Below are 135,927 nucleotides of genomic sequence, written 5' to 3'. Positions count from 1 at the left end.
TGGGTGTCATGTGCTGTTTGTAAAGGTATAAGGTAAGGTGCTTTTGTATTGTTTGTTTTTACCTGACGAAAATCATAAAGTGACTGAAACGTTGTATGCAACCTGTTGCGGTGTTGTAGTTTCTCCACTTTGCTTAGCCCTGAGTGCCGCACCTACTTTATTGCTATTACCCCTGTTGTGAGGGCACCGGGCGCAGTTACCCATGTATATGAGTGCCGGACCATCGGGATACCGTGGATTGGAACAGTTTCACACAACACTTGAGGCTGAACAAGATCAAGGCACCGTGCTGTGAATAGTTTACTTTTTCTTCAGCATTTGTGGATTATCCATTGTTTTTTATTTTTTCCTTTTCCACTCATTGTGGAGAATTTTGTCTGTCTTTTGGAGTCAGTTTTGACATATTTTTCATGGAGGAAATCTGGAGACTATGGCAGAGATTAATGAAGATAACCCCGGACCATTTGATCCTCTTACTCTCCCGCTGGATGAGATATTTAGTTTCTCAGAAACGGAAGCAGAGCATATTTTACGTAAGGAACCCTTATTTGAATTACCAGAAACATTACCATGTGACCTATTATTCCGTGATTTGGTGCGACTTACAAAGAAGGAGACTGATTTTAACTATCACGCGATCTCCTTGAGTGATTATTACCGTGCCAAAAGAATCCCTAGAGGTTTTAGGGTACGTAATTGCCCGACCATCGGCCGATTTGATCCGTTGTTTTGCCGCAAATGGATTGCGGTACTTAATAAGTGCTCCATGGATTTACTGTTATTGGTCGTTGAGCAATCCAATAAGGAGATGGAGTTGGTGAAAGAGAAAATCATTAAATTTGAGAATGATCATTTGCAAACTCTCTCTCAGGATGATCATGAAGATTGGATTAATAAGATGAACCATCAATTGGATATTTACAGACGTGACCTCATCAAATTTAAGAGGGAGAAATTAGCCAAGGTCCTTAGGGACTATGAGCAGCATCAAGTGTATCGGTGGCTATCTGGTAACAGATCTGAGAAATGCAGGAAACCCTTTCATAGAAGAGCGAGATATCCTAAAAGTACATTGGATACTGATACATCTGCGGATAGTAATACAAGCGAGAATGAGGTGAGACAACGACGATAACGTGATCCGTCTGTCCCTTTAGGGTTGCTCACTCGCACCAAAGGGGCCCTAAGAAGCGACCCACCCGTAGAAGCGGTCAGTTTAAATGGCAGAGGACGTGGAAGAAGACCGCCAATGCATCCAAGGAAGAAATAATTTTCAACCTGTCTAGTCATGAATTAACCACAAGTGAACGCAGTTTACTATCTAAGGGTCTCTCTTTTATCCCTTCCAATTTTTTCTCTGATCTTAGGTGGCAGGCTGAAAAATATCAACTTAATCAGAAGTTGAAACTTAAGGAATATTTTTCTAAAAATGTGATAACATCAATTATGCACCCCGGACCTATACCAGACAAGCTCAAACCCTTGCAAAGGAAATCTACATTTGACCACCTATCCAACAACTCATCGATTGAGACCTTTATGAGACTTCTGGAAAATGAGACCATTGATGTAGCAACCCATTCTAAATTTACACATCATAATTTATCACCGGATGAGAGACCTGCATTGAAATCTCTTAGTAATAATGACAATCTCATTATTCGCCCTGCAGACAAGGGCGGGCGATAGTTCTACAGGACATTGATGCATATCGTTCTGAGATTTTGAGACAGTTAAATGAACCTGGAGTCTATCATAAACTCAATGGAGATCCGACCATCAACTTTACTAGGGAGCTCAAACAAACCTTGATCAGGGCGAAAGACGCACTACTCATTGATGATCAGGTATTCCAAATACTTATTCCTGAATTTCCATTGAAACCTATATTATACACCCTTCCAAAGGTGCACAAGGACTTAATCCACCCCCCGGCAGGCCCATTGTGTCAGCCCATAAATCGTTATTCCAACCGACGTCTATATTATTAGACTCTATCCTTCAACCTTTGATTCATGATTACCCTAACTTTCTGTTGGACACGACCATGCTGCTACAATTATTGAAGATTGTGGACATACCGTCATCTACAGAAGTTTGGCTAGTTACAGCTGATGTCACCAGCCTTTATACTATTATTCCACATCAGGATGGATTAATGTCAGTGAGAAAATTACTTATTAATAAAGCTATCATGGACCCATCGTCTATTGACATCATACTACGTTTATTAGAACTTGTTTTGTCTTGCAATTTTTTTGTATTTGATGGTGCGTGTTATCTGCAAACGAAAGGATGTGCCATGGGCTCATCCATGGCTCCAACCTATGTGAACATCTATATGTTCAACACTGAACAACAATTGTTCTTTAATGATACCAGCATTGCAACCAGAATCCTGTTTTATAAAAGATTTATAGACGATTAATTTTTATACGGGTCGGTCCCTCTAATGACTTGTCCGGTTAAATTTACTTTTAATATACAGAGTGAGACAGTAGATTTTCGGGATGTTAGGATCAGTTTAAAAAACACCTTGTTGGAGACGACGGTGTATCGTAAAAACACTGATCGTAACACCTTTCTACACGCCAGTAGCTGCTACCCTAGAGGCATGAAACTTGGCACCCCCTACTCACAGATGGTGAGATTGAGGAGGATTAATAGCAGTAAGGAAAATGCGGAGCAACAGATTGATGAGCTCATTGTACGCTTTGTAGCTAGAGGCTATGAATTGAAATATTTGTTGCAGTTGAAGCATAAATTGTTACAGTATGAGCAGAACGATCTGTTACATAGAAAGACACAGGCTGAGACTAATGATAAATTTACATGGGTTACACAATTTAATACCCTGTCCCCCGAGATAAATACCATTAGTAAAAAACTTTGGAACCTTGTACAGACAGATAAGGATTTGGGTTTACAGGATCACTCATTACGTGCCTGCTACTCTAGGGGCAAGAACCTTAGAAATTTTTTGGTGAAGACGGACATCACGGGTATGGGTGTTAATCCTGTGAGCAATGTCCCCCCTAAGCAATTAGGTTGTTTTAGGTGCCTTTGTGTCACATGTAGATATATGTTTACTGGAGACACTTTCTATCACCCTCACTCTGGCAAGATATTGCAAATTAAACATCATCTCACATGTGAATCCACATATGTGATTTATCAGATTTTGTGCCCGTGTGGTCTTACCTATATAGGTAATACCTCGAGAAAATTTAAGGAACGCATGGGGGTACATAGGTCGATCATCAGAATAGCGCTCACGAAAGGAGTTAGCGACCAACCTGTTGCTCGCCACTTTATTGAAGCAGGCCATAATCTTGCATGTTTAAAATACAGGATGATTGATCAGGTGACCCTACCTGCAAGAGGGCGTGACAGAAATTTGATGTTACTAAGACGTGAAGCATTCTGGATTAATTTTCTTGACGTTATTGCACCCAAAGGTCTTAATGAAGTTTTACCAGTGGCCTGTCTTAGTTAATTTTGTCCTTTGATTTTGTAGGTGTGCATTATGGTTGAAATATTATTATGCTCTGCTTATTTTTCTTGATATCTATTTGCATGCTATTATATGTGATGTTTTTGTTATATGTTATTGATATCTTATGGTTCCGGACGGTTGTCCTATCACCAACATGAATTGCATTTTATTGTGGTAGATATTATTATCATATATATAGATCTATATGTCATTTATCCTGCCTATTATATGTATGCTTTCCCGTCCATGAATGTTATATTTTGCTGTATCTCCATGGTGATGGGTATTTTGTTTTGTCACTGACAGAGACTGCATTATGATGTGGTTGACGTCATTATCGGGCGCGCAGACCCGCTCTGGGCTGGAGCGCGAGTCACTGGGTGTCATGTGCTGTTTGTAAAGGTATAAGGTAAGGTGCTTTTGTATTGCTTGTTTTTACCTGACGAAAATCAAAGTGACTGAAACGTTGTATGCAACCTGTTGCGGTGTTGTAGTTTCTCCACTTTGCTTAGCCCTGAGTGCCGCACCTACTCTATTGCTGTTACCCCTGTTGTGAGGGCACCGGGCGCAGTTGACCATTTACATGAGTGCCGGACCATCGGGAAACCGTATATATATATATATATATATATATATATATATATATATACTGTATATTAAATCTAAAATTATCGTCACTCATCAGGTAAGAGACAAAAAAAATGGCGCACTAAAAAAAAGAAGCGTCCGCCCTCATTCAGAGAGAGCGATCACTTCTTGCGACCGCCTCTGAATGGGGGCCTCTGTCCCCTCCCCAGGCTGTGAAGTGTTAACTTCACAGCCTGGGTAGGGGACAGAGTGCAGAGGAGACAATCGGGGATTGCTGTCTGGGAGACTTGGGCAGACCTGGGTTTAATTAAGTAGCTGCAGTGCAGTAGAGATAAAAGGGGGTTGGCTGGCTGGGAGACTTCCACCGGCCCCTGCATGCAGGTGTCATGTCTCTCTTTTTTTTTTGTAGCTGATAGAGATCTGTCTGAGGGAGTGGGGGGAATTAATGATGATCTGAGGGAGGGGGGAGTTATTCTATAATAATATGATCTGTCTGTGGGGGAGGGAGCTATTTTTTGCTAAGGACAGATGATCTGTCTGAGGTGGAGGGGGATCTGCTCTACTAGGGGTGATGATGATCTATCTCTGGGGAGGGGTAATTATGTGCTAAGGGGAGATAATGATCTGCCTGGGGGAGGGGTGTTATACTGTGCTAAGGGGGGATGATCTCTGAGGGGGGCTATGCTGTGCTAGGGGGAGATGATGATCTGTCTGAGGGGGATCAGCTGTGCTAGGGGGAGATCTGTATGTGGGGATGGGGGTTATTCTGTGCAATGGGAATATGATCTGTGTGTTGGGGAGGGGGCTATTATGTGCTAAGACAGGAGGATGCTGCTGGGGAGACGCAGGATAATGGCACTAGGAAAATGCAGGATGATGGCATTGGGGACACTCAAGGCGATGGTGCTGGAGGCTGGTACTATTAGAATAAAAGACTGGGGGGACAATAACGAAACCATATTACTGATGCAAATGGAACCAAATGAGCAAATAGATTTTATTAATATAAATTGTTTAATATGGGAAACTCACATTTGTCCTGCCCCAAAAATTCTGTTACTATCTGGTTGAACCTATGTTGCATGTTGATGACATTGGCTTTATTATAACACAAAGAGGAGGCTTCCAGACCATGTGATCTCCTGCATGAATAGTAAACACTGACTCAAGACACTGCCTGTCCAGGGAGGATCAACTTCTTCAGAGGTTCCCTCGTTGCAGAGAAATCATATAGGTTAGAAAATACTCATTCACATTCTTGCTGTGCTTATTCACTATAGAAAGGGACTGTGAGCATGGCTATCAGCTCCTGGAGCGGTGGGCATGCCCCCAGCATGATAAAAATAGGAGGAGTGGCTTGTCGGCATGGCATTTGACATTAGACCACACCCCGCCACATAGGGCCCCTTTCTCATCTTTTTCCAGGGCCGATTTAAATTCCCAATCCGCCCCTGCATTTAGGGACCTTTTTCAAGACATAGCAGCAGTGTTGAATAGGTAGACAGCCAAGTGTAGAATGAATACCATCACCATCAGTAGAAATATATATATCCACACTGATTAACTCAAGCTCTGCCCCCTGGCCGTTAAGCATACTAGGGCATCAAGAAAACTCCACACAGCTAAATAGAACAAATCGTTATTCATAAACTACTTAATAGGACTCACAACACAAATCAATAGTAACCTACCTAGGCGCATATAGACCAATAGGGATAACACATGTGGCAGAGAAATGTGTGACAAAGAAAATGCGGCTCGGGAATACCAGATGTAGCGTGCATTCCAACTCCATGGAACGCAAGCTGCTACCCAGACCAACAGCGGTATACTGGACACATGCTCAACCTAATCAGTCTGCACGAAACCAGAAGTCTCATGCGTTCCACCACCGTGGAACACATGTACAGTAAGCAATCACATACTAAAATCCCTGGGGGCCCCCTAGTGGAAATGAGTAACAATGGCAAGTAGTTGAGAAAAATGCCTGAAAAACTCCTGTACTAATACTGAGATCATTAACTCAGTCCATCAGTGTGGTGAATATGTCAGCTATTACAGCAACCACCTTTTAAAATGAATTAAACAACAAAAAATAGAGAACTATAAATAACAGTAATAAAAAGCAATCAAAATGAGAAAAATTAAAAAATTCAAAAATAGAAAAAAAAGATAAAAAAATGTAGGAAAAAACATGTATGGCTCATTCTAAAAAAATTCTTTCAAAAACATCTCTTCTCTATTTATATTTTTGTAAAAAGAGGCATTTCCAAAAGAAAAATGTCCTAGCAAAAAAGTGATTTTATTTAAAAAAATATTATACGGGTTGGACTCATGTAACCCCCGTAGAGCCAGCATGTCCATTTCGAAAATCCATCTTGCTTCACATTTATGCAAAGCTAATTCATGATCACCTCCCCTGGCGAGAGCTGGTATATGGTCGATCATCATACATTTGAGACTCGCCACGGAATGTCCCAGTTTTAGAAAATGCACTGGGACTGGTTTGTCTGATTTTTTTCGTCTCAAGGGCCACTCTGATCGATGACATATGGTTGACCATCTGTTCCCGAAAGCACCTCTTGGTCATCCCCACATAATGGAGACCGCATGGGCAAATCAGTATGTACACCACAAAATCCATCATGCAGTGTAACCTATGCCTTATCCTTATTTTCTTCCCACTCTGAGGATGGGAAAAAGTGGGACCGGTTAATAGTGATCTGCAGGTTATACAATCGGCACATTTATAGCAAGCAATCTTCGATTTAGGGAGCCACGTGGTGTTTTTTAGATTCAGGTTTAATTGTTGGTCGCAGTAGGAGATCACGTAAATTTGGGCCATGTCTGTAGGCACAAACAAGAGGCTTACTGCCAAGCACCCCCAAATCAGGATCTAATGAAAACAACCGGCCAGTGCCGCTCCCACAAATATATATATATATATTAAATACTGGCAGTCGGGATGCCTCCTGTAAAAATACCGACAGCGGCATCCCGATGGTCGGTATCCTGACAGGGGTCGGTAAGTATAACAACCCTCCCTGTTAGCGCCCCGCGTCTGTCTAGATTTCATTGTCGGAATTAAGATAGGATTCTGTATTCCGACACCTATCTATAGTCCCGTGTCGGACTTGCAACGTCAGGATTTCGACTGGCGGCATTCTGTTCACCGGTCTAACTACATCCCATATATATACAGTACATATATAAATATATATACATTATTGTCTTTTATTTATATGGCGCCACAAGGGTTCCGCAGCGCCTTACAAAGTACATAAACAAATGAGCACACAGTTATTAACAGTACAAAGATTGCGGGATAAATACATGATTTATATGCATTGCTGCATAACACTTAAGTGAGCAGCATGGGGTCAGCAACCAAGTGTTAGGTACTGTAGTAAATTAAAGTATAAGAAAGAAAAAGCAGCACGTGAGGGAAGAGGGCCCTGCTCGTGAGAGCTTACATTGTTAAGGAATGTGTATAAATATATATATATATATATATATATATACATACACACACAATTTGTGGTTTGGCACTAGCAGAACATCATTGTAATAGATAGGGTGCCTTCTTGAAATAATAATGTAGTCCAGGTATCTCTACGGGAAGCCAATTCAGCCCCCCGTAGAAAGAATCAAAAGGCACTCCAGAGATGTAGAAAACGATGTGTATTAAAATATACATATTATACACAGGAGCAGTCGACGTTTCAAGGTCTCCACGGACCTTGTCTTCAGGACCAATGTGTATGTGCAATAAAAGTGAATAAGAAAAAGTGTCTTACCTATATACTTTAGACTGGGGTACAGGTGCGTGTGTCCACGCTGCACTCACCCGTCCAGACGACGACGCCCCAGTCCGGGGATGCCCGTATGCGGCCCTCCTCGATGACGTCATGCGTCTCCTTGACAACCATGGACAACAGCGCCATCAGACTGGGTAGGGGAGAACCGCTGTGGAACTGAAAGTGTAAAAATGATGAATCTGTGATAATGTAATAGATGTAGTGAAATGGAACTATTTAAAAAACAGAAAAGTAAAATATGTGTAAACTAAGCAAAGGATGATATATACAGAAGTGTGGGTGAAATAATAAAAATGTGAAAAAATTAATAAAATGTGTAAGTGAATATGAAAAATAGTGTAAAATGTGTAAATGAAGATGAACTGTGTATGTGTATATTATGTGGGAAAGTGATAAGTAAATAGACTTGGGGTGTAATGCTTTGGACCTGAAGCCCCGGTGATTGGGTCTCCAGGATGTGGCATTATACCCCAGTCGGTTGGGTCTGGTGCTGGTCTTAAATATAGGGGGTACCCAACGTCTTTTTTGCCCCCTATATTTAAAACCAGCACTAGTCCCTGCAGCCTAGTGTTGGTTTCTAAAATACGGTGGAACCCTACACATTTTGTTCCCCGTATTTTTAGAAACCACCACTGGCTGGCAAGCCTGGGGCTGGTTTGGCTTTTGGGAGGGGACCTTCTGTAATTTTTTGCTAATTTTTTTTGCTTAAAAAAAGGGTACCCCCATTTTTTACAACTGAAGGAAGTCGGGGTTTCTAATAGCCGCGGCAGGTGCATAAATGCGACTTTGCATAAGGTGATGCAGAAGAGCATTTAGAAGTTTTTTTGGGGCAAAATAACTATGGGCATCAAATATGGGTTACTTGAAAATGGGGTTCAGTATATTAGTTGCTAAAGTGACTTTAAAAAATCGTGAAAAACCCTCCTGCTGCAAACACCTGCGATCAAAAAAATACTTGGGGCATACTTGGGGACCCCCCCAGAGTAAAGTTCGCTATTTTTTAAGTTTGTACCCCAATTTTTTTTTCAACGCCTTTTTCAAAGTACATTTTTGGGGTGCCCTTAATTTTTTTTTTTTTTCACACAGATTACCTTTGGGGAACTGTCTGAAGGCTGCACGGGGGTTCCCGAAATGTTGCACCCCAAAACCCCAATTCTGCACTTTTTAACGCCTGCCATTCATAGGCGATACTTTACCGCCTATTACATTGCATTGACTTTCCGCCTAGGCGTAAAGTCTTTCAAATTGAATACGGAGGAAAACTAAAACAGGCGATAATGACGCCATCGGCGGTAAATTACCGTGAATCCGGACTTAACGCCTCAAATTGAATACGGCCCTATATATCATGTTCTATGGCTTTAAATGTTAGCACTATGTTTTATTTTAGAATGTTTAGGGATGTATTGATTCTCCAGTTAGTGTTTAATTGCCCTAACATGTCTTGCCCACATATTTCAACTGTGCCATTGGGAGGTACTGGACCACCCTCTCTGACTTGGACACCGAGCAATTTTCATCTCTTTGGACGTTGAAGAAGCACTTGGGTAGAAGGTGATTCGCAACTGTCGGTGAAGTTCAGCAAGCTGTCATGTCCTGGCTTCAGGTGCTTGACAATGATTTCTTCTAGGATAGGTGGCTTTATGTACCATTGGAACAAATGCTTAGACAAGTATGGGGACTATGTGGAAAAAGGCCACACTATTAATTATACACACACACACACATTTGTGTATATATATACACAAAAATGACAATCAGGTGCACCTTATATCTATTATACAGTAATAGAACATCCACACATCAATGTACACAGAACAATGTCCAAACGTATTAATGCACTAGGTCTCCAATCTCTGAAACCGCTACTACTCTCTTCAATCCTTAATATCCCTCAAGGAAAAAAACTTTTATCTGCAAGGAAAAGAGAGGGCGCTTCATAGTGCAAAAAGTTTATTTAAAAGTTAGGTGCACATACAACAATAGTGCCCGTACCTATAATAAAACTGTGTGGGCTTAATACCACATGATTTGATATATACACATCCACCAGCAATCAGCTCCTACCGCAACCTTCAGCGAGTGCCGGGTGCCGTCGACGCCTGCTGGATGCCGGTCCCGCCGGATCACTTCACCGCGTCTCAGAAGCAGGGAGCCGTGCTTGGAAGGTACACAGATCGTCACAGAGCTCCTCCCTAACGCGTTTTGTCACAGACTTCGTCAGAGGGATGGGCTCTGTGACGTACAACAACCCTTTTAAGCCGTAAAACAGCCTCATCAGTAATTCCACAAAGTTCACAAAAATCGAGTAATAGTTTCTTGAATAATGTAAAAGGTTTTTTTTTTTTTACCTGTGGTAGTTGTAAAATTTGTAATCTTGGGGGGAAAAAAAATAGAGTAAAGAAATTTTGGAATGTAAATTTAAGTAAATCATACGAGATTAATTCTTTGATTAATTACAATTCCACATTTGTAGTGTATTTACTCACCTGTCCTTGTGGACTTAAATGTGTGGGCAAGACGAAGAGGATGTTAAAGTTGCGGATATTAGAACACACCCGCAACATAAAGAACAAAGTTTTAAACCATAGTGTCCCACGTAATTTTTTGCAATACCACAATATTGATCCAGCAGGTATGAAATTTAAAGGTATTGAAATAGTACACACTGATAAGACAGGTGGTGATAGGGAGAGAACCCTTCTGAAACGGGAGACATATTGGATCGTCACCCTGGGAACTCTAGTGCCCAAAGGACTGAATGAAGGGAATCAGAATGGAATCCCAGCTGCCGCATGGCCGGCAGTTCGATTCCCGGCAGCAGCAGCCCGACAGATCAGCAGAGCCCGGCAGCGGAAGCCCGACAGCGCTGGAAATCCTGATCGTCCCTAAGGTAAGTATAAAGTAACCTAACCTAACCCCCTAACCCTCCTTAGGGGTGCCTAACCCTAACCTCCCCCCCAAGTGCCTAACCCCCCCTCTAAGTGCCTAACCCTTTCCCCCCCCTTCCCCGCTGCCTAAACCTAAGTCCCCCGGGGCATACCAAACTCTAACTCCCCCCGGGGGTGCCTAACCCCCCCTTCCCCTAGCCTAACCCTCCCGGGGGGGGTGCCTAACCCTAAATCCCCCCCGTGGCTGTCTGCTCGCGGCGCCCGGCATCCCTTCGATCGGGATGCTGGGCGCCTGTCTCCCGGCGTTGGGTAAATGACAGGCGTCTAGATATGGATAAAGCAGCCGGGAAGCCGGCTGTTGGTTTCCCGACTGCATACCGAATGAAGGAGTGGAAATTACTCCGTTTCTAAGTTGAAGCAATGTGGGCAACGAGTGTGATTAGGATACAGTGTTGCACTAGTGTGGTGATATACATATCCTTGGTACTAGGATTAGAACTATGAATGACAATAAATTTCAATGAGTGTTGATACACGGTAACTGAATTGTTTAATTATATGTCATCACTCAATGTATTTCCCCTTTAATTCTTTAGATCACCACTTCCCCAATATGTTTTCATGGTCTTTTCAATTTAGTTTAGTCGCTGATATTTGTTTTGGCAATCTTTATTGTTTTAAGTATTGTTCTATGCTCGGATATTGATATTTCTAAAACTGAGGCTTAAACGAATTTTAGAGAAAAAAAATATGATATGTATCTGTAGATATGTAAATGTGAACCCGAGGATATATCCTGTGGATATTTTAGTTTATTCTATTTATTATAATTAGTATGCAATTTGGTCTCTATATATTGGGATCCAATAGGTATAAGGTTTTTTGTTTTATGGGAATATCATCCATTTAGTAAATGGCTAAAATTAATGTGCTGCACCCGTAGTGGAGACTAATGAGATTACTGTGTGTGAGCATGAGAGGAATAGAACGCTCACATGAGAGGAATTCATTTTCCTTATGAGACTGTTTTACGGCTTAAAAGGGTTGTTGTACGTCACAGAGCCCATCCGTCTGACGAAGTCTGTGACGAAACGCGTTAGGGAGGAGCTCTGTGACGATCTGTGTACCTTCCAAGCACGGCTCCCTGCTTCTGAGACGCGGCGAAGTGACCCGGCGGGACCGGCATCCAGCAGGAGTCGACGGCACCCGGCACTCGCTGAAGGTTGCGGTAGGAGCTGATTGCTGGTGGATGTGTATATATCAAACCATGTGGTATTAAGCCCACACAGTTTTATCATAGGTACGGGCACTATTGTTGTATGTGCACCTAACTTTTAAATAAACTTTTTGCACTATGAAGCGCCCTCTCTTTTCATTGCAGAAATATATATATATATACATATATACACATACACACACACATGCACACAGCGGGTAACATAAGTATTGAACACATTTTTCTCAGTAAATATATTTCTATTGGGCCTATTGTAATGAAATTTTCACCAGATGTCAGCAGCACCTCATGCAATCCACACATGTAAAGAAATCAAGCCATAGATGGCCAAAAATGAATGTGTAATAATGTGAAATAACACAGGGAAAAGTATTGAACACGCTTACTGAAATGTATTTAATACTTCGTACAAATTCCTTTGTTGGTAATGACAGCTTCAAGATGTCTCCTGTATGGAGAAACTAGTCGCATGCATTGCTCAGGTGTGATTTTGGCTCATTCTTCCACACAAACAGTCTTCAAATCTTGAAGTTCCGTGGGCCTCTTCTATGAATTCTGATCTTTAGTTCCTTCCATAGATTTTCAATTGTATTCATGTCAGGTAATTGACTGGGCCATTCTAGCAGCTTTATTTTCTCTCTCTAAAACTAATTGAGAGTGTCCTTGGCTGTGTGTATGGGTTCATTGTCTTACTGAAATGTCCACCCTCATTTCAACTTCAGTATTCTGGTAGATAGCAGCAATTTTTATCAAGAATGTTGCGGTACATTTTTCCATTCATCCTTCTTTCAACCATATGAAGTATGCCAGTACCGTATGCTGAAAAACCGCCCCACACAATGATGTTCCCACCTCCAAACTTCACTGTTGGTATGGTGTTTTTGGGGTGATGTGCAGTGCCATTTCTCCTCCAAACATGGTGTGTATTATGGCATCCAGAGAGTAAAATTTTGGTCTCATCTGACCAGACTATATTCTCACAGTATTTCACAGGCTTGTCCAAATGTTGTGCAGCAAACTTTAAACAAGCTTCAACATGCTTTATCTTCAGCAATGGAGTCTTGCGTGGTGAGTGTACATACAGGCCATGCCGGTTGAGTGCATTACTTATTGTCTTCTTTGAAACAATTGTACCTGCTAATTCCAGGTCTTTATGAAGCTCTCCACAAGTGGTCCTTGGCTCTTGGACAACTCTTCTGAATCTTTTCACTCCTCTGTCAGAAATCTTGTGAGGAGCACCTGGTTATGGCCGGTTTATGGTAAAATTATGTTCTTTCCACTTGCGGATTTTGGCCCCAATAGTGCTCACTGGAACATTCAGAAGTTTAGAAATCCTTCTGTAACCAATGCCATCAGTATGTTTTGCAACAATAAGGTTGCAAAGGTGTTGAGAGAGTTTTTTGCTTTTATCCATCATGAGATGTTTCTTGTGCGATACCCTGGTAATGAGACACCTTTTTATAGGCCATCAGTTGGGACTGAACCAGCTTATATTACTTTGCACTGACGAGGGCAGGATTGCTTTCTAATTACTGATAGATTTCAGCTGGGGTCTTGGTTTTCTATGACTTTTTGCACCTCCCTTTCTTCATGTGTTCAATACTTTTTCCATGTGTCATTTCACATTATTAATTTATGGACATCTATGGTTTGATTTCTTTGCATGTGTGGATTGCATGGGTTGTTGCTGACATTTGGAGAAAATTTCATTACAATAGCCCCATTACAAATATATTTATTGAGAAAAATGTTGATGTGTTCAATATTTAATTTACTCGCTGTATATGTTTAATACATTTACGCAATGAGGAGAGGTAGTTACCTTCTTTATTGAACCACCCTCGTATTATCAACGGCCCAATATTTAATTCCCAATGGTCTCGCTTATGAGTGCTATACAAATATAAAAAGGAATACTGGGGCATGCCATAATACATAAAATACTTTATTAGTACATAAAGATTAGTTCCAGATATTAACAAAACAACTTTGTACTCTAATTGGCATAAGTAATTTAAACATTGAAAGCCCACAAATAACAATTTAATGAATAAGAGAAAAATACATCATCCACTTAAAACCTTTGGTATCTCTAATTATTAGAAATATCTAGTGGTTTAAAGTAAAAAATATAGTGACGTTCCATAAATAAAGTCTAATCATGTATCTGATACTGATTGCACTCAGACTAGATCAAATTTCAGGCTCATCATAAATACAAATAGTCCTCTGTTCATATGTTATCCAGACGGCTCTACTGGGTTCAAATTTGGTGAACAAGGGGGCCAACTCATGGTACCAAACTCAAAGGAATGCTTGTCCAGCCATAATCTGGCACTTACAAGGATGGTTTCATAGTGATGTCTGCAGATATATCAGGGGCCTTAATGCGTGCCAGCTAAAAATACTCCACACCATAAAAGCCACCACCACCATGGACATTCCCTTGTTGGCATGCGGGGTCCATTGCTTTGTGGGATTTCCAGTCATCTTGCATCCAGTGGTGTCCAGCTGTGGGGTCAGTAATGGGTCCTGAGGGGGCCATCGGCTCCTGTACCCATAGAAGAAAGGCAATGTAGAAGTGATCGAACGCTGATGTTTCTTATGGCACAAGGATTACATTTTGCATTTGCACTAGCATTTATTCCCTCAATACAGCGAAGAACCATATGCAAAGTTGGAAACTATCCTTGTGCAATATGGATAGCCTTTGGAAAGAATGCAGCGCACTGCAGGGAAAATATTTCTTGATTAGTAGAAAATACTGATAAATTGGATCTGATAATCCCATACCTAAGAGACCTCATCCCAATATTAAATATGACGGTAAAATGATATCAGTAATAGAAACCATGTGATCCTGCCATATGAATGATGGGATTTCCCTGGGATGCCCCACTTCCTGTTTTATCGATTGTAGCCATATTGGTTGTGGCACATTTGATCTCTGAAGGGTTCAAATTTGGTGAACGAGGAGTCCAACTCATGATGCTTTATTCAAAGGAATGCTCCTCCAGCCATAATCTGGTCATTAGAACACATGCCACACAGCATGTTACAAACCCATGAGCAGACTTTGCAGAAGTTTCAAGGCAGTCGACCTGGATAATGACACGTTTGTTAGGCAACATGACTTGGATCTATAGGTTGCAGGGACAGCTGCTTGTGGCAGAAAATTCTAGTAGGTTTAACCACGTCTAGAATGGTTACCTATTTACGGGAGCAATTTAACGGTTGTGTGGGCGGTGATGATCATGTGCGCTTAGTTTAGCAATTCAATTGTTCAGGGAGCTCATTAATTATCGCCACTTCACGCCCTATTAGACCGGACTTAGCCGTGTAAATTGGCTAAACCCGTCTAAAGTTCTGTTTAGGGCAGCCTACCCAAAGGTTTCTCGCACATTTTTGCTCACAATTAAATTGCTCCGTTGGACGTCTTAAAAAACAAGCCACCGGCTAAACAACTGAAACGCTTCCCAAGTATTTAATGTGCAGCAGGTGGGACTTGAAGGACAGGCTCAATTTATCTCTAAAGATTTTTAATTTATTAACATTTACATAGTGCCACCATACTCTGAAGCACTTTACAATTAGGGGCTTGGAATTAAAAAACAACACGGTAAGAGTGCACGGTTACCTTGTGCATCAAGTGTCACATATTGTATATTGGTGTAACCAAACGGGACATAGTTAGCATCCAGGCGGTCGGGATACTGGCGCTCAGAATCCTGGTGCCAAAAACCTGACAGCAGACAGAGTCCCAGCACCAGAATCCCGACGGTAAGTATTAGGGTTATGGGTCTAGTGAAAGGCACTACGGGGAGGGTTAGGGTACTTGCCTAGTTGGATCGGGATTCTGACTGTCGGGATGTCGCTATCGGTATTGTGACCGTCGGCATCCCGACCGCCGGGATCCCATACCTATCCCAACCAAACAGCCATGAGCAAAAACTCTTAGTGGGACTGAGATACAACCTCCTTCAAGAGCAAGTAAAGCTAATACTCAACATCAATGCATATCAAAAGCTGTGTATTACAGAATTGAAAAGGCACTCGCCTAATGGTGTGAAGGGAAGATAATTTACCTGTAATGGAGTTCACTTTGTAGCAGGTCAAGTTATCACTGAACAGTGTATTTTACTTTTATGGTTCATGTCACACAACTTCAATTTGGGAGCTTAAGGGTCTTTAATTTCCCTTATTCAGTAGTTGTTTGGTTGGGGTGTAAATACAATAAGGCGTGTGTCTTCCTACTTATGCCAGTTTCAATCCTGTCAACAGTGGGAGGGGGTGAACATTATTGCTGTGGTGTGCGGCCCTGGGCTAAACAGGAGGTACAAATTTAACAAATTCCTTAAACTATAGGAGTTTCAGAAGACTTTCTTGCTACTAAAGCTTGACATACTAAACTGTCTATGTGACACCAAATTGTGGCTTGTGAAAGACGAACATCTGCAGGTTATTAGGTACATAACTACAAAAGCAACACAGGAACATTGCATTTGTTCATATAAACACAGAGGTTAAACAATTATATATATATATATATAGCATATATTTACATTATCTCCCACCCATTGCAGAACTCAAACATTGACTTGAGTTTATAATAAAAGAATACAACAGGCAACATATGCAGAAATTATATTTTACTGTAGCATTTCAAGAATATTTACTGTTGAAAGAAAAGGGAAAAAAAACACAACACATCGCTTTACAGCTACTTAGTCCACTAGTGATACGGTTTAAATTCTGTACAACTAAGTGATTAGAAGTGCAGATACAACAGTGCTATCTAGAAAAGGCAGAGAAAACACATCATGTGGGAGCTGTGGCAGACAGTTAATGTTCGTACCCTTGCAATACAGTTTAAGGTTGTCAATTTTCACATTGAATTTTTTTTTTTTTTTTTAATCAAACAGCATCATATAACCTGAATTTCAATGTCAAAATCATTCAAGACAATGCTGTTAAAGCAACATGATCTGCTGGTTCATATAAGGCAATGATCTGGCATGATCACTTCTTTCTGGTGACCATTAAGCTGGTTACACATTAGAACGATGTGTAGCCAGCCAATCCGACAAGACACTGCATTAGCAAGTGCATACACACTTTCACGAAGCAGGGGGCGATGGCGGATGCCATGCTGCATTCAGCAGCCTGGCATCATGCACGATATCTTCTGATTGATCATGCAGCATGGTCAATCAGAAAACATCACATGCACCGGCAGGAGCGTGCAAATCGGGCATATACACTTTGACAGTATTACCGATTTGTCGTTTCAATTTGCACAGAAATGATAAATCTTGCTGACATCGTTTAAGTGTGTAGCCAGCATTAGGCTTTTTTTTATACTTTCAGGATATTTTCAAGCCAGGCACTGTTTTAGACCACTTTTGAGAAAACTCGGTTTCACATAGAGACTGAACATTTTCTCAAGATTAAAATAAAAAAAAAAAATCTATAAAATGCAGAAATGAAATAAAAGGAAATTACATTCTTTATAAAATGTGTCAGCAGTGACAAAACAGACCATGACCACAGCAATCAGATTAATGCTACAGGCAATGGCTTTTTAATTATGATGAGGCATTTGGTAAAGAATATTGGGCTTCAGCCTTGTGCTTATATACATAATACTAATAGTGAGTAGCATATAAAGAAAAAACAACATAGCATTATGAACAAAGCAATAATGCTAAACAAAAATGAAAAACACCTCTTGCTAATCTTACCCCATTAATTTCCTCTCCACAGTCTCGGCGGAGTTTGAGTGTGTATAAAAGTATGATCCACTTTAACATAGCAATGACTTTTTGTTCTTTATTTTTCTTTACAGTATATCAAAGCTTGTAGCCAAGAAATTTATCCTTTCAAGTTCACTCCATAGTTGCTTTAATTAAGTGCTGCTATTCTGCTTTGTAACAGACAAAACTTTGGAACAATGTATCTCCCAGATATGGGCATAAACTTTTATAGAACAAGAATAGTTACATAAAACCAATCCCTTTTATAATAATTTGTCCATGTAATGTCACTTTAAAAGCAAGTGTTTTACACACATGTACCGCATTTGGAGTTCAATGAAAATAAATGACATTAAAAACTTTGTTGATTTTTGGCTATCTACTATTTAGCGACAACCCTGCATCCCCAATGTACCTCCTTGAACTTCACCATTATGAGAATGAAATTCTCCCAAAATTGACAGCTGGGATGAAAAAGCTGCTACAACAGGCCGACTATGTAGCTATATAATCATTAGGTTGGCACTGTGGCATAAACTCTGCTCCAGGCTACATTGTTTGTGACATTTATTCAAACTGGAGCCTAGCTTACTATATACAAACTGGACTACCCCAGTATTCAATGCCAGTCCTCACAATTTCTCCTGCAATTCTGTCAGTCCATGTGATTCGGTAACAGTATTACGTCTGGGTGTAGGAGGTGGAATGAATAGGTACCCAGGGGCTGTTGATGAACAGCTGGTACCCACATCCAAATAAGGACTGACCATTTAGTATGAATTATTGATAAAACACCAAAATATACCAATATGAAAATCAATCAATCATACTTCTGACATAAACAAGGATTCTCCTGTTTAAACTGTGATAAATTTAAATTTGAATGTTATCTTAATAAATGTAATGTATTCCTCTTGCATTATTTAGTTAGATAAAATTTGATTAAGTACTGGTGAAAATGTTTAATTTTCCTAGTCTGCTAACAGAAATTATTTTGCCTACAGTGTAATTATTTCTGCAGCTGTACCACATTGCTTGTACCTACTACATGCACCTTATTCAGGTGTGATATGCACAGCAGGGTCAGTGGCAGGGCACCAAGATAAAAATGATTTCCAGCCCATTTGGAATAAAATTCGAAAACGGTCAACAAAAACTCTGCATATATGGTCGGCACTTTCTACAGAAAATAGATGCCCTTGTCTACAGGGTGTGTGTGTATATATATATATATATATATATATATATATATACATACATACATACACACACACACACACACACACACACACACACACACACACATATACATACATATTATACACACACACGTACAGTATATATACATACACACAAAATACTGTGCAAAAGCTTTAGGCAGGTGTGGCAAAAATGCTGCAAAGAAGGAATACTTAGTGTTAATAGTTTATTTTTACCAAATAAAATGCAAAGTGAATAAACAGGAGAAATCTAAATCAAATCAATATTTGGTGTGACCCCCCCTTTGCCTTCAAAGCAGCATCAGTTCTTCTAAATACACTCGCACAAAGTCAGGGATTTTGTGGGATTATAGTCAAATGTATGATTAGCCATTTCACACCAAACAGGTGATAAACATCATCATTTTCCTATGTAGGTTGAAACAGTCATTAACTGACACAGAAACAGCTGTGTAGGAGGCTTAAAACTCCTACACAGGTGAGGTTGTGGAAGACAATTTTCATGACACAGGTCATACACCATGGCAACTGAGCACAGAAACAAGACACAAGGTAGTTATACTGCATCAGCAAGGTCTCTCCCAGGCAAAGATTTCAAAGCAGACTGGGGTTTCAAGATGTGCTGTTCAAGGTCTTTTGAAGAAGCACAAAGAAACGGGCAACGTTACGGACCGTAGAGGCAGTGGGCGGCCAAGGAAACTTAAGCATAATGTGTCTTTCATTTGATGCACTACTTCTCTTTGAAATCGGAAGATGTTCAGCAGTGCCATCAGCTCAGAACTGGCAGAAACCAGTGGGACCCAGGTACACCCATCTACTGTTCGGAGAAGTCTGGCCAGAAGTCGTCTTCATGGAAGAATTGCTGCCTAAAAGCCATACCTTCGATGTGGAAATAAGGCCAAGCGACTCAACTATGCACGAAAACGCAGGAACTGGGGTACAGAAAAATGGCAGCTGGTGCTCTGGACTGATGAGGATTTGGTCAGGATTAATGGTGCCCTCCAAGCTGAGAAACACAGGCAGGTACTTCTCAGTCATGCAATACCATCAGGGAGGCGTCTGATTGGCTGCAAATTTATTCAGCAGCAGGACAATGACTCCAAACACGCAGCCAATGTCATTAAGAATCAGTTTCAGTCATTAAGAACAAAGAGTCCTGGAAGTGATGATATGGCCTCTACAGTGCCTCATCGAGTCTGTCTGGGATTACAGAATCCTTCTGTCTGGGATTACATGATGAGACAGAAGGATTTGAGCAAGCCTACATGCACAGAAGATCTGTGGTTAGTTCTCCATGATGTTTGAAACAGCCTCCCTGCAGAGTTCCTTCAGAAACTGTGTGTAAGTGTACCTAGAAGAATAGATGCTGTTTTGAAGACAAAGGGTGGTCTACACAAAATATTGAACTGATTGTTCATTCTTTGCATTTTGTTAATTGATAAAAACTATTAACACTTCTATTTTTGAAAGCATTTTTACTTTGCAGCATTTTTTCCACAACTTTGCTCAGTACTCTCTCTCTCTGTGTATACACTTATATAAAAAAAATTGCCTTCATAAATTGTGTCTTCTGGAAGTGCTTTACATAAGTAAATATTTCACAGCTTCGAAAGAGTGTTGAAGTTACCCATAACAACCAATCAGCTTCTAGCTAGCATTTATTAATTGCATTCTATAAGATGATCGGTAGAAGCTGACTGGTTGCTATAGACATTTCTCCACTCTTTAGAAGTCTTGATACATTTCCCCCATAATCATTAATACAGCAATATAGTAATATATTTTATGGGGTCACAGTTATTAGCCACGAGGGAGGAGAGTTACAGTCACAATGGCATAAAAACGGCACTGCAACTCGCCCCCTCGTGGCCCAATCTCGCCCCGGACTTGAGAGTCCAGAGGTACCGTAAATGTGACATAGCTGCACTTACTCACGAAGGAGCTCGCAGCTAATAGGATTAACCCCATTGTGTCTTAGCTTTAATATCACATGTAGTGTGTGTATATAAGTTGTTAGTTCATGACTCTTCAGTGAGCTTTGAGAGTAAGTAAGCTGGACTATGCTAGATTGACAGAAATGTTTTCTTGTGATGTACAGCTACTTAAGCTGGGTACACACCATACGATGGTGCGACCCAGCGACTGATGTAAAGATACATAACGCTCGCCGTACACATTGCACTATCTGAAAACACAATGTATCGTTACATGCAACTACACAGTTTTGTTCATTGCATCATCCCATCTGCTGTGCAGGACAGGCGTACTCACTATATGATGTGTTTGATATATCGTTCCGATCTGCGTCAGGACAATACATTGTATACTGTGTACCAGTGGTGGCTCCAGAGGTGGGGCTGCAGCATAGTCCAAAGTTCAAATAGGGGAGCCACACCAACTGCCAGTGAGTCCCGGCCGGTGATGTTTGGTAGCGTTTGGATGGGCAGTTGGTGTGACTCCCCTATTTGAATTTTGGACTGTGCTGCAGCCCCACCTCTGGAGCCGCCACTAGTGTGTACCCAGCTTTAGTAATCATACCAGATTGTAGAGTAGACACATACCCTGTAATTTCTAATGTGAGCAAAAAGGTTTCATATTATTCTATATGTAAGATAAATTTGTCCTTCGTCATGTAAGGTTACCAACTTGGTATTTTGAGTAAACTTCAATATTATGTTACTATAGTTTTCATACAACAGAGATAAAGAAACCGACCAGATTTTAAGGTTCACTCTAAGCTTGTATTATACATCACGTGCCGTGTGGTCAATGTCTTGGAAGTAAAACGTCTGCAAGAAAAGGAATATCTTTTTGTTATCCAGTAAAGTATGGTGAAAAGTATAAACAGGAAAAACTGCTCACCCAAAAGAATTTGAAAAACAAATTAAGAAGGACAACAATTGCATTGATGAATTGTTTATACTAGTGGCATGCCCATGTAAAATCAAAAGTTTTATTTTATAAACAGCAGGTGATTGTAAACTATCAGTCAGTAAAGCAAATACAGGGGAAGTTCCACAACGCAAAACTTCAATAAATGAAAAATTAAGAACCATCCACACCTGTCTTTTGACTTGTTGGGTGTTGAATAGCTGCAATATGGAATGACCGTTTGTGGTGAATTCACATCTGCTCATAAAATGCCACATACCAAAAAAAAACAAAATACACAAATGTATTCATTTGCCAGTCCAAATGGTGCACATGTGCAACTGATCAATGAAAACAGGATTTTTGTATTTACTGGTAAAATACCTTTTCCTTGTCCATGGGGGACACTGGCTTACGCTGGGTTACAGTGAGTGGTGTATGGAGCCTGGCAATTTAAATCTTGTAGATTTGCTGGGCTTGGCTCCTCTCCTTCTATACCCCACCTGACCTCAGTTTTAATTAACCAAGCCCAGAAGAGAGAAGAATAAAGGAAGGAACAGAAATGAGGGAACAACCTCTCCCCACATAAAACACAAAAACAGTGACGGCAACCATAAAAACAGCTCAACCCAAAGAAACCAAACACACAGGGCGCGGGGAGGGAGGCCAGTGTCCCCCATGGACTTGGAGAAAAGGATTTTGCCAGCAAGTACAAAAATCCTGTTTTCTCCTACCTCCATGGGGGACACTGGCTTACGCTGGGGACATACCAAAGCAGGTATCATGGGTGGAAGCACACAGTGGCAGCACACAGAAATATGCACCCAAAGCTGGCCTCCGAAGACACAAAAGTGTTAAAACGATAAAAACGCACAAACATATGGACGGACAACCAAGTGACAGCCCAACAGATCTGTGTCACAGTAGCCCCAAGCTGCACAGCAAATGAGGCGCCCACAGAGTAAAATGGGTGGACACACCAGAAGACACAGACCTACCCTACACTAGGTAAGCTTGGTGAATACTCACTCTAAGCCAACAGGAAATCGACTGTTTAGAGGCTTGCCAGCCCCACTTAAGGACATCCATACAGGACAATTTAAATCATCCATCTTCCGGAAGGCAGAGGTGAGAGACACGTACATCTTAAGAGCCCGCATGACAACCAAAGTATTGGCTTAACATCCGATGTAGGAAGAGATGGCACCACAATGGGTGGAATTTGGTGACTACTTTAATCTGAAGAAGGCTTAGTCCGGAGCTTCACCTAGTCATTATGAAATACCAGATATGGGGAGCAAAGAGACAAAGCACCCAGTTCAGAAACTCTCCTGGCCGAAGCCAACGCCAGGAGAAAAACAGATTTCCAAGTGAGAGGCTCGAGAGACAGGACCGCATCCAGACCAGTCTGAAGAAACAGAAGACTGGTAATCTGAAAAGACAGTGGAGAGAACTGATGGCGTTCACACCAGGACACAGTACGCCATATATGATGATAATGGGCTGCGGAAACTGGCTTATGAGCTCTGAGAATTGTTGATATCACTGTGGCCAGAACTCCCCTTTTTTTTTTTTTTAGGAGGATGAAGGACTCAACAGCCACGCCATCAAACATAGCTGAATCAATGCAGGATGACCAAAGGGTCTTTGTAGTATCAGAGGTTGACAAGGTGGAAAGGGCCATGGGACGTCCTGTAACAACTGTTGGAGGACCATGATCTCCTGGGCCAGTCTGAAGCCAGCAGAATTGCAGTCATCTGCGATTTCATGAGCTGTTTGAGCACCCTGGGAAGAAGAGGAAACAGAACAAGTACACCAGACGGAGGGTCGACAGTATGTAGAGAGCATCCACCGCCCGAGCCCCCGGCTCCTTTGGCCTGGAGCAGTACAGACAAACTCAGTGATTTAAGTGAGATGCCATAAGGTCGATCTTTGGCAGGCCCCACCTGGACAACTCCTGAAACACTTTTGAATGCAAGGACCATTCTCCTGGATGAAGATCCTGACGATTTAGATAGTCCGCTTGGCCGGAACATGACTTTATGCCTACTTGACGATGCGAACCACCTCCTTCATGGCAAGTGCACTCCTTGTGCCTCCTTGCCGATTTAAGTACGCCACGGCCTTGGCGTTGTCCGACTGGATCTTTACTGACACCTGAGGAGGAGAAGCTGAAAATGGTTCGGAGTGACATTGATCGGTAGAAGGGCTTCCATTGTGGACCAAATACCCTGGAATTGATTCTGAAGGACCACTGCCCCCCAACCTCTGAGGTTGGCGTCCGTGGTAACCAAAGTCCAGTTCCAAATCGTGAATGGCCGACCCACCTGAAAATGTTTAGAGCGCAAAAAAAAGAAGAGAGACAGTTTCCAATGGGAAAACTGTTTACTCTGGCCAGATGAAGGTGGGAGCCGTCCCACTTCGAGAGGAGATCCAATTATAATACCAGGGAGTAAAACCGGCTGAACTGGACTGCTTCGAAAGCAGAGGTTAGTTTCTCCAAGAGGCGCGTGCACAAACGAACGGAGACAGTCCGCCTCTTGAGTCAGCCTCACAAGAGATTGAATGGCTTGAATTTTGTCCGTAGGGAGAAAAATCCTCTCCTGACACGTGTCGAAGATCATTCCCAAAAAGAGCAACCACTGAGAAAGAACTACATTGGACTTCTTGAAGTGTAGAATCCATCCATGTGAAATGAAGGTCTGATATACTAGGTGAACGTGAGAATTGAGAACGTCGACCAATAGAGCCTTGATAAAAATGTGTCCAGATAAGGGACACTGATCACTCCCAAGGACCGAAGATGAGTGATCATAACCGCCATTACCTTGGTAACACTCGAGGAGCAGAGGAGAGACCAAAGGGCAGGGATGTTAACTGGTAATGCGAATTCCGATTTGCAAACCAAAGTAGGGCCTGATGTAGTAGCCAAATTGGAATATGTAGGAAAGCATCCTGAATGTCCAAAGACACAAGGTACTCCCCACTTTCCATGCTCACCATCACAGATCTTAGAGTTTCAAACTTGAACTTGTGGTAGTACAGATGTGAGGTTGAGAATCAGTCTGAGTCTGACTGAACCATCTGGCTTTGGAACCACAAAAAAAACTTGAATAAAACACTCATCCCCTTTGGTGGGATGGGACTTGGACAATCATGCTGGGGGACAGCCATCTTCAGGATAGCTCTCCTATGGGAGGACACCGGAAGCCCCATGGATAAGAACCGCCGGAGGCGGACCTATCAATTTCACCCTGTATCTCTCGGAGAGGATACACCTCACCGAGACATCAGAATAGATTCTTGACCAGATGTCTTGAAACTGTAAAGGACAAGCTCCCACTACAAGGTCCCCCAAGTGACGAGCCAACAGTCATTCCATGGGATTATCACCAGGCTTAAGGGGCCTATCCATTACCTGACTTTGTGAACAATGCGACCAAAACCTCCTGGTTTTGGTCGGATTGTCCACAAAGTCAGGTAATGGATAGCCGGCAAGTACCAGCGATGCGCGTGCACGCTGGGTCCTTGCCTTCCCCGACTATCTACTGAACATGCCTTTCAACCTGACGCCGCTCGTCAGGTTCGGCATGTTCAAAGATAGGAGGTCGGGCTCTTGTACTTAATGACGTTCAGTGAACGCCGTTCAGTGCGGGCACCGCACCTCAGCGACCTGAAGGTCTGAACACTAGACGTTCAGTCTATCAGGTCGCCTAGTGGATAGGCCCCTTTAGTCTCCTGTCAACTGATGGGACTTTTTTCTTCCACCCCTATGGAACTAAACTGGGTTTTCCAGAAAAGTCCTTGAGATACTGTCTGAAAGGATCAAAATGAGAGGCCTTAGGAGAGGCGAAGTCTGGAGGACACGGGAGAAGAAGGCAAGAAAGTACTTTTGCCTCCTGTGGGCAGGTCAATGATCTTGTCCAACTCTAGACCAAACAAGATGTGTCCTGTGAAAGAAAGCCCTTCTAAAGAGCGCTTAGAAACAGAGTCTGCTTGCCACGTTCTGAACCAGAGGGCTTGGCAAGCAGCAATGGCCACCAAGGAAATCCTAGAACAGACGAGACCTGCATCTATAGCAGCCTCCCCAAGGTAAGAAGCGGACTCCTTAAAAGTGTTCGACCAGTGGCAGAAGGGCCACTCTGGGGGTATCGGAAAGTAGACTGTTCAGAAGCAATTCCGTCCACTTTTCAACTGCCTTTTTTATCCAGGCGGTCCCAGCTGCTACATAAATCGACTCCAAGGTGTTTTCCAGTTTTTGTGCAGAGCCATCTTTTAGGGAAGTGGCACCTGGAACTGGAATAGTTGTCTTCTTGGAAAGGCGAGAAATAGAAGGATCCACTAATGAAGGAGCTTCCCACTTTTTTGCGATCTGCGCAGGTAGTGGCTACAAAGAAAGCATGAGTTGCGAGATCAGGAAATTACGGTCCAGATACTGCCATGCCGCAGATGGTAAGTCCTCCAGCTGAGGAGAAGAAAAAGTAATCGGTTGTTTCTGCTTCCTCCTGAAGAGCGAGGTTTCCTGAGACTCCTGGTAACCTAAATCAGAAATATGTACCACCTGGTGAGCGGCTGTAATTAAGGCCTCTACTCCTACTCCTCTCTAAGGGAATAAAAATCAAACTCAGTCATCTACCTGAGTGCTTCACAGGGCAAGACTCACACACTGCCCCCCAGTCATACCGTTCATTTAGAAACTTTGTCTTGCACTTAACGCAAGCAAATACATTTTGAATAGCCCCACTATCTTTTTGATGGGGACCCAAAGCATTGCCCTTCCCTGTCATCACTGAGGGAAAAGGATACAATACAGATACAGTAAAAACTAGCTAGCAGACATTAAACTGAATAAAGAATCTGTCTAGTATACATACAATAAACCTACACACATGCCACTCTACATGTACAAGAACCACAACCCTACTATGGTATAATAGGATGGGGAGCACAAGCCTGATACTAGTCGGTATCCATAAGAGCTGTTAGGAGGTAGCTGCAGGGCTGATGCTGCCCTGCGGAGTGTCTTGACACTGCACTGCTGTAGAATAGTAACAGAGCCTCTGTAATGGTGGCTGCCGGCTTCTTGCTGCTCCCTCAGTGGCTGGGACGCTGCTCTGGTGGGCTGTTTTGGTGAGCAGTGCTGGCGTGCGGTCATGTAGGCAGAAGCATGAGCAGGAATGGGGAGCGTGACTGCTGCTGTTTTCCTCTAGCGGAGCCACAGAACCGGTAGTAACAGAAGTAAATAATACCTAACCATGCTGCTGAACAGCTGCTCTGGCCCTGCCCTCTTTGGACCTTGCTGAAGCTCCCACAGGACCAGAGGGGATAACAAACCCCGATTTAGGTTGCTATTCGGTCTGGAGACCGAATATTTATTGCTTCCGCGAGCCTCCGGTGCGCACTAGAGCCACAGTGTCTGAGGACTGTGTTCACGAAACAAGGATACTATCCTGTGGCGGATGTGGTGGGACGATCCGGTGCAGCCCACGTTGTAGGCAAGACTCCCATAGCGCAGAGTCTACCTAGCGTGATACAAGAAGAAAAGAAAGACAAAAAAAAAAAAAAAAAAGGTCAGCTTAAGCAGGAGCCTGAGAAAAGCCACCCAGCTCCCACGGTCACTTGACTAAAACTGAGGTCAGGTGGGGTATAGAGGGGGAGGAGCCAAGCCCAGCAAATCTTCAAGATTAAAAGTACTAGGCTCCATACACCACTCACTATTCCCCAGTGTAAGCCAGTGTCTCCCATGGAGGTAGGAGAAAAGCATAAGCACCTATATGATAAAAGAGTGCCAGCGTTTCTGCAACAGCAGGCAATATGAAAGCCGGATTAATAATGGCAAAGGCACAACCCTACATTTAAAAAAAAAATGTGTGCTATACAATAAAAGCTACCCTTCAGAGAGCAAGTGTGCAGAAGTGACCCTTGTTACCAAAGACAGTGTTAAAAAGTTCCATAACAAAAGAAATAGTTGCATGCTTCGCATAAAATATTTTTATTTATTTTTTAGAATATATCTTCATTATTAAAATGCTGTTGGTATTTAAAGCAACAAAGGAAAAAATTATGGGTTTTCACAAACTTGTTTTAAATTACATAATTTTAAACTAATTATTGATTTTCAATGATAAAACAGTTTGCTGTTTAGCGCATAAACTAGGCTGATTGAGAGAAATTGTGTCATAGAAAGAAACAATACAATTCAATAGTAATAATGACGTAATTCAGCCAGAGGAAAACAAACCAATGACAGAGGAAATAAGGTCTTTGCCAAGTACCATACATAGAAATATTAAAGAAAACCATGCTAAAATTGCAGTTAAATGGCTTTTAATTTATTCTCCACAATTGGCAATGTTCCTCTTGTTTAATGAAAGTGCTGTATCACAATGTTACACATGTGTATGGAAGGACAAGGTGGAACATTCATAATGACTGGTCCCTGTCCTGCAGGGTTGGCAGTATAAACCCACCTGCCAGTCTTAAACAAAGCACATAATTTTCTCAGCATTTTTGTAAACCTATTTTTTGTTATGTATTGCTTTACCAAAAAATATAATGCTAAATTAAATCAAAACATTAAGGCTTCGTATAAATGAACTAAATAAATGCCTCCTGAAACTCACTAGAAGGCAGACAGCTAGAGTGTCTTTTACATGTGTAAGCAGTCTTCGGAGACCCCCTGGGCAGCAAGCTCTGCAAGGACATTGTCTAGGTAGTTTGGATCAGGATAGCCATGTCCAGTTAGGTTTGAGCTCATTTCAGTCTTGTGGTGGATTTCATTCCATACTACAGTGTCCGATTCACCCGTTGTGCTGGAAACACCAATAGTGAAAATCAATCTCCTAGACCAGGCCAGTTTTAACAGGTCCAATACCTAGAAAAATAAAAACAAACAATTTTAATAAAGTCAAGCAAAACAAACACATACATTTTATATAAATAAATAACTCTGTGATGAGCGGTCTGGTGAGGCAGAGTCTTTCCTGTCATACTTCGGTATGCTCCAGAGGCTGCCATCAGAAACTGTGGGGCCTGGAATGGACCAAACAGGCAGGGTCCCCCCAGCCCCCTTTAGACAGGGCACACCACACAGCACCCCCCCCCCCCCCCACTAATTTCCAGGTTTTGACTATAAAAACTACAATAAAAATTTAAATCAGTATTATAATATCTTATTTATTATTCTAATCATTTTTATAGTCAAAACTCTGGAGTAAAAAGTGTATGGCAGGAGAAGCACTGCCTCCCGTGTCTACCTTTTCCACACATCCCTGATCAAAACACACCAATTTTCCAGTACTATATACTGCTGCACCTTTGTATAATGCCCACATGAACCCTGTGATCTATTACAGTGGTTCTCAAACTCGGTCCTCAGGACCCCACACAGTGCACGTTTTCAGGTCACACAGCAGGTGCACAGGTGTAGTCATTACTCACTGACAGTTTCAAAGACCCACAGGTGGAGCTAATTATTTCACTTGTGATTCTGTGAGGAGACCTGGAAAACATGACCTGTTTGGGGGCCCGAGGAACGACTTTGAGAACCTGTGATCTATTATAATGTGTTTGAGGCTGGAGAGGCCGTGTCTCGCTTCTGAGAAATGCCTGGCCACAGGCTGACTTGCGGTATTCAATTAAAAAAAAATATGCACGCTGGGTTTTCAGCACTGAAAACCTCACTGTGCGAAAAGCTTGTCCCGACTTTCAAAAAGATTCAAGTTTGGTGCTAATTAACAACATGGCAAGGGAACCATACGCTATGCATCTCACTGCTAAAGCTTAATCCTCCTGGTTGGTTCAGCCTGGTGTTGGTTATTGGAAAATAGAGAGGAACCTTGTGCAGTTTTTTTCAGCCCCTATTTTCCAACAAAATCCCAGGCTTAGAGGTCAGGGGCTGGTTATTGATTTGGGGGGCCACCATACATTTTTTTTTTTACTTTAAATATTTGGTTGCTCCTACGCTGTGTGTTGGATAAGATTTAAATAGATGTTCTTAACCTAATTCAATCAGAAAAAACTGACAATTTGAGTGTTTTTTTGAAAACCTATTAGCCAGTGAAGTGGTTAAACGGGCCATAATTAGGCGTTTCCAGGTGGTGCCACCACCAACGGCACAAGGCCTAAAGGGTAGCACTGTTCAAATTAGAAAATGGAGGAATCAATAAGCAGAAAGAAATAGAGCAGTACTATGGGCGGAGAACGATGAGACGTGGGGTAACTGGTGGATTAAGTTACTCTAACCAGAAGGTATGTAGGACAGTGTGAAAAGAGAGGCTTCCTATTTGCTGTATTGCATGTAGAAATAATCGCATAAATCCTGGTTGGAGAGCTCCATGAGTTGCTGATAATAAGAAACTTGACAATTAAAATGTTTTTATTTAATCCTTTTGGGTGTTAATGTGTCCATATTAAAACAAGAGATATGGTAAGAACTTACCTTTGTTATCTCTGTTTCTACGAAGTCCATAGGGTCCACAGGGTTGACCTTGGGGTATAGGTTGGGAACCAAATCCGGGCACCACTTGGGTCCACTCTCCCTATAACCCCACCCCCCAGCCAGAGGCACCTCAGTTTGTAAGTAGCCAAAGACCGGAGGAGGAGAGAAAAAGAGAGAGAAAACTGGAACACTCTAGAACCATACTCACAGAAAAGGAGACGGGAAACCGGTGACCAGTAACACAGCCCATATGAAGCCAGGTGCGTCAGGGTGGGCGCCCTGTGGACCCTATGGACTTCGTAGAAACAGAGATAACAAAGGTAAGTTCTTACCATATCTCTTGTTTTCTACTTCAGGGTCCATAGGGTTGACCTTGGGGATGTCCCAAAGCAGTTCAACCAAGGGTGGGGACGCTCCTGTGCTGAGAGGAGAATCCGTCGCCAAAAAGGAAGCATCCTGAGAGGCAAAGGAAACCAATGCCTAGAACCTTAAAAAGGTATGGACAGAAGACCACGTGGACACCTAGTAAGGCAAAACAGCCGAGGCGCCACAACGAGCCGCCCACGAGGGTTACATGGCCCGAGAAAAAACAAGCCTCAACGACAGAAATGCCTACCCATGGGTAGGCCCCTGAGGAAGACATACGAGGCCATCCAGCCAACATTTCATTATAGGCCGGCCATCGTTTCCTGTGAAAACCAGAAACCGCAGACCACCAATAAGGAGTCCGAATACCATAAGGAACTTGAACGGATCATATAAAGCCAAAGAGGCTGGACCACAGTCAATGAGGCCACACCAGCCGAGAAGACTGGGGACTGAATGGCCGTACCATAAGTTCCAGAATAATATGGAACCTAAAAACCACTCTAAGAAGAAATACAGGGCGAGAGCAACTCACACCCTGACATGATGCCCTCCAGAAGAGGGAGCCACATGAGAACGCTCCCAATTCAGACACTCTCCTGGTTGATTTAAACACACAGAGAGAGAGAGCTTAAACAATAGACCATGTAATGGCTATCACAACCAGCGGTTCCATTGACTGTCCCCGGAGGGAACAAAGAACCACTACTAACTCCCCAGGAGTCCCTAGGGAGGACAAGTGGAGGCATAATCCAGAAAACACTCCAAAGGATGAACTGGATACCAGAGCGGAGCAATTCCATATCTTAACCATACCGACAGTGTAGAGATCCGCATTGTCAGGAAGGCCAGGCCAAGGGTGAAACCCAAGCCAGCCGGAAGGAATGCCAGAATATCTGAAAATCCTGGACACCGGAGGATCGTATCGACAGGTACGATACCATAAGAATTATGTATGCCACAGTCCGTGGCAGATCCCAGCAAAGTCTGGCCTATCTGCTCTAAACATCTCAATGAAGACAGAGTCAGGGAAGCCCTAGGACCACAGTAGGGGCGCAGTCAAAGACAAACGATCCAGGTCCAGGGAAAAACAAGGACCATGAGACAACAGGTCCAGATAGTGAAGCAGTAGGAACGGAGTATCGATGAGGAGACTCCGAAAATCTTAGTACCAGTGATGTCTGGGACGAACTGGAGCCCCCAGAAGGAAAGCCCCTCCATCTCGAATTAAACTTCCGAAGACCTCGAAGAAGAAGGGAGACCGGAGGACACCGGTACACAAAGTGGAAGGACCACTTCACTGACAAAGAGTCACTGAAGGTAGCTTCAGTACTCCTGGAGCTGGACTGTAACACCGGTAATGTGAGATCAAGTCAGAAGGCCATGAGGATCAATCCCCTCAGGGAGGCCCCCTCTGCCCACCAGGAGTTGAAACCTCTCTTGGAGAAGAGACTAGTCCCCGGGATGCACGTCGCGACGGCTGAGGAAGCCCGCTTCCCAATGGAGAGCTCCGGGAATAAACACTGCAGAGTTGGCCAGGAGAAGACCCTTGGACTATGTCAGAATGGATGACATACCTGACATTGCCACCCAACTACCAGTGTTGCCTAGATGGAAGTCACTGTTGTGACACTGTCGGACTGAACCTATTCAGGTTTACCGTGACATATGGGTTAGGCCAGAGTGAAGGTCCAAGACAGCCTAAAGTATCAACAAGTTAAGTGGCAGGGCAGAAACGACAGACGTCCAACTGCCCCGAAACGAATGCGGACCAGACACTGTCTGTAGCAAAGAACACCCTGGACGAGATGGCCATAGCCACCCGGACAGAGACCAACTCGCCTCCGGAGAAAGTATCATCGTTCGAACAGCGATCCGATGGGAAAAACTCGATCCATCTGGAGGGGAGTCAATTATGGCAAGGCCTGGAATGGAACTGAGCACATTCCACCCTACCAAAAGGTAGACACTCTGGTAGACCGCGCATCACAAAGAGTAATGACATATGTCGAATGCGTAGATATCCGCACACTCCAAGTTGAAGAGTGGAGATCTTGTCTTACGCCAGAAAAATTCTCAGAGTCTGAGAATCCAGCAGTGCTCCCAGATGAAGAAAACCCTGTGAGGGATGTAGGGAGGACTTTTTCTCCGTTGACTAATTATCTGTGCCGAGAAGAAGCCACGGTTATCCTGACCTGGCGGTGAAGTACCTTGGTGATCCTGCTAAAAGCAGGAGACCGTCCAGAGAAAAGAGCATTCGGATACCCTGAACAGGTGAACTGTCAGAAAATCCATAAGGCTGGTAAACCCCGGTGGAGTTGTCCCAAAAGGCAGAGCCCGAAACTTACAAGTGTTGCTGTGGCACAGCAAACCTGAACCCATGCTGATGAGAGGGCTCTGTACGTACCCGTAGGTACGTAACCTGAATACTCAGATATACCCTAAAATCCCCAGGTTCCAAACGTCAGATGATGGAGCATGGACGATTCCACCTGAGTCCAGGCACTGTTGGAATCTGATTCAGGGATTTGAGACAGAGTATAGGCAAATGAGGACCAGTCGGTCACCGCCCCAGAAAGAAAGTAGAACAACCAGTCCCTCAGTGAGATAGTGAGGTTGGCCGAAATAGCTCTGCTTACCACAAAGACTGTATAGCTTTCTGGGATTGTAAGGCCCTGATCAGGTCTGAAGAAGGGCCCGTGTAACAATGCCTGTGAGGAGGCTGCCTGAGCAATGAGAGGCCGTTGAGAATCAGTACCTCACTCTGGAAATTCCCCAGATGTAGACCTGTCCCGTCAGGCTGAGGGTATATCCTCAGGTGTAGAAACAGGGTCGTCCGGAAGTCCAGGACTGCTCGGTACTGGATATGGTGGCCCCCATGGAGGCCGACAGCCTAGGAAAAAACAGGCCTTTAGGCTGACCCTGAGGACAAAAAGACTTAACAGAGTTAGTCCGAATGTAGTGGGAGTAGCTAAAGACGGTATCTCCCCATTAGTGATACTGCCAATGATGCAACGATCTTGTCAAGGTCAGGACCAAACAAGATCTTCCCCATGGAAGGAGTGTGCACCTCTGCTTTCCCATAACGCAGCCATAGGGTACTGCGGCGGATACAGACGCCGCCGAACCCTGAAAGTTAGAAGACCGGCATCCCATGAGGTAATCCCACATATGACCACTGCATATTTTATGTGAGCGGCAAAAGATATTTGAACCTCAGACGTGTTGGAGGGGAAAAACGTCACAAAAGCATCCCCATGCGATGGCCATGGTAGGACAGGCAACAGGCCCTGAAAACGAGTACATTGATTTCAGGCAAAGTTACCACCTACGGATCCGTAAAATCCGTCCAGGCCGGGATGGGAGGCGTATTAATGCCTGTAACCCGATGATTAACATAAAAATCCATCCCAGAAGGGGATTTCCATTACTTGTGAGGACCCTCAGGGAATGGGAAACAGGAGGCCTTTGTGACTCCTCGTATCTGGCGACAGTCAGACTCCCGCTATGAGATCCACCCGCTGGGCAGAAAACGGGAGATGTATGATACAGGTGCAGGATCGACATTCTCTATATCCAGAATGAACCTGGCTACCAGCCCCAAAGCAGGGATAATAATACTTGAAATCGGCTCCCCCCATGTGAGAGGGAAAGAGCCGAATATACCATCCAGTTCACGGCAGAGCCACTGGTCAGTAACCACAGGGCGTATATCACGCCAATTAGTATTTCGTATAAAACGACATCCACCAGGGTGGCCGTTGTGGTAATCCCTGCAAGGGGAATGACAGACCGATCTGGTATCGGAGGTAATTCATGTACTGTGAAAAAAAAACCCCGGCGGGGAGCGACAGTCTGTTGCACAGGGGTAAATTGCAAGAAATTGCGAGATACCCTGAGTTCAAAAGGGCAGTACGGTGAAGTAACTCCAAGCGAGTGACGACAATGGGGCCCGCCCGGCGATCCTCAAAGGAGAGGATCCTGAGAAATAAACCGCCCTTTAAGGGGGTCGTGCAAGGGGCCCCGCACCAGATGGTGCCGCATACATAAACCTTTCTGAGTTAAAATCCTCCGCACTAATTCCTGCAGGCTATGACTTGCAGGATAGCAATAATGGGTGCAGTATCGTGTGCAATCTCCTGGTCAGATATATCTGACTATCTTGACGGAAATATTAAGCAGCGCCATACCGGTCCTGACTGACGCTAAGATTAGCTGCAGGGACCCATTATCAGCGTATGCAACTCACAGTTCCATCTAAAATATGGCAACGTGCAGCACGCAACAGTATGTGACAAACCTCACAGATATTAACAAATATATATATGTGAGGTCTCAGAACCACCCCAGGTACACCTGTATTAGGGCAGATAAAGAAAAGGGATAGATATACACTGACAGGTGAGAGAAAAAGCAGACAGTCAGCACTAGCATAAGTCACATACAATGCAGAAAAATATATATACATACATAAGCATGACATATAATATACTGCACAATGTCGCTACATTCAACTGCCCAGATTCAGTGTCTGGGAAGGCTATAGCGCTGTGTACACTCACCCAAAATGGCCAGGTACGCAGGGGGACTGGGCTCACTGACATCCTAAGAGTTCTGCAGCACCACAGAGAGATAATGGCCGCTGGAGACCTCAGAAGAAGCGTGGCCCGCGGAGGAAGCAGCTCAGCGACGCCAGACTGTAGCATTGAAAGGCGCGCTGAGCTGAGGGGAGGAGCCGCTAGACAGGGAAGGCTTCCTCCCCTGGCTAGCAATTAACCCCCCGGGATGCCGGCTCCCGCTGCCGCTATAATCCCTGGTGGGCTGTGGACACGCGGGGTATGCCTCCATGGAGGGGGAGCCCGCCGCCACCGCTAGCGCCTCCGGTCTGTCCCCAGAGACTGGAGGCATAAGGCTGCATATTCACACGTGGATCACCGCAAGCGGTGACCACGCGACTTACCTGTCCCCGTCGATCCGGCAGCAGCCCAGGGATTCCTCCAGAGCCCGGCTAGTACAGACTCTGGGGTCCCGCTGCGATCCCCAGATCTGTACTGGCGTCGCAGCGCCGGCGGGGTGTAGGAGCGGCAGCTCAGACGTCCATTGGACAGTCTGATGCTGCCGCTCTGAAGAGTAGTAAAAAATAATAAAATAAAACTCTTTTAAGCTTAGGGGCTGCTAAGCAGCCCCCCTGCAGAAACGGTGACCCAACTCCGGCCGGGCACCAACTTAAACTGAGGTGCCTCTGGCTGGGGGGTGGGGTTATAGGGAGAGTGGACCCAAGTGCATCCTGGGAGCTAAAAGCTTTAACTGCGTGGTGCCCGGATTTGGTTCCCAACCTATACCCTAAGGTCAACCCTGTGGACCCCCTATGGACCCTGAAGTAGAAAGATCCATTTTGTCTCTTCTTGGGAGTTGTTTGTTGAACAAACATGTCTCTGAACAGATGCTCTTGGCAGACACCTAACTTTATATTTACAACTTGACCTCTTACAATAGAATCCGCTATGACTATCCTTGGGTGGATATCATTGTCTTCAAAAACATTGACTTCCTGGCTGTTTAATATAGCTTGTATTCTTACAACAGAGAATTCATTGCAAAGAAGAAGATCAGCTATTAGGACAAGTTTACAATCTACAGTCTTAACTCTTCCAATTCCTACAAACTGTCAAATGAGAGTGATGACAATTTATGAGGGAATAGAGATAGCGTTACAATGTAAGCAAGTTCTAATAAGCCATGTTGTTGTGTCATGTACAAATTCAAGTCAGAACAAGATGCATAAGTAAATCTATTTGATACATCACACAAAACTGCAAGCAATACACTTTTAAGGCTTTCCATGCATTGAACTCAGATTTCTTAAGTTTGTATTTTAGAAAAGATGCCGTAAATATGTACTAGAGAGGATAAAAAAAAAAGTCAGCAAAATATAAATTTTTAATATCTATTATCTTGCTAAACATTTTAATTTATATTGAGAAGGGTGTTATAACTGTATTTTTTATTTTACTATGAGGTTCCTTCTCTACAATATGCTGGGTTGTACCTTCTATTAGCCACCAGAGGTCATTGTTGCCATAGCTATTTATGAAGAGCCCTATGACAAAACAAAAGCTGTGTAGGGAATAACATTATAAAGAAAAATGTAAACAGTAATATTGATTAATTACAATACATTAACATGCAAATTTAATTTAGATTTTGCTTAAACAAAGTGGGGTACACAAATGTGGGGTAAGTGAATAACTCCATGCCCCTAACCTTGGAGCTAAAAGCCCACAGTAAGTCCCCCCCAAGAATGCTTTAAATGAAAACAGATATCCCATTCAACCACAGACTAATGTATCCTGCTTACCATTTTTCCTCTGCTGTTGTCTGGAAGATAGCAGTGACGAGGAAAGCCCCTGGCTGTGTAAGGCTTTCCTGGGTTTGGGTGCTCAGGTCCCTGCAGAAAAATCATGTCACAAGTTATAAAAGACTGGCAAACTCTACTTCTGTATTATGTGATATAAATTGTTTACTTTAGTTGTGTTTTTAACATTGTTAAGTGGAGTTAAATCTTCAGCTTTATTACTTTTAATTATCTCTCCCACATCTCAAAAAAAATACAGCTAAAATGATGAGATGCCTTATGAAACAATATGTAAATGACACATTTGAGATGTATTACAGCGGCACTGATCGTGCCGCTATAGTTGTTCCTACTGCGTCTCTTTATGGAGGCAAAGCAGGATGCAGTACCGATGAGATGTACGAATCAAAACTCCCCCCTCTGGTGTCCTTGACAGAGCCCACAGCCTAGTGCTGATGGGCTGTGTCTCCGAGACTTCCCAGCTGGCACCACTGGGCATACGCGGGATCTCGCAAGCATTGTAAGATTTCATGTGCAGCCCAGAGCCCGGCAGTCGCCGCAACCAAGGACAGTGCTGTCCCTGCTCTGGTGTTAGTCAACGACAGCTGTCGGAACAGTCAGTGCCACTGACCTTTCATACATTGCCTAGCATATCGGTGCGCTCTCTTATAGATAGCAGCGCCAATTAATGACAGGTGCATTTACCACCCAACCCCACATTGATACATGGGGAGAAGAGATATCAGCGCTCAGAACGTGGATACCACTAAACCCCCATAATTGCCCGTTCATACATCTCGCTGAATTTAAAGCTATGTTTCTCTCGCATTGCTGTTCTGCCACTTTTCCCACAGCAGGCAATGGTATTAGATAAATCTACACTCAACCAGAGCTCTGTGTCTCATCAGCATCACCTAATCAGTGGATATCGGTCTTTTCAAAACTGGAAATTGTAAAATCATTGTTTTAGGTTTGCGGAGGTGTGCTAGCCTGAAATTCCTGAGTCTGGGTTCCAGATGTCTGATCTCCAGTTAAGTTATAACTGCCTGTGACAATGACCTGGCTAAACAAGTAATCTGCTGAAATTGTGCCAACATACCAGGAGGCCCACTTTATACAGCAAGTACATGCATTAAAACGATTTTCAAGAGAAATGTATAAATTCACAAAGTTTGTTCGATCTTACAAGTAAATTTTCAAACTCATTCTTAAGCGCAGATTATTTTGGAATTAAAATGTGGTTAGGAATTGGTTTGAAAATGCTTTTTTTCCTGCAACGTCCTCTAATTATTATTATCAATGCAAGATTATTGAGCCTCTGCCTATTGATATCCCTGCTGCCCAGCACCCATAGCCTAATGAAAAAAAAAGTGGTGGCTGATGCTGCACAGGACCAGGCCTGTCTCACCGTGGTTCCACATACTGTTATCCCTGTGCTTTCTACTGCTGCTAATGTAACTTTGCTACTTTCTATACAGCAGAATTTAGCTTGTGTGTATTTTAAGAAATTAGATTCCTTAGCACATATTCTATTACAAGCAAATTTTGTCTTTAATTTCAGTTCTACTGGAAAGCTGGGCTTGAACTGAAAAGACAAAGTCTGTATCTAATCAATGCTTCCAAAGATGTAAAAGGGCTTCGTCAGGCTGGTTGCTATTCCAACGTGTTTCTCCCGTTATCGGGCTTAGTCAGGGCTCGGAGCCCTGATGAAGCCAGACAACGGGAGAAACACGTTGGAATAGCAACCACATTGGGAGAAGGCAGGTTTACATTTTAGCAGTAACGGACATGTCAGCTGCAGTAACATCTAGGCTATACTAAATATATTCTGACAGTAGGGGAGACTTGAAAAAAGGAACACAGTAGCAAAACTGAAATGTGGTTAAGGACTGCAATGCCCCCGGCTATTAAGGTGTTAAAATCCTAATGTACCTGTATTCCTGGGTTAATGGTATACACAATGTGGATTGTGCCAGAATCTTGATGACCAGGCAAAGATTGAGGTATAACGAAAATGTCCATTTTTCCTTTTGGCTGCGTCCCAGTCTTTTCACCATATATTGTCTTACAAGCCGGACACTGCAAACTGCCATCCTAAAAACCACAATTCCAAAAGACAGAATGGTCACCTTATATGCATACATCAGAAAAGTTTACTGTAGCATGGGGAAAATATTCACTAAAGCAAGAGTACTGAACCGGAACTTACCTCTCCCTGCCCAGTTATTGACTAGACATGTTCTTAATATATATATATATATATATATATATATATATATATATATATATATATATAGCGCAAGATATATTTTCTTATTTTGCCAACCACTTTCAATTACCTATCCTTTTGTTTGTAAAGCAACCAGTCGGTCGATGACAGTCTCCACATTGCCTATGCATCAAGCAGATAACATTAAAAGTAGTTTCTGCCCAATAGACACAAATTGGCAGTATTCTGAATAGAACACAGTATTTGCAGCTGTCCTATTATGATGTCACATCTGCTTCAGTGTTTTTAGACCTTTTTGTCAGATGTTACTATGGTATACTGAAGTAAAATTACAAGCATTTCATAAGTGTCAAAGGCTTTTATTGGAGATTACATTAAGTTTATGCAGAGAGTCAATATTTGCAGTGTTGACCCTTCTTTTTCAAGACCTCTCCAACTCGCCCTGTCATGCTGTCATTCAACTTCAGGGCCACATACTGACTGATGCTGCGCATTCTTGCCTAATCAATACTTGGGAGTTTGTCAGAATTTGTGGGTTTTTGTTCGTCCACCCATCTCTTGAGGATTGACCACAAGTTCTCAATGGGATTAAGGCAGAGGTTTTCAACTGCTGTACTGCGGCACACTACTGTGCCGCGGGCGGTTGTGAAGTGTGCCGCAGCGCTAGAGCCGGTCACATTAAAGAACTGCGAACCGGGCAGCACTGCCACTGAGCTCCTCTGGGAGGCTCAGGCACGCCTGGGCCGTGACCTGCCTAAACGCAGCAGCGTGACATCAGAGGTGACACCGCATTGCCTGCCTGGCCTGCCCGTCTCAGACAGCCCTTCCCTCCCACTCGCGGCCAGCCAGTACTACCCTCCCGCCCGCAGCCAATCACCCCTTCTCTCCATCCCGCATCCAGCCAGTACTACCACCTTCTCCCGCAGCCAGCCAGCCCTTCTCTTCCTCCCGCCTGCGGCCAGTGAGTACTACCCTCCCGCCCGCGGCCAGCCAGCCAGCCCTTCTCTCCCTTCCACCTGCGGCCAACCAGTACTACCCTCCCTCCCTCGGCCAGCCACCCACCCAGTCAGCACTTCTCTCCCACCTGCCCGTGGCCAGGCAGTACATCTCTCCCTCCCGAGGCCAGCCAGCCCTTTCCTCCTAGCCTCCTGCGACCAGCCAGCCGCTGCTGACAGCTCTGCACCGTGGGAACCTGCAGCCAATGACAGACAGATAAGTATAGAAAAATGTAAATTTATTTTTGATGTGGTAGAAAGTATGATTTGATTTTGTGGGGAGCAATTTTTTTTTTTATATTGATTCTGTGGAGGCCTATGTTCTTTTTTTCTGTGGGGGCCTATGTTATGTTATGTGGGGGCCAATGTATGTGTGTGTTATTTCTTTGGGACAATTGTATGTGTGTTTTATTCCTGTGGAGGCCAATGTGTGTGTTTCTTTATGTGAGAGCCAATGTGTATGTTTTGCATAGGTCACGCACGCCGCATCGCCGGATGGTGTGCCTTGGCAATTTGAAAATTTTGCGTAGTGTGCCTCGAGTTGAAAAAGGTTGAAAATCACTGGATTAAGTTCTGGGGAGTTTCCTGGCCATGGACCCAAAATTTCGATGTTTTGTTTCCCGAGCCAGCTCGTTATCACTTTTGGCTTATGGCAAGGTGCTCCATCATGCTGGAAAAGGCATTGTTTGTCACCAAACTGTTTTTGGATGGTTGGGAGAAGTTGTTCTTGGAGAATGTTTTGGTAGAATTCTTTATTCATGGCTGTGTTCTTAGGCAAAATTGTGAGTGAGCCCACTCCCTTGGCTGAAAAGCAACCCCACATATGAATGGTCTCAGGATGCTTTATTGTTGGCATGACACAGAACTGATGGCAGCGCTCACCTTTCCTTCTCCGGACAAGCGTTTTTCGAGATGCCCCAAACTATCTGAAAGGGGATTCATCAGAGAAAATAACTTTACCCTAGTCCTCAGCAGTCCAATCCCTGTACCTTTTGCAGAATATCAGTCTGTCCCTGATGTTTTTCCTAGAGAGAAGTGGCTTCTTTGCTGCTCTTCTTGACGCCAAAAGTCTTCGCCTCACTATATGTGAAGATGCACTCACACCTGCCTGCTGCCATTCTGGAGCAAGCTCTGCACTGGCGGTGCCCGATCCCACAGCTCAATCAACTTTAGAAGACGGTCCTGACGCTTGCTGGACATTCTTGGGTGCCCTGAAGCCTTCTTCAAGGAGAGAGATACAATAGTTGTGAAGTTCTTGATGATCCGATAAATGGTTGATTTAGGTGCAATCTTACTAGCAGCAATATCCTTGGCTGTGAAGCTCTTTTTGTGCAAAACAATGATAACTGCACGTGTTTCCTTACAGGTAACCATGGTTAACAGAGGAAGAAAAATTATTTCAAGCTCCACTCTCCTTTTAAAGCTTCCAGTCTGTTATTCTAACTCAATCGGCATGACAAAGTGATCTCCAGCCTTATCCTCGTCAACACTCTAACATGTGTTAACGAGAGAATCACTTACATGATGTCAGCTGTTCCTTTTGTGGCAGGGCTGAAATGCAGTGGAAATGTTGTTTTTGGTATTAAGTTCATTGTCATGGCAAAGAGGGACTTTGCAAGTAATTGCAATTCATCTGATCACTCTTCATGACATTCTGGAGTATATGCAAATTACCATCATAAAAACTTAAGCAGCAGACTTTGTGAAAACCAATACTTGTGTCATTCTCAAAACTTTTGGCCATGGCTGTACACATAAAACAATAAAAAGGGCTAACATCACAATGCATTCGGTATGGGATCCCGGCTGCCGCATGACCGGCAGTTCGATTCCCGGCTGCGGCCACCCGACAAAACAGCAGAGCCCGGCAGCGCTGGAAATCCTGATCCTCCCTAAGGTAAGTATAACCTAACCTAACCAACCCCCCTAACCCTCCTTAGGGGTGCCTAACCCTAACCTCCCCCCCAAATGCCTAACCCTAACCTCAGCTTCCCCGCTGCCTAAGCCTAAGTCCCCTGGGGGGGTGCCTAACCCTAACCCTCCCCCCTTGCCTAACCCTCCCGGGGGGGGGGGTGCCTAACCCTAATCCCCCCCCCCCCCCCCCGGTTCCCTAAACCTAACCCTCCCCCCCCGTGGCCGTCCGCTGGTGACGCCGGACATCCCTTCGATCAGGATGCCGGGCGCCTGTCTCCCTGCGTCGGGAAAATGACAGGCGTCTAGATTTTAGACGCCTGTCGTTTAACCCTTGGCGGGATAGAGGATTCGGGAAGCCGGCGGTCGGGATTGCGGCCGCCGGCTTCCTAAACGTATCCCATCACAATACCACCATATCGCCACATATTAAATACAGAGAAATCAGCAATGTAGAAAATAACAATCCTACTTTATGTGATCCCAGCCTTCTTATTTCTTTCTTTGGCCACTATAAGCTGTACTTGAAGATGATCAAAAGAAATGTACCTCTGATACGCTTAAATGAAGGCAATTCTCTAGTTTATCGATGTTCACTTTTGTATTGCTCTTTATTGGATTAGGTTTATTTATTTTTTTCACTTTACGGTCTCTAGTGCTATGTCGACTGTGTTGTCTTACTGGATTTCCCATGAATCCCCTTCCCTTTTGTCCCCCTTCCCCTTTTTTTCTTCTCTATACTCCTTAAAATGTAATGCTTTTTCTCACTAAAAGCAATTGATAAAAAAAAAAAAGAAAAAAAAAAAAAAAAAGAAAGGTGAAGTGTACCTAAGAAAACGGTGACCAAGTTGTGAAGTTATTTTGAAAGCAGGGTTCTGTAAAAAAGGTATTTTTGTTGGGCAATCCTCCCAACATCCTATCCTAAAAAAAACAGTACAGATGTATACATAAAAACATTATGAACATTCAATACAAATAAAGCATAACATTTTAAAAGTCTTACTAAATTTTGTAGTTGAAGCGTGTTTCACATACAGCTCTGCTTCCTCAGGCAGTGAGGAAGCATACCTGTCTATGTAATACATTGCAACTACAAAACTAGTAAGACTTTTTAATTTTATTTAATGCTTTATTTTTATTGCCTGTTCCTAATGTTTGTATATATTTATCTTGATTTTTTATGATTGTATATTATGCAATTTTTTTTCTGTAAATTGTAAAACAAATTGAGTTTATTGTCTGTGAATTATAGGAGTTGATATATGTCCAGGACACTGTGATATTACATGTAGTTTTAATAACACCATTTGTCCTTTCCATATGGGGATCATAAAATACCATTTTCTTATTTATAAATATCTCATTATTGAGTAGGGATTGCCCAACAAAAATACTATAAAACTACATTGTGATGTCAAAATAACTTGGTTAGCGTCGGAGAAATAATCTATTACTATAGAAATTTGGTGGGGTTGTTGGCAAGCCCCCACTTTTTCTCACTGGCTGCAAACTAAGGTAAATTATTTCACTGTATTGGCGCCAGTCACTAATGTTTTTATGTTCTATAAAGGTTTATTAGATAAGACAACCCAGCCACCTATGACTTTTATAGTTCGTTATTTGCCCTTTACTTACACAACAATCTACGGTTATCAATTAGTTAATATCCATAAAACATTTGCAAGTCATAGGCATGTACACACTTGTCAATATATTGTTTGTTAAAAGAACGATATATCGCGAATGCATTGGTGGGTGTGTACATTTGATATGTCTGTGAATTATGTCGTTCACAGATATATCAGGTCAGCTCTGCAGCACAGTCGATTCCAATATATTGGTGCATCTGCTTGTGTGTATACGCGACTCGCCGACTACCCGTACACTTGCTGCAGGGACTGCCATGTGATGTCAGGCCAGATACATCAAGCTAGTTGATTGGCAAGTGTGTATAGCTTACCAATCGGCTGCTGATCGATCCGTCGTCCTAGTGTGTATTGTACCCAGCTTACCACCCCTAAAAACTTTTAGCCAGACAACTTCCACTGTAATCATACTGATAACCTAGCTCTTTATAATAAATGCCTTGTTCTACTCAGTCTACTCGACTCCATCATCCCTGTGCATGTACACAAAAAGGCAGTTCCTCACATATGCACAGGATACATATCGCAAAACTGCATTTCTCTAAACTATGCAGCAATTTAATATGCATACAAACACAAATGATTTACACATTTCAAGCAAACAGAATGACTAATACAGAGTTCTTTCATACAGATGCGTTTAAAAACAGGTTCTGCAGGAACCATTATTTATACAAGTTCAATAGAAGAGGAGGGATTGTTGAAGTATAAAGGGCCAATTGAACATAGAGGCAATACCTTGTTCCCACTATTATACATCTCAAACATGCAGAGCTGGTGGAAAACATGACCACACTTCTTCAGTTTCCCCACAGCAGTAGGCTTGATGCTTTTGCTTTCTGAGGACTCATTGTACCCTGATGCTGCAGACAGAGTCTCCATGCAGATAATACAATCCTTGAAGATAAAGTGAATATATAGTGACAATTTGTACTGAAAATTACACGCGTTTAATGTGTCAGACCAAATTTAAGAAAATATTATAAAATACACAGTGTATCACACCTCTTCTGGAGGCTTCTGTATGTTTTCCAGGTATTTCTTCACAACTTGTTCTGGGTCAGCAGTAACGCCTACAATAAACATATGACAATTACTTAAGACTACATACATACAAGTTAACAACAAGTATACATAGCTGTACTTGTACCACCCTTTCTAAACAACTTCACCCATTCTTCCTGGGCCAAGCATTACAAATAACACAGGCTATGACACTACTATTTTTTAAAAGTGAAATAATACATAGCAGGAAAACAATTTGTACTGAAAAGGGTTTGTATATTTCAGTGACGATCAAAATAAAGAGCTGATGACAAGTGAGTACAAAACAAGTGATGTGATTGGCCGCTTAGGAATGCTCTGCTAATGCCGATTGGTGCTTTGCTGCTTGGACATATATTTGCTTAAAAGTGCGCAAATATATTTTTTGCACAAGATGAGAAGTTATGTCTGCTGCTTTAGAGGGGTTTTTGAGGTTTAACTGATGTCTAATTGCAAATGCATAAAATAAATACATTAAAACATGGGAGGAAGTGTGACACAAGCTTTTTAGTGGATGCATTTTGGGGCACAATTGCTGCTGTCTCCATATTAACCCTATAACCTATGTAACTTTGTTAAAACTCATTCACGAATACTCAAAATAACTTTTTACTAAAACATAGTTTTCCCATAGCCAAAGTTGAGCATCCCCCCTCACCCAAACCACTGAGCACTATTATCAGATGTCGCCTTTATTTACACCAAATTGCTGTTTGAATTATGCACACCAATAATTCCTATGAATTCACAGCATGTTGACGGAGACACATTTTGCACTTAGGAGTTGAGTCATAAGCAAAGAGGCAGGAAAGTTGTTGGAGGGGGGACAAAGTGCAGAAAATGTGACCCATGTTGACCAGAAGACAGATGGATATGAGTCTGTTGGGAGGTGGGTCACTTGATGCAAAATGATAATGCTTGGCAGATACTTCGGATCGGCTGAATGCGTCTCAATCTCTCCCACTTACGCTATTACTATAGTAATGTTGGTGCTGCAATATATTTGCCTTACTATAGTTATGACAGCAAATCGGTCTGCGGCAGTAAAGCATATTTCCATTTCACCTTTTAAAAGAGGAAGCAGAGAGACGTGTGTATGGATTTAAACATGTAAAAAAAAAAAAAAACTTTAATTTTGTCTTTGCGTCTTAAGCTGGGTACACACTGGTAGGGAGGCTGGGCGGGGCCATGCTGCAGTCGGCAGCATGGCATCGTTAATGAAACCCCCAGATTAAGCTGCATGTACAGCCAACTGGGGATATCGCTGTGTAGATAAAATTAAGCATAATAAACATATAACATAAAAATTAACATCGATGTTTATAATCTTTTTGACTGATATGGGAGGAAGGTCAGAGCCCGGTCTGGATGATGGTCCGCCTATGCCCGTACTACCTGTCCCTACCTTATCGCCGATCTTCTTTGGAGTTACCTCCGTTGGGGACTTCCCTCTGCTTCTCTGGCGGGGACTTGTTGCGGGCAGTCGGCTGTGCTGCGGCGCAGGTTGATGACGTCTAGCGCCCGGCGCCGGATGTTGTACTCGGGTGCTGTTAGGCGCTGTCAGAATTGACTGTGCTGCTTCCTCCTTCCTTCTACGCGTTTCAGACCATCTAGGTCCTTTCTCAAGAATGGGAGAGACAACTCCCACAGCTCTTTAAATAGGCAAAACTTGATTGGTAATTGATTTAAAAAACGGATGTTATTACCGGATGTGCCTCAGGTTTTGGCACCAAGCACATGTTCCTGGGCCAAATAAATAAGTAAAAAAGTTTTTTTGAGAATTTAAAAATGTTAAAAACGTTGATTATGCTTAAACATATGTGTATTTATTAAACTATGTGTGTTATAAAAAGTATTTGAGTTCTATGTCTATGTTTAGACCATTTGGTTCCAATGTATTTAAAAGAAAGATAAATTTTGTTTCTGTTCTCTTCAAGAGATTTACCACATCTTCTCCTCTCCAATGGGGTAGTATCTTCTGTATTCCCAAAAATTTGAACCCCTTGGGGTCTCTGTAATGATGGTTCAGAAAATGGGCTGATAAGCTGTGAGTGATAAGGCCCCTTCTTATGTTGTAGATATGTTCTGATATCCTTACTTTCAGTTTACGTTTTGTTTGTCCTACGTACTGAATCCCACAGGGGCACTGGAGTAAGTAGATGACTCCTTCGCTTTTGCATGATATCGTTTCTTTTATCTTTTTTGGTTATTGAAGATGCAAAATTCTGTGTTGGTTTTGTGCTTGAATTTTGTTTCTTACAACCCATGCATCTGGTACAGAAGTGGAAACCTTTTTTCCCTATATTTCCTGCCGTTTCGGATTTTGGTAGGAAACTTTGTGTCAAATGGTGTTTTAAATTTTTTGCTTTTTTGTTTCCTACCAAAATCCGAAAGTTGTCTCTCCCATTCTTGAGAAAGGACCTAGATGGTCTGAAACGCGTAGAAGCAAGGAGGAAGCAGCACAGTCAATTCTGACAGCGCCTAACAGCACCCGAGTACAACATCCGGCGCCGGGCGCTAGACGTCATCAACCTGCGCCGCGGCACAGCCGACTGCCCGCAACAAGTACCCGCCAGAGAAGCAGAGGGAAGTCCCTGACGGAGGTAACTCCAAAGAAGATCGGCGGTAAGGTAGGGACAGGTAGTACTGGCATAGGCGGACCATCATCCGGACCGGGCTCTGACCTTCCTCCCAAATAAGTCAAAAAGACTATAAACATCAATGTTAATTTTTATGTTATATGTTTATTATGCTTAATTTTATCTACACAGCGCTCATTCTCACTCTTATAAGCCATTAACAATATTGAGCTGCTTTACACTACAAGCGCATTGCACTCATCTATTATCGACTGGGGATATCGCTATAGTCCCGCGGGAGCACACATTGTTCGTCGGTGAGTGCATACACACTGGACGATATGAACAATATATTGTTGAACTAAATTGTTAATGGATATCGTCCAGTGTGTACGCGGCCTTAGACATTAGTTAGATAACACTGTCCAGATATTTACTATATATTATATCAATTGTATTTTTTAGCATTTCCTACTATCACCCTGAAGCCACATGTCCTGGTGTAAACAAGGCGTATATACTACCATTAGTTTCAGGAGTAAATCAGGTGCATCTGCTACCCTAGCTGTACTAAAAGCATATTGCATATACAGTCACCTCTGCAATTGAAGCATAATGCGTTTGTTTTTCCTCCTGGGTATTGTTTGTGCTTGAAATTTAGATGCTGATTACATCCAACTCACCATGAGTACCATAGTAATCATTGACCTCTATAACATATAGGTTCAATGCGCACAGAGTTGAAAAATTTAACAAGGGTAACAGAACATGTTCTACTTTTCCAGAATGTTTCATTGCTATATTATGTAAAGCACCGGTGTCCACTGAACCAATGTCTTTCAGAGATCAATGACCTAACATATGTCACATACTGTTTGTATCTCTTGTCCAATTGTCTGTCAAGGAAACAGTAGAATTATATAAAGATACCCGAGTGTGCATGATAAATGGAAATGACACTGAGAAAACTGGAACCAGCTAATCTGGTTATATATTAGACCTCCTGCAGATGCACCCTTCTCGCAATTCCAGGTCTCGGCTTGAGCCGAGCATCTTTTTAGCCCGAAACTGCGTCTTCGTCGCAATTTGACAACCGGCTTCGCAAAACTGCACTGATAAATTTGATATAGGGCACTTGTATACAGATGTGTCCTTATACATCTTTGTTGCAGTCATGCTAAAAAGCACCATTGGCGCACCAGGCCTCATGAGACCCTGCTAGCACCAGGCATGTTTGTGCCTTCTTTAGCTGAAAATGCACCTAAAGCCAGGTACACACTAGACGATATGTCGTCCGATCCGGCGGATGGGACGACATATCGTCCTCATCGGCCAGTGTGTACCGGCTAGGTCACTGACGATGCGCGCAGGTCCAACGGGCAATATAGTCAGCGGCAAGTGTGTACACACTTGCAGATGCCGGCACCTGTCGCTAATGAAGTCGGTACACACTAAATATCGTCTAGTGTGTACCAGCTTTAAGTCTCAATGTGATGCGACTACGACACACCAGTAGATTGCTGATTCATTGATATGCAACACTGTGTGATACTGAGTCTCTGAATACGAAGTGCTACAATGCAGCGGCCAGTTTTTTGTATTCCAGGTTCCATTGTGGTACATTTACAATATATGTGTGTACTTGAGCTTGTATAAGTGTCTCATATCAAATAATTCAGCAGTCTGCTGGTGCGCTCTAGTCGCATCGCAACTTAGGCCCGTATTCAAATAGAGGCGAAAAGTCAGACAAGTTTTGCCTGTTAAACTTTCCACCTCCTAAACACGTGAAAACGGAAAGCGGCGAATGCGGAACAGGCGGAAAGTAGTCAGAAGTTGGGAAATCAGTTTGTACCCCAAAATAAGATGCACTAACATAGGGAATCAATGTAGATGTGTACTAATAGCCCTAATAAAAGTGTTTGGTGTCCTTTAGTTGTTTAAATGGCTTCTTATTAGCGTCTTTGCATGCAGTAAGTGGTGAAGAATGGTATAAAGCAATATTATTTGGTGAACTGCTGTCAAATTTGGGGTACTTGAAAATGTGTGCTAGGATATTTTTATGCAAGAAAAGGAGGTACCGTATAAACTCGAGTATAAGTCGACCTGAATATAAGCCGAGGTACCTACTTTTACCCCAAAAAACTGGGAAAACTTACTGGCTCGAGTATAAGCCTAGTGTGGGAAATGGCAGCAGCTGGTAGTGCCCCAGTAGTAATTCCCCCTGGTTGTGCCCTCAGTAGTAATCCCTCCTGGTAGTGCCCCCAGTGGTAATCCCCCCTTTCAGTGCCTCCAGTAGTAATCCCCCCCTGGTAGTACCCCCAGTAGTAATCCCCCCTTTTAGTGCCCCCTGTAGTAATCCCCCACTGGTAGTGCCCCCTGTAGTAATCCTCCCCTGGTAGTTCCCCCAGTGGTAATCCCCCCTTTTAGTGCCCCCTGTAGTAATCCCCCCTTTTAGTGCCCCCTGTAGCAATCCCCCCCTGGTAGTGCCCCCTGTAGTAATCCCCCCCTGGTGGTGCCCCCTGTAGTAATCCCCCCCTTGTAGTTCCCCCAGTGGTAATCCCCCCTTTAAGTGCCCCCTGTAGTAATCGCCCCCTGATAATGCCCCTTGGTAGTGCCCCCTGTAGTAATCGCCCCCTGGTAGTGCCCCCTGATAATGCCCCCTGGTAGTGCCCCCTGTAGTCATCGCCCCCTGGTAGTGCCCCCTGTAGAGAGAGACGTGAAAAGAATAAAAAAAAAATAAACACTTACCTTAAACTCCAGCTCCTGGTCCCGCCGCTGTCCGCTCCTCCGGCCGCTTTGCATGGGAGAGACGTCGTCATGACGACGTGTCTCCCATCACCCACTGCGGGAGCCGGAAGATGGCTCCCGCAGTGGGAGCAGCAGCAGCCGCTGAGAGTCTGACAGACTCTCAGCGGCTGCTGATTACACCAAACACGCAGCTGCCGGCTCTGGCGGCTGTGTGTTTGGCAGTGTGTAGCACTGACCGAACTCCGTCCGGTCAGCGCTACACTTGACTCGAGTATAAGCCGAGGGGGTACTTTTTCAGCCCATTTTTTGTGCTGAAAAACTCGGCTTATACTCGAGTATATACGGTAGTATTCTAAAGTGGGGCACTCAAAAAGCAGTATCGCCTAAAATTTTACCTTTATTACATAAATTAAAAGCAAATTATAAAAACAAAATGTGAAGTGATATGTACTTGTAACATGTATGTTATATTGTCAGTTAAAAAATGGACAACTCAAATATAGGGTATTCACCCCAGTCCTTGAGCTAGAATGCAGCTTTTGGCATTGGAGGTGTATTATTATCCAGATCAATTATCAACCTAATAATTAGTGGATACCTCCCCAAACCCTCTATACCTGAAAATTCACTACTATCCGCTAGTGGCTCTTATATATTCTGAATCCTGCTGGTTATTATAATGAAAATGTCATGTAACTACACTTAGTAACTATTTTTTCTGTTACAAAGATGCTGATCTTTGTGCAACTGGGATGAATCTTCACTGCCATTCATTCTGCTGTTCTCAACAGTGAATCATCTGTTATCCACAAAAGGTCAAATCAATTGACTTATTCAGCACCCTCTCTGTATAGGTACAAATAGTGTATGTCTGCCTGCAGTATCATTTTACAATGACCAGTAAACCATGTGTAATTAACTCATACTGTTCAACAATCTGTGCTGTATAAACCAGTTAAACATCTGGTACGGTATACAATCGGGAAACTGGCTGCCTTAATACCGACAGCCGGCTTCCCGACTGTCATATCCTGGCGAGGGTGAAATGGCGGGCAGCTAGATGTAGACGCCTGACATTTCCCCGACGCCGGGAGACCGGCGCCCGGCATCCCAATCGAAGGATAGCAGCGCGGGGGGGGGGGGGGTTTAGGTTTAGGGCACCCGGGGGGGGGGGGGGGGGGGACTTAGGGTTAGGCACCCCCCCCCCGGGAGGATTAGGGTTAGGCTAGGGGGAGGGAGGGTTAGGCACCCCCCAGGAGACTTAGGTTTAGGCAGCAGGGAAGGGGGGGTTTAGGGTTAGGCATTTGGGGGGGGAGGTTAGGGTTAGGCACCCCTAAGGAGGGTTAGGGGGTTAGGTTAGTTTATACTTACCTTAGCGACGATCGGGATTTCCAGCGCTGTCGGGTTTCCGCTGCCGGGAACTCTGCTTTTGTCGGCCGGCTGTATTTCATACAGATTCCTCTGGTACACACTAACACAATTATGTGTGATCCAGTAGGTTATCACACTGCAGTTGTAAACTGCTAAGGCAGTGTGAAAGTTTCAGTACAATTTCATGTGTATAATATTCTCATGGGGTGCTTAGATACCCTTACTATATTCCCATGGGGTGCTTAGATACCCTTACTATATTCCCATGGGGTGCTTAGATACCCTTACTATATTCCCATGGGGTGCTTAGATACCCTTACTATATTCCCATGGGGTGATTAGATACCCTTACTATATTCCCATGGGGTGATTAGATACCCTTACTATATTCCCATGGGGTGCTTAGATACCCTTACTATATTCCCATGGGGTGCTTAGATACCCTTACTATATTCCCATGGGGTGCTTAGATACCCTTACTATATTCCCATGGGGTGCTTAGATACCCTTACTATATTAAAGCAAATAATGTTTAGAGCACTTGATAATTTTTTCACTTTTCACACTGATAGTCACTCTCCGGGAGATTCTTTTGATATTTATTAATAACCACAGGCAGATGTCAGCCACAGTAAATCATTAATTTGCACAGGTTAAATGTCTGCTAGTAACATGCATACAGTTCTATTGAAAACATTTTCACTCCATCCTAGCTATATGGTAGGAATGTGTCTGGTATTACTCTGGCCAAAATATAATTAGAGCAAATTAGTGGGTGTGTATATTACACACACACACACACACACTATATGTATTATGGCGCTAATATTTGTAGAGTAGTGATCTTTACATCAGATTTACTGTTGTGTTCATTCTATTGCTGTGTCAGCTATAATCAGAAAGTATAACTCCAGAGTATATTATCCCTCCTGTTTGTAAATAACATTGCTGCTATGTCTTCTGTTAATTTGTTATCAAGTTAGGTATAACTCTAGATGATACAGGGGCCCATTTATTAATGATTGCATTTTGCAATGCAATCAGGGCATGCAGTACCGCCCATGATCGCATTGCAAAATGCGATCCTATCTGCCGGATGCATTATCCGGGACATGCAGGGAGACGGGCTCCGAAAAGAGCCCGTCCCTGCAATGTCTCAGGAGGGAAGTCGGGGCTTCTGCGCATGCGCAGTCCCGCGAACTGCACATGAGCGTTGCCCATTGCCGGCGGAGGGATCTGGCAGATCCCTCCGCCGGCTGATATGCGGTGAGTCCACATCGACTACAGTGGCTAACGCTATCTTTAGATAGCGTTAGCTGCTGGGGCCAATATCGGGAATGTTTTGCATACCCGATATTGATACATTTAGCAGCATCGCATCCCCTATAGAAACCTATGGGGGATGCGGCTGCCGGCGGCAATGGAGGGATCGCAGCAGGTATCGGAGATAGCTGCTGCGGTCCCTCCTTCATACATCCGGGGGATACTAAGTATTTGAGGTAAACCCCCGAAAACATGTGTTTTCGGGAAATTTACCTCAAATTCACTTTGATAAATGGGCTCCATAGCCTGTTAATTAAGGCATTCAGTATGTCTGATGATCCTCCATTCAACAGTCACTATGATTTAGGTTCACCTACTAGCAATTGCTGAATAAAGTTTCTTGTTAATTAGTATACTACTCTTCTACCTCTCAGGTACAACATAACCCTGTATGTGACACTATTATAAATGCAATGTTTCAATAGTGGATTGCACTTTGGAGAGTGTCATTGTATTACTATTATTTCTTATAGCTGATGCTGTCAGCATTGAAGATAAATCCCCTTGGGGGCTACTCTCCACTCAGATGGTTATACTGCACACCAGATTTAAATACATATCAACGCCATTATGCACATAGTAGGAGGTAATGCTGCAAAATAAAGAAAAAAAAACAATGTATTGCTAACTGCCTAAATAGAACCTACCTTGACCATTTTTAACATTAAAGAGACGTATAGGTGTCCATCAAACTGGGTCAGTTTGACGTACGTTTCGCATTCCAAGATGCTTTTTCAAATGAAGTAACCAAAGTGTGGCTACTCCCTCCTATTTAAAGGTCATTCCACCAATCGGACTATTCCCCATTTAATTACAACAGGAAAGAGGTGAGATTAATCCCCAATATCCCTGAACTTACATTGCAGCAGCAATTGTTCAGTTACACAATACTTTTAATTTGAAGATTAATTAAATAGAATGGATAAGCAAAGTAGATAGTTATACAAACACAAAGCCTATACCTAAGTATTGATTGTTCCTATTTATACGTGTGTGTCATTTCTTGTATTCCATATATTAATCACATTATTGGTGTCCTGTCTTCCTTCATCATTTGGTGCCTTTCTTCCTTATTATTAAAACTCCTCATAAGTGCCCATATCAGTGAAAGAGTATTTAACAAACCCTTCAGTGTATTCTGTGAATAAAAATCACCATAAGCCATAAAAATTGTTTTTAAAAAATGAATTATACATGTGAAATGTCACGATATCTGTGAAGATTACAATGAACTACTATCCTAGCATGTGCTTATTGTTTGTGGATCATTGATAAAAAAGATTATATATATATATATATATATATATATATATATATATATATTATATTTGTCTGTGTATTATTAGTTCATAAACATGTGGTGCAATCAAAAATTATAACTACCTACTGCAAAGTGCACACTTGTGAAAATCACACAAAATAATCAAAGTGCAAATAATTAGTGAAAACTCATTCTGGGTTTCTTTTATGGTCCGTATCTGCAAAACTGCAGGGACTAGGAAATTGTTTCATACATAGCCCTCCAGTTAATTATTATACATGTGAATAAAATATCAAAAAATCTGTTAAGATTATAATGGACTGCTGTGCTAATTGTTTGTGGATCATTGATCATAATAAATTAATATATCAATATATAGTTGTGTCTAATATATATAGTTATGTCTATGTATTATTAATTCATAAACCTATGGTACAATCATAAATTATATCTCTCTACTGTAAAGTGCATATAGTGAAAATCATACCAAATGATCAAGAGTGCAAATAATAAATTAGTGAAGAAAAAACTCTCATTCTGGTTTCTTTTATGGTCCATATCTGTAAAACTGCGGGGATTAGGGAATTATTTCTATACATACAGCATATAGATATATGAAAAGCAATTATATAATCCACATGATAGGATTAATTAAATATATTTTTGTTTTGTTTTGGAATCAAAAGATTATTTCCCTATATCTATTTCCTTACTACTAGTGGATATGTTAGCACTTATGGTACAGATGTATCAAGGTGATTCCATATTAGTTATACCCACCAAGCAGGTATTTTTTAATTCACATGAATGTTATACCTAGTTTATTATAGGAAGGCTCCATATTTTTAGGTCTCTAAAGTGAACTTTAAAAAAAATGTAAAAAATGCACCTGCAATCCTAAAAACACCTGACCCATCCTTAAAGACCCCCAAGAAGTCTATTTCGCTAGTTTTTATGCTTGTTCCCCCACTTTTTACTTTTTCGCCCCAAAAATTATAGTACTTTTTTTTTGGGGTGTTATGTTTTTTTTTTTTTTTTCTTTGCAAGACTTGGCCTTTGGGGGACTGTGCCAAGGGTTCTGGGTGTTTCCCAGCGTTTGCTCCTTCTTTTCACCTGTTATACTTAGGAGAAACTTTTTTGCCTATTACATTGCATTGAGTTTCCGCTTAGGCAAATTCAGTCTGGAATTGAATTTGGAGATAAGTTCCAAACAGGCGAAAAGTGGCAAAAGGTGAAACTTTTTTGCTGATTACGGCTTTTCGCCTCTAATACGGCCCTTAGACGCATATTCGGCTCACTCACGCCAGGCAAATCGCGCAGCGTGGCGTTTTTAGTCTAGATGATGTGGACACGTCTGTAGCTGTGCGAGACTGAATCTCTCTATATGAAGTGCTACAAAACAGCGGGTGCAGCTTTTTTATGCCAAGTTCCAATTTGCTTCAAATACAGACTCAGGCGCACACAGATATACAAGTGTTGCATATTAAAAAAAAATCAGTACAGTCTAGTGAAGATGCCTGTCGCATCCATTTTCATCTAAGATGCATTTTTGGGCAAAAAAGATGCTTGGTGCATGCCAAGTCACACAGGACTTTGCGTCTCACTCCGCGTGGAGTTTCGCGGCTAGGTGCATGTGGTCACATCTGTAAAAAGCAAAAAGAGAAAAAAAACAAAAACAAAGTGACTGCTTTATATGTACAGTTGGGTGTCAATTCCATTAGACGCGATGGCCCCGCAACTCCTTCCCTCCCCACTTCCTTGCGGCCCAATCTTTCCCCAGACTCGTGGATTTTCGCGTACAGCGGTACCGCATGTGCAGCATATAGCCACACTTAATCGCAGTTGCATCTAATACGCGCCTAACTGAATCAACCCCCTAATCGGAGAATGCAAGAGGGTAAGAGTTTGAAAAAGTGACAATTTCTCTGATTTTGCCAGTCGACTTAAAAAGTGGACCTAAAAATAGTTATTTATTCAGCATTATGAGAAACGCTGTCTATACTCACTGGATTGCTGGATGGACCAAACATACAATTGCATTCGTCCAGTGAATATAGACAAAACATTAGTTAGACACACCTCAAAATAATGAGCTGAAGATCAAAGGGGCTGATCCACATTTGGTCGGAATTGCTCCCCAAAATGCAGATGCAATTTGCAAGCACTAAAAAAGTTGCAAGTCTGTGTATATGCCGGTCGGCACCAGTAGCATATAGGTATACGTCACATACACCTACACTCATATTTATACGTTTTGTTTACAAAATAAGCAATCACTATTAAGTATCACCCTTATTATACTTTTCAAAACAAGTGCACCCTTTCACTCCCCTGCCCCGCCTCTCCAGGCACAGAATCGCAGACCATGCATAGTTTACACCCTGTTTTCTGGGCATGAGCAGAGCAAAATAACGCAAATTACACTGCACAAACTGGTACTCACTCTGCATCAGCCCAAAAGTAGATTTATAACTAAATGAAGAAGCAAGTCCTAGAGTCTCCTTACCATACCAGCCTGTTCTACTAAATGTGTTATTTTTGTTTGGTGAAAAATATGCAAAATGTTAAACGCGCCACCTTCATTATGTGTGCCACTTATGTACTCATCTTAATTCCAAAGAACATTTTTTAAGTTTTAGAAATGACTGCTTCACTTAATAACAGTAAGTCCCATATCTTAAGTTATTTTGCACATAATAGCCAATCATTGTTCACTGATCAGATTTGAAAAACAGCAGATACTAGTTACAAAATGGTAGTTAAAAGGTAATTAAAATGGAGTTGAAAGCACCAATTTAATATGAATGCATATTAAATGTATACTCCTAAATATAATTGACTGCTTGAACACTAATATTACCATGGCTTAGCCCAGCATCTCGTTAAAAGTGCATGTACAGGGGCAAAGGGCTGTGCATTTTGTTGCGTTTTCCAAAAAGTAAGGTACCCGATGGAATAATCCTATGTGCCTATATAACGTATATAGTCAGAAACTGCAGGAGCAGCATGTTTGATACTTGTTTGCATAAGCACTTACAGAATCTAAATGATATAGGCACCTTAACCACTCCTGCGCTTCAAGAATTTATATTTTGTGCACGTGCTCTATAAGTGACGGGAAATGGAAGATTTACTATGGTCTTCATTTTAACTCTTGGGGGTAAATTTACTAAAGTGAGAGTTTTTAGAAGTGAGTTTTAAAAGTGATGTTGCCCATAGCAACCAATCAGATTCTACTTAATATTTAACTAGCACCTTCTAGAAGATAATAGCTAGAATCTGATTGGTTGCTATGGGCAACATCACTTTTAAAACTCACTTCTAAAAACTCTCACTTTAGTAAATTTACCCCTTGTAGTTTATTTGTAATTGCTTTTTGATTCCACAGTCCAGGAATGGTATCCACATTAAAGATTAGCCGTGTATAGATAGACACTCAATAGGACGATACCAGATGGTCAACGGGAAATAGGTCGACAGGGACAAAAAGTCAACTGGCAAATTGTCGATAGTGCAAAAGGTCGACAGAGAAATGGTAGACACGTTTTTTTTTTCCAAAAAATTTAGGTTAGGCATTTGCAGGAGGATTAGGGTTAAACAATAGGGGAGGGTTAGGCACTTGGGGAAGGGTAAGAGTTCGGCACCAGGGAGACTGTAATTTTAAGCATAATCATCACTCTAACAAAGAAATGTGTCACCCATTTGTACCTGTCGACCTATTGTCTGTCTACCATCTGTTGTCGATCTATTGAGTGTCTGTCTAGACACTGTCGATCTTGTATAGCGCACCCCCAGGAACTCACTAATTACAGTGATGAAGAGAGGGGACTGCCAGTACTTTAGGAGAACTCCAGTATAAAAACAGATGGCTGCATGCATAACTGGCAAATGCTCAGAAGGGCTGTGGTGACGGGTGTGCTAGGCCAGAGGACAGATGCCCCCATGGGCTGGACTCTATTGAGTGATTTTGGCCATCATTCTGCCAGTATGATGGGCTAATGCCTATGCACTGCTTGTCTGCATTAGCCATCATCACCGTATTGGTAAGGGACACTGTGGGGCAGAGGAATTGGAGGTCTGCAGCCTCATCAAGCTTGTATAGCACACATATGGAGTTCCCTGAAGGCAGTACAACACTGGACTCTGCAGTGGTACTCTCTCAACAATTACAATAATGGGCAGCTGTCTGAAATTAGATCTGTGTACATGTGTAGTAAGTGTGGGACTGTGTAATGGGGGCTTCTCTGCAATGTGTAATAGCCTATATATTTAGGGGCTGTGTAAGGTTTTCTGGGTGCACTTGCAGGGCATGTGTGCAAATTGCCCGTTATGAAAGCAATAAAATGTATCCATGTATTTGAAGAACGTGCAATGAAGGAAATGTGCACTTGGGGATCTTTACAAAGTGGCCATCAATTGAGGCAAGATCTGTGCAAAATGACCTCCACTTTCTGCTTTCTTCACTATTATAGACTACTGCTGTGAGCTTGTTTATTCAGATTTTTTTCTGCCTATCTGTCAAACATCTATTAATTTTTATCAGTTGGACTACTGTTGAGTATTTTGCTCTCAGTTTTGGGTCTTCTGCTATAACTCTTAACACCATTGTTCTTCTCACTTGATCCTAACTTCTCTATGGGATAACTCTGCATTTCCTCTGGGACTAGACTGGATGTTTTACAGTTGGACCACACACACAATATACCCTCCTCATTAGGTTTCTTTCCAGATTTTGCAGGGCTCTGTTTCTCCCTCCCATAGAGGGTCTTCTTTCAATATTGATCAAAGGACTACAAGTACTAAATTTATATGCAGATGAAACATATTGCATTTTCCCTAACACTCAGACTTGTGCAGGCACCCCTGCGGACAGAGGGACGCCCTGCTGCACATATGGTGGTTCTGTCCAAAAATCCAAATTTACTGTAGAAAAATACATGATCTGATCAAAGCTATTCCCGATTACTCTCTTTACTCCTTGCTTCCTAGGCCAAGCCCTCTCACCTCACAAACATGTATTAAACACATTGCTTCCAATTGGAAAGCCCTCTCTCTCCCTTCCTCATCAGCAACTTATAATATATCCCTCTGAACGTATTAGACACTCTACACGACATTCCTGAAGACTTAGTGGAGTGGACCTTTCCTAATTGTCACAATCTTCCCACATAATATTAAGCCCCATGGAGATATAAATGGGTTAACTTTCAAGATGTTCATTATTATATGTGATGCCAAATAGTTTTTTTTCTTGTATTGCCAATGAAAAATGTTCAATTAACATTTCTCAAAAAATATAATAATTTACAGATGTAAAGACATGCAGACCACACTGCTTTCTTTGTTTGTAGACTCCTTCATATATTTCAACACACATCTTTCCTGTACAAATATAGGATGAAGCAGTATCAAAACAAGATGCACAGCTTTGATGCTTGATAAATAGACTCATCCAATGATACCTAAAACCAACAGTAATCCTCTTAATATATGTTGAAACAAAATCAAGCCCTTTCACTGGCAAACATACTTGTTTTCTGAAGCAAAAAGGCCATTTCATCCAGAGTTCTTTACCTAATGCCACCGTTTAAGTATGGTCTGCTGCTGATGGGCCATTGCCGTGTGCATACCTTGCAGGCTGAGCAACTTATTATCCAACTGAACGATTATCTGACCAACTAAATGATCATCAAGTTGGCTCCATACACGAACTTTTCATCGGACTTACTCAATATTCAGGCACACAAAAGGAGTTTGTCACAAATCATTATTCCCCATGCAATCAGCAGAGAATTGGGATGTAGTTATTACACCTACAGCCCAGATGTCAGCTGTTGGAATCCCGACTTGGGACAAAACACTGGCACCAGTTCATATGCAGATGCTGGAATTCTGACAGCCGGCATTCCGAACGCTAGTATAGCTTGGGGGGGGGTTAGGCGTTAGCCGTGGTTTAGGCTCTACAGGGGGCTTAGGCTACGCACCGGGTGGGTTAGGTTTAGGCACTAACGGGGAGGGTCAGTGTTAGGATACAGGAGCAGAGGGTTAGGTAGAGAAGGGGGAGGGTTACCATACTCATGGAGCCCCGGTCGGGATACTGGGCATCGGTATGCCAGCGTAGGTCTTTTGACAGCTGGCATTCCGACTGCCGGTATTTCATACCAAACCCCACTTTACTGCTAGCTGGACAGCAGGAGCATGTCGAGAAGCAAGTACTGTATATATAAATAAACTGCCGATGCAAAGCCCTATACTTAACAATGAACTTATAAAACTTAACATGGGAGGTTACCAGAGATCAGATCCTGATGGCAGGTCAAGCTTGCACTTGTGGTACTCCAAGAGCCAGCATCCCCCGGTAGACATGTTTGGCAAGCCCAGCAGAAATGTTTGCTGGGACTTGTAGTTCACAATTGACAAAGTGTTTTTATTTTACTTTTATTACATTAGTAACTTCACACCCTTTAGCCTGGCATGTGGATAAAAGCCCAAGTGCTATCTACACTGGACCTGAAGGAGAAAAGAAAAATAAACAGAAAAAAGCAGGTGCCACGGCAACTAAAATGTGGACATTTCTCTATATAGCGCTAATTTTCTTGTAAAACAAAAGTTTAATCAGCAAAGATATGAAAAAAAATGTGTTCACCCCAAAGCATTCATAAGTCTACAAACCTATTTAAGGACACTGTAAAGAACCTACCCGATCCTAAAACCACATACAAGAGGACAACTACAAGGACAGGATATTGTTTTGGGTGGTGCAGTACAAACAAGTTCTAAAGAAATTAAAAAATGACAAAGGGTGTTAGAGGTTTGACAAAACTACCTTTCTTTGGCAATTTCCTCAATCTCCTAACAGAGTTTGTATCACGCTTACTGGCCACGTTTGTGTTGGAGGGTGGAGGTGCAGAGGTAAGACGTACAGGGAGCCCAGCCGCAGACATCAGAATAGCCGTCATGCCTAGGTGTATATGAAATCCACATGCAAAAAGGAAACAATGAGGAAGGTGGGAAACAAAAGTGATAAAAATAACACATATATGGAAATGCCATTTACAACAAAAAATACGCTTGAATGCAAATACAGATGGATTAAAATAAATAAAAAAAAATGAAGTGTTGCATTGCCATTTACACAATCCACATTTATTTTGTCATTGTTTTGTCATATTGCAACCTCCTCCTATCTGGATCCTCTAACCCACAGGTTCTCAAACTCGGTCCTCAGGACCACAAACCGTGCATGTTTCCAGGTCTCCTCACAGAATCCCAAATGAAATAAATAGCTCCACCTATTGATAATTTAAAATGTGTCAGTGAGTAATGACTACACCTGTGCAGCTGCTGGGTGACCTGGAAAACATGACCTGTGTGGGGTCCTGAGGACCGTGTTTGAGAACCACTGCTTTAACCCATCTATCCCCACTTCAATCCATCCGAAACTCTACACCCATCACATCACTTTGCAAATCACTACACTTGCTGCCTCTGTCCTCCCAAATCCAATTCAAATAACTCACCCTCACTTACAGTTCAAAGCCCTCAACAGCACCATCCCTTCATACATTTCAAATAGAACTTCAAGGTACTCTCATGCCCTCTTAGATCTACTTTTGACCTGCAACTCACCTCACCTAAAAGGCCCACACTCCCGACTTAAAGTCTTCTCCTGTGCGGCTACCCACTAATGCAATTCTCTACCACGCTCAAACAGACTCCTACTTCCAATCAATAAATGCAGTCTGAAAAACGATCTCTTTATTACAGTCAGGGTTGGCTCCAGGGCTAATAGCGCCCAGTGCAGGCCGAGTGCTCTGCGCTCAGTGTCGTGTGCGGCTACAAAATTGGGGGCGTGACCTAATTACCATAGGCCAAGCCTCCTTACGTGACGTTATCTGAGGGGGCTTCCCCCAGCCTTCTCATGGCACTGAATGGATGCCGCGCGCATGCGCACAGCAACCATTCAGACTCCTCAACGCCACAATTTGACCACCCGCGGGCCAATTCGGCCCACGGGTGGAACAGCGGGACTGTCCCGCTGAAATCAGGATGCTGGGGATGGGTGTGCCCTCTATGGGTGGCGCCCCTGTTCGACCGCACAGGTCGAATAACCCTAGGGCCGGCCCTAACTACAGTTTACCCTACTCCCACCAATTGCTGCTGTACCAATCTCTATGTGCAACACTCACACCTTTTGTCTCAGCTGGGCCCTTTTCCATTAGATTGTAAGCTCTCATGAGCAGACTATCTTCATAGCTGCACTTGTTTTTGTCTACCTCTCTGTCTTCTCCACTGACCTGTACTGCAGGGCATTGTGGTGCCTTACAAATCAATGACAATAATAATCAGTGCTCATTTTGTGGTGGTACTCAGGAGTAAGCATTACCGACACATTCTCTTTAATCCTTACAACTAGTTCCAGAAACAGTAAAGATATCAGGGAAGTAATTTCAGAAATGAATAAGCTAAGTATCTGCACACTTATCCACAGCGTGGAAGCTACTATAAATCTTGTATCAACCTGTAACTTTAGGCGAGTCCTTGCACTTTTTTTCTGAGTACAGTCACCGTAATATTTTTTTTTATAAAGAAAACCACTTATGATAATAATAAAAACAATATTAAAATGATTGTGTTACAAGAACTGGGAACTGGGTTGGGTACGGGATGCCGGCGCTCGGGATCCTGGTGGTCAGAATCCCTCTCCGCAGCCTAAACCTAACCGCCCCCCTGCAGCCTAAAACTAACCCTCCCCCCCTAGTGCCTAACCCTCCTGCTAACCCCACTACTTACCGTCGGGATCCCGGCGGTCGGGATGCTGGCTCTGGGATTCTGACTGGTGTCGGGATTCCGGCGCCGGCATTCTGAGCGCCGGCATCCCGACGGCTGGGATTTAAACTACATCCCGACTGAAAACATTTGCATGTTCATCCCAGCCTTTGCTCTAACCAGTTAGACTATAACCATCAACAACATTTTCCTCCTTCTTGCTGAAAAACAAAAACTGCAAATTATTTTCCTTCATAAAGTGCAGAGAAGCTTGTGCATTGTAGTGATATTGCCCCTGATATGCTTGACACCAGTAAAATGGATATGCTATTTTTTAATTAATGGCACCCTACTGTACACAAAATATATGAGATATGGTGAGAACTTACCCTTGTTTTCTCTATTTCTACGAAGTCCATAGGGTTCCACAGGATACCTTGCGGTATAGGCGATGGCGGCAGACATCGGGCACCACAGAGTTAAAGTTTTCAGCCTCCCAGGATGCAATGGGATCCCTCTCCTATACCCCGCCCCTGAGCCAAGGCAAATCAGTTACGTAACAAGCCATAGGCCGGAGGAGGAGAAGAAAGAGAAGATAGTCTGGAACACACAAGAATCACATTCTCACTAGAAGGAGACGGACCAGATCAAAGCCCATCTGCAGTATAGGTGCGACAGGGCAGGAGTCCTGTGGAACCCTATGGACTTCGTAGAAATAGAGATAAGGAGGGTAAGTTCTTACCATATCTCATGTTTTCTACTTCAGGGTCCATAGGGTATCCACAGGATACCTTGGGGATATCCCAAAGCAGTATCCTTTAAGGGTGGGGACGCTCCTGTGCTGAAAGGAGAATCCGCCGCCCGAAGGAAGCATCCTGAGAGGCGAAGGTATCAAATACATAATACCTCACAAAAGGTATGGACAGAAGACCACGTGGCTGCCTTGCAAAGCTGAACAGCAGAGGCACCACGGCGAGCTGCCCACGAAGGACCCACAGACCGAGTTGAATGAGCTTTAACAGAGGATGGTACAGGAAGGCCCTCATGAATGTAAGCCTCAGAAATCGCTATGCAAATCCATCCTGCCAAAGTTTGCTTAGTGGCAGGCAAACCCTTCTTACGGAAAACGTAGAGGACAAACAAGGAGTCAGACTTCCGAAATGAATTGGTACGGTCAACATAAATCCTTAGAGCCATACCACATCCAAGGAAGCCTCACCAGCTGAGAGGTCTGGGAAATTAAAGGCCGGTACTATAATTTCCTCATTAATGTGGAAAATAAATACCACCTTAGGTAAGAAACCAGGGCGAGCGCGAAGCACCGCCCTATCCCATGAAAAATCAGAAAGTCAGGGCGACAAGAGAGAGAGCCCCCAAATCTGACACCCTTCTGGTCGAAGCAATGGCCAGAAGAAACACAGTCTTAACTGTAAGCCATTTTAAATCCACTGAGCCCAGTGGTGCAAATGGCGGTCCCGTGAGCCCTCAGGACCACAGCCAAATCCCAAGGAGCCACGGGTGGAACAAAGGGAGGCTGAATGCAAAGTACACCTTTCATGCGGACATCAGGAATAGTAGCAATCCTACGCTGAAACCACGCTGAGAGGGCAGAAACCTGCACCTTTAGGAAAACAAGGCGAAGACCGTGATCTAAGCCCGCCTGTAGGAAGTCCAAAACTCTGGATATCCTAAACACCTGAGGACCATAGCCTATAGGGCGACACCATTGAAAAAAAAGTATGCCACACCCTGTTGTAAATTCTTGCAGAAGCCGGCTTCCGAGCTCTGGGCATGGTGTTAACTACAGAGCTGACAAAGACAGACAACCCAGGTCCAGGTAATGGCAAGGATCTTGAGACAACAGGTCCGGACGTTGAGGCAGCAGCATCGGAGTGTCTATGGAGAGACTCCGGAGATCTGAGTACCAGTGACGTCTGGGCCACGCTGGAGCAATCAGCTGGAGCGTGCCGCCTTCTTGCTTGAATTTTCGTAGTACTCGAGGAAGAAGGGAGAACAGAGGGAAGAGGTACGCAAACTGGAAGGTCCGCCGGACCCACAGAGTATCTACCAGAAGAGCCTTCCCGTCTCTTGTTCTTGACCCGTACACCTGCAGTTTGTTGTTGTGTCGGGAGGCCATGAGGTCTATCCCTAGAAGGCCCCAATTGTTCATCAGTAGTTGAAACACCTCTGGTGAAGAGACCATTCCCTTGGATGCACGTCTTGACGGCTGAGAAAGTCTGCTTCCCAGTTGAGGACTCCTGGTATGAACACTGCTGAGATGGCAGGCAGATTGCCTTCCGCCCAAGCCAGAATGCGGGACACCTCTGACAGTGCCGCCTGACTTCGGGTTCATCCTTGGCGGTATATGTAAGCCACCGTGGTGGCGTTGTCAGACCGTACCTGCACTGGTTTTCCGTGGAGAACATGCCTTGCCTGCTGGAGAGCTTTGAATACTGCCCGAAGTTCCAAGATGTTTATTGGAAGCGCAGATTCTGCTGGTGTCCACCTTCCCTGGAACAAGTGTGGACCCGTCACAGCTCCCCAGCCTCGGAGACTGGCGTCCGTCGTCAGAAGTACCCAGTCCGCAATCCAAAAGAGGCGCCCCTTGTTTAGGTGAGCCTTCTGCAGCCACCAGGCCCGAGACAGACGTACCTCCGGGGAAAGCACTATTGTCTGTGTCTTTATTCGATGGGGCAACCCATTCCAACTGGAGAGGATCAGAGGTCTGGAGTGAAACTGGGCATACTCCACCATGTCGAACATAGACACCATGGAACCCAGTAACCTCATTGCCGAGTGAATAGACACTTGGCGACTCTGCAGGCAACTGCGTACCTTTGCCTGTAATGCAGAGATCTTTTCCTCTGTCACAAAGATCCTCTGATGTTGGGAGTCCGAGATGGTGCATCCTCTGTGAGGGAACCAGGGAGGACTTCTTCCAGTTTATCAGCCAGCCGTGATTCTGCAACACAGATATTGTCAGTTGCAGATGGCACTGAAGCATCTCCGGAGAGCCTGCCAACAACAGGAGGTCGTCCAGATAGGGTAACAAGCGAACCCCCTGCATCCGCAGGTGGGCTGCCATGACTGCAACAACTTTGGTAAACACTCGAAGCACTGTGGCCAGACCAAAGGGCAGTGTCTGAAACTGGAAATGTTGATCGACCACTGCAAACCTGAGGAAATGGGGTTATGAGGAAATGGTGTGCTGAGAAAATGGGGATATGCAAGTAAGTATCCTGAATATCCAGCGACACCATAAAAAACCCAGGCTCCATTGCCAAAATGGAACGCAGGGTTTTTCTCCAGATCAGCTCCAAACAGGACCTGTCCATTAATATGCAAGCATTCCAAACCCTTTTTGGAATCAGCATCCGCTTTCCAAGAGCGCAACCACAGGGAGCGGCGAGACGCTACTACTGCTGAGGAGATTCTGAAAGTGAGGAGACCTATATCTAAGGCTTCCTCATTAATGTACGTGGCTGAGTCTCTGAGATTGCCCACTAACTCCACCTGCTCAACTGAAGATTCAGTGTCCAGAGCCACCTCCATATTATCTGCCCAGCGCTCCATAGCTCTGGCCACGCAGCACACGGCCATAGCCGGTCTGGAAGTCCCTCCAGCAAGGGAATAAATGGATTTCAGGCATATTTCCACTTTGCAATCCGTAACATCCTTCAAAGAGGACATAGAGGGCATGGGCAATGTTGCACTCCGCACTAGGCGTGTGACATGAGAATCCACCTGTGGAGGGGTTTCCCATTTGGAAAAATAATTATCCGCAAAGGGGTATGCAAAGGCCAAGCGTTTTTGAGGCTGGAACCGTTTACCCAGATTTTTCCATGCCTCCTCTAAATGATCCACTAAATGATCAGATAGAGGAAATACAGTGGCATCTCCCTTAACATCCTAAAAGAAGGCGTATTTGAATTTGGCCACGGGATCCTCATCCTCAATAACTAAGGCCGCATGGACTGCCCGTATAAGGCCAGGTATATAGAGTTTAGACTTAGACTCCGCCTCCTTAGTACGAAGGGGCTCTTGGTCTGAAAAGTCAAAAATCTCACAGTCATCAGACGTCATGTCATCCTCATCATACTGAGCCGCCTGACACACTAAAGGCCGCTTAGAAGGCCACAATGTTGACTCCCCTTGTAAAACATCCGTCAGGTGCTGTACCTTATTGGACAATGAATTCACCCACACAGGCTCCTGCGAGACCTGGGGGGGCGAAAGCGAGAGACACTGGGGTACCATCAACTACCTGGGGAACACCTGCATAGGTGATGAGACCACCGCCTGCTGCGATAACCCCATCTGGGGAAACGCAGGGGCTGTCGCCAGTTGGACCATAAGGGTTGTAAGTGCCTTAGCAAAACAAGCCCAGAGCGGTTCCTGCACAGGCGCAGTGACAGAAATCGAGCGTGACAGGAGATGACATGCCCTACATAATCCCTCAGCATTCCCATCTCCCTCCGCTAATGGTACATTAGATGTGGTACACTTTAGCTGAAGAGGAAAGTCAAGTTCACTCTCAGACATGATGAGTGTAAACGGAGTGTATGCGACTCCCCACACAGAAGAAAAATACTTTTACTGTGAGGCAATAAACACCCTGCAACACCGCACTGCAAGGGCTTTAGCAGAGGAAGAACAGAGATAGTAAAATGGCTGACAGTTTGAAGTGAAAGTACAGGCAGACAGCGCTAGCATATAGTCACATACAATGCAGAAATAAATCCCTGCACTACCAGCTCTATGATCAACTACACAGACACAGAGCCTGGTAGGAAACAGTGCTACTCGGACCTTATCGGAGGAGAGGTATGCGGGGGGACCAGGACCGCAATGCCACCTGTATTAAGCGTACAGCAGCGTTTGCACACTCCTCAAAAATGGCCGCCGAGGAGCTGGGAGGAGCGCTCACACAGGCAGCCAGACCGCAATGGAGAGGCACTGTGCAGCGGGGGAGGCGCCAGCTGTTTAGACAGGGAAGGCGCGCTCCCCTGGCATGCTATTAACCCTGGGACACTGGAGCGTATCCTCACCGCTGGTGGTCTAGTGGAAGGCGCAGGCTCAGTACCTGGCCCCATGCGCAGCCTGTCTCCAGGGACCCCCCCTGCCTGAGGACAACATGGACTGTGAATCGGCAGGTACCCTACGCGGGAACCCGCCGCTTACCTGAAATCCCCTTGCATCCGGTCACAGTCCGGGTGTTCCTGGGTCCCCGCTAGCTGGGAAACCGGACACCCACCAGTATCCCCGGATCAGTACCGGCGTTCTGGTCTGGCGGGGTGAAGGAGCGACAGCATAGACGTCTGTAATGACTGTCTATGCTGTCCAGCTCATCTTGTGCAGCGCCAAAGCTGCCTTGAGAAGAACTTCAGGGGCCATTACAGCCCCCCTCTGTATATGGTGATCAGACTCCGAGCCGGGCACCTACGAAATGGATTTGCCTTGGCTTGGAGGCGGGGTATAGGAGAGGGTCCCCAGTGCATCCTGGGAGGCTGAAAACTTTAACTCTGTGGTGCCTGACGTCTGCCCCCACCGCCTATACCCCAAGGTATCCTGTGGATACCCTATGGACCCTGAAGTAGAAACATATTATACTGCTTCAAAGTGTTTAGTGAAAGCTTTGGCATAAGCCTACTTTATAGTTAAAACCTAGCCATTTGTAGACAGGTGTCTTCATGCAAATAATGAAAACAAAACAAATCTGCTTGCCATATAAGGTGAACTGAAATGGACAAAATAGGCTTAAGTCTCCCCTAATTTGAATTCTATACAGATGTAAATTTTTAAAAATGTGTCTTATCTACTTAGGGCCGAATTCAATAAGCTGCGAAAAGTGCAGTTTGGAGAAAAGTTTTCTCCAATTTTCACATTTCGATTGTTTTCAAAGTATCTCCATATTCAATTCCCCGGAGTTTTCGCCTACGCGAAATAGGCAAAAACAGGCAAAAAGTTTCTCCAGCAAAAGGAAGGAGAAAAGAAATGCAAAATCCATATTTTGGGGTACAAATGTGGGGATTTGATTCAGAACACTTTGGACACCCCCTCTAATGACAGGGCAAATTAACTTTAATTCACCCAAAAGAGACATGTAATTTTTGGGGTGAAAATGAAAAAAAAGTGTTGGAATATAAGAAAAAAGTGGGGGGCCTGGTACTTTGAAGGGCTATATGGTTGGGACAGGTGTTTTTGGGATTGCATGAGGCTGCAGCAGGTGTATTTTTGAGAATTTTAAAATCTCCATGTTAGAGACATCTAAGTATACTAGTACCCATTTTCAGGTACCCCAAATTTAACCTCTGTACTTATTTTTCAGAAAATACATTTATTCTATAATTTTTCCACACATATGCAAATATTCATATAAGAGCCCTTTGCAACAAAATAAGTTCACTAAATGCCTTTATTAGGGCTAATACTATTCTATATTGATTCCCAGGGTCACTGAAGTTTTTTATAGATTACAGACTGATTTTCCCCAAAAAGAGAGGTCCTTTTCGCTAGTAAAACATTCACCTATCCGTGTTTTCACATGTTTTACTATTGAATAGGGCAAAAAGCGGGGATACGCATGGAGAAAACATTGCGACAAAACAGGCAAATTCAATCCACTTTTCGCCAGACTGCACTTTTCGCGGCGAATTGAATTCGGCCCTCAGTCTGCTAAACTAAACACACACACACACACACATAGGCTGAGGCAGCACAGCAAGCAGAGATGAAAACAGACCCACAAAAGGATAATAAGCTTAAAGCAGATTTAGTTCGCAATTAAAAAGGTAAAAATATTGCATTAAACAAAGAAAAAAGGGACATATAAAAAAAATAAATAAAACGAAGTTGAAATCAACATACTGTACTAATAATCTTAATAAAACTGATGTGTTTAACATAAATCATTGTATTTACCTATAAGACGGCACATTGGTTTGGTCACTGTTTTCAGGAGTTGCGATCCAAACTGCTAATAACGATTTGCTTTGTACTTGCTGTAATATGATTATCAGTCACATGACAATGTAGTGAGAAGATCAGCGTTTGAATACCTCCCTTTAAGTAGGGCCATCCCTCCCTTTTCTCCACTGTCATGTGACCACCATGGAGGTGACTGTCTCTCACTCGGATGTGCTTACCATCCCCAAGAATAAATCAGGAACCAAAGCTTTCATGTATGAGACAGAGGAGTATTTGCAGTGGTAGCCATCTAATTGGCTACCCAAATTATTTAGCAAATGGGAACTGGATCAAAATACAACATCCAGGGGATTTTACTTTAAATACATTTTAAAATATAATTGAACTTTAAAATGTATTTTTGAGAAACATATGAAATTATTTTCTGTTTTTTACTACCTTAATTTAAATTATCTAAAGTTAATTATTTGGGTAAAGATTAGAACCCATAAACAGAAGAAGTGGAAACTAAGAGGATAAAAACGATGGTTATTAGGGTCTACTTACAAAAAGTGGACTTATCCGTTAATCCTGTGAGCAATTTTCAAGCTCCAAAACCAACTGTAAGTTTAGCTTAAAAGAAAGCAATTACATAAGGTAGGTATTATTTTTCCATTAAGTCGCCCAAGGAGAAACGTGTAGTGTAGAGATTGACTTTTGGTCTACTTTTGTTTGGTTTCATATTACTTGTAGCTTTTTGTGATTACTGCAGGAGAATGCTAAATTGGTTTGCATCATAAGGTGCAAATGGCTTGAATATACTCCATGTAATGTCATTTATGTGGAATGTCCATATAAATCTAACTATCTGAATTGTTATAAACTAAATATACAAACTAAATATATCACAACATACTGTATTTACAACATTTATACATTTGTTTTAGTTTCACGAAAAGGATCAAAACAAATAAAAACAGAGGAAAAAAAAAAGACAACATCCTTAAACCCCCCCCCCCCCCCCAAAAAAAAACCCACACATTCAAGGCTTATACAAATGAAGCATTGTATTGCAGTGACTGGTGCAACGTGGCTAAAAGTGCTGTTTTGTGACAAACTGCCAATCTGTTTACCAGTCAACATTTCTGCAAACGTGATCTATTTCCACAGCACACTGTTAACTGCAATAAATGCTGATTGTAAGTAAATAAATAAATCCATGCATTGAAGTTTCCAGCTAGAAAGTAAGGAATCAGTGTTAGTATTAACTTAGGGCCTGATTCAGCAAGGAACGCAGTTGCTAATACGCACGCAATCGACCGATTGTTGTGTACTGTAGTGCGGTATTTGCGAACTAGCCATTGCGATCGGGACTGTGATCGCAGCAGCTACACAGACCCATCGCAGAGTGATTGACAGGAAGTGCCATTTGTGGATGATGACAGGGTGGTGGTCAGGCGAACGCACGTGTGCCAGTGCATTCGCACGCTGTTGCAGGGGCGGGTATAAATTATCCACTGCAATCCCATACGCAGTGTGAGGTCTCAGTGTGCGTGGAAATTAGCAATTTCTGAGTGAGTTCAGGGTGTGTGCATGAGGGTGCAATGGTACTCGATTGAACCGATGGTTTCGCAATTCTGCTAAACATTACGGATGTGTGTAAGGTGAAGTGGGCGCCCTTATGTTGTGCTGAGTTTGCATTGTGATTGCAGTGGGGTGGCTTGCTATCGCAGTTGAACCGTGCGAGTACGCAGTATTGTGATCCGTAGCAAATCAGGCCCTTAGTTGGAAGTTGCTGTGTGTTTGGAACAGAGCAGAGTTAATACAGCAACAGAATGCAACAATACTTGTGCCATACAGAAAGTTAGAACAATAGAAAAAGAAAATAATAAAGATAGAGCAGATAGACCTAGACCTTATGTTTCCATGTTTGTGCAAATGCAATTAGCTGTATTCTACACAGACTATGATTACTGTCTGCTTTTCAAGACCCAAAGATTGCTGCTTCCAATATACATATCTTGATGGAACATGTATGTACTTAAGAACTGTTCTCTATATACACACACACACACACATCATATGAATACATTTTATTAAAGAAATAAGGAAAATTATTTTATTGTACCTGTGGTGCATTTGCCAACTGTAGCTAGGACTTCAGTTTATATGCCTGTGATGGAGGTGTGCCAAATTATTGCATTAGCTTTACCTCTTCATGGTAAATATATATGTGACGATTTAGGGATTGTAGACGTGCTGAAAATCAGTAATTCAACACGCATTCTCTAATGCTGGGCATACAGTATACAATTATCTGTCAGATATCTGTCCAATCTGGCTGGTTGGAATGAAAACCAATCGACCATTTGCTCAAAGACTGGAAAAAAGACAAAAATGGCCGTTCAGACAAATTGGTTAAAACACACGAATTTAACCAATTTGAACAATTGTTTTTTGTCCGTTTTCCAGTGTTTAAAACCATATGATCGATTGTCATTTGCTCCCATACATTACCAGGTTTTCATTCCAACCAGCCAGACTGGACAGATATCTGACAGATAATTGTATCGTGTATGCCCAGCATAAGTCTGCTAAATGCACCTTAACACTGATGATCCTATAAATATAATAACCAATTAATCTGTACACATTATGTGACTAAGCTGCACAGAGATTTTTTGAACATGCTTGAATGCTCTGTAAAGAGTGAGGATACAAAACAAGTTTTGGACACTGTTTTTCAACATCAGTGTGTAAGGGCCTAATAGGACCATATATGCCTATATTATGTTAGGAACGGAATACATGGGACACACTGGGTAAGTTATTGTAAAGCTCAGCACTGTTTTTTTCTTCAGATCATGCTCGTCTGATGTAATTTAAAGCAGAAGATTTGGTAAACTGGGTATACTTCTTAGCACCAATTCCATATGACTTTTATTGTATAAGGTGCATGTCAGACAAGTGCAGGGAAGTAATTTTGGATCTACAACACGGTCTATAAAGTAATACACTGGTCTATAAGCTCCCGATGTGTACTGAAATAGCAGCATAGTAGTATTTCCTGTTTTATTCAATTCAATAAGGGTGCATAGCCATTATAGTGCTGCAGTTTAGCAAGCATACATATTGCGCAAGGAAAGAAAAGTTGCACAGGGAAATGGACTGTTAAGAAGTATACGAGATACCCCACAATCAGCACAGAAGTGTGTGTTTCAGAGAAGCAAGTTTAAAACAAAACCATTCTAGGTAAAACACTATCTTATAAATAACCCCAAACTTTCTGTCAAGAGACAACTTTGCACAAACCCTATAATCTTACCTGCAAGAGCCTGTTTTGTAGAACTGTTTTTTTGCATCTGTACTGGAACTGATGGTATGCTTGGGGGGAAATAAACCATAACATAAATACACAGTGAGAGATTGATGCATTATAGTATTGATTAAATATTTAATTACAGGACATGACAAGAGCTATCTACAGTGCATCCGAAAGTATTCGCAACTCTTCACTTTTTCCACATTTTGTTATGTAAAGGCGGGTATCCACTACTAGATATACAAATGAGAGCACGATTACGACATTGCAATCGTGCTCTCATTTGTATATCTAGTGATGTGCCTAGACTGAACGTTCACTTGTTCAATCCAGGCACATCCATCATCCCCGCACATGCTGAACATGACGGGATCGTCAGGTTGACCAGCATGTACGGGCGATGATAGATGTTGGAAGCGACCAGCGTGCACGCGCTGCTTTGAAGGTCCCAATGAGCACAGTGACCTCCATCATCCGTAAATGGAAGAAGTTCTGAACCATCAGGATGCTTCCTAGAGTTGGCCAGCCATCTAAACTGAGCAATCGGGGGAGAAGGGCCCTAGTCAGGGAGGTGACCAAGAAACCGATGGTCACTCTGTCAGAGTTACAGCATTCCTCTGTGGAGAGAGGAGAACCTTCTAGAAGGACAACCATCTCTGCAGCAATCCACCAATCAGGCCTGTATGGTAGAGTGGCCAGATGGAAGCCGCTCCTTAGTAAAAATCACATGGCAGCCCACCTGACGTTTGCCAAAATGCACCTGAAGGACTCTCAGACCATGAGAAACAAAATTCTCTGGTCTGATTAGACAAAGATTGAGCTCTTTGGCGTGAATGCCAGGCATTATGTTTGGAGCAAACCTGGTACCGCTCATCACCAGGCCAATACCATCCCTACAGTGAAGCATGGTGGTGGCAGCATCATCCTGTGGGGGTGATTTTTCAGTGGCAGGAACTGGGAGACTAGTCAGGATAGATGGAAAGATGAATGTAGCAATGTACAGAGACATCCTGGATGAAAACCTGCTCCAGAGTGCTCTTGACCTCAAACTGGGGCGACGGGTTCATCTTTCAGCAGGACCATTACCCTAAGCACACAGCCAAGATATCAAAGGAGTGGCTTCAGGACAACTCTGTGAATGTCCTTGAGTGTCCCGGCCAGAGCCCAGATTTGAAACCAATTGAACATCTCTGGAGAGATCTGAAAATGGCTGTGCACCGACGCTTCCCATCCAAACTGATGGAGCTTGAGAGGTGCTGCAAAGAGGAATGGACGAAACTGCCCAAAGATAGGTGTGCCAAGCTTGTGGCATCATATTCAAAAAGACTTGAGGCTGCAACTGGTGTCAAAGGCGCATCAACAAAGTATTGAGCAAAGGCTGTGAATACTTATGTGATTTCTTCGTTTTTGTTTTTTTTTAAATTTGCAAAAATCTTAAACTTTTTACACGTTGTCATTATGGGGCATTGTGTGTAGAATTTTGAGGACAAAAATGAATTTATTCCATTTTAGAATAAGGCTGTAAAATAACAAAATGTGGAAAAAGTGAAGCGCTGTGAATACTTTCCGGATGCACTGTATATCAGGGGCTGGTTTTCACAGTTTAACCAGCACTAACAAGCACAAGAATCCATCTTCATTATATGATCGTTTCTGCAGGAGTGCAACAAACTACTAATTCACAAAATCATACATTATATTTTAAGTAGTATACGATGTTCTATTTCATATTCATATACATTTTCTTCAAATCGTGCACTATTCTCTCTCATGTGTCACAACACCCCTGGCTCATCACTGTTGCCATAATGCAGAATGCAACTGGGCTCGGAAGTCAGGGTGTTATTAGCATAGAAAGTTAAAACAAAGCACTTTTCATATAGGTATAGTGTAAAAGGCACAATGCTATGTATAAATAAAATTCCAATAGAAGGTTAATAGGATCCACATACCATCACATAAAAAAGCATAAAGGAAATACATAGGTACAACTGTGTTAATACTTTGCAATAGCATGGTTTCATGATTTAAAGACTGAGAAACAGACAAATCTCAGGTGCACAACTCCAAATTATTAATAATATATATAAATGCAATAAAATTTTGCAATCAATAGAGGTTTTTAGCATAATCATGGCCAAGGTTATGGGCCTACCCACCATATCCAGGTAACCTCTTTCAGGTAGGTCCCTAACATACTAGGGTTCAAATCCAGAGCGCAGGACCCCCCAAAGCCGGCCCAGCCAAGCTGCACCGGTCCTGGGGGTCCTGCGCTCTGAAGTTGAACCCTAGTATGTTAGGGACCTACCTGAAAGAGGTTACATGGATATGGTGGGTAGGCCCATAACCTTGGCCATGATTATGCTAAAAACCTCTATTGATTGCAAAAATTTTATTGCATTTATATATATATTATTAATAATTTGGAGTTGTGCACCTGAGATTTGTCTGTTTCTGTGCCTGCAATTAGTCTCATCAGGTAGCACCTCCCATCATATATAGAGTCAGGTTGTGCAGTCCAGAAATCTTTCCCATTTATTGCAAAGACTGTAAAGACAATATATGCAAAAATAACCTGCTAAAAGTGAGCAAAGACAATTACTGAAGAAAAACCTCAGTGCTTCTTTACAGTTATGTAGAAAAATACATAAACACCACAACAGAGTACAGCCAGAGCAAAAGCAGAAAGGTAAATGTTGCATATTAAAATTCATGTTAACATCACGCTAATATAATATTGAGGTTTAGGTCATGTTCATGATGAAATGACTAATAAAAGGTGGCTCAGGCTCATTTGCAAATTGCAAAACATGCAGTCCCACCAGCTTCTTTATTTGTACAAGTGTGCCTACTTATCTGGCTCCAGCATGTCAAGATGCACCCTACTTCCTGATCGTTGGAAAGACTCGCCAAAAAATGCACACTATTATAGGAAGGGGGATGAGAGGCAGGTCTTCCAGCACCCCTGCCCAACTAGAGAATGCATGCTTTCTCTTGGGAATTAAAGGTTGCCTTTAGCACAAGGAACACCTGCAAATTTAAATCTTGGTTTTCCACTTGCATGCATAAATAGGCATAACCGACTGCCTAAATGCCATGGAATGCCCTGAAGCCATCTAAATCCTCTCACCAATCACTTACATCCTTGCACATACCACATCTAGGCCTTCCAAACCATTTAGCCTGTGCACATTTGTAGGTTTGTAAATTAACCTTGTGTTTGGTGGTGTATAGATGTATTCCTACAATAAAGGGTTTCAACTGTGCACATAGAGAATGTGAAAATACTGTGTGTGCTACAAACACACACACACACACACACACACACACACACACACACTCTTGCATCGAGAGAGAAAAGGAGAAAGTTCTATTTACCGGTCCTTTGCCTAGGAGTTATGTGGCTTTGGATTTCCTAGATCTGGATGTCCAGAGCAGTGTTCAGGAGACAGTGGATGAATTTAGGAGCAGGATGGTAAATGTGATAGTTCATAATATACATATATAATAGAATAGTAAAAAAAAAGGAATTAACTCAATAGCTGGTGAAAAATAAACATGAATATTGTATAAAGATAATGAGAGATGGGTAGAAGTAAAGTGCAGCGCAAAGGCGATGAACTGATGAATAAACAACGAAAGAGTAATATAATGCAATAGTCAAAGGTGTGCAAATTATTACTGAAACAAACCACTGAGGAAGCCACTAGCAGGCAGCGGGACATGTTTGAACAAAAACACACAGCAGAAATGTCTTTGAACAAAACACAGCACACTAAAGGGCCTGATTAGGAGTCGCACGTAGATGCGACCATGTCTTGCCACAGTCACGTCTGCGTCTTTATGCTAATGCCATGGCGATTCCTTCTGCATATGGCTTCCGATGTTAGTGGTTGTACGTCTTTAGACGCAGCCATTGTTAATTAGGTCAATATATATCATATTCAAATTTAATATATTGTGAGATTTATTATTGGAATGTGATATATATTGTTGCCTACTAATACATGATTTTATTTATTTCTAATTAACTACAATTGGTCATAATATGCATACATATTAAATAACTTAACAGTATTTTTTATAATAAGATCTTTATAGCCACTCTCTGCTTAAAATGTATTCTTTATATAATCAGTCAGGTAGATATGCCAGTGCGGTTTATACATGCACTTACATGTGTGTGCAACTGTCTGTATGTATATGAGAATATATATATATATATATATATACATATACATATATACATATATATATATGCATGCATTTCTCTATCAGTTTTCTCTTTTTTAGGTTGATTATTAGTATCATTCTTCTATTGGTGGTTTAATCAAACCATCTAAAGGGTAATGCCGGCTTTTTAACATGAACGAAATAAGACAAAAGTAAGAAACACACCCGCTTTCAATTAACTAATTGTTCACACTATAACTAGAATCCCTTCTGAAGCAAGGTTCATTACCTCTGAGGAAACGGCCAGACCCACAAAGGCCGAGAAATTAGTTAGGTTTAACCTTACTGGTGGACTCAATGAAGAGACCCACAATGCTGCAGCACTTTGGATGTATTAAACAGCCTATCATCCAAGCGCTACCCCTCTCAGTGAGCTCACTACACAGCGGGACCTGACACGGCTGCTGACCGACTCTTCCTAACGACAATACCCAGCACAGCAGCGCTCAGAAACTAGAGCCTTACCTATCTTTCACGGGACTCAGTCTCAGCAGAGCGGCCAGCTTCAACTATCGGAGAGGCAATCCGGACACTGCCCTCCGTCCACTGTATCCAGCTAAAACTACGCCGATCTCAGGTACCGAATATTCACCTGACATACAGGTTTCAGTTACCCATGCTTGCCACACAGTGGGAGATTACAAATATGGATACATAACTCCCAGATGACTATTTATATTCAATTTCTACCATGAATACAACTTTTAAAACAATATTCAGCCAAATTACCACATGTGTAATAACCACAGGAGGTTTACTAAAAGCCAACTTATCCTAAATCTACAAGTGACTAATGTTTCTCTATAACCTAATTCCATCTGCTCATTTATTATTTTTCAAAAACCCATTGTTTTAAACTATTGTGATCTATTCACGTGCTACCAGTTTTCACTCGATTTATTTTTTTATACTATATTGATATGGTTTAAAAAAGGTACTATTCAGAGTATACTGCTATTTAATAAATATGCCTTTTATTTAATAAATTGCGCTCCCATTACTTTGTTTTTTTTTGGTTTCACAATTTCAGAGGTCAGCCACCTCTTTTTTTGGTCGAGCTGCTTTTCATTTACATCCTTCATCTTATAGTTACAGCGCCCTTAATTCTGTGTTTTTTAACCCATTTTTAGTGACGTGCCCACGTTAGCCTAGTTACCTTCCTGTTACTTCCCAGAAACGCCCACTAAAAACCACACTCCATGCAAATTCGTTCTCGGTAACAATCAGGTCGCATGTGCAGTGCACCTCAGACAAATGCGCCAACTTCGCTTATAGAGGCATAGTGTGCAACTCTGAGATGGGCCCTAAACCTGCAAAACAGTGTGTGACCCCTCTTTATTCATTATTTGTTTTAATCATTGGTTTTCATATAATATTTATTTTTCATTCACTAAATTATATTATGGATAAACCACCTTATCTTTCATTAATTAGCTTTTATACTACTTCATTATCTACACTGTTAAAAAAAACTATAGAACATAAAGTAGACTTGGCAGATTTAATTTTTAATAGTCTTATTGATCTTTCACTTTCATTACTTCATTTGGCCATTTAAATAATGTAACTAGCTCCCAAACAAACTGTTGTTTCCAACCTGAGCCCATTATAAATAATGTCACTTAACCAATTTGCATTATATTCACCGATTTCATCTCTTACACTATCACCACCTTTGTCATGTACAGTTTCAAACCAATAAACATCTCCCGTCTCCTTATATTACATTGCAATTTATTTTTCAACAACAATTTAATTCTTTACATTACAATTCTTTTACTTAAAAATACAAATATATAATGATGTTACTTTTACTATTTTGCTCCTGTATTCACCCACCACCAGTACAGATTTAGGAAATACAAAGACACTTTAGTCCACACATCACTCCATGGCAGAGAGCATCTGGGAACATCAAAATAAGTTGTTTTTTGGATTGGTACCAACTAATATTGTTGTTTTTTCTTTGTTAAAGTTGTGTGATTATGTTACTTTGTGTATGGCAGGCTCTCAACTCATGTACAGATACTGGTAATGTTTAAAGGATTTCTTTATTTATGGATAGGTGAATTAAGCTGGGTATACACTAATCGTTGTGTACCCAGCGCGATATCGTGAACGGCGGGACCCGGCGGGGGTGCCGGCATTGGCAAGTGCATAAACACTTTCCCTATGCCGGCAGCGTCAAAGTGACTATATCGCCCGTTGGACCGACAGGCGATGTCACTGACGACGCGCAGGAGCGGCATAGTCAGTGACATAGCGGGTTCACACTGGCCGATGTGGCTGGGTCAGTTATCTGATCTATTCCTACAGACTATAATCCTCAATTACGATTATAAAACATGGATGTTGGGAAACGCCAAAGTAGTGGATGAAGAGGATTACGTGCTGTTGGTTGTGAACAATTTTGGATGCTATTTTTAGAGAATTTGCGCTCCATGGACATATAATATTCATAGGTTATAAATTACTGTTAAGACTACAACTAATTACTTGGGTCATGCTGCGTTTTACAATAATCAGCTTCTGATTGAGTGATTGTGAATGCACCACTAGCGCTGATAGACTTTTCTTTGCTTCTCAGGCATATATATAGCCTGTGTGGGTCTGTTTCAGCTCATTTTTCTTTTTCCATACACGCGATGGGAGAGTTGTGCCAGACATTTTAGAAGGTTTTTTTTAAACGTTTTCTTGAAATCTGATAATGTGTATTTAATTGCTAAATAAATGAAAGGCATTGGTGTAAGTGTTGTAATACTGGCACATATGCTACTGGCGCAGACCTGCATGCATTCTGCATTCGTTGCAACTTTGCATATGCACGCAACTGCCCATTTTCTTTCTTCAGTAAACATATTTCACATCTGCATCAGCCCCAGCCATCAGTGCGGAGTGTTGATAGGCAGCATGAGTGGGCGATTGTTGCAGCCTTGTTTTCCAGTGCTGCCTGTCATTTCATGCTGTGTGTTGAGCATCAATGTAGTTTAAATATTTCCTAGCTACAATGTCTAGACTGTAAAGCTGAGTACACACCCATGCAATTATAGGGATGATAATTGCATAGGTGTGTATGCAGGGACGCTCCTGCAACTGGCAGATCGGGAGGTCACATTTTATGAGCTGCTTAAAGAATTAGATGTCCGACCTCCCGATCCCATAGAAGAAAATACACACTGAGCTAAAAATAGCTCAGTATGTACAGGGTGCACACTGATCAGATAATGGCTCTGAGGATCGGAACATTTATCTGATCTACATAGTATGCACCCAGCTTCAGGTACCTAGCAAAATCCCAATCTGGATTTACTAACTTTAACAAATATGAGTTTCATTGTTTTAGTTTTCCCACAAAATATGGCTTTTTGGGTACAAAAAAAAAAAAAAAAAAATCGGAATAATTATTTTTCAGTTAGCACTTAGAGCTGGGGTTCCCAAACTCGGTCCTCAAGGCACCCTAAAAGTCCAGATTTTGAGGATGTCCATGCTTGTGCACAGATGGTATCATCACACTGACTGAGGTACTAATTAAATCACCTGTGCTTAATCATGGATATCCTTAAAACATGAATCGTTAGGGTGCCTTGAGGACAGAGTTTGGGAACCACCGATTTAGAGCATACTGTGTGTTTTATTGGAAATGGTTACAGGAGTTCAAAAAACAAAATGCATATAAATTGCCTTTATTGTAGCTAGGAATGTGTTGTCAACAGCATTAGCAGTGAAAGAAAAACTATGAATAAAACATTTACCTGATTCCATTAGCAGAAGATGGACCAGGTAATTGCACAGAAGTCGATGGTGGTAGCCACGTACTATTAAGCTTTGGTGCCGATTTTGCACTAGTCATTGATGGTTTGGGATATGGTAGATAGCCAACACCACTATTAGAGGTCCGACTGCTGCTGGGGTAATTTGAGGACGTAGCCAAGTTAATCATGGAATGTCTATACCGAACAGGCATAGGTCCTGTTCCACTGTTTGCTAGGCACTGGTGACAAGCACATGCGGCTGATTTATGCACGGGTCCCAACTTTGTAGTTATAGGGTAAGGAATATCCATACGCCTCTGAACTTGTCGTCTAAAACCAGTCACCTGATTTGTCTGAATGAGTGAGACAAAGTCAATATGGTAGCAAAGTCCAAATACTCCAAGATCTACAGATGGATTCCTCTTACAAAAGTTATCCTCTAGGTATATGCAAATTTGTGTTTCATAAGATGTCCAGTAGCCATCATCATTTACCCACTCCCAACAAATTCCCTTGGCCGGTGCAGAGTCTAACGAGTAGAGGGTTTTTCTCACATATCTCATGGTTCCTGAGATGAAGAGAGAGTGATAAGCATTAGTCAACATAAACAAATAAAAGTAATTCAGGTTTGGCTTAAGTATGCTTACAACTTTAAGACTGTCAACACAAATATTACTATTACTTTTGAAACAAGTACAAAGACCCCTAAAAATGTACGAAAGCACCAGTAGAATTTTTCCACCATGCCCAACACTCAGCCGAATGCTACAATCAGAACAAAACCAACATCTTTTGGTGGTCCATTTCTGTCTTCTTCATAGCTTGCATTTCTTTATTGTAGTCCACTCACACATCAACTATGTTTTATTCAAATCAAACCGTTTATCCAGCATGTAGAATATTTCTATTATATTGTGATTTAAGTGCATAGAAAATGTACTTTTCCGGACCATGTAAAAAGCATCCCATTTTAAGAATCTTTGGCACATCCATAGAAAAAAAAAAAAAAAAGGCAGGTCATTCTGGTGAGAGGAGAAAGGCCACCCACAAACCCGAGAGTGACCCACAAATGTGCGCTGTCCACTCATTCCAATGTCTAAGCCTGCAGCATAAAATTATATTTGCACACAGGAAAAATAGGAGTACCACCAACAAGTCTAGTTCTCTTTTTAACTAGGCACATCCAGATCTGCCCTAGTCCTCCATATTTACAGAGTATAATTAGGAAGCGGTGGCTTTTCTAATTTGAAGATTGTCGGTGGTTTTGTTCGCCGCATATAAAACAATACAATACACACCTGATTTTACATTTAATACTATTGCAATTTTAAATCCTGCAACCCGAACCGCCAACAAATGGTGACTTTGAACAGCCGCTGCTTCATCAATATACTCCATTATCACATGTTCCGGCACAAGTTACATGCCATGTGCTGTGCGCACATCTCCCATACATACAGTAGACTAACATTGTGCACATTCCTGCACACTCTAGATATCTATACGATACATCAGCAATGTAGAGTATAGTTATTGGCGTTCAGATGAAGTCCCAACGGCACATCGCCTGCTTCACATTTAATTGAATCAGCCCATTAGTAAATTACTTATTTTTATAATCTTTCAAATAAACACCAGCTAAAAAATTGAAAAGTACATTGCAACAACCTTTTAAAAAATAAATAAATAAAAAAAAATGTGCAAATGCAGCAGGATACAGTATTGACTATAATTTGTATTTAACATGTTGGAATATTTTGAAAATTTTAATTGAACGGGCCACATAGTGCATCAGTATTATGCCTCAGCATTTCTGGAATCAACATTGCATGACTGGAAAGAAAAAAAAAAAAAGGAAAAAAATAAGGACTAAAGAAGCTATGCTGAAGCCAATTAAGAATCCCCAATGTAAAATTTAAACAAAGACACAGGCAGACAATTTTTCTGGCACTTCTTCTAAATTGTCATTACTTCAGATGTGCGGCAGAATTTCCCATAATTGTTGTTAGTGCAATGGTTCACGCTAGTTAACATCTAAGCTTACTCAGTTTCTTCAGTGAAACAGCTGAGGCAAGCTGCTTACTATTCCCAGGGCTCATCTCTCAAACTGACACCTGTTTATGTAGCTTAGTATGAGAAAGACTGAATATTTCACTGTGAGCGTCTTCATGACTTATGGTGATGGAGGTTCAACGTGGCTATATTTGCTGCCCATTCCAAATCTGGTGTCCCCTTACAGGCAAAATAAAGTGACCAAAAGATAAAAAGGGTTATTCACTAGCATTGCCCAAAGAGGGTATATCTGCAATAATACCGCAATAAGCATACATTTGCTTCCATTGGCCAAATTGCAGGGAACAAAGCTAACTGCTGATTTGTCGCAATGGTTTTAGTTAAGATTGCATAATGGACTGCAGTTGTAGATGAATGAGGAAGAAGTCATATATACAGGCTATTACATTATATTTTTAGTACCAAGGCTACCTCAACAAAATCTACTTCTAAGTAGTGGGCTGCCTATGTACTGTATGCTTAGTACAAATTATACAGTAAAAGCCCCATTTACATCTTATATAGAACCTGCTGACAGTATCTGTTGAGTTACTTTTAGTCTCATTGTACATAAACATGTGTGCATGTAATACTGTGCACATGCTCTCTCCTGGGAAGATTCCTCGATTTCTCATAGCAAAAGAGCCGAGTAAAGAAGAAAACCGCCTGGTACAGTAGCATAACATATGCTGCCAGCAACACAGGTCCAGAGTTCCACAATCAGGTGAGTGTGCTCTGTTTTGTGCTCTCTCCCAGGGAAAACACAGGCAAATGGGCACCCCACTCCCCTCTTTGTTGCACATGGTACAATAGAAAAAAAGGACATTGTGTAATTACACAATCTGGCAACATGTTCTCTCTCAGCTGTTTCTTGCTAGCAAATATTCTAGCACTGGAGACATTTATGTGCCTACCCACTTTTTCATTTTACTTAATCACTTTGGTGTGACTGAGCTTTAACCCCCTGCTGCTGTACTTCTCTCTTGTAAGGTCAGGTCATGAGGTAAGGACTGGGAACCAACTGACATGGCTTTTGGTCACATGTTGTGATAATGTACCTCAGTAAAAGGTGGGTACCTTACTGAATCTGCATATTGCTCAATTATTGCATGAAGTACACATACAGTTTATCTGGTATCACCATATTAAGGAAATTAGGTGCTAAAAAGCCATTACGTAGTTTTCTGATTTATTTTGGATCTGGTTTCTGTCTCTGAAATCCTACAATTACACAAACTTACTAGCAAATTCTACTCAACAATCACCACCTAAGAAAATTGGTGCATGACAAATTGCACCACTGAATTTTTTTGGAAATATGAATAACTTACATTTATAGGAATGTTACAGACCTTGTATACATGTTGCAAATGTTTGTCATGTCTACAAGCCACCATACACTCTGCTACTGAACCATTTACTGGTTGATCTGGCCGATAACTGCGCAGGGAATGGTCGCAACAGAGCAGCAATTCTCACCCTGTTGGGCATGAGAAATCTTCCAGCATTCCTGACAGAAGCAACGATCGCTGCTCGGATCTGACAGACAAGAGACAGACCAATAATCTGTCAGTGTTTTGGTGCGTTTACACTGTAATACCACGGGACGATCAGGTAACGATCGTTATCTGATAGTCCTGCATGTGTTGGATGATCGTTATCAAATATCCAACACATGCATGTTTGGCACCTACGACTGTAACGAACCGCGAACCTATAGTAAACAGGCTTACCTGGTCGATATCGACCAGGTATGCCAGCTTGCACGGACTACGGCCAATGGTCGAAAACGGCCATACGTGGCCGCGCATCGAGCATCGTTTGCAGGGGCCAGAAGCTGTCAGATTTTAATGATGACGATAGGATCATTAAAATCTGACAGCTTATCTGACCATGTGTATGCACCATATGGCAATGTCAGATAATTGATCTGTCGGATGGAGAATTTGAGCTCACAATGTATGGCCAGCATAAGCTTTGCACATAGAAGTTTCATCACGTTTTGCTACCATAAGACACAAAAAGAATAATGGTAACTATGATTCTTAACATCATACCTTCATAGGCAACACATAGGGGGGGGGGGGGGGGTTCTGGTTGCCTGGAAACCCCCCTCCCCCGCCCACACCATGGCAACAATACAAATACCACAATACATGGACTGGCCACACTCGCTCTACAATAAAGCATTCGGAAAACTCCCTCTAGAAATCCTGTTTGCCACTGATATCTTGCAGACGACACCTTCTACACCAAATTACAGGAGCTTTCAGAAATGTCCCCGATTTCATAATAGATACAAGTATAATTTCACCAAAGACAGAGGTTATCCAACAGAGAATGGGTAAAGCAGCTGTTTTCTCCTATCCATACTGTAGGGCTTGGCTCGACAAGTTTTAAAAAAAAAAAGACTAGTAGCCAGCTTAAGCATTTAGGAGTCAGTCTACTGTCTGGAACCAAAATATATGAAAACACCACTCATGCTTCTGAGGCTTTCCCACATACCATCAAACCATGATACATGCCCGTCTCCAGTGGCCAATTCATACCACCCCACAGTGCTTCAAATACATTGTATGCCGCACTGTAGTGCCTCCAGTACATACTATTCCACACCGTAATTACCCCAATACATATGCCACACCACAGTGCACTCCAATACAAAGAATGCCGCACTACATTGCCCCTAATACAAAGTATGCTGCACCACAATGCCCCCCAATTCAAAGTATGCTGCACCACAGTTCCCCAAATTCAAAGCATGCCACACCACAGTGCCTCCAATACATAGTATTCCACATTGCAATTACCCAAATACAAAGTTTGCCGCACCACAGTGCCCCCAATACCAAGTATGCCGCACCAGAGTGCCCCCAATACTAAGTATGCCACACCATTATGCCCCCAGTACAAAGTATGCCGCACAAGAGTGCCCCCCAATACAAAGTATGCCGCACCACAGTGCCTCCAATACACAGTATTCCACATCGTAATTACCCCAATACATACTATGCCATACCATAGTGCTCCCCAATACATAGTATGCTCTGCCACAGTGCCCCCAATACATAGTATGTCGTGCCACAGTGCATCCAGTACATAGTATGCCACACCACGGTGCATCCAAAATGGGTCTAATTTAAATTAATGTGTATACGGAGGCAAGGCTGCTGTCCCTGCACCTGCTTCCTGGGCCGGGGATCTGAGAAACCAGCAGAATGACTTGGGTGGGTCTCATTGACTCTTCATAGGTGGGCAAGGTACTTGTAGCTGGGCAGCTGCAGGAACACCAGTGAGATAATGTTGAGCTCTTCCTTGTGAAGGTGTCGGACATGGTCTATTAAGGAGTACTGGGAGGCTGTCTCATTAAGCAGCACCAGCCCGCTGTGGCTGGCTAGAGTACATTCTTGCTCTGCAGGAAGTAGCCAATGGCAAAGGGCACCTGCAGTATGAGCAGTCTGGAGAGCTTCTTGGCAAACAAGCCTACACTGTCCAGCAAGTGTGTGAGGGCAGCCAGCAGCATTTGGTCTGAAAGACAGTCACACAGCAGCCCTCCTCCAAGCACAGCAGGTCTCCACGACATCAGCCTGCCTAGGACTCTGCATTGCTGTGGCCAACAGGGACCTCCCGTGAAGCCCAGCACTGTCCTCTTCTCTACGAGTCCCGGAGCTAGCCTTGCTTGCGATGACAAAATGGAGGTAGGAGGCAGCTGGGGAAATCATCAGAGCGGTGCTAAAGCTGTAAGGAGAGCCAGGCCAAGGTGCAGATACTCATCGGCGCTGCGTGTGTCCTGCAGGAACCGTGCAAATCTTAAAAACGAGTGCTACCTGTACTGTAGCAGCATATATGTTCCTCCAATCAGAAAACGGAGGTGGGTCCTCATTCTGCATGACTACCGCTGAATGAGTTAGCCAAGCAGTGTGGAGTGGACGAAGCAGAGTTTTGTTTCTAAATAAAACCTTGCTCTCGTCACTAACGGTCCGGAGTCTCTGCAAATCCGGTTGCCAGGTGTAAAATCTTAGCCGACCTGGCAACCAGGATTTGTTGAGCCCTGCTGTAGGGGTTACCTGCTAGTTTCCTTTACCCAAATTCAACTGCTCCTGAAGGATTTCTGACATTTTCATAAAGGTTGTATTTAGATTAGTTAAGGAAATGTGAATAAAAGACCTAAATTTGTAAGATGTCTCAATACACACTTATTTCCTGGAGCAGATATCCAAAAAGTAGAAGTATGAGCATACAAGGGATCATATTGAATCTACTATACGAGTACCCGGTTTTTACGGCTTCTCAAAAAGTTCTCTTTAAAAACACGCAAAATAAGAATGCCACCTGCAAAGTGACAAGCATTTGAACCACTGTCATATAGCTCTCAAAAGCTGGTCACCTGCTACCTTAAAAGTCGGGGGAGGGAGGGCTAGTATGATGAGTGATGAATAAACAAGAGTTGTCTTACTTGCTGTGCCATGCATAACTAGGGTATTAGTACAAATCCAATATTGTAAAAGCATTAAAAAAAGCACTGACGACATCTTCTCTTAATATTCTTTAGAGATTAATGGGAAGGTCAATAATGTCTATAGCCAGAGATAGCAGCAGAACGGGTCCATATATGAAAAAAGACAAGGGGAAACAGGTGTTGTGAAAGCTGCCTGTATAGTAATTTGTGATGATCACACTGTCCCTTGTAGCTCAGTTCCTGCTGTATTAGTTATACATAACAGTACATCCTTTGTTTTGTAAAAGCAAAACAGACATTACTGTACATAAGATCCCTCCTGACCTCCCTTGGGACAGAGGAAGGAAGAATGAGGTTTATGGATCTCACTGTGTATCAATTTGTTTTCCAGACTGATGCAAAAAATATGAGATATGGTAAGAACTTACCCTTGTTATCTCTATTTCTACGAAGTCCATAGGGTTCCACAGGATACCTTGGGGTATAGGTGTGACGTCAGTCGCAGGGCACCAAAGAGTTAAGCTTTCAGCCTCCCAGGATGCACTAGGTCCCCCTCCTATACCCCGCCCCCGGGCCAAGGCACCTCAGTTAGTTACCAAGCCATAGGCCGGAGGAGGAGAAGGAAGAGAGAGAACAAAGATCTGGACACATACAAGAATCACATTCTCACCAGAGGGAGACGGAAAACCGGTGACCAGAGCAAAGCCCATCTGCAGCACAGGTGCGACAGGGCGGGAGTCCTGTGGAACCCTATGGACTTCGTAGAAATAGAGATAACAAGGGTAAGTTCTTACCATATCTCATATTTTCTACTTCAGGGTCCATAGGGTATCCACAGGATACCTTGGGGATGTCCCAAAGCAGTATCCTTTAAGGGTGGAGACGCTCCTGTGCAGAAAGGAGAATCCGCCGCCCGAAGGAAGCATCCTGAGAGGCGAAGGTGTCAAACCTGTAATACCTCACGAAGGTATGGACAGAAGACCACGTAGCAGCCTTGCAGATCTGAACTGCCGAGGCACCACGTCGAGCTGCCCACGAAGGACCCACAGACCTAGTGGAATGAGCCTTCAGAGAAGGAGGGACCGGTAGGCCTTCATGAAGATAAGCTTCAGAAATAGCCATACGGATCCAGGCTGCCAAAGTTTGCTTTGAAGCAGGCCAACTCTTTTTACAGAAGCCATAGAGGACAACAAAGCGTCCGACTTCCTAAACAAAGAAGTGCGGTCAACATAAGTCCTTAAGGCCCGCACAACATCCAAAGAGGCCTCACCCACGGAAAGACCCGGTGAGTTAAAGGCCGGAACAACTATTTCCTCGTTAACATGAAACTGGGAAACAACTTTGGGAAGAAACTCGGGCCGAGTGCGGAGCACTGCCCTGTTCCCATGAAAAACCAAGAAAGGGGGGTCTACAAGAAAGAGCCCCTAACTCAGAAACACGTCTGGCTGAAGCAACGGCCAGAAGGAAAACAGTCTTAGCTGTTAGCCATTTAATATCCACTGAGCCCAGTGGTTCAAACGGCGGTCCTTGGAGAGCCCTCAGGACCACAGCCAAATCCCAAGGCGCCACAGGTGGAACAAAGGGCGGCTGAATACGGAGAACACCTTGCATAAAGGTGCGCACATCCGGGATTGTAGCAATCCTACGGTGAAACCAGACAGATAGGGCCGAAACCTGTACCTTCAAAGAAGCAAGGCGAAGCCCATGATCTAGTCCCGCTTGCAGGAAGGCGAGAATCCGAGACAGACGAAACTCCCGCGGTGCATAACCTCTCGGTCGACACCACTGGAAGAACATATGCCACACGCGATGGTATATCCTCGCGGAAGACGGTTTCCGAGCTCGTAACATGGTACGCACCACAGAGCTGGAAAACCCCCAGGACCTCAGCATGGCCGTCTCAACAGCCACGCCGCCAAAGACAGCCGAGTCAGGTCCGGGTGAAGACAAGGACCCTGAGACAGAAGGTCCGGTCGTAGCGGCAACCGCAGAGGACTGTCCACGGACAGACCACCGCTCTGCTGCGGTCCGCTGTCCCAGGGGGTAGTGGAAGCGCAGGTTGGTCGCCTGGCTCCACGCTGCAGCCAGTCCCCAGGGAGCCCCCTGCCTGGGGACTTAGGACCATGTGATCAGCGGGGACCCACCGCGGAACCCCGCTGCTTACCTCTGTCCCCCTTGAATCCGGCCATGGTCCGGAACATCTGGGGTCACCGCTAGCTGTGACCCCAGACGCCCACCAGCATCCCCGGATCAGTACCGGCGTTCTGGTACCGGCGGGGTGTAGGGAAGACAGCATGGACGTCAGGACTGACTGTCCATGCTGTTCATCCAGATGTGCAGCCACAGCTGCATGAAGAAAAAGCTTCAGGGGCTCTTCTAGCCCCCACTCCAACAGGTGCACCCGACTCCGGCCGGGCACCAAACTAAACTGAGGTGCCTTGGCCCGGGGGCGGGGTATAGGAGGGGGACCTAGTGCATCCTGGGAGGCTGAAAGCTTAACTCTTTGGTGCCCTGCGACTGACGTCACACCTATACCCCAAGGTATCCTGTGGATACCCTATGGACCCTGAAGTAGAAACATAACTTAAGAATATCCATCAAATTTATTAACAGATAGGAAAAACAATGTATACAACATCCCCATTTAGAATAATATTTTAGCCCAGCATGACCAGGTTTTAAAGTTCACCATTAATCGTTAGGAATTTTCTGTACAAATGTGGTAATTTCTTCTTTAGTAGCTGTGGTGGGTTCAGTACGATTTGATGACGTCAATCCAATTAGTAGCAATGGGGGCGTACAAAGGGCAGCAACGGCACCCAAACTCGCACCCCTTGCGGCCCCTTCTTGCGCTGCACACGCACATTTTTGTATGCAGCCCTATGGTAGTTGTGAACAAAAGTCAGTGAGTCCAGCGGTACCATTAGTGCAGTATATAGCTGCACTTACACCGCGAGAGGACTCACGGCTAATTGGATTGCCCCCATAATGTTACATTTTACTTAATATCAATATAATAATATAATTGTACCCCTCTGAATCAGCTTGTTCCACTGCAAAATTTGATTAGCATACAAATGTCATAGCTACTTAGCATGTGTGTGGTATGCTAGGTCAGACAGTTCTCATGTCAACATGCACTCGAATGAGAATGTCGACATGTTCGAATTGTTGATGTAGTTGAAGCATGCGCTTAGCATGTCGAAATTCATCATGCATACATGATAGAATGTCAACCTAACATCCCTGGTGGCCCAGCGTTTACTTACTTGGTCCCGGAAGCAGCTGTATCTCCAGCGTCTACTACAGGGTGAATTCTGGGGGAGTGATCTAAGACATCGGCGTTCTGGGAGGTATACCTGCCATATGCCTAACCCCTACCTCGAGTACCTATCCCTATACCTAAACGTCTGCATTCTCAGAATGACGACATTCCACATTGCAACAATTTAGATGTCAACCTGGTGCATGTCGACATGACAAATGTCAACCATGTGACTGGATAACGCTCAGCTTATCCACTTAGGCTACACAAATTCCTACAGTATCGCATCAACTTTCTTCCAATAGTCACCTCAGGCGTATTTTGCATTTATTATTGCGGTTTTAAATCCCATGGGCAAAACCGCCAACAATTGACGGCTTTCAATAGCTGCCACTTAGTAAATATTCTACTCCATCCTCTTCTCCTAAGTTTTACAATTTTGAGCCACTAGCACCTCACCATCAACGATGACACTGTAGTTAGCTCTAATAGAACAGTCCAAAATGTCCCTTTACAGGCCAAAAAGGAAATCACCAGCAGTGCTTCAAGGCTACAAACAGATAATTGTATAGTACTTAATAAAAATCTTTGGGGGTGATTCAATTGTTTTTTTGATGAGAAATGGGTGCCTGACAGAGCAATTCAATTGTTTTGAGAGTCCAAAGCAGCTAAACCAATGGGCACAATGCAAAAAGTGTCTTTTAATGCCCAAATGATCTACTTTTCGCACATTTCTGCTCGCTACCTCAGGAGGGTGCGAGCAAAAATGTGGGTTGCTCCGTCGGGCTCCCACCAAGATCGGGCGCATAGAAAGCAAATGAATTCCCCCCCCTTTGTGTTTATCAAATTCAAACCACTAAGCTTACGAGAAATAGTCACAATGGACATCAAAGGGAAGTTGTTTAAATGTTCAGCAGTGGCAAAATGTAGAAAATAAAATGTAACCTATCCCCAAGTGATTATCCAGAGCATTATAGTGCTGATACAGATTTGAACGTATGACCGCTTGCGTAGAGATTTTCACTGTTCATGTTCACAAAGTGAGTGCAGCGGCTATACAGAGTCGTATCCAATTTCTGTGCAGTGACCCTTACAACCAGAAAAGCAGTACTGGGGTGTGACAAAGCATTCGCAAAGTTCAATAAGGACATGTTACCGCATGCAGATCTCCACATAAGCAAATGTATGCCCATTAGGAGGCGTATCTTTTATACACAATACGTTTTAGATGCAAGCGCACACTGATGATTATGACGATAGTATTAAAGCAGGTGCATATGCTACTCACACAGAAGCAGTCCATTAAAGTAGCCCATTAAAGAGCAGTAATGCACCTACACTGTCTCTTACTCCACAGTCCAGCATCCTATGCGCCTACATAGATTGTTCCTTTTCCCAGACACTAATACACTTAACGTAATGTGCAAGTTTGTATTGCCGACTTCCATTTGCTCAAGTGAATCAAATGACTGATACTGAACACTTACTGTCCCTCACACATCCAGCTAACAAAAGAATAAAAAAATCAATCCCATAGGTTGGATCAGGGATAAGTGTAAAATAAGGTTTAGAACACAAGAAACTGCTGATCATAAGCCTGGGGCATGTACAGCCCTTGGATTGACCATTGGCAGGTTTGACAATTACTGAGAGGAATCCGCTACAAAAAAAAATAATAATAAGTTTTTCCTCCACTCCATTAGGCATTATTTAAATTGTCTGTTGTGTGTAGGATTTCATGTAACACAGAGTTGTGATGATCCTTCAGAATCAATGTGTGGTTCTGAAGATCACTGAGCAGGCTCCTTCCAGTACATACAGAAGTGTCCACATACATCTATCCTCCATGCGCTACAAGCCATGCATAACGCGGGAGCTCCGTGTACCTCAGTAGCGCTGAGCGTCTTCCGATTGTCTTTTTACCTTCAAATGCGTCTTATTCACATAGTGATGCGAAAAGCTAGCTCAGCAGCTTCTGCTGATTAAAATGATATGCATCATGCCTATGTTCTCTGTGCGTCTGTAGGTGTATCTGCATGTGAAATGCTACGTTACACTGTCAGCTGCTGTAACATGGTAACAGAGTTGGCATGCAGATACACCCGCAGACGCACAGAGAACATAGGCATGATGCATATCATTTTAATCAGCAGAAGCTGCTTGTGCTACCTATTCACGTCACTGTGTGATTAAGACTAGGCGCGACTAGTAGGGCTGTTTAACGCACAAGGAGGCTAGATGTATGAGGACACATCTGTAGGCTGTTCATGCTAATCAATTTGTCCAAAATACGGCATATAAGAGGAGAGTATAGAGGTAATATACATCTGTGATACAATTAATGTAAACAGATAATTTAGGTATGTGCTACCTAGCGTTCCCGCTAGGCTATTACTAAAGGGCAGAAAGCACCCTGCCCTCCAGCGCAGCGCCCCGTTGAAACAGCCTGCGGGTTCTGTCCCGTCCCGCAGGTGGGAAAAACGGCGGTGAAGCGGTCACCGCCGGGGAATGGATGCCGTGCGCATGCACCCGGCATCCATTCAGTGTGACCGCACTGCTTGGGGGCTGCCCGGCATGTCCTTAAGAGTGATGAAAAGGGGACACGTCAAAGTCACGCCCCCTTTTCGGGACCTAGAGTGAACACTAGCTGCCTGTTAGGATAAAAGGCATATGGGCAGTTTTGTGTAGGCTGCAGGTTGGTTATAATAGTAAGCCATGAATACAGTAGGTCTACAGTAGGAAGGTCTAAAGTGGAATTTCACAATCCAGGAAGGGAAAAAAAATAAGACATCACTCCTAAGCTGCACTAGAAGCAGACCTCATGACAGAGGACCACATATCTGCAGCTATGTTGTTTAGAGAATACTCCCCTACTTCAAAATATACTTTTCTTTTTTTAGACTTTGAATCTCCAGAAAATTACATTTAGGTTGCTTTTTTTTCCTCACAGAGCACTAAAATAGCAGTAAGCTGAACTGAAGGCAAAAATGTGTTTATTTTTTATCTATCATCTTCCCCCTAACCATAACCAAGAAATATATTGTAGAGTGTTGCTATTAATCCACATTTCCGAAACAGCAATAAGTAGGATTCTACTCAAAGGTTTCCATATTAAAATCTGCACTTGATAATGAGAATGCATTTTTTTTCACATTTTGTGTTTGAATGAAACACAAATCGTGTTTGCATAATATGTAGCTCAAAAAAGGTATGAAAAGAAAAGCAACTTACTGTATTAAAATTAGTTGACAACTGTGTTTATTGATGTCAAGGATGGGGGAGATCTAGTCATCTCTAGATTTCCTAATCCTTTCTGTAGTATAGGGTGTTCTGATCACCAGAAAATAACTACTAATACCCCTTTTACACTGGCCAAATAACCCGGGTAATTGCCGTGTCACCCTAGTCGCAGCTCAGTATAAAAAGGGCCAGGGCTGGATTCCCGAGTTGAGTGACCAGACAATCCAACATTAGTAGCGAGCATGGTTGAACAGGGGATCGATGTTTGAAAGAGAGGACATTTTTTTTCCTGAGGGTGCCCCTGAGTTTATGGAAGCCAGGATAGGGGAGGAAATATTTCCCGGATTTAGGCAAGCTTCCCCAACCCCATTTGAACTCATGCTTGGCAGCTAAGGAGTTAAATACAGTAGATTATTTTATTTTTGGATGGGGTGTCCAATGTAAATAAGTGAAATATTGATGTCTACCCCTCCCTCACACACACTTCTCGTCCTTCTGTACAGCTGCTGAGCTTGTTAAAAATATTACATCCTGTTATTCTCATCAACTTCCTGGGAAGCGCCCGCTGTCTATCCATATCAAATTATAAAATACACACACAATACTAAGAAGGATAAACTACTTAACTTGAATGTAAACTGTTTTTAATAGGCTACGAAAAAGCAAATAAATCATCCTTCACAATGTACTCGTATTAACAGTTAACTTGCAACCACCGAATTTGATTTTTTTCCTACCCTTGCATGCTGGTATGCCTGTGGGAGCAGCTGCCTGACATCCTGACTCTGTATACTAATCATATCAAAAAGAGTTCTACTGTTAAAATGTAAAGGAGTAAAGCACAGGCTGGAATAACTTATTATTGTTATATTACGCAGCATATTCAATATTCATCACCATTCTACCATCTGAACTGCCGTCTATAAAAGCACAACGACCCAGATTACTACAGATGTGTCCTTACATATCTTTGCTGCAGACGCGCTAAAAAGACCCTCTTGGCAAGCCAGGTCCCATGAGACTCTGCTAGTACCGGGCGTCTTTTTTTTTGCCAAAAATGCGTCTAAGTCTACAGACGGGTGCACACAGGTAGACATGTGTCACAAATTAATCAGCACACTCTGCTGGTGTGTCCCAGCTGCATCGCAATGCGAATTAGACGCATTTCCAGCAAAAAAAAAAAAAAAAAAAGATACCAGACACTAGCAGAGTAGCACAGGACCTGGAGGCTCACTCACTCCAGGCAAGTCACGCTGTGTGGCGTATTGATGTATGAGGACACATCTGTACGTGTACATAACAGAAATAGGAAATGTGGCAGGAAACGTGTGGCTTGTCGTCACCGGCCTATATTTTAAAAATATAAAATTATTTGAATCTTTCTTTAAAACAGAATTCTTAATGTCACAATTACAGTTATACAAATACAATCCAGTTAACTGAACACAAGGAAACACATTGAGATACTAAGGGGGGGGGGGGATTCAATTATTTTTTTTGCCTGTTTTTAACTAATAGGCGTCTATCAGAGCAACTCAATTTAACACGCCCAGAAGCACCAGGTTTAGACGCTCAAAACGGCTAAACCCGACTAAACTCCTGGTTTGGGCATCCAAACTACATACTTTACACACGTTTTCTCCCACTTCAGGAGGCTGCGCGAAAAAAATGTGTCTGCAGCAGCTAATGGGCATCTAGAAGACAAAACAACTGAGTTGCTCTTCTAGACACGCATTACTTGAGATGCCCCAAAAAACTATTGAAATTCCCCCCAAAGATTGTCAATATGAAGCAGGTTAATTAGGGCACAACTTGAATTCTGCAAAGTACAGTGTATTGATCATAAGATTCATAACAAATGGAGATAACTGTAGTTGGTACACACTGCAAAAGGGCACAGCTGAGAGAGTAAATAATTCCATTTACAACAAATGTACAAAGTGCAGCGCAGCATACCTTGGTTTTGCACAGAGATAGTCCACCCAGGTTGCATAAAGGTGCTCAGACTCTCCAATATCGGGTAACACTGTGGCCAGATGGAAAGATCTGTGCACTGGTCACATCAATTGTACAATGCCTCTCCCACCACTATTTATTAAAGAACACGTGATTTTGTATCAAGAATACTGCTCAGTTTAGCTTCATTCATGGCATTAATTTATCATGTTTGAGCAGACACCAGCACTGTTTTTATTACATGTAGCACTTTTGGATGTTTGAACATTTGCCTAGAAACACACTTCTCTGCCGAAATGCAACAGAAAGACCTAAAGGGGATAATTCAGGGTTAGGAAAAGTTGGCAATTTTCTCCTGAAGTGCAAACGCAGTTGCTTTTGCCTACAACACACAAATACTGTGCAGCTTTACACACCTATCTCAACTCTAAATCTGCCTTCTCAAATCCCCACCCCCCTTGCAATGCAATATGATTTGGCCAAGGTATAAATTTGCTCCTTACAAGTCCCAAAATGTATTTAACAAGATACGATCAGAATAAACGCAGTGATGGTGCAAAGTCAAGGTGTTTTGTGAAGTGGAAAAAAGTTATGTGCCCTTCCAAATAATGGACTCCCCGAAAAATCTACTCTACACCAATGAACACAGTTTTCAATGACTGCACGAGAATAGCTGCTGTGTTGCACTTACCACTATCTCACTCTACCCAACAACTCCCTTCAGTCAGTGCAAACACCACCATCTAGGAAACCAAGGTGCAGCTCCTCAGTTGTTCTGTGCGTTGTAAATAAGGGAAAAATGTAACTACATTATTTTTAGCAAAATGCTATAAATTCTTGAATACCAGCATATTCCCAATAACCCTGTCATATCCATTTATTGATGGATGCGTACTCTTCTAAACTGTATACTCGTAGGAATGCACCACCATTTGATTCTAAATGTTTAGATTTATTTTAATTAACATAACTAGAGTATACAGTGGACAACATACGGACTTCATTTTGCTCAATGGCGTCTCAACAGGTTTTATTGAATCTAGGCATCGGCAATTGAGGCAGCAAGGGTTATGGGTGAATAAAGTATGACTTCTATAATGTCTGTAGAATAAATAGTGCACAGTATTTTGCCATTTTATCATCTAATTCATGCAATTAATGATTGCTTTTGGACAGAGGCAGTGGGGGATGATTGTAGTTGAGAAAAAAAACCTCAAGCATGTCAGATGCTTTTCCGGATTAAATTCCCACACGACTTAGATCTTTTAATCAGATGCTGCAAATGGGATTAAGGACTGCTGAAAGTTCCCGATTCCAGATGTTCTGTTAGAATTAAAATTCAATTTCTTGATTTTATTTTTTTTCCTTTGTGCATTGAAAAAATGTATAACAAATATAGGGTACACAAAACAGTAATCTAGATAGAGGATCAAAATAGGTCAAATAAATTAGATATATTAAGAGAAAAACATTTAGACAAGAATATAAAGCAGACAAACAAAGGGTTAAGTAAGGATAAGTAAGGGGGGGGGCATTAAAATCAATCTTGGAGAGGGGCGGTGAGCTTTATAGTAGTTAGCCCATCTGGCAACCACACCAGGCTGGGCTTTCCCTGACATGGTCACAATCAGAAACGCCTGCTGGGCGGCTGCTGGAAGATAATATTCCTGCAGTCGCATGTATCAGAGGGACCTCCAGGCCCCTCTGCACCCAAGTTTCTTCCTTCCCCAGTGTCTGCCAAGCAGCCGATCACTTCTGATTGGCTGATTGGGCAACCTGGCAGCACCCCCCACTAAGCAGCTGCCGGGGAAATGTAAATCAAGCAGTCCTCACCCACCCCGTGTATACCTGGTGGCTGCAGAGAGGAGCAGCCGAAGAGAAAATGTAAAGTTGCCATGTGCCAATTATGAATGTCCCAATATATCATCAGTTGATGTTATAAAATCAATATTAAATGTTATGTGCTTAAAAAAAATAAAAAAAAATTTAAATATGTTCTTGACCTAATTCAATCATAAAAAACCCCCCAACAAAGAAATTAGCCAGTTAAGTGGTTAAGATAGTTATGTCATTTACGTTCCTCCTCAGAGATCCACCCTTAGCTGCTGGGTTTGGAAGGTTGCCATGTATACGTGATTGTAGTTTTGTTTAACTGGAAAAACATCAGTGGGAAGTGAGGCAGCCAAAAGCACCATCATTTCCAATAATACATATGTCAAAGCTAAAAGGAACAGTTATGCTGCATCTACTAGATTAGAACACACACACACACACACACACACACACACACACACACACACACACTCTTTGGATTGTGGGAGGAAACTAGGGCTCCCTGAAGACAGCCACACTTCCACACAGATAGGGCCCTGTTGGAATTGGGAAAATAATAATAATAAACCACTGCACTAGGTAAACATAAATTATAAGGTCTGCTCTCTGTCAGATAAAACAATGAGGCTCAGATGTATTAAAATACAATAAATATAATAGGAAAAAAGACAACTTGAAAATATGTCGCTTGATAAGCTTATCATGGGTTTTTTAAGTTAAGTTTTCTTTTTTACATTGCATTGTACATATTTATTACCAGTAAAGGTATAATTTACTTCAACTTAGCCTTATTGTATCACCTGATAGAGACCACTTTAAGTTTACCCAATGCAGTTTTTTTTCTGGTTACATTTTTTGGGGAAGGTTTGGCGGTATGCAATCGGGAAGCCGGCGAACGGAAGCCCGACAGCCGGCTTCCCGACTGCTTTATCCCGGCGAGGGTTAAATGACAGGCGTCTAATTCTAGATGCCTGTCATTTTCCCGATGCAGGGAGACTGGGGAGGGTTAGGTTTAGAGCTCCCGTGGGGGACTTAGGGTGAGGCATCCCCCCGGGAGGTTAGGGTTAGGCTAGGGGGAGGGAGGGTCAGGGTTAGCCACCCCCTGGGGGGACTTAGGTTTAGGCAGCGGGGAATGGGGGTTAGGTTTAGGCACTGGGGCGAAGGTTAGGGTTAGGCAGCCCGTGTCGGTCTACCGCTGCCGGGATTTGAACCGCCGGACTTGTGCCCAGCGGTAAATTGAATGTATTACGTTTTGGCCCATACTTCCGTTTCACTAGATGCAAGTAAACTAATACACACTAATCTAAATTGTGCCCAGGGTTTATGTAGTGATTTTTAGATCTGTTTTTTTTCCTGTAGGAATTGAACTTAGGACTCCAGCCCTGTAAAGAAGCAGTGCTGACTATTGGGACACCCAAAATAAAAAAAACGTTTATTTTATTGTCTTGGCTATTGTAAGTGAGTGCATAAGTAATTACAATATGCGCACAGCACAGTATGGAAACAATCACATCCTCGCAAAAGCAGATAACCATACCCTCTTGTTGGAAGAGAGAGATCCCAGTGTATGTAGATATATGTATTGGTGCAAGCGGCCAAGCAATGGTATACATGGGTCAGTTTTGTGAAAACAACTGTATTACAATTTTTTTTTTTTTTTAGTAGAGACAGGGTAATGGGAAACATTATCTGGGAGGGCAATTATTTACTACTTAAAGAAAGCTTAGAATTGCAGTGCTTCAGATCATGTGTTGTTTCCTTTTAATAGAACACACCAAAGAGACCCCTGGGAATTGTAATGAACAAAGCCTTGCTAGGCAAAAGATCACATTCCAAAAAAATGACAGTCACCTCAGTGAACAGGAAAAACAGATACCGCACAATAAAGGCTTCACTTGGAGTTTCAGAAGAACATTTTTCCGCCAATTCCTGCTTGCACAGTAATGAAAATGTAAACTTGGCTGATGGAGACCATGAGCCACGTAGGATAGAAAATAAATGTATTGGAAAATACAAGGACAAATGTAAAAATTACAAAGAGATACATTGCATAAATGTATCTTAAGTTAGATTTAGCCCATTAATGTCCATCAACTACTGTATATCAAAGTGGATCCCTGATAGGCATAAATAAATGGAGCTTAATAAGCAATAGTCAAATGACAAAAGCTTGTGCTGAACCAGAGAGAACGAGGGTCCTGAAAGTGTATATGACCAATTCTGGCTCATAGTAGTCCTGCTTCATAAAGCAGGGGATACGGGGGTAGATGTATGAAGCAGTGAAAAGGTTGGAGAAGTGTACCAGTGGAAAAGTTGCCCATGGCAACCAATCAGCTTTGAGGTTGCATTTATCAAATACATTCTATTAAAGGGTAGGTAGAAGCTAATTGGTTGCCATGGGTAACTTCTCCACTGGCACACTTCTCCACTCTTTTCACTGCTTCATACATCTACCCCAATGTACAGTAGAAGCTCACTCTAATAATTGTAGCCCATTTACAACCTGTAACCCTTGTTGCAAATTACCTGAAGACATTAAAATAGTCATAGTCTGCTGCTCCACTCTGTCAGTCCTTCCACTGGTTAGCGGTTTTCTACCGTGTGCAATACAAAATACTTTTACTTACACATAAGACTATTAATCAAACCACACCATTCATCCCTTCACTTATCTCAAAATATCTCCCAACCCGACCTCTCCGTTCAGATCTGTATCTCTCATCCACACGCATTACTTGCTCCCCTTCACGGTTACAAGACTTTTTACGGGCTGCATCCACTCTGTGGAATGCCCTCCCACGTACAACAAGAAGACTTTCCGCTAGTCTCCAAACCTTCAAGCGTTCCCTGAAGACTCACCTCTTCAGACAAGCTTATCAGATTCCAGAACCGCCCACATAACCTTCATAGCTTCCATATCTAATTACATCCCCTTTCGCAGTCAACACATAACCTCACACATTTTCTTTCTTTCACATCCTCCTGACCTTTGGCCGACATTCCTGTGTGACTGGATCATACAGCCCACCAAGAACCTCTGCAATCTGCCTGGACCAATATGTAATATGTAGCACATATCCTTGTGTATCAATGCCTATTTCCCTATAGATTGTAAGCTTGCGACCAGCTATGTCTGTCTGTTATTACCCAGGTTTGTTCCATTAATGTTTCCAATTGTGAAGCGCAACGGAATACGTTGTGCTATATAAGAAACTGTTAATAAATAAAATGTATGAAAAAAAAAATAGTGAGGCATGTCATAGGTTAACAAATTTTAAACTTATGCTGCGTACAGACGGTACGATTAAACAGGACGATATGAACGATAACAATATCGTTCTACCGTTATCATTCATATCGTCCTGTTTCTGGCCCCCTCAAACGACCAAATGATGGTCGATGCGCGGGCACGCGCATATCTATATCGACCATGGCCCGTGCATGCAGGCCAACATGGTCGATATCGACCATGTTTACTATAGGGACCCACAATCGTTGCTCGCGGGTCGTTATAGTAGTTGGGGGGGGGTTGCTGCATTGTTCGATCCAGCACATGCAGGACGGTGAGATAGCAATCGTTGTCTGATGGTCTGACCGTGTGTACCCTCCATAACAGCGCAGTCAATAAAAAGGGTCCTCTGCCCTTTATACCATCTTAGCATGTACAGCACATTACTTTTTAAATTAAAATGCATGGGTCTTCAAATCCATAAAATGGTGAGAGAGAGAGAAAGGGGAGGGAGAGAGAGGGGGGGAGAGAGAGAGGGGGGGAGAGAGAGAGGGGGAGAGATAGATATATATATTAGTCAGACTGGTGGCAAATCATTTTACTCTAGTTTCCCTGCTGTTATTCTGTATTATGACACACCAGTACACTAGACAGGTCTATTAGCAGTGCCTGGTATAAATACTTCTTTTATTTATTTATTTACAGCAAATCCACACCCTTCCTTGTAAAAGCAGGTGAATGGGTGTAACATCACAGAATGATAAGTGTTCTGGGGTCATGAAGTGTTATACCATTAGAAATGACCCTGTGATTGGTTTCTCTCATCTTTCCTTCAATACAAAAATGATGCTGCAACACGGACGACTCTGGTCTGATGGTACATTCAAACCTTCAAGTTAAAATATATATATAGCTATCTGCTACTACTATGGGGAATAATGGTCATATTGACAGGTAATGTTCTATAAAGCATAGTGATCATACCACAATGAAAATCAAGCCTGAAACAGCTGTGCCAGGTTATAAAGTATGTATTATATTTTTATATTTGCCTGATGGGGACTGCAGTGGATCTAAAGCAGAAGGGAAATCCTATGTTCCTTATAGGGGGAAGCAAAAAATGTTGACTTGGCAAAGTAGCCATTCTTGACCCATTACAAATGGTTAGAATATCAGAGGTGAGGGTAATAAACTTAGGTCCCATTGATGGATAAATAAATGTGGTTTAATATAAGGACAGAGGGCGGCACAAACCCGGACGGACTTGGGATTCTTTGTATACATGCATAATCGGAGCACAGGAGCAGTGGGAACAATTTTAAACAAAGTATCACCCTAAAAGCAACAGGCTTCTGTCAGGGTGGTTACAAAACCTCAAAGAAAACAAAGACAAGTTGGTACTCAATGAAGGCAGGAGGCATTTTAACAGCAAAATAGATCTTCTTTTAGGGAATACAGGCAGTCTCAAAAATTAAAATAAGGTAGTAAATATTTTTTTTTAGCAAAAGAGGCTGCAAAAAGGCTCAGGCTGGAGTGAAAATGGCAAGCTGGTAGGTGTATGAGGAAAAAAAGATAAGGGTCAAATCACAACTGAATGCAGTGTAACACATGCGTCATACGAGTTTTGCAAACGCACAGTAGCAAAAAAAAAAAAAAAATCACTCAACTCTGAACATTGGCATTGTGTGCGGCTCAGAGACAGATTTGTATTGTGGTTCTTAATTTCAGCCCAAGTCCAGATTTCTATACAGAAATACAAACTGATGACATGAAACTGGTTCTACATTCTAACACACTTGTTGTTCCACTGCCTATCTTAACAAAATAAAAACAGGTTAATGCTAAATTTTCTTTACACCTCCTTCAATATGCTCAGTGCACCCACACGGCACTGGTTTCATATGCATGCCTGTGAGCTTATACCACAGCAACGGATGCAGACGAGGTTGAATCATTTTGTTTTCTTTCAGGGGATTTTGTTGTTATAATTAGAACCAAGATACAAAATTGAAAGAGAAAAAAATCATATTGCATTATATCTATAGTTTAACTTCTTTACGCAAGAGTAATGTGCAAAAAATACAACTGTGCAAAATCAACTTAGGAAACTGGGCCAAAAAAGATACTATGGCAAAGCATGGTATCTAACCTCAAATAACTACACAATAAAAATAAATCTTACACTGCTTTTGTGATTCAATGGGAACCTCCATGCTTGGAAACGACATAGAGTAATGCCCCACAGTAAGCATCCAGAAATTCATATATTCATCAAGTCATTCAAATATCATTTGCTCCTTTCGGATGAGGCAAGTGTTACCTTCGTCTTTTATATTAGTGTATTACAATAGAGATACAGCTCTATTTTAGAGTGCTGCTCTGTAAATTATTCAAAAACATAATGTTAACACTGTGAGGCTTGGAGACACTATAACTACGGCATCTGTTATCTGCAAAAATAAGTCAATGACTGGAAAGTGTAAGGTTTAATGCTTTATCAGGGAAGTAGTACGAAGTTGCTATAGTTTTGCTGATGAACACTACACATTGCACTACAGAAAAAGACTTCTTCAATAATGGTATGCATACCTCAAACATACACAAAGAAATTTAAGTGCCAAAAAAATTAGGATACAGCGATTCTCTACACATAACATTAAACGGTAATAAAAAATATGCTTAGTGAAAGCAGTCCCTAAAGTTACTTACCTAGAGTCTAGCATTCATTCTACCTACCTGCATGCATGCAATGCTCCCACAGGCAGTGTGTTCTCTGTGGGCAATATACTGCCTATCTGTAAAAAGATGGCATCTGGAGGAGCAAGGAGAGGCTAGTAAGTATGCTGTGGGGAGTAGATGTGGATGCAGGACTTTGGAAAGTCTGAATGCTGGATCCCAGGCAAGTAACCATTAGGAACTGGGTCTCACTTTGGATATTAAACTGAACTTTCCATTTGGATTAAATTATCCTGCTGCAAGTGAAATTCTAAAAGGCACTTTGGAATTAAATCTTTTCTAACCATTACATAAAATACATATGATATTTTAGCAAAACTATTTAACTCTCACCTGTATCTTGGCGAAACTGTGCAAGTGTTGCAATATCAATTATATATGGAGCTAACTTTGGATCAATTTGTCCAAGCGAGATACTGTTGCTGTTTCCAAGAGCACGTGTATTTTTCTGCTGCTGATAAGCCTGCATACATTGTTCTATATAATTGCTCACTTTGCCGCTGTATGGTCTCCATTTGCTGAGCTCATCTTGCCATTCCCAAACAGCGACGGCTAGAGATCCAGCACTCCACTGACTTGTCACTGTAGGAGGTCCAGATGGTCCTGCAGCTCCCCCAGTTTGGGATGGGCCAGCTGCCATTGTAGAGGGCTCAGAAGTATTCTTCCCCCAAATAAAATCAAAGTGCTCTAATGTTTAAAGGGACTTTCTATGAACAGTGATGATTCCTTCACGTACCATCTTCTCAGCCTTCAAAAAATATATTAGAATGATATTAACTGATAGAAACATCAACAACTTTGCTTAACTTGCAAATACTGCCATCTCCAAGTTCCCAGGCTAGAACAGACAACACACATCATCATCGTTAGTTATAAGTCGCCCAAAAACCTGCGCTATTGGACACATCTTTTACGCAACATGCAAACCAGAAGTCTAAGTTATTTAGAAGTTTAAGTCTAAGAGGCATTATTTATATATTGCATACCTACATTTTTATTTTAACAGACAATAAAAGAACTAAAATGACCACCTCAGTATAGAATGTCTAAAGTAAAAGAACGTTTCCAAATCCTGCAATTTTTGTAGCCCTGAATTAACATCCTCACTTTTCATACCAGTCATCTTATTTCCACTTGTACCCTGCTTGTTGTTATTTACATAGACTGTACAGGAGAATAAAAGTGAAACATATAATCACCTGGTAGTCACATAGACAAGCACATGGGAAAGGGGGTAGCAGTTTCTCAACCATAAAAACTGAAGATGCTTATTTAAAAAAGAAATGATTTTGCACTGCAAATTCCTAGCACTACAAAAAGATCCTTGCTGCAATTGAGCACTGTCAACTTTTCCAGGAAGTACAGAGTCAGACAATGATCATATAAAAGTATAAATTAACAATCCAGATAGTTTAGTTTATGAATATTGCTGTTAACTGCAAGTATACACTAAGCCATAGCAATCAGTATTTCTGCCTAGCTACTACAGTTTATTGCAAATTTACACCTTAAGTGAGAAGCATGTACTCAGTAACATGTCTGGGATTATTGAGTTCCATCTATCATTATTAAGGTTGTAAAACATGTGGTCTGGAAGTTGCTATGGCATTATTCATATTATAACTGGACATAATTATTCACACTATCATCGTTTATTCTGTTTTCTCTGTAGTCTCATATCTAACGAGAAATATTTTAAGAGCGACTTCGTAAAATGACTGTCAAGGTGTGAAATGTGCAATAAAACCAGTAAACAATACGTAATATTGTATTTATCTAGGGTATGCAGTCGGGAAGCCGGCGGACGTAATCCCGAACGCCGGCTTCCCGACTGCTTTATCCCGGCGAGGGTTAAATGACAGGCGTCCGGCGGTAATTCATACGGATTCGTTATCTAGACTGTAATAGCTGCAAAGCTAGTTGCCGAGTTCATGACAGTGGGGCAGATGTACTAAGCTCTGGAAAAGTGATCAATTGCAGAGTGATAAACTGCCAAACATCTCCTGTCATTTTTCAAACACAGCCTGTAACATGACAGTTAGGAGCAGAGTGGCTGGTCGTTTATCACTCTCCAGAGCTTAGTTTATCTCCCCCACAATGCAGCTCCCATTGGCTGTTAGAAGTTTCTTAGCACTAATTACTGTCACATAAACTCCAAGCGCGATCAGCAAACCTGTTACCCTCCCTCTACCGCCCCGGCAAGGAGTGGTGGTGATCATGGTTCCCCGGAGGTGACTAATCACACACCCAGCCTCCACCCCAGAGCTGTTGCTGCTGTCACCCTATAGACGCCCGCAGTGCAGTGAGCCTGTACAGCACGGTATACACCAGCCGTTGTCCGGGAGCACATTACCCGCAGCCACATAACAACAGCGTCAACAGCAGCATTAGCTAGTCCCCCGCACACGGCGCTGTCAGGGACCCTACATGCCCAGCGCATGCAGTGACAGGCCGTACACGGCAGCCTGGTTACAGCGCACTGGTGGGTAAGAGCGTCCCGGCGCCTGCCCTATGATGTCCGGAGCGGCCCCGGTGTGGTGGCGCAGTGTGTAGGGAGGTAGCTCACTCACATGAGCGTTGTCCCAGCTAACAGGAAGCCGTCCTCTCCTCCGCTCCGTGCGCTGTGTCTGGCAGCTCTGTGTACGCTGCACTAGTCTGAGCAAACCCCGACGCCCCCGTGATGTCACCAGCTACGGGAAGGCAGCCGGGACAAACTTCAAGTTCCTCCCAGCGGTATGGAACCATCAGTTACCTCACTTACCTGTTCTACAAGGAAAAGCTTAGAAAGTCATATTGCCTTTAAATGTTATTTTTCAAAGGGATCTTCGTGTAAATCTTTCCCCCTGTGTCTCCTCCAGTCTAGCGATGGACATCGGAAACCGATAATTAGCAACCATCGATGTTTCCGAATTAATGGAAATACTTTTTCCCTCAAAATGTGAAGGTTGTCAGCCATCATATGCTGCTTCCGATTCCCATCTGATAGCTGACTTAAGCTGGCCATACACGGGGCCTGATTCAGACTCGGTTGCAAGCGCTGAGCGCTCGCAACAGGGTCGATGTTTGGCCACTGGGCATGCGCGCGACGGAGCCGGCTCCGTTGTGCACATGCGCGAGACCCGGCTAGCGACGGGTGCTCCGTCGGTCCGTGTCTCGCACCAAAGCGTGCGAGCTGTCGATGGTGAGTGACAGCTCGCCCCGTTTGGTGGGCGGGCCGGGGGGGTCCCGACGGAAGGCTTGCCATTTGGGGGCGGCCCCACTGACATCACCAGTGATGTCAGTGGGAGAGCTTCCGGCTCTGTTCGAGCCGAAAGCTCTCTGGGGCTTGTGGCCAGGAAACCCTACCACAAGGGTCTTGTCGCTAGCCCGATGGTCGCGATGGTCTTGACCATCGCGACCATCATCCTGGCCGCTCGCTATAGCTGTGGGTGGGCACCTACAGCTATGCGAGCGGCCAGGAGGCCGCTCCAAAAAAAAACAAACGCCCTGATTCAGAGCGAGCGCTCTTTCAGAGCGTCCAGCTCTGAAACAGGCCCACGGTGCGATATGCACCGTGCGATGCGACGGGACTCAGGCATATCAGGCAGTCCCCACACATGGTGCGCTCGGGTGGCCGTCTGCCCGATACGCCGGCTCCCCCTACCCACATAGCGCTGCATGGGATCGCGCATTGCATCCTCAGATCGACTGAACCTACAATAAGATCTGGGGGTGCGATGTACGACCCCACAGGTGCGTGCACTATCTGATATCATGCCCATACATGGTACAATATAGCAGCCACATCGTGCCAATCTGTCGGATCGGCTGATTTATCGCACCTTTAGGGTGGGTACACACCTCAACGACCGGCAATCGTGCCGATGTTCAAGGCGGTTTGCCTTCACCCTGGACATCAGAAAATTGACGGTACACACTTAAAGATTTAAGGGCCTATGTATCAAAGCTTGATGAAAGATAAAATTGTGAGAGAAAAAGTATTAACCAATCAGCTCCTCATTTTCATTTTTCAAACACAGCCTATAAAATGTAAGTTAGAAGCTGATTGGTTGGTGATTTATCTCTCACAATTATATCTCTCATCAAGCTTTGATACATAGGCCCCTTAATGAACAATGGAACGATCACTGTTAAGTGCATACACACGCCACGATTTTTTGAACGATCATCGATAACGATATCGTTTAATGTTCAATCGTTGTAAAAATAGTCACTTTCTGAGTTAAAACGAAAAATTATCGTTTATGCGCGTTCACATTTGTAGTTTGTAGTTCAGTCAGACTGACCAACTCAACGATTTTCAGTAAGGGAATATGCAAAAATCGTTTGTAGTTCAAAAAAATCATTCATTACATTAAAGGGGCCTATCCATTAGCAGATCTTTCATCTTTCTCTACGATGAAAGACAAAAGATTTATCCCTTGAAAATTCCTGGGGCTGCGGTGACAGATATCTGTCATGTACATGACAGATTTTTGCAAATAACAAACGATATTGCATGACATCATTCAGGGAGTGGATTTATTTTTATGTTTCTATTAATTTTCATTAAAAATATTGTTTGTCGTTCGTCGTTTACCCCTTATAAACTGACAGATATTTCTAATATCTGTCAGCGATAAGCGATAATTGACCAACATGTTGGAGAGACGAATGACACAATTTGTCAGCGGGAGTATGCATCTGTCATCGTTCAGGGCCTATCCATGACAGATAAATTGAACGATATATCGTTCATCGTTCATATTTATCTGCTAATGGATAGGCCCCTTTAGTAAATGAACGATTTTAGTAAACGATTTTCGGTAATTTTTCCCTTGAAAATATGAATGAAAATCGTTTACTAAAATCGTTCATTTACTAAATCGTTGTGTGTATATGCAGCATAAGTCTTTCATTAGGATGTACAGCCTAACATGGGATATCATGTGATTGGCCGTGTAGCACGGCCAATCACACAATATCGCATGCAACTGTGGGAGCAAGAAAATCGGGCATACACACTGCACGCTATGCCAGAATTGTCATTCTGATTTGGCCAAATCTGACCGATATTGTTCTGGTGTGTACCAAGCCTTAGAATTGAGCTTGAACACCCGTAATGGTATAACCATTGATGTGGTTATACCATTGTATGGTTATGGGGCCAGGATTCAGAGTTGTATGCAATGACAATGTTTTCGCAAATGGGGCGATGTTTTGCCATTGTGTATGCTTTTGAGTCACACTGCAATGTGTAGAAGTACATTACCATAGTTGCACGCAGCAAGTCTTTATTTGCAGTGTGAGTGATAGGCAGGGAGCTTATGGGGGAGGCAACGGGGAGTGTCGGCTAAAAATGCAGTTATGTCTCGACCTTTCCGGTGGCGTGTAACATCCTGCTTCTGTGATCCCGTACGCAGGAAACATGGCTCTGGCGTCTCAGTTACTGTGGCCATTCTGAGTAATCATAGATTCCCGAATGATTGTTGCGATCTGCGCATATGTACGTAGTGCATGTGCGAGAACCAGCCACTGCGATCGATACTGCGATCGCAGTGACTACGCAGACCCATCACAGAATTACTGACAGGAAGCACCGTTTGGGGGTGGTGACAGGGGGTGGTTGAAGTTGTGACAGCAATAGCGTACAACTCTGAGTCAGGCCCATGATGCGATGGCTAGATGGCATATTTTATTTTAAAGTTGGAAGCCCAGCAACCATTTGATGTCGGCTTTTGACATGGGGGTAGCCAATTTGGAAAATTAGGTACCACAGGTGTTTAAAAAAATAAATATCAACATCTAAAATGATTTACATCCAAATTACATCAATACTTATCCCTCACTTTAATAATAAACCCCCCCCCACACACACACACACGCACACGCACACTATACAGAAACAGTATAAAGCAACAATCAAAACTCAGTGATCACCATAGAGTAAACAGACTCCAACGCCAGCCAATACACTACACACTGCTCTTACTGCCATACAATGCAAAGCACATTTTTGTGACTGCCACACAATACAGAGAGGATTTATGAGACTGCCATACCCTATATAGAGTAGTTTTGAGACTGCCATACAATATGAAGAGGTATTTTTTTTACAACCACACAAATCATCCCCTATTCACTAATTAATACCTCCTCAAAAATCATTAACTTTTTCAGCAGTATCATAACAACCCTTTTCAACATAATTAGCCCCATAAATCATTAACTCCATCCTCCTAATCATTAATTACTCCCACTGTCGTCAATTAATCCAATTGCTTAAGAAGATTATCAAATTACCTAGATCATTATGACATTTCCCTTCATTATTGCATAGCATATAAGTGACTATTGTCTGACACTGACTGTGGGTTAAAGCAGCACTGAGGGCCATCAACATGTGCACTATCGGCAGGAGCAGAGGGAGGGCGGTTCCGTACGGCACCCGCTAGCTGAAGTCTGACTTCGGAAGTAGCTGTCAAATAGCTGACAGCCAGCCGGGTGCATGTTCAGCCTGCCGGGTGCCGTGCTTGTGCATGTGACGTCATGACGTCACACACACTAGCGTATGTAACACGCAGGGAGAGAGGAGCTGGGACGTAAACGGGGAAAAAAAAGATGCGCGCTGGCTGTATAATATAGTATAATTGTCAGAGCCGTAACTAGATTTTTTGGTGCCCTGTGCCAGAGAGAGCATTGGCGCCCCCCATTTTTTAAATAGGGACATAGGATAGTGCAACTGAAAAAAGGGTCATGGCCTCATAGGGAAGGGCCAGGAAAGAGATAGGGGAGGCCAGGAGCTGCTGGGGATAAAAGAAAAGGAAGCTAAAAGTGAGAATGATAATAAACAGGACAATTGACAGGCTCCCTGCCCTGTGGTGCCCTGTGCCATGGCACAGGTCTCACTACCCTAGTTACGGCCCTGATAATTGTTGTGCACAGCACTATATATATAGCGGGTATATTATCTTGGACCTCTTCTTTTCTCCCTCTATACATCTGAAGTCATCAGCTCTTTTGGCCTACAATATCATCTCTATGCTGATGATACTCAGATGTAGCTTTCCTCCCCAGACCTCTCGCCTTCCCTCCTCACTTGTATCTCAAATTGCCTCTCTGTTATCTCTTCCTGGATGTCCCAGCGCTTTCTTAAACTAACTAACTTGTCTAAGACTGAGCTGATCATCTTCCCACCCTCCCGCTTAACCTCATTGCCCACAATTTCATTATCTATTAATGGCACAACTATCTCCTCTAGCCCCCAAGTGCACTGTCTTGAAGTTATCCTTGACTCCTCCCTCTCCCTCAAACCACACATTCATTATCTCTCACAGTCCTGCCGCTTCCATCTCAAAAAAATTTCCAGGATCAGACCCTTCCTCACCCTGGAGGCAACTAAGACCCTCATCAACTCACTGGTCATCTCCAGATTGAACTATTGTAACCTCCTCTTATCTGGCCTCCCTGACTACCACCTCTCTCCACCCCAATCTGTTGTCAATGCTGTTGCTCAGCTCATCTTCCTCTCCAAACATTATACATATGCCTACCTTCTCCTACAAGCCCTACATTGGCTGCCCTTCAGAACCCAATTCAAGGTTCTTACACTCACTTACAGAGCCCTCACCCAATCCTCTCCCATTTACATCTCTGATCTCATCTCTCTTCACACTCCTGCCCGCCCACTTCACTCAACAAATGCATGCCACCTCTCTTGCCAACTGATTACTTCTTCCCACTCCTGCCTCCAAGATTTTGCCCAGGCTGCTCCCTACGTCTGGAACTCTCTCACTATCAGACTCTCTACCTCTCTTCAAATCTTCAACAAGCTCTCAAGACCCTCTACTTTATCAAAGCCTTCCAGCTCTCATCCTAACCTGCTGCTCCATGCTCCTTCCTCCCTATCTACCCCTTCTGTGTCAACCCCTGTGTCACGACCAGGGTTTCGCGGCGTGGAGGTTTGCGGTCCTTACCGGTGAGGGCGTTGTGGCGCGGGCCTTCTGTCAGGAGAGCTGGCATGTGGAGACTGGCATTGGCTGTACGCAGAGGTCTGCCAGCATTGGACCATCCTGGCAAGGGTAAGTCTAGTGGCATCTCTGTGTCACAGGTGTCTGGGCGCCATCATATTGTCTTTTGCCATGTGACATAGCAGGCCAATCGTCTGTAGGTCACCTGCTCTCTCTGGCCTATCACATTCCGCTACTGGGTACTAAGGGTGTTTGGAGCTCCCTGTAGTTGCCAGTGCAACGTGTTCACAGCGTAGCTGTGAGAGAGTTATCTGCACTCCTGTATCCAGACTGGCGCTCCGGTGCTTGCCCTAGGTCCTTGTCGGTCTCTGGCTCCCTGCATAGCCTGCACCGCTCTGCCTAGTCTTGCTCACTGCTGAGATCTGTCCTGTGCCTTCCACCAGACTCACTCCTGCCTGAACCTGTCTCCTCAGTTAACCCACTCCTGCCTGCACCACTCTCCTCAGTTCACGCATCACAGCATTTCCGGATCTCCATTTCAGCCAGCATCACTGCATTACTGGATATCCCCTTCAGCCACTATTCAACAAACCATGATTTTCACTTCACTCCCACAGTTCATCTGGATTCATCTCTGCCACTGATCTGGACATTTGTTACTCCCATTCCCTGCAGCTCCCTTCAGCCACATATATCAGTTTATGTATTACTGGACTTTAGTTTATATTTATTCATGTCTGCAAACAGTCACATTAAAACAACCTACCTTTCAGTTTAAACCTGTGTCTACTCCTGTTTCCACCCCGGGTCCACAACAAATACAGACTCAGACAGTTTGCACTGGCCAAATGGATTCGGCTGCTGGACAGGAGTCCAGAACAGATTTAATTCACGGCATGGCTTCTCGCCTGGAAGGATTGGGAACCATGCAATAGCAATTAGCACAGTATGTGCAAGAAATGGCACGCCGTCAGCAGTGGCAAACGCAGGATTTCTAGAGGGGGGTTTTCAAATGCTTGATTTTAGAGCGAATGTGGCCAGTCCATGAAGAGGGCAGAATTAGTACTCAACCGGTTTTATTATGCATCATACAAAGTGTATTGTGTATCATAATTCCAGCATATACAGGACCAGCGATCACAGTAAGCCATTAGATGCGGCAGCAGGCAAGTCTTGGAGCCTGAAGGAGCAGCAGAAGAACCTAGCACTGCTCTGGACATATATGTACATATTGGACTCTATAGCAGTGCATCCCTAATAGTACATGTTTTCCAGATCTCCTAGTTGGTGCACAGGTTATTTATTACTGTCTGATGCATGCTAAAAGATCCACAGATGGTGCTAATTATTTCATTTGTGATACTGAGAAGAACATACAACACTAGCAAAATTCTATTATATTACTATTTCTACTGTGGTCATGTGTGTGCTGGGGAGGGGGGTTTCCAGGCAGATGGAAACCCCCCCTGTGTTTGCCTATGCCGTCAGGATAATTTACAAGCTACAGTAACTTCTCCAAGTATGCCTGCCTTCACTTCTGTGGTATCTGCCTCTGGAGCTCCTTCTCATTTGTATTTACCTACACCTGGCAAGTTTGATGGCAATCCTAAACTGTGTCGTGGATTTCTAAACCAGTGTGATATACATTTTACTTTGCAACCCTCCAATTTCCCTACTCCTAAAACCAAAGTGGCCTATATTGTGTCCCTGTTGTCCGGATCAGCCTTAGATTGGGTTTCCCCGCTCTGGGATCGATCAGATTCACTACTGGAGAATTATCCAGAATTTTTAACATCATTCAGGAGGATTTTTGATGAGCCTGGAAGAACCACCTCTGCTTCATTCAGTATTATGAATATGAAACAAGGTATCCGTCCTGTCAGTCAGTACGTCATTCATGTCACGGCCAGGGTCTCTCAGCATGGTGGTCGGCGGGTATTACCTGTGAGGTCACTATGGCGGGGGGTGTCTGGCGGTGGCGCTGGTGTTTGGCAAGGGGCTTTGGCTGCGCGTGGTTCTGTGCGGGCACATTGTCACTTGGGGCTGGTGAGGCCTGGCGGTGTTTCCATTCCGTTTGGCATGGGCGCCGCCATCTTGCCTTCTGACCATGTGATTCAACTGCCCAATCCTGGTGAGTCATGTGTTCCCTCCAGCCAGTCATAGCACGGCACGGGGTATTTAGGAGGGTCCAGAGCCTTCCTTCATTGCCAGTGCAACGTGTATCTCAGCCTAGCTGAGAGGGAGTTCTCTGTGCTCACCTCTTGTTCCTTTGTATACGCTATCTGCCAGCCTGCTTGTCAGCTCCAAATAACCTGCTGGACTACCCTGCATCCTCCACTGCCTTTTCCCCTGCCTGAGTGCCGGAGCCTGCTGACACCCTACACCCTGCCTCCATTTCACTCCCAGCTGGACATCACCTCTGCCTGTGTTTATTTCAGTTCACTAACCTGCATACCTGGACTGTTCTATCTGGACATTCTACCATTATCCTCACTACAGTAATCAAGTGCACTTTAGTGCTAAACCTGGACTTTTGCTTTTGCCATTCCCATGTCTTCTAAGCCACTCATTAAAAATTCTACCTTTTTATTTAAATCTGCTTCTGTGTTTGCTCCTGTCACCACCCCGGGTCCACAACTAAACCAGAACATTACAATTCAGTTTCAGACGTTGGCATCAGAACTCGGATGGAACGAAGAAGCCCTAACATCGGCTTTCTGGCATGGACTATCGGATTGTATAAAGGATGATCTAGCCACTTGTGATTTACCCTCTAGCCTTAATGATCTATTTTCCCTCTGCAACAAAGTGGATATACGATTTAGAGAGCGCCAAGCTGAGAAGCACAGGGCTGATCGTTTTGGGCCTCATCCTCTACCTGCTCCTACCTGTTCTCCTCCCTCCTTCACAGATCAAGAACCCATGCAGGTTAATAACACCCGTCTTTCTAAAGAAGAACGACAGAGACGCATTCAAAAGAACCTTTGTCTATACTGTGGAGACATGGCTCACCTGGTGGCTTTCTGTATCCGCAAGCCGGGAAACGCCCTTTCCTAACTAGTTCCGGGGACACTCCGTTAGGAGTAATACTTCCGTCCCCAAAGCAAAATGACTCTGTCTTGCCCATAGCTCTAGACATTAAGTCTAGTCCTGCATTCGTATCTGCCCTCCTGGATTCTGGGGCAGCAGAAAATTTCATGTCCTCTCGTTTGGCAGATAAATTACAAATTCCTTGCATCACCTTGTATCCTGTTATCTCCTTGACCCCTATCGATGGTAGGCCTATTTCTAATGGAACTGTGTCTAAAAGAACCCAATCTATTCTAGTTCATATTGGAGCCCTTCATGTTGAACAAATCAGCTTCTTAATCATACACAAGGCCTCCCATGAGATTATACTCGGATACCCATGGCTGCGTAAGCACAATCCCAGAATTGATTGGAAAACTATGCAGGTTCTGTCATGGAGTGAGGAATGCCAGGGGTCTTGTCTTCCAAAGATTCAACCTGTGAGGAAAATTCAGACATCAGAGGCCCCATCTATACCTAAAGAATATCAATCATTCACCAATGTTTTCTCCGAAAAACAAGCTAACATCTTACCTCCTCATAGAGAATGGGATTGTCCTATTGACTTGTTGCCTATGAAGACGCCTCCCCGTGGTCGGACCGATCCGTTGTCCCTACCAGAAACCGACTCCATGTCGGTATACATCCAAGAGAATCTAAAAAAGGGATTTATCCGACCATCTACATCACCTGCTGGAGCGGGATTCTTCTTTGTTTCTAAAAAAGATGGAGGCCTGAGGCCGTGTATAGATTATAGAGGCCTGAATGATGTCACAGTAAAAAACAGATACCCACTACCATTAATCACCAAATTATTTGACAGGGTCAAGGGATCCACGATATTCTCCAAGTTAGATCTCCGAGGAGCATACAATCTCATCCGTATCCAAGCAGGTGATGAGTGGAAAACAGCATTCAACACAAGGGATGGTCATTTTGAATATTTGGTCATGCCGTTCGGGCTGTGTAATGCACCTGCTGTTTTTAAAGGTTTTGTTAATGAGATCTTTAGGGATCTCTTATATGTCTCAGTTGTCGTCTATTTAGATGATATTTTGATTTTTTCATCCTCTCCTGAAGAACATCGCAATCATGTCAAAGAAGTCTTGTCTCGTCTGAGAAAGAACCAACTGTACTGGAAACTGGAGAAATGTGTGTTCAGTTTACCAAGTATTCCATTTCTTGGATATATCATCTCCGGATCAGGGTTGGAAATGGATCCCAAGAAAATCCAAGCAATCCTGGATTGGTCCCGTCCCACATCTTTGAAAGCCATCCAGAGACTTGTCAGTTTCTCCAATTATTATCGACATTTTATTAAGGGATTCTCCTCCTTGGTGGCTCCCATCACGGCCTTAACTTGGTGGCTCCCATCACGGCCTTAACTCCTGCTCTATGGCCCCCTGAGGCGGAGACAGCATTTCAACTTCTCAAACAAGCCTTTATCACAGCTCCCGTTTTGAAACAACCAGATGTCAATAGGCCATTTTTCTTGGAAGTGGATGCTTCGTCTGAAGCAGTGGGAGCTGTACTGTCTCAGCGCTTCGAGGATAACCGGTTCCACCCATGTAGTTTCTTTTTGAAGAAGTTCTCCCCTGCTGAAAGAAACTATGCCATAGGTGAGCAGGAACTATTAGCTGTCAAGTTGGCTTTAGAGGAATGGCGGTGCCTCCTAGAGGGCGCTAAGTTTCCCTTTACAGTTTTTACAGACCACAGAAATCTACTTTTCCTGAAAAACATCCAATGTGTAAGACCTCGTCTGGCCCGATGGGCAATATTTTTTGCCCGCTTTCGTTTTACCCTGATGTATCGTTCTGCGGCTCTCAACCTGAAGGCAGATGCCTTGTCATGATCACTGTCCAGTGAGAGTGGTCCAGAAGCATTGTGGAGTACTCCCGTGCTTGAGTCAAAGGTTTTTGCCACTATACAACTACAACCACCTGTTGGGAAGACATTTGTTGCCCCGGAATTGAGAAAACAATTGCTGACATGGGCTCACTCGTCTCGTTTTGCCGGTCACTCAGGCATTCGCAAGACCTTGGAGTTCCTAAATAGATCCTATTGGTGGCCATCGATGAAGACAGAGGTAACCGAGTTCATCTCATCCTGTACCCTGTGTGCACAGCATAAATCTCCTCGACAGTCTCCAGCTGGAGAATTGGTGCCCCTTCCTGTGCCATCTTGTCCGTGGACACATCTGTCCATGGATTTTGTGACAGACCTGCCAAGTTCTAATGGATATACCACCATCTGGGTGGTAGTAGACCGTTTCTCTAAGATGGTCCACTACATACTGTTAAAAAAGTTACCTTCAGCACCTGATTTGGCTCACCTATTTGTACATCATATATTTCATCTACATGGACTTCCTTCAGAAATTGTCTCAGACTGAGGGGTCCAATTTGTTGCAAAATTCTGGAGAGCCCTCTGTTCTGTCCTACAAGTTCAACTCAACTTCTCCATGACCTATCACCCTCAAAGTAATGGGTCCACCGAGAGGGTGAACCAGGATCTCGAGACCTTTATGAGAATCTTTATGTCTTCATCCCAGGACAACTGGTCTGAGTCCCTTCCGTGGGTCGAATTTGCGCACAACGCATCATATCATTCTTCTACGAACCAGACTCCCTTTTTCATTGTGTATAGTCTTCATCCCAGGGTCCCTGAGTTCCGAAGTTTACTTGCCTTTGATGTACCAGCTGTGGATGCCACTGTATGGGACTTTGCTTCAGTCTGGGCTCAGGTGAGAAATGCTCTTGTGAAAACTTCCCTGCGGAACAAAGACCAAGCTCATAGGAAATGAAGAAAAGTCCCCCAGATGTGGGTCGGGGATCAAGTATGGCTCTCTACTCGCAACTTTCGCCTTAGGGTACCATCCATGAAGTTCGCCCCCCGGTTTATTGGACCATACTCCATTACAGAAATAATCAATCCAGTCTCCTATCGTCTTCAGCTCCCGTCTTCTTTGAAAATTCCTAATTCAGTTCATATATCTCTCCTCAAGCCACTAGTTCTGAATACATTTCTCAGCGTTCTCCCTGTTCCCCCCAGGATCCAAACTGAAAAAGGGGTGGAATTTGAGGTGTCTCAGATTCTGGACTCTCGTATCCGTTATGGTCATTTGCAGTACTTGCTTGATTGGAGAGGCTATGGTCCGAAAGAGCGTTGTTGGACCAGAGCTGAGGATGTCCACGCTCCAAAACTCATCAGGAAATTACACTCTGCTCATCCCGAAAAGCCTGGAAGGTGTCCTGAAGCCACCCGAAAGGAGGGGGGTACTGTAACCACCAGGGTTTCATGGCATGGAGGTTTGCGGTCCTTACCGGTGAGGGCGCTGTGGTGCGGTCCTGTTGTCGGGGGAGCTGGCATGTGGAGACTGGCATTGGCTGTACGCAGAGGTTTGCCAGCATTGGACCATCCTGGCAAGGGTAAGTGTCTGTGTCACAGGTGTCTGTGACACTGGTCTGTGTCACAGGTCTCTGTGTCACAGGTGTCTGGGTGCCACCATGTTGTCTTTGGCCATGTGACATAGCAGGCCAATCGTCTGTAGGTCACCTGCTCTCTCTGGCCTATCACGTTCCGCTACTGGGTACTTAAGGGTGTTTGGAGCTCCCTGTAGTAACCTTGCTCACTGCTGAGATCAGTCCTGTGCCTTCCACCAGACTCACTCCTGCCTGAATCTCAGTTAACCCCTCCTGCCTGCACCACTCTCCCCAGTTCACGCATCACAGCATTTCCGGATCTCCATTTCAGCCAGCATCACTGCATTACTGGATATCCCCTTCAGCCACTATTCAGCAAACCAGGATTTTCACTTCACTCCCACAGGTCATCTGGATTCATCTCTGCAACTGATCTGGACATTTGATACTCCCATTCCATGCAGCTCCCTTCAGCCACATATATCAGTTTATTTATTACTGGACTTTAGTTTATCTTCATGTCTGCAAACAGCCACATTGAAACAACCCACCTTTCAGTTTAAACCTGTGTCTGCTCCTGTTTCCACCCCGGGTCCACAACAAATACAGACTCTGACGCTCTGTATGTCTGCCGCTCCCTTTAGAATGTAAGCTCTCACAAGCAGGGCCCTCTTCCTTCATGTGCTTCTCCTTCCCTTACTCATATGATCATCTACTCCAAACACCCCACAAGGGCACCTAACACTTGGTTGCTGATGCCCTGCTGCTTTTGTGTGGTATCGATATTGCAGCAATGTTTATAAACTATGTTCTTGTCCTGCATTGTTTTGTACTGTAATTTACATTTTTCTTTAGTCATTAACGCAGGAGATGTCACTGATATCTCCTGGTTAAGTTCATCTGTGTTAATTTCCACATTCCCCATACTTTAGCATGGGGAAGTAGAAATAAGGCTATACATCAAATTCCGAAAATTATGTATTTTCAGAATTTGATGGTGTCACTGTACGCTATCCTCAGATGACGTACAGCCCCTGATAGTGTACACAAGCTGCCGTATACATAGCAGCTTGTGTAGGAAAGGGACTTTACTTACTTGCTTTCAGCGTTAGCAGGTCTTTCTCCAGCTCCCTCCGTCGCTCCCTCCCCCGGCTCCGGTTGCACGGTAGTGTTCTCCCCAACACTACATTCTGCTATTGCCTGGAAACATCTCCTCTCTGTTGCCCAGTGGCACTTTTAAGTGCTTCTTCAATTAACTGTTTATTTACTATAAACAGTTGATTGAAGAAGCACTTACAAGTGCCACCCATGTACAGAGGGGAGACGCTTCCCGGCCGCAGCAGAGTGCATGTAGTGGTGGTAGAACATAAAAAAGTGTTTTTGAAAAAAAAAAAGTATCCTTCACTCCCCGGTGCCCAGCTCCAAACTGCACCTGGGACACGGACACGGAGCTCCGCCGGACGAAAAATTCCCTGCATCATCTAGGTAGCAGCCAGGTAGACCGGCTGGGGGGTCGCGGGACCTACTACCATCCGGAGGACTGCAGCCAGGCAGATTGGGGGGGTCGGGGGACCTGCTACCTTCCGGAGGAAAATTGATCCAAGGGGTGTCGGAGCCACCATCGCCGGCAACAGTGGATGGAGCAGGCAGAGGGGAGCCAGACACACCGCCGGGGGACAGTGCAGTGCAGAGGTCGGTGAAGGAGCTGGGAGACGGAAGATGGAAGGGGATGTAGGCAGTGAAAAGTATCTATTTTCCTATAAGCTGTCATTGCAAAAATGTCAGCTTTTCAGAATAGATAGTTATGGGGAGGAGGCACACACACAGCGAGTATGGGAACGCCTCCGTCTGGCAGCCACGCCCACCAAAGGAGGCGTGCTGTCAGTCACCATCGACAGCACGCCCCCTTTGGTGCGAGACCCGGAGCGACAGCTTGGCTGTCGCTGTCCGGGTCTTGCGCATGCACATTGGGGTAACATCGACCTGCTTGCGAGCGTCCTGCGCTCGCGAGCGGGTCTGAATGACCCCCAGTGATCTATGTTAGTGAGGGAAGGTGATCTGTGTTAGTGGGGGGATCTGTATGGGTGCAGCTCTGTATGTGTGTGAGGGGTGATCTGAGTGAATGGGGATAGCTGGGTGGGGGTTTGTGAGGTGGGGGGTCTGAGAGAGGGGGGAGATATGTGGGAGGGGGGGATCTGTATGAGTTAAATGCTGTATGTATGTGTGTGTGTGGGGGCTGTATCTACATTTTTTCACATCAAAGCACTGTTGCATGGCATGCAAATAGGTATCATGATGACGCTTAATATGCGTGACACTTTGGCTAGGATGCATCAAGCCTCTGGGATGTTTTATGTATAAAACCTCTATTTCTCTAAGGCCCGTATTCAAGTTGAGCTGAGCCGCAATACTTTTTCGCCTCCCGGACTTTTCGCCTGTTTTGCATGCGGAAAAGTATTGCGCGTGTGCCCGCTTATCCCCGTATTCAATTTTAAAGTAGGCGAAAACGGGACCCGGCGAAACCTGTCAGATTTGGGGAAATCAGCCTGCACCCCCCAAAAGATGCTCTGACATGGGGGTTAGCTATGGTCACCCCCGATTTGGCTTGCTGAATGTATTTGTTGTTTTTAAACGGGCTCAATAGCTGCTAAATAGCGTTTTTGTATAAGTGGCGAAGAATAGTATTCAGGAGGTTTTTTTGCAGAAAATAACTTATCCCAACAATTTTGGGGTACTTGAAAATGGGCGCCATCATATTTTAAAGTTGCTAAAGTTAAGTTTAAAAAATCGTGAAAAATCCACCTGCCGCAAGCATCTGCAATGAAAAAACACCTGGGGTATACTTGGGGACCCCCCCCCCAGAGTCAAGTTCGCTAGTTTTTAACTTTGTCCCCCAACTTTTTTTTTTTTCGCCCCCAAATTCAAAATGACTTTTTTATGATGTTCTTAAGTGTTTTTTTAAAATTTTTAGATGCAGTTTACCTTTGGGTGACTGTCTGAAGGCTGCACGAGGGTTCCCGCAACGTTGCACCCCCAAACCCCAATTCTGCACTTTTTTCCGCCTGCTATTCATAGGCGAAACTTTTTCGCCTATTACATTGCATTGACTTTCCGCCTAGGCGGAAAGTCTTTCAAATTGAATACAGCGATACTTTTCCGCCTGGCGAAATGACGTAATCGGTGAAACTTTTTCGCCGATTCCGGCTTTGCACTCCAAATTGAATACGGGCCTAAGCCTCCTTTTTGTTTTATACATTTTTGTTGTATGTGAAAACAATTTAAGGATGGACCGTCACCTATGGGTCAGTGCTCTGTACTTGCCCCCCAGGCTAAAAGTTACCAGCCAGCCCCTGCCGGCACTAATACAGCTCTGAGGTTGGAGTAGATAGAGAGCAATTTAAAATTGGGATTGGTTAACTAATCAAATTAACCCAAACCTAAAAATTGGCTTTGTCACAAGGGAAAGTGGATTCCAGGCAGCACAATATTGAGTGTGGATGGATTGGGTCCCCTCACATACAGTCACCTCTGTAGAGGCAGCACTGTGGGCCTAATTCAGTATGCAACACACGGATGCAGACACACGCAATCGGTCAATGGTTTTGCACTGCGCATGCGTATGCATCACAGTGTGCGTATGCCAATCGGCCAGTGCGATGGAGTATGCGTACGCAAGGAGTCCGCAGCCCCAGGGACAAGTGATTGACAAGAAGTGCCGTTTGTGAGTGGTGACGTGGGAGTGGTCGGGGAAACGCAGGCGTGCCCGTGTATTTGGACGGCGTTTCAGGGGAGTGTATAATTAAGTCCTTGCGGCAGCAGAAGCAGCCTGAGGTCTAGTTGCACACAGGAAGTCTCGCTCTGTCTGCGGGAAGGTCAGGTCAACCACTATTGTGCATATGGGTCCGATGGTTCTCGATGTTACCGATGTCTTGCCAGGTATAGAGGATGCAAGTAAAGGGAAGTGGGTGGTATTATGTAGTGCTGGGCATCTGCTTATTCTGTTCGATTGCCATGCGTATGCATTCATTAGCATATTCTCGCAGCAGCCAGGTGAGTACGTCTGCATCGTGCGTTCCTTGCTGAATCATGCCCTGTGTGCAGTATCAGCTCCCCTCATACACAGTCATCCCCTTTTACTCCTACCTTCTAGGGCTATTCACTTTGTTGCCTAGGTGGCACATGTGATACACAAGCATCATCGTAATGTCATCTTTCCTGCAGCGCCCCCCTCTTGTTGACAAGTGTAGCCACAGTATCTATGGTGCCACCCTGGCTGTTATAAGAGTAAAAGCCTGAGAGCAGTTTGGGCTTTGGACAAGCTATGTTCCTGCTCTACATCACCTGAAACAGATTTTCCCCATGTTTTGGGGTATTAAGCTCAGTAGAGTGGACAGCGGTGCAGTGTTTAAGTTTACAAAGAAGTATCTCCATACAGCTTCTCAACGTTTAAATAAATTATGCTTTAATGTCGTCAGCATAAATAAACAGAAATTAATAAATAGCTTAGACCCATTAAGGGCATTACCTCAATCCTTCAGGCCTCTCTATCACGGGACAGCTAGCCTGTAAACACCTACACACAAAGGGGGTGATTCAGAGATGGACACAGGGAAGTGTGTCCATCGAGCACAAGTGGCTGATGGTTTCCCCCTGCACATGAGTCCGAGCCGCATACATCCCTATGGTTACCGCACAGAGACGCAGATCAAAATTTGCATGTAGCTCCATACAATTACGATGAACGTTTCTGGGTTTTAACTGGCGGGATGTCTACCAGACCTGTTTGCCATGCTCAGTCGGACATTCTGCGCCTTCCATAGGGAAAGTGCAATGTCCAATGGTGTCACCAATGGTTTCCCGTTGCCGCCATGCGCTGCAGCTCCTCAAACAAAGAGCTATGATTGGCAGAGCTCTGTTCACTGCACACAGATGGCTGAGGGTGAGCTGCTGCACGTGCCCATCTGCAGCAGCTCCTCACATGCATTCTGCTGTCTGGCAACCAGTCTCCTCCTCTCTATGTTTAATAAACTTGTGTATGTGTTTATAGAGACGTGTGTGCATGCAGTGGCGGCTCTAGGGGCGGGCAACCAAAGCTATCGCCCAGGACACTGCGGCCTAAGGACGTGGCCACCGTCACCCACCAACACAGTCTAATCTGATGGTGTCCATCCGCTCTTGCCCGCAGCCATATTTACAAGTTGTAAGCTATAAAACAGTTAAAAGCACTCTTTTTTGGTACAGTATACGGGATGATTAGTCCCAAGGTAAATGAAATGAGTATAATCACTTTTCTGAAGATATTCCGTCCTTCACTGGAAGTCAAAAAATGTTCCTGTTGAAATATTTAATGCCTTAAAGTGAAATGACCTAGTTCCTCCAATCACATGAAGTAGGTTCAACACTACAGTCCCTCAATGTAAACGCAGTGTCCTTGATGGCATATGTAAAACACAATATGGGGACACAAAATAGTGTAAAACCAAAAGCATTTATTCAGTGTATAAAATACAACAAAATGGTCGCGTACCATCAGAGCCCTTTTATGAAAGGTACAATCAAACATATAGAGCAGTACCTTCCTTGGGATGGATCTGGATAGCAGCACTTGAATCTCCTGCACCAACGCGTTTCGACCATTCACTGGTCTTTTTCAAGGTGTATGTGGAGGATTGTATTATCCATATTTACAAGTTGTGGTGGCGGTTGTGCAATTAGTTTCCTCCCACTGGGAGTCCCAGTCTCCAAGAATGCTGATGCCGGGCATGACGATGTCACGCCACTTGACATTGTCGCGCATGGCATTCTGGGAGCAGCCTTAGGAAAGAGAGGGAGGTGGAGCAACAGCAGCAACAATGAGATGGTAAGAATTAGGCAAACAGCGCCCCCCTGGCAAAATGCACCCCCCTATGCAGCACGCAGGGCCGCTCTGCGACCCGGCACTTAGTATTTCTTTTATGTCTTTTTTTTTCGCCCATGACCACGGCCCCAATCAGGCCACACACCCTCAGCTCAGGTTGCCAAAGGAAATTTTCACCCTTAACTCCACAAAAGCTAGAACCGGCCCTGTGTGCTATATATACTGTGTGTGTATACTATATATTTATTGTATAGATTGATGAGAGACATTTGTGGTCTGAAACATGCCGTTCCTGCAAATAAACCTGATGGCCTGATTCAGAGATGGACGCTATTGCAGCAAGCGGATGCGTCTTTTTACAGCAGCCAATGGGCTTCCTTCTGCGATACTAATGCGTCGCTGTGTGCATATTAAGATGTACCATTGGACGCATCAGTCGCACCATTGGACGCACCATCAGAGATTGCACCTATCCTATGGTAGGTGCATTTTCTCCATCTGAACATGGCCTCCAGGGTCAGTACAACTGCGACTTTGGTCACAGTTGCGGACTGCGATACATATGTCAGCCATTCCGGAAGACTTGCCTACTCTTGCGGGGGGCTGGGAGCGGCACACGATTTTCGGGAGGCTCCCGCCCGTCCCCGGAGTGTAGGTAAGTATGACGTTAACCTGCAGTACCACTATGTTTTCCTAAGTAAGGGATGAATCCCAATCAAATATGGGAAAAATATACAAACACCACAATGCTGCCCTCTATATAAATAACTTAAAAGCATTAAAATTATGTAAATGTGTGGATACCCTAATATGAGTTGAGAGTGATATAACTTAGTTTTAATGTTTAACAATACTTTCTTAAATATATTTAATTCTTTTCACATTCAATTCCTTCATTTTTAATCTTCCACATCAGTGAAAATCTGCATGTTTAGCCTGGACAGAGAAGAGGTGAAATACCCACTAAAACATAACTTATGATTCTCCAGTAAAATACTGTTGGCAACAAATCCATGTTAACATCATGACATTGATTGACATTGATGGGTATATTTACTAAAGTGTGAGTTTTTAGAAGTGGAGATGTTGCCCATAGCAACCGATAACATTTATCTAACACCTTCTAGAAGATATTATAATCTGATTAGTTGCTATCGGTAACATCTCAACTTCTAAAAACCCGCACTTTAGCGGCCCATACACGGTGCGATAAATCAGCCAATCCGACGGATTGTTACGATTTGGCTGCTATATCGCACCGTGTATGGGCATGATATCGGACAGAGCGCGCACCCATGGGGTCGTACATTGCACCCCCACTTCTTACTGCAGGTTCAGTCGATCTGGGGATGTGATGTGCGATCCCATACAGCGCTATGTGGGTGCGGGAGGCAGGAGCCGGCATATCGGGTTGTTGGCCACCCGATCGCACCGTGTGTGGGGACCGCCCGATATGGCAGAAGTCAGAACCCCCGTTGCGTCGCACGGTGCATATCGCACCGTGTATGGCCGGCTTTTTTAGGTGCCCTATGTTCTCTATGTTTGTTTCTGCAACAGTAATACATGGCCGTTAATATAAATTAATATTAAATATTAGTGTTACATTAGTGTTACACATAAACCAATGTTGTAAAATGAGTTAGAAAATATTGTCCCTTACCTTTTAATGATGAGTTGGAGCTGCTACTGTACTGAGGCGCAGTTAGGTTCTATGACACGGTCTATTACATAACAATGGCAGCTGACACTATCTCCATAACAATATGCTGAAGCTGCAACATTCATCTGCAAAGGCATACAGTATGTTTATTGTAATAATACCAACAGCACAACGTTTACAGACAGTCATTTATCCTCCTAGTCAGGGGAACCTTAGAAAGGGAATGTTTCTGTTGTGTTTTACACATTGTGTTGTATGTTGGTGTAGCTAGAATACACATTTGATTTTAAATGAGCAGCCTTGGCATGTTGCTTTTATGATTAGTGTACAGCCTTATGACTTTTCTGCAGATCTGCATGATCTATATTTAAATAAATATGTCCTTTCTATAACTTGACCTAAGTACTCACATTCCCTCCCCCATCCAACCTCTCCAGATACATACACAGAGGTCTGCAATTGCGAATATGCGCGTATTCACTTTTTGAACGTGCACTGAACAAAATCATGCAAGATTCACTACGCTAAGGCTAGGTACACGCAGAAAATGCAATTTAGCAAACCTGTGCACACAGCCCCTAGCAGCTGGTTAAACCTAAAAAACAGTATAGATGAAAAGAAAAGAAATGTTCAACCAGCGCTTATGTGTACAGTATATACAAAAGGATCACACACAGTATCGCATATCTATTCCAGCTTGTATGATTCACTCTGGGGGGTAATAGACAGAGACTGGGTACACACCTGAACGACCGGCAATCGTGCCGATGTTCAGGGCGATTTGTCTTCACCCTGGACATCGCATGATTGCCGGTACACACTTGAAAGATGTAATGAAAGATAGAACAATCACTGTTCTGTCCTTCATTAACTTGTACAGACTCACATGCGATATCGTGTGATTGACTGTGCAGCACAGCCAATCGCACGATATCGCATGCAACCGCGGGTACACAGAAATTGGGCATACACACTGCACCATATGCCAGATTTGTCGATATAACGGCACCGGCTGAGCTGCAGGGCCAATGCGATATCTCTGTGAACGGCATCGTTCACAGACATATCATCTGTACATACCTGCCTACTATGCGATATGTAATTTGGCAGCTGATTGAACGACATATTGTATAGTGTGTACCCAGTGCCTGGGACTTTCCATCAGCCCCAGACAGTGCATGGTAAAAATCAAGTGTCTTCATAGCATAGAATTTACTATAATGTTAATAAGCTCAAAGCAATGAAGATAACATCTACAGATAACTGTAAGAGAATATAGGCCTTCATTCAGAGGCGGCCGTATGGTCTACGACCGCACAGCCGCCTCGATGTTTGTCAAGTGTGCATGCGCACGAGGGAGCTGGCTCCTTCGTTCGCATGCGTGAGACCCGCTACGACCGACAGCGCCGGTCGTAGCGGGTCTCTTTCCAAAGGGGGCGAGCTGTCGATGTTGATTGACAGCTCGCCCCGTTTGGAAGGCAGGCCGGCGGGGTGGCAGCCCAAATGGAGGCATTCCCATGGGAACGCCTACCGTTTGGGGGAGGCCCCACTGACATCACTAGTGATGTCAGTGGAGAGCTTCCGGCTCTGACAGAGCCAGAAGCTCTCCGGGGCTTACGACAAGTGAGACCCTACCCTAGGGTCTCGTCGTAAGCCCCGATGGTCGCGATGGTCTCTGACCATCGCGACCATCACCCTAGCAGTCGTTAGAGCTGTGGGTGTTAACCCACAGCCTAACGACCGAAACAGAGGCTGCCGGTCAGGATGCAAGCGGCCGCCCAGTTTCTGAGCGACCGCTTACATCCTCCGACCGCCTCTGAATGAGGGCCATAATCCTTTAACTACACAGTGATGGACTGCCATCCTTGATGCCCATACAGGGAAGCCCACACTGCTGTAAACGCATGACTGAAAATGTAAAATATATCTAGCACCTTCTAGAAGATAATATAATCTGATCTTTAAAACAAGAGTGATAGCAAATTACATGTTTCATTCTACACCTGCCCTTATGCTGGGTACACACTAGATGATATGTTGTCCAATTCCATGGATCAGAGCAACATATCGGGTACATCGTCTAGTGTGTACCCATGATATGCGCGCTCCCTGTTGCCGGGCCGATGGGGATGTCGCTAATGATGCCATACTGTAGAATGCAGCATGACACGTCATTCCCCCGTCAGACCCGTCATCAGCAAGTGTGCATGCACTTTCCGCATGCCAGGTCCGTCGCCGTTGATGTTGTACTGTGTAGTGTAGATTCTAGCACCCTGCACCTGTCAGAAACCGTGCAGTTCAACTTTTCTGCCTGGGGTGTTGCTCTGTCCTCTGGTGCATCTAGCACACTCTGGTATGTGTGTTAGTTTGTTGCATCAGCTGAGTGTGCTAGAAGAACCAGAGCAGAGTGCAACACCCCAGGCAGGAAAGAGGAACTGCACGGGCTGTGACAGGTGCAGGGTGCTAGAATGAAGATATCGTCTAATGTGTACCCAGATTTAGTGTGGTGCCAGACAGTACTTTTGGGCAAATTTAAGTACCAGTAGAATGTTATGTTAGGAAAACCTTGCTTATTTTTTCTCATGTCCCATAGAGGTGCAAACAATAATATGCAAGGTTTTACCTACCATTATATGCAGAAATGCACACAAGGTTTAGACGGAACCTAGCAGAAACCGAATCTGCCCTTTAAACGCTAGTGATTTTCCAGCTACACAGTGCTAGCATTCATAGCGCTGAAATAATTCTGCACAGAAACATTGAACCTATCTGACACATATTAAAATTGTCCTGTAATGCATAAGTTAGTAAAAATATTAATTACATAAACATTTACTTGTTCCCATCCAATACTTCTACACTGCCTTTTTCTTTTCTTCCCTTCTTTCTCCCATCTAATTCTTCCAAACACCTCATTGCTGATTAATTCCTGAAGAAGTTATAGTGAATGAAACGCGTTGGTCATTCACAACTGATTCCACTGATAAGCGCACAGCATTTAGCACTTAACAATAGAAATTTAGATTAATGTTAAAATACAGCACAAAACTAGAGTCACAGACACACAGCATATTTGCATTGCCTAAAAGCTACAGACATACACAGCAAATAGTAACTAAGATTTACTACATATTTACTACATATTAGAGGCAGTGACATATGTGCATTGCAAAAGAGCTAAACCGCGAGATAGGAGTTGAACATCGCTACTAAATGTACAGCGGAAGAATTATCTAAGAGAGAAAATCGTCCCTTAAAATAGGAAACATCTAGGAAAATCCATACACAGTAAGAAAAACTGCCCACAAAGGAGGCTACTTTTAAGGACTGGTACATCGGATTATGCTATCTACTGAAGCAAAGTGTATGCTTACCATTACCAGAAACACTAACATTAATAGCAACAATAACTACTTACATTCAACTGACTCACCATTTAGCCACATGTTAATACACCTTAGAGTTTCCCCAGTCACCACGCATTAATACACCTTGTAGCGGTGGGCATTAAGTAGCCCTCCAGCTGTTGTTGAACTACACATCCCAGCATGCCTTGCAACAGTTTTAGCATGGACAAATAGCAAAACTATGGCAGGGCATGCTGGGATGTGTAGTTGTACAACAGCTGGGGTTATTGCCCACTCTTACCTTAGAGTCTCTCTAATAACCACATATAATTGGACCCTCATCTATTCCCGACAATGGTAACTGGAAGCTCAACACCTCATGTTTAACACCCATGTAGATGGTATACCAGCACTTATTTAATTTTTTTTTTAAAGGTCTTATCCTGAGCTGGAACATGGTGATGCACAGCCACTCACTTACATGGACATCCCTGTTATAATTCAAACTTGATAACTGTGAGTTGTTGAGTTAAAGCTGTCGGTTTTTGGTTGGCAATAATTAATGATTCATTAATATTTTATTAACTAATCTCTGCTTTTAGCTGCTGCCCCAACAATTTTAAAGAAGATCTTGGAGTTGTAGGTGGCATCTGCTCCTGTTTTTGTGGGAGTTTTTGGAACTACAACATTGTAGGATTATTTAAAAATCTGGGATTGTTACTTGCTTCATCTGCAATGCGTCAGTGTTACAGACAGATCAGAACGTCACCCGGAACTAGTGAATTCCTGGCATATGCTGTAGACATAGGCACTGGTGTACATGTGGTGAGCCAGGCCCTAAATGTAAAGACACCACTGTTGTTTCTCCACAGCCATTATCATATGAAAACACTATGGGCTTGATTCAGAGATATACATAAAGCCTATATTTTTGCAGATTGAGCGATTGTTTGCAAATGTATATGTGCGAAAGCTGCACTGCGCACACGCAGCGATTACATTGAGATTACTCTCGCACATAGGAACCATTTGCAAAGTGACTGACAGGTAGTCAGCGTTTGAGGGTGTTATCGGGGGGTGATTAGAAAAACGCAGGCGTGTCGGACCGTTGATTAGCCATGAAACGTAAGTTAGCCATTGTGATCTCCCTTGCAGCATGAGAGCTCTCTGTGTGTCAGGAGACCTGCAGTGTTTGCAGCTGGTCAGACTTGACTCACATTCTGTGTGACCGCCCGATGTGCATCCATGTTACCGACGTTTTTGCTGTTGCACGTCGGACGGATATGAGAAGGAAGCAGTGGGCGTCCGTATGCTAGGCTATGCTTTGGAAGGCATTAGCATACTCGTATTTTAGCAACTGCGATCTGTAAGAAATCGCAATTGCGAATGCATTAGCATACATCTCTGAATCAGGCCCTATGAGTGCAAATCTCCAGAGAAGGCTAAGAAGTAACAGTAGTAGTCAGAGGAAGGCCCTGGAGCACACTTGCCAACATTTCACTCCTTCCGGGAGGGAGCTGTTGGTCTTACCTCGGCAGGTCGCGGTAAAAAAGGAGGCGTGACCCGGCGCTGACACGTATGTGGGGGCGGAGCATGGGGGTGTGACATCACGATCGCATCATCTTGGCTCTGCCCCCTCTTCACAATGCCATTATTAATAGCATTGTGAGGCAGGGGGCGGGGCCACGATGACGCGATTCAGCGCGAATCGCGTCACCGGCCCTTCCGCTGCCAGGATTTATACTGTAAGTGCAGGGGGGGGGGGGGGCGGATGGGTCGCTGGGGCCCAGGAGGCTTGCCTGCCTTTCCGGGGGACCGGGAGGGCACCCGATTTTCAGGAGGCTCCCTGCCGAATCGGGAGGGTAGGCAAGTATGCCCTGGAGTGAGACACTACTAGCATTCACATATTGTTCAATATGTGGAAAAGTGTTTTACAAAGGTGAGACTCATGCGAGCACCACTCAGTTCTATACTGGAATTTGGGCATTTGTGCATGGACCACCCTGCCACACCTTTCCATTTGGAGTAGCAGGTGGTCATTAGCAGGCAACTCTAAGCATGAGCTGTCACGGCCAGGGTATTTCAGCATGGCGCTAGGCGAGTGTTACCTGTGAGGTCGTTGTGGCGCGGGCTGTCTGGTGGTGGAGCTGGTGTCTGGCTGGGGGCTTTGGCTGCGCGCGTTGTTGTGCGGGCCTGTTGTCACTCTGCGCTGGTAAGGCCTGGCAGCGTCTCCGTTCCGTTTGGCATGGGTGCCGCCATCTTGCCTTCTGGCCATGTGATGCGGCTGGCCAATCCTGGTGAGTCACATATTCCCTCCGGCCAGTAACAGCACGGCATGGGGTATTTAGGAAGGGTCAGTGCCTTCCTTCTTTGCCAGTGCAACGTGTATCTCAGCCTAGCTGAGAGGGAGTTCTCTGTGCTTATCCTGTTCCTGTGAATTCGCTGTCTGCCAGTCTGCCTGTCAGCTCCTAGCTTCCGCTGGACTACCCCGCTTCCTCCATCACCCTTGCCCATACCTGAGTGCCTGAGCCTGCTGACATCCTGCTCATTTGCCTTAGTTCACTACCTGCATACCTGGCTTATTATTTCCTGCATCACTACCTGCATACCTGCTTGATTATTTTCAGTCTCACTACCTGCACACCTGGACAGCTCTAATTGTTTCTACTTGGACATTAACCCATTACTCCCACCACAGAACTCTTGTGCACATTTATATATTCCTGAACTTTTATTTACTGCCATATTTTATGTCTACTCAAGCACTTATTAAAAAACCTAGTTTTTTATTCAAACCCGCTTCTGTGATCGCTCCTGCTACCACCCCAGGTCCACAAATAACCCAGAACATAACATGAGCTACTATTGTATTGTTCCTGATACATTACCAGATATAGATCATTTTGGATGACATTAAACTTCTTTGAAATTCATTGTTCTATGGGGGTCATTCAGACCCGCTCACGAGGGAAGTTCGCACGCAAGCGGGTCGATGTTTGGCGAATGCGCATGCGCACGACGGAGGGCGCTCCGTCGTGCGCATGCGCGAGACCTGGCGAGCGACGACAATTACGTCGCTCGGGGTCTCGCACCAAAGGGGGCATGCTGTCGATGGTGACTGACAGCACGCCCCCTTTGGTGGGCGTGCCGGGGGCGTGGTGGCCAGACGGAGGCGTTCCCATGGGAACGCCTACCGTCTGAGTTCCGGCCCCACTGCCATCAGTAATGATGTCAGTGGGAGTGACTTTGGCTCTGATAGAGCCAAAATCACTCCTGGGCTTGCGGCAGCGAAACCCTACCACAGGGTCTCGTCGCAAGCCCAATGGTCGCGATGGTCTTTGACCATCGCGACCATCATTATGGACGCTCGCATAAGCTGTGGGTGGTAACCCACAGCTATGCGAGCGTCCATGAGGACGCTCCAAAAACAGGTAGGAGAGCCCTGATTCAGAGCGAGCGCTCTGGTCAGAGCGTTCAGCTCTGAATCAGGCCCTATGTTCCTTCCTTTCCCTTCTGATCTTCTTTTGCATTCATAATAAGTCACCAATATGCCATTGGTATTAAGATAGCAATTGGGAACATGTCACAACAGGTTTCTGTTTCTCTTAGGATAGTGATGAGATGCGATGTGCTTAATCATATGATAATGTGTTTTGGATGTTACATAATTTTCTGCTTATTTAAAATTGTCAGTTAACCATTTCTTATTGTGTCATAACCTTTTGTGCTAACCGTTCCAAAATGATGCTGCATTTGCTGTTCTCTTGTGTCTCTGTAACACCATCTGTTCCTTTCTTAATCTATACCCCCATAATTTGTCATGTCCTTGTAATTTTAATTAATGTACATTACGCAAAATACACTAATAAATGTTGTAGTACGTTTCCAATAAAGATGTGTGATCAATCTAATTGGATGCTTAAATTAGACATCCAAGTGTGCAGTTAGTGGAAGTTCCGGTTGCACAGATCCACTCCTGTGTACTCGAATGAAAGCAGAGAGACTCCATACAACCCCTGGATCAAGGAAAAGTGGCTGTCATTGCGTCTGTACAGTCAGTATATCATGAAACAGTATTGCCTGTCATTTCCCTGGCATCTACTACCTACTGTATCCTGTCACCATGTACTTTCTCATGGTGCAGCCAATCAAAATGGTTTATGGACAGTATAAGGCTGTAAAGGGTTGGAGAAGGCTGTCCTGTTCCTGCAGCTAGTAGTGCTGAGTTCTCATATTGGAGCTGGGGTTAAGGTTGCAACATTTAAAAATAAAAAATTGGGACACATTCGGGTGAATGCAATCAACCCGCATCGCACCCTATTACATAAACCCCATAATATGGGAATTATATTGCCGTGAAGGCAAAATACAGGCTGTACATAGAATTTGGTCATATGTGGATATTTAAAGCACAATTAAAGTTTATAATTTATCCTGACTATACGCATTTTCATGTGTCTACTGAACAAATAAATATTTTTTTAAACTATGATATAAATGAAGATGTTCCATCACCTTCATTTTGAGAGTAGGAGACTTATTATCCACTTTGAAAGGAGTAAAAAAAATTGGTCACCTTTCCGAAAGTTAAAAAAGCCTGAGCTGCAAGTTTGTGTTTCTTTGATTTAATATGGACCATAATGTGAGACTTCCCACCATGGCCAATTGCAAACACAGCACTGCACATTAAGTACAACACAGTTTCATTGTCGTTCTCTTTAAATTTCTTAATAATAGGTGAGTAATCACACAATTTATCAGTTCATTGACATTTTCTCTTTGGTGGCGGCATTCTTAGATCTATGAGCTTAAACGCAAAATAGGATTTAATATAAATGATGGAAGGCAGTTTATTTAGTCAAAAGACCCAAAACTAAGTTAAAATCCCCCCAAAAAATGTTTTATTCCTTATTTTGCAGGGTAATAGTGTATCTTAGATTTAGTATATGGAGTCTTTTGCACAGCACTTTGTAGCGTGACAATTCTTTGTGCAAAAATATGTAACTTTTGCATTTCACAACTTGAAATACAAAAATATATATATATTCCTTATATTGCAGGGTCATAGTATATTTTATATTTACTACTGTGTGGCTGTCACTCCAATTAAATGCAAATTACTTGTGATGCGAGTAGTTGTGGCTGTATGCTGCACTTACGGTACCGCCAAACTCACACATTTCTGCTCGCAGACCCTCAGGGCTGCGAGCAACAATGTGCAAGTCCCGGATGAGATCGGGCCAAGAAGGGGGGCAAATTGTCGACATTTCTATGTCGTTGCAACAGCAATTCGCCCCTTTCGCTCCTAATTGGATTAACCCCACAGAGTATTTTGCTGGAGGCAAATAGACTATATACAGTCAGTAATACAGTATTTAGTACTGTCTGTGTTGTTAAGTCTGTTATTTTACTGTGACTGTATGTTACTCTCACAGGCTGCTGCTGGTGCACAGTTACAGCAGCCTATCTATGCTCTCTGTCTCTCTATACTCTCTACCTATCTGTGCTCTTTATCTCACATTCAGAACTGGTCTGGGAAGGAGTGTTCCTTCCAGACCGACTCCGAAATCCAACTGCCCATGCACTGAGGTGGTCTGGAAGAAAAAGCCGCAAGTTGCAGTGGTGGATGCACTGCTATGGTACAGGAACAGCTGATCTGAAAATCAGTTGTCCCTGCCATCCATAGCGCTGCTACCTGACTTCACACATGCGCACAGCTACAAGGGATGCAGTGCCTGAAGGGACGAATAGATCTAGACCTCCTTCCCATAGGAAGGAGCTGTGCTCTGGGAACCAACGCCATCTGAAGATGGCATAGGTTCCTGCAGTCCAATTCTAAAAGCTTTCAGTTTTCTGTTTATTAGGCGGCCCCATTTTCAAGTACATGAAATCAAGATCAATTGTATGAATTTCAGATGCAGAATTTATTAATCATGCAGTGCTTTGCTGTGCTAATTTATATAGCAACCATACCACAGAGCAGAATGAATTAATTATGGTCATTCTAACTCTTACTTACTAGTACCAGCATAACTCTTACTTACTAGTACCAGCATAACTCTTACTTACTAGTACCAGCATAACTCTTACTTACTAGTACCAGCATAACTCTTACTTACTAGTACCAGCATAACTCTTACTTACTAGTACCACCAGAAGAGCATGTCTCCAGAATGGCAAAGTAAAAGGCACAACCTGAAGATTGTATCATTGACACTCTTCATTTCTGTAAAACTACTGTAAGTTTGTGCCATGTGAAATTTTAGTACAGCTTTTCTTATCTCTCATTTTAGTCTGTCTAAATAATTTTGCTGCAGATTTTACTTTGTGTTTTTAAAGTGTGGACTGCCCTCTAGTGACTGTTACCGTTTATTAACATTACAAACAATCTATTAAATACAGGTGAATCATTAACAGATTAACTGCACAATTATTATTATGATTTTTTGTGCTTGGAGGTTATTTTCCAGTCACTATGTACAGGTAGTGACTAACTTTTGGGGGGCTATTAACCACAATTGCAATACTAGACATTGGAGGGACAACAATAAATTTGGTCATAAACAATATACTGTACGTATTTTTATTTTATGTGGGAGTGATTTTCACGACCAATGGTTTAATCAAAATGCGTATTTCAGAGAACTCTAATGAAACACAATGTAGCATCATATGACCATTATTCCACAATGAACATATATACAACATATAGATCATTCTAGTATCCA

At 43.4% G+C, this 135,927-nt stretch overlaps 1 protein-coding gene across 3 annotated transcripts; it reads right to left on the bottom strand.

Annotated features, from left to right (window-relative positions):
- Positions 1 to 27,894: 27,894 nt before the first annotated feature.
- DTX2 (deltex E3 ubiquitin ligase 2) lies at positions 27,895 to 106,744 on the bottom strand. 3 transcript variants are annotated; one of them, XM_088449508.1, is made up of 10 exons: positions 106,657 to 106,744; positions 104,229 to 104,643; positions 81,126 to 81,693; positions 73,144 to 73,202; positions 60,970 to 61,104; positions 44,823 to 44,890; positions 44,556 to 44,714; positions 38,968 to 39,129; positions 37,039 to 37,128; positions 27,895 to 28,748 (listed from the first exon to the last, which is right to left on the bottom strand). In XM_088449508.1, the coding sequence occupies exons 2-10, from the start codon at positions 104,533 to 104,535 to the stop codon at positions 28,524 to 28,526; spliced, it is 1,773 nt and encodes a 590-aa protein (XP_088305634.1). In that variant the 5' UTR covers positions 104,536 to 104,643; positions 106,657 to 106,744; the 3' UTR covers positions 27,895 to 28,523. The 3 variants fall into 3 exon arrangements, with proteins under 3 accessions (XP_088305634.1, XP_088305633.1, XP_088305635.1); XM_088449507.1 differs by lacking the exon at positions 106,657 to 106,744 and adding an exon at positions 106,466 to 106,597; XM_088449509.1 differs by lacking the exons at positions 60,970 to 61,104; positions 106,657 to 106,744 and adding an exon at positions 106,466 to 106,596.
- Between the last annotated feature and the right edge of the window lie 29,183 nt (positions 106,745 to 135,927).

The sequence above is a fragment of the Taudactylus pleione genome, unplaced genomic scaffold, assembly GCF_031769625.1.
Source record: "Taudactylus pleione unplaced genomic scaffold, aTauple2 ptg000487l, whole genome shotgun sequence".
Classification (NCBI taxonomy): domain Eukaryota; kingdom Metazoa; phylum Chordata; class Amphibia; order Anura; family Myobatrachidae; genus Taudactylus; species Taudactylus pleione.
Note: the sequence above shows the minus strand (reverse complement) of the source record. Positions and strands in the feature narration are given on the sequence as shown.

What these genes read in the sequence shown, in the direction of transcription:
- DTX2 (XM_088449508.1), bottom strand. Translation starts at nt 104,535, where the DNA reads ATGGCAGCTGGCCCATCCCAAACTGGGGGAGCTGCAGGACCATCTGGA. An exon ending in GAGGAAATTGCCAAAGAAAG is followed by an intron (nt 44,891 to 60,969) that starts GTAGTTTTGTCA and finishes TGTTTATTGTAG; the next exon opens with GCGTTACTGCTGACCCAGAA. An exon ending in TACAGAAGCCTCCAGAAGAG is followed by an intron (nt 44,715 to 44,822) that starts GTGTGATACACT and finishes TTTATCTTCAAG; the next exon opens with GATTGTATTATCTGCATGGA.